We start from the raw sequence: 105,182 nt of genomic DNA, 5'->3' as shown, positions 1-105,182 counted from the left end.
AGCTGGATTAATTCCCACCCGCTGTGCATCAGCTAAACATTGACTAAGGGCTTCCAAGGAGGTCTGACTAGTGAACCTTAATCTTTTAGAACTATGCCCGGCTTCATCCTCACTTTGTCTGTCTAACGCCCAGAGTCGTCAAGAGGCATATACGTTTAATATTGTTATCATTGCACAGAAAATATTTTTCAGTATTGTCTTGAATTGCTTTTGCCAGTTATGAGTTTATGTGTGTGGATATGTTTTTGTTCCCTGGTTATGCTGCGATTTAGACACACAAATTAAATAAGGGTCCATCCCCACTTGCAGGGCATTCCAGCAGAGCATTGGTCTGTGGCAGCAGACACAGCAATTTTCGGTGATGCTACCAGATTTACAGTTAGAGCAGTCTTAGGAATGTCTCTCCAGAAATCCAAAATTGAATGTGCTTCTCCTAGATAAATGCAAATTATTCTAGCCTTATTACGGAGAAATTTTCATTCTAGGTAATCCTCAGGAGCTCCTTATGGGCAAATGTATTTGCTTGGCTGCTGTTGACATATGTATTGGGGTTTTATTGTTATTTTGCGTTTTTAATGGCTGTTCACCACCGGAGTCATGACACTGAGATGGGCCGCACATAAATTGAAATAAATGAATAAATAAAATAAGTGCCAAAGGATTTTTGGGACCTGCTTTTGATCGTTTCTCACCAAGGTCCTTTGCGCAGAAGGTGAAGAGGTGGACTGATCTTTAAGCAGCAGGAGTGGCTGGGAAGGAGGAAATACAGAGACTGGGTTGGATCATGGCTGTGGCTGATGGGAACTGTCATCCAGTACGTCTGGAGGATGTCAGAGGCTGGAATCTAGATTATGCATGCATGCCTTTTGATTGTAAGCTTGGGATGGGTAGCCAAGCCATCTGTCACGGCTTTTAAAAAAAAATGCAGGAACATCTTGATGGGGAGTGTCATGCAAAACCTTCCTTTTTATTTTGCAGCAAACCCAGAGTGGGAATTTACAGATTTTTCTGGTGCTTCAGAAAAATAAGTGAATTTTTGAATGGGGGGGGGGGCAGGATTTACCTTGCAGCGCTCCCAAAGCGTTAGTTGTTTTGTGGCGTGTATCCACACCAGCTGCGCCTAGACTTCCCACAGCTGCGCCTAGACTTTCCCAAGTGCGCATGCTCAGTCAGGCAATTGCACACTCATCTTTGGCGCGACTTGCCTGTTCCCCTACCTCGCCCGACCCACTTTCGAGGTCGTCTTTGCAAGCGGGAAGACTCCAACTCCCAAAGTTCCCGGGGCGAAGTTGGCCCTTTATATGCGCGAGCCTCCACGAAAGGAAGGATGGGAGTTGTAGGGCGGCCTGAATTGGGAACATACCACAATGGGGGGGATAGTAAAAACAAAGAGCCTTCTTTGTGTTCTTTTCTAATGCTTTCACCAAGAGCGCGCACCTTTTTCTGTTCTTAGCCTCCATTCGCAACGCAGCGGGGCATTTCAGGCTTTTTCCCCCCTTTCAGTCACGCAAGCTTTCCGCTCTCCCTCAGAGGCGACCTGGTTCCTCCCGGCCATCTCCATAGCAACCGAGGGAGGCGGTGGGCAAGATGGCGGCGGCGGCGGATCTTACTGCGGCCTGGCGCGGCCCGTCTTAGCCTCGCCATGACCCTTCGGCGGCTCCTTTGGGGGCTGTTGTTGCTGTTTGGGGCTGGGGCCCAGGATGGGGATCACGGTGGGTGGGGAAGGATTGAGGGGGGCCCGATCTCTAATCAGCTGTGGAGCAGGCAGAAACCCAACAGGTGCCGCTTTATACCGGCATCGTGGCGTTTTCGTGATTTAGTTCTGCCTGCCCTACAGCTGAGTGATTGATTGATTGATTGATAGATAGATAGATAGATAGATAAAATGCATGCATGCGTATATTTCTTTTTTAAATGACTAACCTCATAGTCAGGTTCACACAATCCGTTTAACCTGGTTGCTGAATGAACCTGTGTCCTGGATTTGCACAATACACTATTTTCTGAGCTAACCAGAGGGGTGGAGTTGATACAACATGCTGAGCCCCAAAAGAAAAATAAAATAAAATTAACCGAGTTTAGCTTGTGCTGTCTTGGGTAAGCCTCTTTAAGGGAATGCAGCTAGGAGAATTTTGAAATGAGCTCTGTTTGTTTGTTTTTTAATTTCCCTTGATTGGGTTTTTCTGGCTTCATATTGTCCTTGGAGGGAGAACAGCAAAAAACATATGCAAAGCCTTCAAAGAGGTGCAACCAGTTGGCATGTCCAAGAACACTTTTGTCAGCAACTCCCCACCTCTGAACTCCATCATTTGCAGCTCTGAGTGATTGCACAAAACACAACCTCCCTTGTGCTCTTATGCTGGCATATATTTCCTTAAATTTTACTGATGGTTGTAATTGTGCGCTAAAGAAGTTCTTCAAGAAATAGGCAATTTAATCTTAGATGGGTGTAAAACAGAATCTTTAGGGAGGAAATGTTTCCCAGATGTTTAATGAGTGATAATACTAATACAAAAAATGATCCTGATTTGTGTCTTTAGATTTCCAACCTTCACTTATCTACATGTCTGGGACAACTGTCACTGCTTCTTTGACCAACAGTCAGGCAGATATTTTCTCTCTTGCTGTGGCAGACAATGAAACTGGTAAGAATCCTTCAAAACCATTTTGGGGATATCCCCGGGAAGCTTTGGAATGCCAAAGAGCATGGGGAGGAAATTATTTTCTCTTTTGCAAAATGAATTTTTTATCTTCCCAAGAAGGAACGATGCTTGAGGGATGATAAGACATCTGATAATATCGTTCTCTGCTGTCTTCTAGGATTATTGCCCCTTTCAGATTGTACTGGTAGAAACGGAACGGATGACTGGAGCTTGCAAGTCACGCATCAGAGGGTTAGTCGAAGAAGCAATTCTCCTCTTCGGTGCCAGTACAAGATCTTAGATCGACTTCTTAAGTATCTCATGTGATTCTCTTTCCAGAATTCTCGAACGAGATTCTTGCCTTTGGCTGATTGCCATGGGCGTTTTGATAGCTCCCCCCTGCTCTTCAGTGGGGGAAATCAATGTCCTGTAAATGAATAAGTAGCTAACAATCACCTGTAGGATGTTGAGCATTTTCTTGACCATTACAGTAAATGGAAGAGTAAGACCCATTTATTAAATATTGCTGTTTTATCCCTTCCATTGGCTTGGTGTTCATAGCTGTTTGGTAATTTGTAAAGCTATCCCTGTTAATTGCCAACTGTCATACTCTGTATTTCAGAATGTCTCCAGGGTGACGGTATCCTTGATCAGGCCCTTGCAACTGTGTGTCTCAAACTTCACCGACTGCTGTGTGGAGGCACTGTGCTTGCTTCAAACTTTGCAGGTCTCAGCTTGTCAAGGGGCAAAGGTGGTGGCCCGCCTTTTAATCCAAGCAGAAATATATGCTAATACATCTTCAGGAAACATAACAGGAAACAGTGAAGGTATTTGATTCCTGCTGGCCATAGCTTGACTTTGAGAACTTCTTCACGGGCCTTGCACTGCAGCTGGGATCTGTAGAGGTCACAGTGATTTCAGCTTTTGCTGCATCATCTTCCCCGGATGACATTCTTTCAAAAATGATGTCTTGCGCGAGTGAAAGAAAAGCAGTCTTTAACGGGAATTTATATAATAAGTCTATATGGCTGTCCAGCTCACAAATTGCAACTCTGGACAGCTAAAACAGGTTTAAAAAGCAATATGGATCCTGCTAAAATAAATGAGATATTTGGGAATTTCTGAGCCTTGTTCACACAGAAATTCATGTCCACCTTTAGATGTCTTCAGCATAATGTGTCCACCCAAACCAACTGGGAGGCATGTTTGCACACATAAGGAGGCTTAAATTGTGGAGGAGAAGGACGGCATTGAAAGAAAAAGGCTTCTCTTGAGATTAACCCACCAATTCTCATCTTTTCCTTTTTAATAGAGAATGCAACAGTGATCCCCAATCAAGTGTTTCATCCTTTGGGCTCCTGTCCCTGCAACCTCACAGCAGGAGTGTGTGATATTCGGTGCTGTTGTGATCTGGTACTACTACTACTGTCTTTCATTTCTGTAACTCTTCATTCTAAGCATGGCCCCACAAGGCCTCTGACGTTTCTGAAACTATGGCCCACTACTTGAACTTTGGGATATTCTTTCAACTGAGTGATTTAATAATTGATTTCATGAAAAAGCTAATTGATGGAAAAGCTGGGATGAGCTTTCTGGATTAGGAGCACCAGCGGCCGGCCCCCCCATGTCTTGCTTACCACTTGCTTTTATGAAGGAATAACATAGGAAACTTCCTTATCCCAAGTTCAACTTTCTGTCTGGCCTAGCATGGGCTGCTCTAACTGGCAAAAGTGGTTCTTATCCCCTCCACTCAATTCTTCTACGTGGAGAGGCTGAGAGTGAATTTAGGATCGGTGTGTCAAGTAGGTTCTGTGTTAGTTGACAGTTGTTCCCCTACGGTTTGCCTGTGATGCTACCCAGTCTTGTTAGAATGGCATCAGGCTGACCCCAGCTCTGTGTGTCTTCCTTCTTTTTCAAGGATTGCACCCCAGAGATGAAGCAGCTTTTTGAGGGCTCCTGTTTTGAAGGTGTGTTTGGTGGGGATGTCAATCCACCTTTCGACCAACTGTGTTCTGTGGAATCAGGAAGCTCGGCCCCCGACTGGTTTCCCTTCTTATGTGTGCAGTCTTCCCTTAATAATTCACCTTTTCTTGGGTACTTCTACGATGGTTCTACGTAAGTATGAAACTCCTAGGAGATTTAGTCTGTGTGGAGCTGTGAAATAAGCATTAGCTAAGCATCCAGTCTCTTACTATAGGACATGTGTTTTGCCTGAATGCATGTTGTTCAGGTAGTCCTTGACTTAAAACCGTTCGTTTAACGACATTCCAAAGTTACGACGGCCTTGGAATGGGTGCTTTATGGCCTGTAAAGCACTTCCAAGCATTGCAAAATGTCGCAACCCCCCGGGTTCACATGATCGCATTTCAGGCACTTGGCAATCAGCTCACATTTATGACTGGTTGCAGAGTCCTGCAGTCATGTGATTGCATTTTGCAATTTTTAAAAATAATTTTCCAGCAAAAAGTGCCCGTTGGGGAAGCTGGATTTGCTTAATGACCACCATAAAAATGGTCATAAAGTTGGTCCGTTCACATGGTGACTCGACTTATGACCGCAATGACTTACGATGGAAATTCCAGTCCCAATTGTGGTCGGAAGTCAAGGACTTACACCAGGAACGCGCCCTTCATATGTGTTGGACTGCAACTCCAGTCTGTGTAAGTCTGAGAGAGAAATATTAAGTGTTCTGCTTGTTCGTTTTTTCCCCAAGACAATGTTGTTGGTGAGGTCTAAACTAACGGTCTAGAGTCTGGCTTTAAGTTGGGGAGGACAACCGTGGTTAGTGGACGATGGCACCAAAATGTGATGGCAAAATGGTTACCTCTGAGTATGCATTGCGTCAGTCTGTTTTGGGGGCAGGGCCGGGAATCGTAGTACCCCCATCTGCTCTAATCCTCGTATAAATAGGTTTATAAAATTCATTTGCAGGTCTTCATCCCGAGCCTCTTCCTTTAAGCTTCCGTTGCAAACTGTCCCAGGAAAGCTGTCTGGTGGTTACAAGCAAGGAGATCCTATCCTGACCATTCATAATGACTATTTCACAGTTCCACAGGTAACGGCAATCCTCTGGTTTCTTTTTCTGTGCATTGAAGAGTTTTATTGGAGCGGGGAATGGGGAAAGGGGGATTATGCAAAAATAAATCTGATATTTTATTCTTCTTGTGCAATCCAGCCATTCATAGCCGGGCAGTGTGCGAGAAATGCTCCAGTTTCCTTCCTTCAGAATATTGAAGCTGAATGTGTGGCTACTTGCAAGGAAGCGGGGAGTGTGGTGCCCAGCATCATGATAAACAGTGGCATTGGAGGTACCGTGGTTTTGACTGCACAGGATAGAGCTGGTTTTTTGTTAGAATTTCTTTCTATCCCGCCTTTATTATTTTCATAGGCACCTGGATGAATGCAGGTGCCTCATTCTGCTATTATGGATCCCCTTTGATGAAGGAAGGCAAATATCAGCTGTATTAATATTAGCTCTTCCATTGCAGCTTGACTTTGCGTTCAGTCCCCTTGTCTTCCTTCTTCCCTTGCCAGATGGCATCAAACCAGAGGTGACCTACGAGAACAAAAGCTCTGCCTTGGTCCGTTGTGCCGGTCAAGGTGAATATGCGTTGAGTGAGATTTTTATATATAGTTACAATCAGTCTTTTGAAAAGTTCTAATACAAAATTATGCTTCCTTGGGTTCAGAGTGCAGAAATGTGAGCTTTGCCGAAGATTACCTCATCATTTGGGAAGGCAAGAGAGTAAAAGAATTGAAGATCAAAGTCCTTTATGGAGCAATGTGTCCAGAAGGTACTTCTATTTCTTTTTAGTCCAAATTTTCTTTTTTACGATATTTTTTTTTCAGCAAACGAAACGTTTGATCAATGTGATTTGGAATCAGTTGTCTTAGCTGTTGTTTTTCGCATTTGCTCTGAGGTATCCTTGCCTGTGGTTTATAAAAATAATCGCACACAAAATCTGTTCAACTTGAAAGTGTCTGTCTTTAAACAGAGAGGCAGAAAAGAGCATTGAATGGAAAGTGTGCTGTTATCAAAACTTAGGTAATATTGCTTGGATTCGTAGTGCACTCTGCCATGTTTGAGTTTGTCTTAATGTGATGCATGAACCCAGTGATGGTTGTTGAAGAAACCACGATTAAAACAAACCATTGCTGCCTGTAGTACGTTAACCCAGCTAATTCATCTTAAGAACAGTTGGACAAGAGTATCAGCACAGTGGTGTCCCCCGCTTTTACAAAAGAATATTTATCTTTGTCAGAGACGATGACCCAGAAATTCACCGTCACTTTTGTGAGCACAAACGCTACAAGCATGGAAGAATTCTCGGGGAATCCAGGTAATGTGACTGTCTGGTGCAGAAGACGCTCAGCGGGGTATTGACAGTCAACAGTGGCGATGCTTTGGTTTCTTTTTGCTCACGTGATATGCTTGGCAGGGGGTTGCATTTGGGAGCTAGGCTGTGTAGCTGACCCCTGATGGTTTGGCTGACGCACAGGGACGGCAACTTTCTCTGTTGACAACGAGCCAAGAATTTCTTCTTGGAAGCTCCCTGGAGGAACAGGGTGTGGGGTGCGTACTAGCTGGACCAGTTCTAGAACATTTAATAAGAATGCCCCATTCTTGCGGACAACGAGGGAGGAGATGTGTTGGCTTGGGAAAAGTTCAAGCAGAGTGAGGACAGACTATGAGAGCCTTTGAGCCTTAATTAAAGCAGGTCCATATCTACTCCATCTTTTCTCCCCAACCTTGTGGGAGTAAGTTACTACTTGGGGGAGGTCCATATCTACTCCATCTTTTCTCCCCAACCTTGTGGGAGTAAGTTACTGCTTGGGGGAGGTCCATATCTACTCCAGCTTTTCTCCCCAACCTTGTGGGAGTAAGTTACTGCTTGGGGGAGGTCCATATCTACTCCAGCTTTTCTCCCCAACCTTGTGGGAGTAAGTTACTACTTGGGGGAGGTCCATATCTACTCCAGCTTTTCTCCCCAACCTTGTGGGAGTAAGTTACTACTTGGGGGAGGTCCATATCTACTCCAGCTTTTCTCCCCAACCTTGTGGGAGTAAGTTACTACTTTGGGGAGGTCCATATCTACCCTAACTTCTCCCCAACCTTGGGGGAGTTAGTTACTGCACCACTGGCCTAGTTCTACAGCTCCAAGGGAGGTGTGCAAAAATTTTGCTAATTAGCATTTGGGAGATTATTAACTAGCAAAGCTGATACTGTTATTCTGCAATATTGTTTCTTGGATATATTTGAAGCCTCAGGCAAAATCTTCTTTTGTCTGCCTAGGTTATCAGGTTGGCAAGCCGGTTAGAGCAGCAAACCTGAGTTCTTCGGATCCTGTCACCACGTTAAAACTTTGGAAGCCTGGTACTGCTTTTTGATAACGAATACTATAGAATTGCAAGAGAAACGACATGATGTCAGACATCCATTTATTACTGTTAACATTCATTCGGGGCTTCACTCATATTTGTATGTAGGGGGGAGTAAAAATGATTGGAGTTGTATTTTGCCAAATTAAACTTACAAATATATTCTGTGCTTATTTTATCTATGGCAAATATATTGTTCCCATCTTTAGGAACAAGACCAAAAAAAAATACTAATATTATCCTATATATTTGTTTTCCTGTGAATGGCTCCAGCAGAGAGTTTGGTCTAGAGGTTAAGATCCTGGGCTAGAAACCAGGAGGCTGCAAGTTCTAGTCCCGCCTTAGTCAGGAAAGCCGGCTGGGTGACCTTGGGCCGGTCCCTCTCTCTCAGCCCAACCCACCTCACAGGGTGGTTGCTGTGGGGAAAGCAGGAGGAGGAAGGAGCATTAGGTATGTTCGCCGCCTTGAGTTATCTATAAAAACAATAAGGGTGGGATAGAATAAATAAATAAAGGAAAATATTGAAATGTCTAATACTAAATACCTTTTGTATTTAAGTAAAGCTGCACTGTAGGAGCAGCTCAGTCACCTCCATTTGACTTGCTTGATGTCTGAGAGGAGAGGAACAGCCAATCCCTGAGGGTCCTTCTGTTTAAATACACAGGTCCTGGGCTAGGGTGCTGTAAGAGTTTGGGGGGAACATTCTCAAGCCAATGTCTTTATTACTTAGATGGTAAGAACTTGTGTTCGTCAGGAAACGTGACCCCACTTTTGTTTGGATTGGGTTCCATTTCTGGATGCCTTGTAGAAGTTGGTCCTACAGACAGCTGCACGCAGCTGAGGTGAGATGAAATTGCTTTCTTCTCCCTCCCTCCTCTTTAATTTTGAAATAGTGTAGAAACTCTGATCTTACCTGGAAAGAGAGGAAGTTTAACTCTTTATTCCATATTGATTTCTGGGACCTGGCGTGTCTTTTTTTAGATAACGAATCATATGTGCTGCCTGTTGGGGGGAAAAAGCAACCAGCCCATTTATATTGCATGCCCGTTTCTTCCTAGAGAGGACGTCGCTGCAAGACTTAATTCCTTGGTGCAAGTGAGCCATGTGGGAAAAAGAGGCAATGCGAGTAAAAATGTTCCAGATGACTGGGTGGAAATCATCCGTGAGTAGCAAGATTTAGTAGCAACAAGTTAATTGCTGATTGTTGTTTAAAAACATTACAGTCCTCTTACAGTTTTTACTATGAAAACCATAGTCTAGCTCAGGGTTTCTCAGCCGTGGCCACTTTAAGATGCATGGACTTCAACACCCAGAATTCCCCAGCCAGCAGGTTGGGAAACCCTCGTCTGGCTACTGGGAGAACCACAGGTATAAAAGATAATTGTGCTTCTATATTGATTTATAGTCGGATGTTGACATTTTAAATAAGTCCAACTATTCTTTGGAAAGTGAAGTGAATGAAGCAATTCTGCCTTCATAAAACTCTGTGCTAAACAGCTTGTTTTTAAAAGAGGGGCATTGTACGTTTTCTCTTTTAACACTGAAGGAAAATGATAAATTGCTGAGCAGCCGGTTGGTTACCTTCTCAGCATATAGATGTTTGCTGTTAACAGGTTTAAATGCAGTTTCCAATACAAATGCAAGTGTTGGGAGTTTAAAAGGAATCTGTCCTGATGTTCCTGCCCACTTGAATATTCAGATTATCACGGCTGATGTGGGCACAATAGAAGGGATTGCACAAGAAGAGATACTTGGTGTGCAAATCAGGTATGCAAAATCCTACTTGCATTTGGCAGACTCAGATCTTCTCTTCACGGTTCTCAGTGGTTCCCTCCACGTTTAGGAAAAGGTTCCTCATTGCTCTTTTCACACGTGCCACTGATTTTTTTCCAGTTGAAACATAACTATTCCCAAATGGCTTGACCCGTTGCAATCAGAAGTGTGTTCTATCCCACGGAGGAATAAAGTCTTGTTGAATTTTGAGATGGGCACACATGTTCGGCTGTGTCCCATTGCATCACTGCCCTTTATTTTTGCTGCGTACTGAAACTTTGCCCTGACCACCAGCAATCCTAGTTGTCCTCTTTTATAACATTACACATAGTCCTTGACTTAGGACCACAATGGGGACTGGAACTTCCATCACTAAGTGAGGCACTCATTAAGTGAATCATGCCTGATTTTACGACCTTTTTGCCACGGCCATTAAGCGAATCACTGCGGCCATTAAATGGCTCACATGCTCATTAAGTGAAACATGTGGTCTGGTCATGAGTCACTTTTTTCAGTGCCATCGTAACTTCGAACAGTCATTAAACGAATGGTCGTAAGTCGAGGACTACCTCTACTAGGCTAAAAAAATTGCTCTTAAGTAAGAACGTTGACAAAAATCAGATATGTGACAATGCATGGTCTTCTACTTTGTGGTTGTGGTCCCCGTTTACAATAAGGACTTCTCTCTCTCTGCTTTCAGTTTTTCAACAATAACTTGGCAAGTTCCATGTCCTCTGGCTTGTCAAGAGAAAGTAAGTTCCCTTCCTGTCTCTGCTGCAGTGCGGTTTATTAAAGTACCTGCTCAGCCCCCAGTTCCAAAGACAAGGTAACCCTCTTGGGTGCAGAGCTGTTAATCTTTTAGAAGTTTCAGTGAAAGTATTAGGGAAACAGTATCTGATGTGCTAGAAAAATGGGGTAGATTTTGAGACTAAATAGCTTGAGGCTGCATACACAAGCACCGGGGACTTATGTGGCGGTATAGGATCAATACAGAAGTTGCATTATGTTTGGAATGGAGGAGGAATGACAGAGAGGGAAAATATACAGACTAAATCTGCCAAGTTCAGTCTGAGGTAGTTCTGCAAAAGGATGAAGAAATAGAGATGGGGAAGTTCCTGTGCTTGATTGCTCCCACCGGGCAGAACATTGGGCTAGAGGGAAAAATAGAACGAGGGCTGTATAAGAGAGACTTTCTGTGTCTTTAAGTGACGAGCCACTTCCCTTTGCAGCTGTGGCACAGCAAGCGCACTTTGTCCTTAAAACTTCATTTGATCTTTTTGCAGATTTCAGATTAACTACACAGAGTACGACTGCAGGAGAAATGATGTTTGCTGGCCCAAGCTTTTTTATCCCATGACACCCTACTACACCGGTAAAAAGACTGTCATTCTCCTGACGTGCATTTCAGATGCTTGATTTCCAGTTGACCACCCAATCACTTGGCGGGTGGGCGGGTGGGTGTCCAAGTAGGGAGGTTTATTTATTAGAGGAATTTCCTTTTATATCAGCTCCACTTGTAGTCGTGGCCGGAGCACCACACATGTTGTTTGGACTGCGGCAAGAAATGGAGCATTATCGGGTGATCCCAGCTTTGGAATGACATGGAGGAGGGACTGGTCTCTGGCAGAGTATGGCTGTGGTGATTTATATCCTGAGATACTCTCATTCTAGCAGAAGCTTCTTCATCTTCCACCTCCCATCCTCCTTACTTTCTGTAGAGGCACTATAGAGAGTGTATTGACCAACTGTACTTCTATTTGGTTTGGAGGCTGTAGTGCCTCGGATAAGAAGCCTGTGCAGAGGGTGGTGAGGGCAGCAGAGAAGATAACTGGGATTTCGCTTCCTCCCATGCATACACATGATGTCTGTCCAGAGCCCAAAATACTGTCAGTGACCCTCCCACCCTCATTAGGGCTTGTTCTCCTTGTTACCCTCTGGGAAAAGGTTCCACTGTATTCAGAGCAGAACAGTTAGACTAGGTGATAGTTTCGTGCCCTGGGCTATTAGACTCCTGAACTCTTAATAATCCCCTCTTACTTCATGGTCATACACGTTGTATGTAGGACCGTGATATTTATTAGGGAGAATGGTTAGGGGAGTGGAACAGTAAGGAATATATATTACAGTAATTATATTTTTGTGAGCCAATTGCAACGAAATTTCATTTTAATGTTTCATTTTAATGTCCTATCCTATCCTGTCCTGTCCTGTCCTAGCTTGTCTGGATTGTGGCCTCACCCACACCAAACCTGGGGCCACCTCTTCCAAGGTTCCTTGTGTTGTACTGTTTCTTAACCTTTGTCTCAAACTCTTTTGCAGGAGAACCGTATTCTCACACCCTTGCCAAAGGCCTGGTGCTGGTTTTCTTCATTGTCCTTGCGGCTGTGCTGAGCGATCCTTGGAACGGAATCCTCCACTGGTGGAACAAGGCCTGAGCCTTCGCATCACCCAGAGCGAAGGGAGCCCCTTTGACCGTGCTTTTCTGTATTTTTCCTCACACAAACACACGTTTTCTGGAAAGGGAAAACGTTGGGCGTTTTCCCTAGATATATTTTCCCAAAGAGAAAAAGAATAAAAACACACATGGACAGAACTAGAAGTGTTGTGATTTTACAGACAAACAGGCAATGAGGAAGTCAATACGAGGCGGGATACTCCTTTACCAACATGTTGACATTGATGCTTTAAAGCTGTTCCTCAACTTTAGCAACTTTAAGGTATGTGGACTCCACCTCCCAGAATTCCCCAGCGAGTTTGTTGGCTGGGGAATTCTGGGAGTTGAAGTCCACCTGTAAGCTTCCTAAACTAAACCTGAGACTCTCAACGCCGGAAACAGAGACTCCAGGCAGAGGCTTCAGAAAACTAACAGCTGCTTATCTGGCCAAGTGAAGCAGCCGGGTGGGCGATCCAACGGCGCAGGCAGCACCGTGCTCGGAGGAAGCCACACCCAGGGGCAAAGGTGTTCAGTTTTTATACATCCTTCACACAGCTTAGATTCGATTAAGCCAATCACCTGGCGCCAACACTGAACATTATCTTATGTGGACAGCTTCATCCCTCGGCTCGGCCTGTTAGATCTGCCGCCTTCCCCCGGCTGCTCAAAAATCGCCCTGGGAGCGGCCGCTCTGTAGCAACACTTCCGGTCTGGGGTGAACTCGTCGTCTCTCAGAGGGGCGTCGTTACCATAGAGGCGCCGAGAGACAGACGGGCCTCTCTCCTGCTCCCAGGACCTTCCGCCTTGAAAGCCGGAGGCCGCTCCTGCCCTCCCTCTCGCAGGCTCCGCCGAGGCAGCGACGGCGTCCTGCTCTCCATGGCCTCCGGACGGCTCGCCCGCCCTCGGGACCGGCGTGGGAGAGCGGCGGCGGCGAGGCGGCGGCGCCGGGGGCCGCGGTGACGCGCCGCCATGGGCTCCTTCTTCCGCGGCGAGGCGATGTGTCTGGCGCAGCTCTTCCTGCAGGCGGGCTCGGCCTACGAGTGCCTCAGCGCCCTGGGCGAGCGCGGGCTGGCCCACTTCCGAGACGTGAGTGGCCGCCCGGGGCGGGCCGGCTGGGGAGGCCAAAGCAGCCCCGCGGCGCTTGTGCCGGGCAGAGGGTCCTATGGGGCGGGGGGGGGTCCCTTGAAGCCCCCCCATCTCCTCTCGGGCGCCCCCCGGGCGCTCTGGTCCTTGGCCGCCGCGAAATAAAACGAGCGGAGTATTCAGCAAAACCAAGAAAACTGCCGCGCTCAGGGATTTTGGTCCTGGATCGCAACGAAGTCAAATAATGAACGTAAAAAAGGGTTGGCCGACTGGCCGGCCCTCACCGTCGGACGGACAGGAGCTGCGTGGGCGAGCCCCAGGGCCGGCTCTCCCTGCGGTGTTTTTCCGGGTGCGGAGGCAGGGTGTAAATGGGATAGAACCGACTCTGAATGGTGGAATTGAGGCGCCAGACTCAACTGATCTCAATGCATCAGAGGCACAGTTTAAGCGCTACTTGCTCTGCGCATCTGGATAATGTTGTTTGAGCTACGTGTATAATTAATTATCAGTGTCTTTCCCCTGTATTTGTTTGTGATCAATTATAGATTTTGCTCCTTCAAAGAAGCGCTGGAAGCAGGTAGTAAAGGAGGATCTTGCGCATAAATGTGTATAGAAAAACAGCAACCCTCTTGCTAAAACTCTAGTAAATACATTGCAGCCAAAGGTATTTGGGATAGGAAGTTATTGACTGTAGTTCTTCCATCTGGATTAAGGCCACAGTGCCCGGAGGGGAGATCTTTCCTATTTTTACAGATGCATTGATGCAGTTTAATTCACTGCGTGCAATGCACAGGCAGATGGCCTGGAGGAAACACAGAACTGGAATCTCTTTGAGAATTTCCTCTTTCCATTTCTTTTAAAAGCTTTTTCACACAGGTGGCTGTAGAAGTAATTCTGGTTGGACTCCAACCAGATTATTGACTCCAACTCCCTGATCAGTTCAGGAATCCGAGTTAAACAACTGTGGGAGGTGGCTATATACAGCCTCTGCTTGAATATACAATATCTGGAAGGGGAGCATGCCATATCCCTAGGGAATAGTTCCATTCTCAACTGTACATTTGGAACTGAGACTGGTCCTATAGTACCAATCCTCTCTCTCCTTTCTTGCTAAAGGTAAATTGTTAGATCACACGAAACACACGTGTCAATGCAAATTATTAACATAATGTCATTTTTTTCCTTTTGACTGTAATTCTCAGATGTGTCTGGGGAAGTAAATCCCAGTTTAAATAAGAAGGATTGAATTTTGATGCAGGATTAGGATTCAACACTGCTTATCAAGATCCAGAATATCATCTAGTGGGTTCCATGGAGCTATAATGTACCAAGCCTCAGAAATGTATGGTGTTATTCTAACACACTTTCTAGTTTTCTCTCATGTTTTTTTTTTTTTTTTTTAGCAAGATTGCTTGTTGCATAATGTAGTAATTGAAGGAAACAAGATTTCTCTTTGGACTTTTCCATTTAATGCTGCTCTCCTTTGTTCTGGCATGATTACAATTAGGATCTAGAAGGGCACCTTGTTTATAGAAGTAGCTTAACAGCCAGACATTGTAGACTTCCTGTCTCATCTTTGTACTTCATCGTTCATTGTTGGCTTTGCTTCAGAAGCCAACTTCTGTTTAGATTTCTGAGCAGAGTAAGGAATAAACAGCTCCTGGTGAAAGAATGTGCCCACTGATATTGAATTGCTGTTCAGTCTGTTGTTTTATATTCCTGGAATTTCACAGAAGATGTGTAAAACCGTCTGTTCCATTGGAACACCCTTATCTCTTGATCTTTTCAGGCAGGTGAGCTCTTTGAATGAATTTCAGTTAGTCTGTTTAAATAACTTGAATTAACAGAATTAAAAATAATGATTCTGTGGTTGAGGAAAGCTAGTTATTAACTAATTCCAAACACAAGCCATAGTAATTGGAGGAAAAATAATAGAATCTTAAAAGCTAATATATTTATAACGATGTTAGTTTGCTTCGTCAGATTTTTCTCACAGAAGTTGTAAGTAGTTCTTAATGACAATATATAACTTTTTAATGGCATGAGTCTTTCCTTCCCATTCTGTGTGAACCAGATGCCAATGGCTTAATGGTCCTAATAGTTAAAATAAACCACGGCTTAGTGTATTGCGTGAATCAGCCTTTTTCTCTGAAATTGAACTTGTAAAATCTTAGGCAAAGGGCCTTTTAAATGGAAGTTTCTATCAGGGACAATAAAAACTATTTGTCTTTCCAGCTCAATCCAAGTACAAGTTTGTTCCAGCGGAAATATGTGGGTGAAGTAAAGAAATGTGAAGAAATGGAAAGAATATTGGGTAAGTTTGGGGAATGCTAAATGACTTGCTTCTATAAAACCATCCATTAGGTATGAGTGGGAGGCAGCCCTGGTCCTCCCAGGTAAAATTTTTGCCCATCGTAGATTTGTTATTTCTAACAGGAAAAGGAATATACTCTTACCAATTTAAAACTGAACTTGAAAGAATATTACCATCCAATTGATTTACTACAGTGTTCTGGCATGGGATTTTTCTCTTATATTTCAGATGACTAAAACTGTGGTGGTCAGGAGGTTTTTAGGAACGCAGCACCTCTTTGACACCATGCACCAGTTGCCACTTCGTTTTTGGGTTCCATTTAAGATGCAGGGAGGCGGTATCTAAATTCGGGGCTTCCCCAGTTCCCATGATGCACTAGAGAACACTGATAAGGCTTGATTTTAGAGTGCCCGCAGTATGCTCGGTATCCTTTGTGATGCACAAGACTCCCAGAGGGAACGTGCACCAGACCCCAGAGCAAGTTCTTGGAAAGCCAGTTGCTTTAGAGCACTGAAAATGTTTTTCGTCCTTCCAGGGTACCTAGTACAAGAAATAAAAAAGGCAGACATCCCTCTTCCGGAAGGAAACGTCACCCCTTCTGCCCCTCCACTTAAGCAGATGTTGGAAATCCAGGTAACTTGTAGACATGGAGATGATCTGATGTTCCAAGATGGCAGGAGATCTATTTTCTTGCTTTCTTTAGGTCAGTGTTTCTCTACCTTGGCAACTTTAAGACGGGTGGACTTCAACTCCCAGAATTCCCCAGCCACCCGTCTTAAAGTTGCCAAGGTAGAGAAACACTTCTTTAGGCCAACTGTAAGATTTTTACAGCTCTGGATTTCCATCCTTTTCTTCAGGAAGGTCAGATCTATAGCTATTTTTGCTATTACTCTAACACGGAGACTTGCTTGGGCCTGTCTTAAGAACTCCGTAGCAGTGTTGGGATCGCATATCTGAGCAGAGAGCCAGTGGATAAAAAAGACAGAGCTTCAGTCTTGGTCCTGAGTGCGGAGTCTCGGCTGCCATTACCAAATAATTATGTAATCTGCTCTTCGGTTTTGTGCAGTGGCCTGTCAGCCAGCTTTGGCGCTTTCTGAACCTCTCAGAAAGCACTTTCTGCATGAGGAGTATTGTTCCTTTCCCTGGGTGGTCGTGGCTGAGAACGACGCCGGGTAGGAGGTCTTGCTGCTGCCTGAGCCACCAGAGCAATCTTGAGCCACGTTTGGTGTCTGTTGTCAAACTCCTGGCAGTCGCCTTGGCTTCAGCTTGGCAAAACGACGCTGCTGCCAGAAATCACAACCGCGAGAACGTTCCGCTTTTCTTGGTCGTAGGAGCAGCTGCAGAAGCTGGAGATGGAGTTGAGAGAAGTGACCAGAAACAAGGAGAAGCTGAGAAAAAACCTTTTGGAGCTGATAGAATATACCCACATGCTGCAAGTCACACAGTCCTTTGTCCAAAGAGCTACTGAGGTACTTGCTTTATTTATTTTAGAAACGTATAAGCCACTGGACAGTGTACAGTTAAAAGCAAGCCTGCAGTACAATTAAAAATAACCCAACCCCCCCCCCAAAGAAAAGCCATCATTGAAGACAATCAGGCACAAAGACCTGACACCCAGTCTAACTCAAGGCCTGGGGAAAGAACCAGGTTTTTAGGGCTCTTTTGAACATGGTCAGGCTGGGGCCAGATGTACAGTATCTCAAGTGGGATGGTGTTCCTGGGAGACCTCTGGTCAGAAGCTGCCGGCCACAGCCTGTGGACCATCTGCTGCTTTTAAGAGCAGCGGGATTCTGGCCAAAGATTTTGAGTTAGATGATCTGTGGTCTGCCTTCGTCTGGCACCAGGGCCACTCAGGGCCTCCCACCGTTTGATATATCTTCTTTCCAGTCTCTCTTCGTTGTTTCACTTCCTTTTTGTTTGAGGTAATTTTCTGGGGTCTTTATTTTAGCTTGAGTCCTGCATACAGACTAATTATGAAGAATTCCCATCTTTTGAAAATGATCCTTTGGTGGAGTACAATTGCATGCACAGGCTCGGGGCCAAACTTGGGTAAGTAACCCAGCTGGGTGGTGCGTAGCAATGCCAGGCACCGTTAGCCTTGTTTTATTAATCAAAATGCTGGATGTGGCAGTCAGGGAGCGTCTGACATTTAGAAAAGAAGGGCTCACCACGCTTGGTTCAGCAGAGAGCAAGTGAGTGAAATCTGATTTTGAAAGAGTCAAAAAGCACCAATGTATATAGAGCTTTGCGGCACGTTAGCTGCCCTAACCATTACGTTACCTCCATGCCTTATTTTTAACAGATAGTAGCAACTACTAAGAGCAATTAATTAATTGCATATCAGTTCAGGTTATTTTAATGGGCCCAGTAGTGTAGCATTGAAGCATGTCTGTGACTCTGTAAGTAATCTGAATGCCTGGTTTCTCATGGTTCCCTGTACTGGTGAGATTATTTTTATGGTGCGTTTTTCTTTTAATGTAGGTTTGTATCTGGCTTAGTTCACCGAGCAAAAATCGAAGCCTTTGAAAGAATGCTGTGGCGAGTGTGCAAAGGAAATACAATTGTTTCTTACTCGGAACTGGAAGAGTGCTTGGAAGATCCTGATTCAGTGAGTAACGTAGCTGGAGAAATAAGATGAAATTATTCTGAAGAGTGGTGGATCAGCCCCCTCTGAATCTAGCCAGCATACGTAGGGCTGGATCCAACTTGGTCAGATTTAGATCCCAGTGAATCAGTGTGAAAAGTTAGTTGTGGCTGTTAGTGCCGTTGAAATCAGCTAACTATGAGCTGTCCTTCTTACAGTTAAACTTTTATGTTGGAATACCTCAAACATGGTTTCAAAGAAGAAATGGATTAGTTTAAATCTGCATTTCCTCTTTTCAGATTACTTCACAATCCAGGGTCAAGTTTCTACTGTTAATTCACTTGCAGAGAGTCTGGAAGTGTTAGCTTCCATTCCGTTCCTCTCTCAAAATCTTCCTGATAACCACCCCTTATCGTTTCAGGAAGCGCTGGCCAACTGTGGTCAACTGGAGTGCTGGTCTCTGACCGAAATAAAGATCTGATTTTGATTGTGGTTAACTTTGCCTGGGGATTATTTGAAGCAGACCAGTTTCTTAATCCATCAGCACGTTTTAAGAGTATTTGCCAGCTTTGGATTAGAAAAGAAAGAAGCTTCATTGAATCAGGAACAGCAGGAGAATTTTCTCAGCTTCTTGGGGCTGGCCCAGAGGAGATCATGTGCACCTGTAGCATCTGGTGGCTTGTTGATCTCACAATAAGCCACCTGAAGCGCTGCTACTGCGTCATGCTAGTGGTCCTTGTCCTGCCTTTAAGGCCGCAAGATTTTACTCAACAGGAAGCTGTATGTTTGTTAGAAAAGTTAAGTCTGCGTTTAAGGCTGTCTTAGAGCAATATGTGATGGGTATCTCTTTTATGTGCTGAAGCCCGTTCCTGCTTTATACTGCAAAGTTCAATATTCATTTCCAAGAAATGTGTGCCTGGGTTGAGCATGGCAGCTTGTCCATTTAGTTCACCTGTAAAGCAAAGCTAATGTGAACCGTTCCTGTTCGTTTTCCAGGGAGAACTTACCAAGTGGTTTGTGTTCTTAATATCCTATTGGGGTGAACAAATAGGCCAGAAAGTTAAGAAGATATGTGACTGGTAAGGATGAATACCATTTCTATATCATGCCTTTTCTCCTGTTTCATGTGTTTTTTAAGATCATGCTCTGAAAAATGAAGATGGGGGGTGGGCGGGGAGGAGGTTGTTCAACCTGCACATCCAAAAATCCTTTGAGGAATCGGTGGGGTTCTGAAGGGGAAGCGCTTACCCTAAACACAGCTCACAAACATTTTGGGCGATACAGTGAAAATGGGAGCTGCGGTCCAAAGGGGCGGGGTCTTACCTCTGCAGGAATGCCTGTGGTTGGCCATTGAAAGATGCTCTCTGTATCGCAGCTACCATTGCCACGTCTACCCCTATCCCAGCACTCCAGAGGAACGGCGAGCTGTGATGGACGGGCTCCACATTCGCATCAAGGATCTTCACATCGTGAGTAGAAAGCTCCTGTTGCGCTCTGGCCTCGTGTGTCCAGTGGAAGGGGCACGTTGTTTCACGGAGGAACGTGGACGTGCGGCGTGCCGTTTTGAATGCATGGGGAAATCAGGCGGTGCTGAATAAGCATGTATTTACATCTGCCTGATATGGCCTGTGAGATACACGTTTGCATTCTGGAAGACGGCTGGTTCTCTCCTTGGGATTCCTTAATGCCCTGGAGATACTCAGGCGTAGCGTGGAGTTAAGGGCTCTTACTTTTGCCCATGTGGCGTTAAATACGAGGTCTTTGGTTCCGGCAACGGGAGAACGTTTTTCTTCGGGCCACTCGGCGGCAGATGGAAATGTTTGGGCTATTAGCTACATTCCGGGGATCGAGCTAAGCAGATCCCCGGAACGTAGCTAATAGAGGAGAAATTATTTGTAGAAATTGGTCTCCAAATGCCCCCTTTTTGAGACAGTCGCCTTGGATTGCTTGCCCCGCATCTTTATGCTTTTTTTAAAAAAATCCCCAAAGGTGTTGCACAAAACCGAAGATTATTTGCGGCAAGTCCTGTGCAAAGCTTCTGAATCCATCTGCACCTGGGACGTCCAAGTGAAGAAGATGAAAGCAATTTACCACGTGCTGAATCTCTGCAGCTTTGACGTCACCAACAAGTGCCTCATTGCCGAGGTCTGGTGCCCCCTGCTGGACCTGCCCAACATGCGCCGCGCACTTGAGGAAGGATCCGTAAGTGAACCCCTTCGCCTGGCCGGCTCGCCCAGCGCACAGAGCCGTGGTTCGGTTGAACCGTGGCTTGCTTAACACGGACGCCTGGTTCACACAGTGCGGTGTTGGGGAGAGTGGTTTACAAAGCACAGACTTAGGAGGACATCCGGCACGGCCTCACTGTCTGTGTTTTTTGAAAAAAGCGTCTTGCTCCTGGTTAGGCCTGGATGCCGCTCTGCGCAACCTGTAATAAGGAGATTCACCGTTCTGGCCCCTGCTTCATTGGTCTGAGAGGGGCGGCTATATAAATTGAATGAATGGATGAATCTCTACGTGGTTAATGCTTGGAGAAGAGCAAGAAAGCGGGCTACGTGCAGTGCCTATAGCAACATGGGTTGGTTTACTTCTTTAACCAGAGGGAGAGCGGGGCCTCAGTCCCCTCGTTCATGAACACCATACCGACAAAAGAAACGCCTCCAACGTTGATCCGCACCAACAAATTCACCTCTGGATTCCAGAACATAGTTGACGCGTACGGGATTGGCAGATACAGGGAAGTCAATCCAGGTGAGTCACTCTTGAGAATAGTTACTGGGTGTGTAAACACGTAATTCCAAACCAGGATCTTGAAAGTGGGTTTGATCAACAAACTATACCTAACAGCCTGGTTTGTTCATCAAGCTAAGCTTCAGCGACCGGATTTGTAAGCTGGGTTAAGCTGAAAGCCAACCACGGGACTCAGCGTTGTTTACGAACTGGGCTATTGAGAAGGACGATTTACCTGGATTGCGCTGTCCTTACAAAGCTGCTTAAAAGACCCCTCTGAAGGAGGAGGAAAAAAACCTGCTATTTGTTTAGCATTGACTGCCTACAGAATATTATAGGAAACGTGGAATAGCTCTTCATCAGTGCTTTAATCTTAAAAGTTAATGAGGAAAGGGGGGGGGATCAAGGCAGAGGTAGATGAGAAGAATTCCTAAAACATAGATGAAGGGTTTCCTAATAAATGTGGGTTTTGAGAAGGAATTTGCAGGAGCAGAGAAGTGGCTTGGTTGGGCCTTTCCTTTTCCTGGCCGTGTTTGTTGGTTGAAGGCCATCAACTTCATCTTCAAGCTTGAGTTTAATTGCTGCTGAGCGTGAGATACGGGTGGGGAACTTGCCGCTTTTGGAAAAGTGGGGATGGCCAAGATCCCGTCCGGCGAAGATTACGTTTCTAGGCTGTTCGGAGAGTTAACCAGAAGCGTAGCCGGAAACACGTGGGAAACATTCATTTTGGCCTGTGCTCACCTGCCTGTGGCCTTGCCAGCTTGACTGGGTCTGGTGTTCCTAAAGCAGTCATTTGGTTCCTGTAACTTCACAGCCCTGTTCACCATCATCACCTTCCCCTTCTTGTTTGCGGTGATGTTTGGAGACTGTGGACACGGCTTCCTGATGTTCCTGTTCGCTTTCTTCATGGTTTTGTTTGAAAAACACCCCAAACTGCTGAGATCACAGGATGAGGTATGGAAGACTTCAGTATTTCTGTCTTGATTTTTTTCTGGGAATAGGCTCCATGCAGCTCTTCTGTTTCCATGCCTGGAGCATTCCTCCTACGGGTAAAGGATGGGCTGTCTCCTCTTTGTGCCGGGCCCCTTTCCACACAACCCAGCAGGCCCTGGACCCTTACCTGGCTGATGCTCTTCAGATGGATTAGCTACTTGAAAAGAAATCCTTGTTTTTTACTGTCGTATCTGTAAGGAGGAACCCTGCCTTCAAGGCCCCCCGGCGGTGGTGAAGCCCCCTCTTCTTATGTTTGCAGATCATGAAGATGTTTTTTGAAGGGCGATACATCATCCTGCTGATGGGACTGTTCTCCATCTACGCCGGCCTGATCTACAATGACTGTTTTTCCAAATCTTTGGTAATATTCAGCTCTGGATGGCATGTTTCACAAATGCCCAGTGTGGATTGGAGGTAAGTCGTGCCTGTGCAACTTGTGTCATTTTCACCTGTGATCTTTTTCCCCCCCAAGTAATTTTATTAAAGATTATAATGGCAGTAACGAAAAACTAATACAAACTTCAAAGAGAGAAAGAAAAATAGGATTGAAAAGTACAAAGGGGGAAAAAAACAGAAAAATAAGAAAGAAAAATAATTTAGTAGAGAAAAAGAAAGGATAAAGAATAAAGAAGAGATTCCCAACCTTCATCACAGCAAGTATAAGCAATTTTAGTAACTTTTTACCGCCATTTGAGCAAGATGGCTATTCCCTCATCTCCCAGTGCTCAAAACCCACCGGAGACTGCTGTCTTTCGGTCTCCTCACGAGGAGCAACTGTCTAGAGCACTTGTGGGCGGTCTCCAGACTTCTCCTTTATCCAGAGAGGTTCAAAGAGCCCGTCTACTCGCCGACTCTTAGTTCTTCACCACCACCGTTGGCTCCATGGTCTTCAGTCCACCATCTTTCCTCCAGAAGTTGGACCACCTGTAATCTTCTAAAGTGGTTTTAAATCCTTTGTGTAAGGCGCCTAAGCGCAGACAACCTTTTCAGGCGATAAAAATGCCTGTCCTCAACCTCTAATTTTCTTGTGCGTGTTTTTTTCCTTTTTTTGAAATTGTTCTAGCAAGGCGGCCTTGACGAATCCGTATGTGACTCTGGATCCAAACGTGACTGGCGTTTTCAGCGGTCCTTACCCTTTCGGCATAGATCCGGTGAGAGCAGCTGCTGTCTGTAAAGGAGACTTGGGCAACTCAACGAGGCTTTGATGGAGCTCCAGAGAATCGCGTCTCTCTGCCTGTAGATCTTTCAGTTGCAAGGCTAAACCGTCGGTCGGGCTGCACTTCATTTTCTTTGGGGCTGTTGCATGCAGAAGGGGCTGCAGGGCGTCTCCTGGCATCTCCAAGCCAACTTGGGAAAGTTTACCAGCTTTGAACCTGGGGGAGTTACTGCCTGCCACCAACATGCAGCTGCTGAGAACAGTGTTTCTCAACCTTGGGAACTTTAAGCTGGGTGGACTTCAACTTCCAACATGGCCGGAGAATTCTGGGGGTTGAAGTCCACCCATCTTAAAGTTCCCAAGGTTGAGAAACACTGGCTTAGAATAATGGTTTGACTCACTATTAACCCGTTTTTCTCTTCGCTTTGCCCACAAGAGATAATAAAACATCAGGTGGTACGTCAGCAAAGTGTTCCCCACTTATAGGGCTCCTGGGCCTGGTCCCATTTCAGAAGCAGGATCACTTTGCTTATACAGGTAGTCCTCGCTTAATGACTGTTTAACAACAGCCCAAAGTTACAGCGCCTCAGGAAAAGTGCTTTACAGCCTATATTTGCACTTAGGACCATTGTAAAGTGTCATGCCACCACTGTGGCCACGTGATTCCAATTTGGGCACTTGGCAGCTGGCTTGCATTTACAACCAGTTGCAGTGTCCTGTGGTCACATGATTGCAATTTGCGACCCTTTTTTTTGCTGATTTCTGGCAAAAAAAATCAGCTTCCTTTGGGGAGGCCGGATTCGCTTAATGACTGCAGTGATTCGCTTAATGACTGTCATAAATTGGGTCTGGTCATGTGGTGACTCACTTAGTGGCCACATCATTTAACAACCAATTTTCTGGCCCTTGTGGTTATTAAGTGAGGACTACCGGTAATACAGCCCTCTGCTTTGTGAAGTCTTTCTGTAGGGGAGTTTTCAGCATAGACCCATCTTACAAGCTCTCCAGCTTGTCCTCCTCCCACGTTAGAGAGTTGTCCTCAACGTCTGCATGTTTCAGTACACGAGACAGACCTAAAAGATTTGTGGGAGACATGCAGAGAATGTCTCACCTGCCTTTCACAACCCGACGTGAATTTTTTGAACTCTGGCCTGTAAATTGGAAGTTTTGTTCTTTGCCTTCCGTGCTGAATTTTTTCTGAAGGCCATCTGTCCTCCCTTCTCTCTCCCTCCAGATTTGGAACCTGGCGAGCAATCGCCTCACTTTCCTCAATTCCTACAAAATGAAAATGTCTGTAATTATCGGAGTCGTCCACATGGTGTTTGGAATTGTCTTAGGGGGGTTTAACCACGTGTGAGTATGGATGGTAGGAGCAGTAATGCCGGAGCACGCGCTTTGAATCCCTTCGCCGTTACTTTGAGATGCCTCGTCCCCTCTTTCTTCCGGGTTAAGTGCCCCCCCGTCAAGGCTCTCAGCGCCGTTCAAAACTGTTGCGCTGTCGTTTCCATTGTTTACTTACTTGTTCTTTAACAAATTTATTTGGCTGCCCAACTCAGACATAGTGACTCTGGGCGGTTTACAAGATTAAAAACCAGTAAAACTCCTGGAGGCGGAAACAGACGTCCTCTAAACTAGCCATTTGGTTGGCTCTGTATTGGCCTGGGATCCCCAGGCCTGCTGGCAGAACCACGTCTTCAGGGCCTTCTGGAAAATCATCATCAAAGTGAGGGACAATCTTATCTCCGGGGGAATACGATTACATAGGGAGGGAGCCACCACAGAGAAGGCCCTTTTTCTTGGTCCCGCCAGGTGTACCTCTCTAATCGATGGGACCCACAACATATCCTGCCGCCTCGCTCTGGGGGGCTGGGTAGATGAAACTGGGAAAGGCAATCCTGCAAATAACCTGGTCCCAAGCCATTAGCTCCAGTTGGCACAGCCACTGGCCACGCTGGGACGACTGGGAGTCCTAGAACAATGCATCTGAGAGATGACAACCTCAGCATTGTTAGAATACACAGGCAAAATTTATTTTTCTGTGAACATTCTTTGCAAACTGATTACTGAAATAAAGCCACACTTGCTTGCTTCCTTCCTTCCTTTTCAGGCATTTCAGGAAGACGTACAATATTTATTTAGTGTTCATTCCTCAACTTCTGTTCATTCTATCCATCTTTGGATATCTGGTGTTTATGATCATCTTTAAATGGCTGGCTTTCAGTGCTGAAAACTCCAGTTCCGCTCCCAGTATCCTGCTTCAGTTTATTAACATGTTTTTGTTCCACGGTAAAGGGAGGGACGTTCTTTTCTCAGGACAGGTGAGTAATCCTTATAACTGAAAAGTCCACAAACCAAGTCTGAATTCTCTCTGTTTTCACATCTTCTGTTGAAATAAATAGACCTTAAAATGGAGTAATAGTGAGGGGTTAAAACAGTTCACAATATGAGTCCAATAACTATTAAATGTTGGAGACCCGGGGAAGTCTGTTAGTCTGAATCCTGTGCACGTTTCATAAGTAATCATAGTGTTGGTATTATTAGGAGTCACCTAAATCTTAGGGAATCGCTAAAAGGTTAGGCATAATGGACTCTGTTTAAAAATGCAAATTTTCAGGGTCGCTTTGGCTGGCCTTAACATCTTAGAAATTCGATAGGGCTCAGCAGAAAATTGATTGTACAGGAGGGTTTGGTTGACTGCTTTCTCACACAAGCGTAACATCGTATGAGAGAAAGGATTGAGTGCTTTTGTTAAGTTACTACTGAAAACATTGCAGCCTTGTCAGAACTGCTAAAATATACACCATGGGTTAAAAGTACTAGCCAGGATGGTATTTAGCCCAGTACTGTAGCACCCTTATTCTATGAAGAACGTTCGCAGGACCCCTGTGTTTTTTTTCCTTGTTTCGTTTCTAACCGAAAGTTAACCACCTTGGGAACCAGCTGTGTAATTTTGCATCCTCTCTTTTAAAACAGATGATCATTCAAAAATTTCTGTTAGCTGTGGCTGTGCTTTCCGTTCCTGTGATGCTGTTGGGAAAGCCACTTTATTTGTACTGGGTGAACAATGGCAGCCAGAGCTTCACTTCCTACAGAGTGAGTATCAGGAAATGCTCTGGAAATTAATTTGTATCGTTCCTTGACGATGTCTCTAGGCGTCCTGCAGCGCGCCTCTCTGAATCAGGGTAGAGAGCAAGCGGCGAGCCAGTTTGGTGTCATGGTTAAGGCATCAGGTTAGAAACCAGGAGACTGTGAGTTCTAGTCCTGCCTTAGGCACGAAGCCAGCTGGGTGACCCTGGGCCAGTCACCCTCTCTTAGCCCCAGGAAGGAGGCAATGGCAAACCTCTTCTGAAAAGCTTTGCCAAGAAAACTTGGCAGGGACTCATCCAGGCAGTCTCTGAGAATCAGACAGGATTGGACGGATTAAAATAAAACCTTTCTGCGCTGATTTACATGTTTCAGAATGGAATCTGTTTCTCCGCATTTTAATCTGCCATTTTAATTTTTTTGCAATTCATCTTCTTTTAATCTCATTTCTCAGTAAAGACTACATATATTGTGGCAGAGTTCCTACATTTTCTGCTTTTTTTTAACAACATGCTTATGTGAAATTGAGCAAGTACAGGAAGCAAGTACAAGTTCAGGGGTTGCTTGCTGAAAGATGTCTGGGAAACCTGCTCATTAATGAACTTGGGAGGGACCCCTAAAACTATACAACTGTTTCCCACCTCCAGAAAGGCTATCGCTTGGTCCGGAAAGAGAGCGAAGAAGAGATTGCTCTCTTGAGAACTTGTGAGGTTGAAGAGGGAGCCAGCCCTTTGGATAACAGGCATAAAGATGAAGAGAAGGAAGAGGTGAGCATGGGGGTCTTTTCAGTATTATTTTATCTTGCTTTTATCTTTTAATTTAAATTGGTTGTTTTAGTGGTTTTTACGTATTTTGATTTGATTTATTATGTACGCTGGCCCAGAGTCACTACGTGAGATGAGCATCTGTATCAGTGCTTCTCAACCTTACCCCTCTTTAAGGTGTGTGGACTTCAACTCCCAGAATTCCCTGGCTAGCAAGGTTGGCTGAGGAATTCTGGGAGTTGAAGTCCACACACCTTAAAAGTAGCCAAGGTAGAAACTCTGGTCTGTACAAATGTGATTAAATAAATAAACTAACTAACTACGGGGCGGAGCAAAAACGTTATAGATTCGATTTGTGCGGCTGCTCGCTTGCCAAGCGATTAATCTTCCACCAGAAGTCACAAGCCTGATATTGAGGGTCTTAGGTTTTAGTTTGCTCATGGGCTGCAATCCCACTTACACACCATCTCTCTTAGTTTCACTTTGCAGATGTGTTCATGGATCAGGCCATCCACACCATTGAGTATTGTCTGGGATGCATCTCCAACACAGCGTCATACCTGAGGCTCTGGGCACTGAGCCTGGCCCACGCTCGTAAGTGTCTTGTGTGATTTGAACGGATTCTCTGTTACTGCCACCTGGGCCTTTGAAATGTGACACACACACACACACACACAGTAGAACACGTTTTACTCCGGAAACAATCAGCATTTGCTGGGACGAGGCTTCCCCCTCGTGAAGACACTTCCCGACATCCTTTCACACCACGACAGGAGATAGATCCCCGGTTCTGTAGACTTGCATATTAGTTGAATGATGGCTTGGGAATAAGCCAGAACCTGAAACCATACTTAGTTTGTTCTGTGGCTTAAATTACAACCCCCTGAGTTTTGATGCCACGGGGAACTGTATTTTGTTTTAAGTTGGGGATAGAGGAAGAAGAAGAATGGAAAAGAGAAACATCCAATGTCCTTTGCAGCCGGTTATCGTTTCTTGTTGCATCTGAACTCGGCCTGACTGAGCGATTGCATTTTCAGTTGCTCGTGCCGAGGGTTAAGTCTTTTACTGCATCATGCACATTCAGTAAAGCGGGGGGGGGGGCTTTGCTCTACATGGATATGTCTCTGTCTCTCTAGAGTTATCAGAAGTGCTCTGGGCGATGATCATGAAATTGGGCCTTCACGTGGATGCGGCCTATGGAATCTTGCTGTTGGTCCCACTTTCAGCCTTATTTATGGTTCTGACAGTATTCATTCTCCTGGTCATGGAGGGTCTCTCAGCTTTTCTACATGCTGTGCGGCTTCATTGGTACGTGGCTCCTTTTCAGCCTTCTAGCAGACTTTCTAGCCAGAAGTTTTGAATACCTTTACAGGAGGTCCTCGACTTACAACCATTTGTTTAGTGACCATTAGAAGTTATGACAGCGCTGAAAAAAAGCGACTTACAACCAGTCCTTGCACTTATCACTGTCACAGCGTCCCCCACCCCCGCAGTCACGTGAACAAAATTCGGGTGGTTGGCAGCTGGCATGTATTTACGACGGTTGGAGTATCCCGGGGTCACGTGATCGCCATTTGCGACCTTCCCAGCCGGCTTCCGACAAGCAAAGTCAGTGGGGGAAGCTGGATTCACTTACTGACCATGTGATTCACTTAACCGTGGTGATTTGCTTAATGGCCGTGGCAAAAAAAGTTGTAAAATCAAGTGTGACTCGCTTAATGATCGGCTTGCTTAGCCACAGAAGTTTTAGTTCCAATTATGATCGTAAGTCGAGGACTACCTTATGTTTAAGAAATGGGAGCTTTATCAGGAAAAAAAAAACCCATCTTTTTACAACACTGAAAATGTTCAACTTGAAAGTAATATTTGACGTTCAAGTAGCTCAAGACTCAGGATCTAGCATGATCAGCTTATTTTTTTTTTCTTATTACAGGGTAGAATTTCAGAACAAGTTTTATACAGGCGATGGATACAAGTTCACCCCCTTCTCCTTTCAAGACATTTCTTTGCATTTTAATGGATACATTGCATAGTCTGGCTGCTGTCGGCAGTAAACCGGTCTGGAGTTGTTTGAAAATAATCATGTATGTTGATGTCATTCTTGTTCAGCTCCCTGTAGCAAAGAACCTCACTGATCTGCCTTAAAATGCAGCCAAATAATTTTATAATGTCTCTATTGCCTCTTACTTGGACTTTGCAAATGGGGGACCCCTTGTAAGCAGGCGCAGAATGGGCGTTTTCCTCCTTTCCATAAGCACATTTAGGTTGATTTTAAAACTGACCCAAAATATTTGATTGCTGCTTCTGAAAATGCTGTAGCTGTTTTTAATAACTATTTATTTTCTTTAACAGATCTTTAAAGTGTATTTCTTTCTGTAATTCTTTTGGAGAAAGCCCGTTTGCATTTTTTTTTGAGGGGGGGGCTAATCAGTCATTGAGACATGTGGGGTTGCCCCATTAATTCCTCTGGTCCTTTCCACTAATATTTCTGGAACTTTGGAGCAGCCGCTGAGAATGAAACCGCGTATCCTTCTGTCTTTATAGGAAACTGCTATGATTTTTCTCTTGTAGGATCCAAACCATGGGCTTAAATATGGGTTGAAGTCTTCCCCTTTGCACAAAGGTGTGATTTTTTTTTTTTGGCACATTCTGAACAGAAGAGAGATTGAAAAGCTGTTTGAGGTTCACCGAGGAAACATTGGGCTCCGTTCTCTCTATCTCTTCCTCTCTCTCTCTCACAAGACGCATTATAGCCAACTGGGAGTTCCCTCACCCAGCCTGTCTTCCGGAATCACTGTCTGAAATTGTTCTGTAAGCTTTTATATATGCCAGTGCAGCTTCTGCTGTGGGAGAAACCCTGGGATTACAGAAGACGTTCCCAGGAAAACTAGGAATTTTTCAGTATGGCAGCTTGACAGTCTACAGCAGTGTTCCTCAACCTTGGCAGCTTGAAGATGGGTGGACAAGGCTGGCTGGGGAATTCTGGGAGCTGAAGTCCACCCATCTTCAAGTTGCCACGGTTGAGGAACACTGGTCTACAGCCCCTGCTCAGTGCTGAAAGGTAAATGGCCTGAATTAATCCAGGCTGTTTTAGTTGTTATATCCTCCTTTTCCATGACACTTGCAAAAAATCAGATCTCTCTTTAATCTGACACTTAAGCCAATCCAGTGTTAAAATACGCTGTCCTTGCCTTGTGAAAAGATACCTTTTAAAGGGTTGGTTTGGTGTTTTGTTTTTTTTAAAAAGTATGGAAGTGGAGGTGTTTTACCGTAACGACTTTTATAAGTGCCAGTGGAATCTAATCTTGTTTCTCATCTCAAATAAAAGCTGTTTTGCGCACTTTGAGAATACACGTTCCAGTTTCATTGGCGTCTGGAAGGAACACGCCGTCGGCTTAGGGTAGCGGAATCCTCCGAGGAGCGGGGGTGGGTGAGTCCGGGTGACGCTGGCATCGCGCTGAAGAGCAGAGCCCCCGAGTTTGCATCTAGTGGCAGGCATTGGGGTTTGGGGCAAAGCTCTTCGGCTGGACGCCCTGCGCGCGGGGGGGGGGGGGATTGCGTTACCTGCAATGCTAGGCCTCATTGTTAGCTTTTGGATAAGCTGGCACTAGCACGGCACCCCTTTTTTTACCAGCTCCGGAGTTTCTCGGCAATTGTACTGCCCCCCCCCAATAATCACCCACGGAGGGAAAGCGCCCTGGGGGTGAATGGAGGAGGGCGCTCAGCCGACGCAACGCCCCGTGGTGCCAGGGGGCCCCAAAGCCAGGGGGCCCCAAAGTGGTGCCTGGGGGTCGGCGCGGGCCCCCCAGGCCCAGCGAGGGGCCCAGCGAGGGGCGGAGCTGGTGGTGGTGGGCCAGCGAGCGGCCTGAGGGCTTTGGGGAGCCCTGCTGCGTGCCAGCTCAAGCGGTGGGTTGTTTGGACCACCCTGTTGTCTATCGTCGTTGTTTGGGCCTCCGCCAGGTCCGCTCCTTCAGCCCCGGGCAGCCCCGGCTTGGGGCGCGGGGGGCCTCGGGCGCGTGAGCCGCGGCGCCCAGCCGAGGGCCGCCTTGCGCGCTCGGCCCCCCGACCCGGGCTTCGACCGGCGCTTCTTAGCCTTCCGGCTCTCGGGGCCCCTTCCCACTTTCGAAGACCTTTGTCTGCGGGGTTGTGTTGGTCGGTATTTACCGTGTTAAAAATCGAGGGGGGCCACTCGCAGAGTATTTATTTGCTGAATCGTGTAAACAGGACGACGGGAATCCCAATGGGCATCAACATAAATGCTTTCCACGAGACAAAGAGAGTAACTTTCAACAAAACCAATGGGTTGCCTTTGTTTTAAACTTTTGCAAATATGCTTCAAAGCCCGGCCGATCACTTCGATGCGGGGGACCCTCGAGAGGGTCCCCGGAGGGCACTTCAGCGAAACAGCCCACCCGCGAAGCCCCGGGACGCCCCCTGCCTCAGGAGCATGCGCAGAGCGCCTTTGGCTCATCACGGAAAAGCAGTTATGGAGGGGCCTCGCAAGGTGCCGCTTGCGCGGGACTTATTTCCAAGGCGGCTGGGGCCCGCCGGCCAGCAATGGATGGCGGGAGTCGTAGTTCGCGCTGAGAGGCGTCCGAAGCGCGGGCAGCGCCTGCGCAGGACGGGGGGGCGGGGCGGGGCGCGCCCGCCCGCGCCGTTGCCCTGGCGACCGGGCGGCGTCGGTTGGCCGGGCCGGCCGGGCGCGATGGACGACGTGCGGGTGCAGTGGGTGGGCGAGCGGCTGCAGCAGGCGCTGGGCCACTCGGACCCGGCGCCCTTCGAGGAGCTGCTGAACCGCGAGGACGGCGAGGAAGCGGCGCGGCTGCTGCAGTTCCTCAACGCGGGCGCCGCCGCCGAGGAGAGCCAGCCCGCCGCCCTCTTCTTCCGCCAGGAGCTGCGCCTGGACGAGATCGACATCGAGATCGGTGCGCCCCGCCCCGCCGCAGCAGGGGAGGGCCCCTGAGCACGTGCAGAGCGCCTGCTTCCCGCCCCGGCGCCCCGCCGTGCCTTCCCTCCCTCCCAGCCCCGTTCCCCCTTGGGAATCGCGACGGCCGGGGAGCCCCCCCCAAGGGAAAACCATAGCCTTCGCCTTTAATTCGCCCTCGGGTCAAGGGAGGGTCAGATTTACACAAGCGGCTGGCCCAAGCGGGGCTTCCTCCCTCCCAGGAAGGCGGAGGGCAGCAGTAGCAGCGAGAGGGGGTCCTCCCAGTGCCCAGAGAGGCTCTTCTGCCCCGAGAGGGGCTCACGGGCTCCTTGGCCAAGCAGGTTGGCCCCCCTCCTCCTCCAGCCCGGCTGGCTCCAGAGGCGCCTCTTCAAGGCGGAGGGCGGCTTCAGCTCCTTCCCCCCTCAGGGTGGCTGCTCTGGCCTCTACGGGCCCTTCCCGCCTCTCTGAGCCTCAGCCCGGATGCTCTGGAGGGCTTCAGCTCTTGGGCCCCTCAGGGCCCTCCGCCTCTTCGGGGTTTCAGCCCAGAGGGGCCTCGGCTGTCCCTGAGGGGAGGGGCTTCCACTCCTTAGCCCCTCAGGGTGGCTGCTCTGGTCTCTCTGGGCCCTTCTGGCCTCTCTGGGCCTCTTCAGGGCTCCAGCCCAGCCAGGTCTGAGGCAGCAAGCGGCTTCAGCTCCTCCTTCGCCCCTCAGGGCCACTGCTGCTCTTCTTCTTCTTCTTCCTCTTCCTCCCCTCCTGCCTCTTCTGCCCTCCTGCTCACCCACCTCTGGGCTCTCTGACAGATGCCCTTGCCTGCTGCCCCTTTTTATAACCATTTTTCCCGCCAAAACAGCTGATTGGCAGCCCAGCTTTGGGGTCCACTGTTTCATTGGCCCTTCGCCCGCCCGCACAGCCCCAGTTTCCTCAGACGGCCTCCCATTGGCTGGAAATGGCAGGTTTTATTCTGTCTCTGTCTGTCTATCACTAACTACAACAAAGCTATGTTTGTATTTTATACATAGCAGGCATGCTTTCTTTCCTCGTTATGGCCACCATTAGGATCCAATATTGTTTCCTCGTTGCCAGCTGACATTGTTCCATTCACCAAACGCAGAGAGGAAAATCACAATTTCCCTTGTAAATTCTAGAATAGAAAAGTCAACCATGCCCAGTAGGAGCATGAGGATAGGTAATGATGTAATTCATTAAATTTATATGCTGCCCAACTCCCAGCGGCTCTGGACCTTTAGAAAAAGGGCCTCCCCGAAAATTTGCAAACTCACTTCCTTGTCCAAACACCGCCTTGCTATGTTCATGTTTAAAGTAAAATGATACAAACTTACAGGATTTCTGAGCGTCTACAAAATTCTAGCCCCTCTCTGCCTTACTGTTGACTAACCACAGCTTATGCATCCTTTCTGTCCCATGTCTCTGCCTTGAACATGGGGCATAATCCAAAATAAAACATATTCAGGGCCATCAAAACATTCTCTCCCTGCCTTCCATTCTTCCTCCATGTTTACTTTGGGACCAGGGCTGATCTCATGAGGACTAGCAGCTTGGTCTGGAAAACCATAACTAAACATCTGCCTGGCATTTCCCTTTGGGAAAAAAACCAATCTGTGTGTGGTTCAGTGTAACAATGCCCAAATTCCCGGTTTGGATGCCCTCTTAGGGTCTCTGTCTCCCTTCTTCCCTCCCCCTCCGCATCCCAGTTCATATTATGGTTGAAAAGTCTTAATATTTTGTCATTGTTTTCCGGAAACAGATGTGCCGTATGAAGAAGCCCTGGATGAGGAAGAAACTCATTCACAGAAGATTGGCGAGTCCTCCTCGACCTCCATTGTCGATGCGAGTGCGTAAAGGCTGCCGACGCAAGAAAACCAATCCAGCAGCTCCAGAAAAAAATCAGGGCCCCTTCAAACTGAAGTGGGGGGGGGCTTGTATTCCTTCCCCCCGAGCGACGTCACCCACGGCGTGCCTTCCTTGTGCAAATTGCATCGCTCGCACGAGAAGATGGTGCCGTGTGGGGCGCTGGTTGCAGCATCCCCCAGGTGCCCCAGAGCAGATCGGGAAGGGGAAGGGGCCGTGGGGAGGGGGCAGCCGAATGGCCCACCTGCTTCTTTCCTTCGATGCTTCCTTCTGAACCCCCTGGTTGGGTTGCATTTATGGGCCAGAGGGTAAGAGCGACTCAGATCCTCCTCGGAGACCCGTTGCGCATGATCACGCCAAGAGAGCCCTTGCTCAGCAAGCCTTTCAAGGGAGCATCTTCCATCCCCGCTCTCGGAACGCTCACTAGCCTGGGCAGTTTCCGAAGGCGGGGATGGATCAGTACAAAACAGGGCTGGTGGGGGACCTGGTGCTTATTGTTGTGATCTTCCAGATCCCCTTCTGTTCTAGCACAGGTTGAAATGACAGGCTGCATTGGCGGGATGCCTGATTTTTATTTTCCCTTTGGATGTACCTCGCTTAGAGAAAGACCAGAAGAGGAGAACATCCATAAGTGAGGGGAAGGAAAAACCCATAGCTGAAAACTTATCTGCCGCCTCGGTTAGGTCAGACATGGTTGAAATAGAGCGTGAACTTGGCATCGTGCGTCACAAGGTCCAGACGTATAAAGTAAGTCGCCTTCGCTTCCGCTGGGAGCCTTTGCGTCTCTCAAAAAGTCAGGGCAACTCTTAAATGGCCACGGAGCACATTTTTGCGACATTGGAGGATTAGAAGCAAATGTGACCTGTTTCAATGTTGACCCCATTATTTCTCCATATGGTTCGCTCTGAAATTCATCAGCTCCACTGGATAAACCCACACCTGTCCTCTTTTTAAATCTGGACCGTTATTTTTCAAAACATTGGCTTTTCGACCTTCCTTCCTTCCTTCCTTCCTTCCTTCCTTCCTTCCTTCCTTCCTTCCTTCCTTCCTTCGTCATTCTGTGCTCTCTCTCACGGACTGAATTCTGAACGAAAACTGGCAGAGGCGAAAAGCAGCCCCAAAGTGGGGCAAGCCGGACAGTTCACCATTTTGGGCAGAGAGCAGTTCCCTGTGGACAGATGGGTGCTGCGTCGGGGCGGGCAAATCTCAATTTGGAAAAGACGTGTGTTTTTCTTTCTAAGCCTGCCCGTTTGTCTTTCTCCGTTTCAGAAAATTGTAAAGCAAGAAGTTTATAACCTGTATTACCACATGGCAGTGAACGATATCCCGGAAGACTTTGTGGAGAGTGATACCGTCTTTTTCCTTAGGGAGACTGCAGGTATTTTAAGTGTTGGAAGTGAAAAAGTGAAAAAGACTTGGAGCAGAGTGGAGCTTCAGGAATATTACAGAAGCCTGCCTGTCCTTCTTTTTGTCCCATTTCATTTGCCAGCCGCTGACCTCTACTTGAAGACCAGATAGCTGCTGCTCCTGGCAAATAAAGCATTTGTCCCTTAGTTCTATTTCTCTCCTTAACGAAGTCTCCAGTCTGTACCCAATGCAATGATCTTATGAGCTTCCTCTACTCATCTCCCATGCAGAATGTTGATTTACCAAAGGCCAAAGCGTTTGAGCAAGAGCGTTCAACCCTAGTCAAGCCATCCTTGGTTGTCCCTTAGCACAAATGATTGGGAACTTGGCTTCCATATACCCCACATTGTTTTTTTCAGATTGCTAAAAGCGACTAGCCGTGCTTTGAGGCTGAATCTACACCTGCAAGAAAATGGGCTTCTCCTGGGATTAAGTGGCTTCAAGTGCTCCTCTCACATCAGAAATGCCCTTTGCGTCCCACGCTAGCGTGCCAGTTATAAAGAATCAGCTTGTGCTCTTAATATGCTGTTTTGCTATGTGCAGAGAGGGAGGGAAGACATTCAACCATGCAGACCCTCTTCCCTCTGTTTGCTGAATCCCAGCCTTCCCAGGGGTTTGCTAGCACATGATTTCCTTGGAATGCATGGATGAGAAACGAGGTTATGAGACCATTTCAGGGGTCCTTTTTCTCTTTCACTGCACAGAAACTGTAACGGAGCCCAATGACTTGGTGGAAGCAAACGATACCTTGCCTGAAGTCTTGGAGTACGGCATGCTGACGAACTATACTCTGGTGATGCTCAAGCAGATCTTCGCCCTGGTGAGAGGCTTTAGTTGACTGGTTCTTATCATCAGGCCTCCCGTGTGGCTTTGTAGAGGCCTGGATAGTGAAATTGAGGATGTGGGCAGCCTCGTCTACAGAACTCAGGGATGCCTGCGGACGTTTCTCCCCAGAGGTCACCTGAGTAGACTCAAAGTAGTATCCAGAGAAAAGAAATTTTCTCCTTTCTTCCTCAAATACTGCCCCTTATTGGCAATGGGCAAAGGCTTACGGCAACCCTGAGGAGCCTAGGACTCTCCAGATGTTGCTAAACTACAACTCCCAGCATCCCTTGCTATTGGATTGCTGCTGCTGCTGTTGCTGGAAGTTGCAGCTTTGCAACGATTGCAGGGCCGTGCGGAGGCCAGACCTGAATTTGGGTAGAGCGTGTTGATGTCCAGTGAAAGGAGGAGAAAGTAGCAAACTTCCTGTGGTTGCAGGTGTTCCTGCCCGCCATGTGCCACAACCAGTATGGCTTGGATGAGTTCAGCATATATCTGGAATCTGACAAAGCAGAGGGTGACGATTCACAGCTTACCCAAAAGGTGTCGAAGAAGCCGCTGGTGTTAGATACTTTTCAGACTCTAAGGAATGAGTTCTTGATGAACATGCAAAAATTCCTGACCCATATTCAGAGGACCATCCAGCAGATTGAAGGTGAGTTGTGGTTCAGGGTTGGCCTGCCGCTGCCATCTCCCACCTCAGCTTCTCCAGAAATGAGAAGGTGCTGCAACTCACTAATTAGGAATTCTGGGTGCTGTTGGCCCAACACTTGGACGGCATCAGACTGAGAGAAGTGTTCCCTGCGCACCAGAGGCATTGCAGGATGCTCAACTGAAGCTGTGTGTGTTTTTTTTTTTTTTAACCAAATAGGAGAAATTAAATTAGACATGCCATCAATAAGCCTAGAAGGGGATGTGAATGATCTTGCAGATGACCAGATGGTGGCTGAATCTCTGGAAACCCTTGCGAACGGTTGGCTCGTGTTAATCGCTTCTGCAAATGAAGAGCTACAGAAGAAGGTCCCTCAGGTAATCCGGTTCAGACTGGCCTTATAATTCAACAGCCCCATTTTTCCTCATTGTTTGGGTTTTTCAGCAGTCTCTCCATTTATGGGTCCTGAATCTCTTTATTTACGGATCCCGAAATGACATGGGAGTAAAAGAGAAATCTTCCCTGTGAGGACAGTCCGGTAGCTGTCTTGATGCCTAGGATGTCCTTTCGATCCGTTCTTTCAGTGGGCAGATAATGTCTATTGAGAGGTGGTCAGCCCTTCAAAGTAGCCCAGACAGGAAACCGAAACCATGGGTTCTAATACTACCTTTATTGTAGGGCCACAGTAACAGAATCTTGCAAGTCTGAAAGCACTTCTCCCCAGAGAACTAGGGAGGGTTCCCTCTGAGATGCTTTCTCCACCCCCATTCCTGCTTTGGACTCAGGCTTCTCTCGCCAGATTGTTGCCTAGGCTGCAGCTCTTCCTCCAGTCTCCAGAGATGATTCTCACGGCCCATTACACCAGTCAACATCACCAAAATGGAGACAGCCTCGAGGTGCCCTCCATTAATTTGCTGTACTGCATTCCATGAGTCCACAGAAAGAGAACAGCCCAGCTCCTCTAATGATGAAGGTTCAGGGATGCGTCCAGAAGACCTGGTCTTGCTTTCTTCCTCCCGTCTGCAGGGAAATGGCCCACTAGCGGAGATTGATCTCTGGCGGGAGCGGAATGCCACCCTGAGTGCCCTCACCGAGCAGATCAAGCTGCCCATAGTCAAGAAGGTCCTGCAGGTGCTTGAAGTTCTCAACACAGGAATTGTGGAAAACTTACAGCTGGTCATCAATGAACTCTGCAAGCATCACGTGGAAGCGGTGGACAACGTAAGGTTTCTTTCCACCCTGGAACGACACCTGAAGGTACGTTTCGCTCAGCTGGTGAGGTTGAGGGGGAGAGATGCTTCTTCCTAAATGGTCCCCCTGGTCCGTAAACGTCATCTTTGCAGTTGGTTCCAGACAAAAGCCAGCCATGGTTACTGGCAGCCTCTGCCAGCAGGCATCCAGGTGGCATCTACAAATTACTCCGCTTAAATTTTAAAAAATTGAAAACACCTGAAATCTCATGCGGCTGTACATGCTACAAAGTTTTCAAGGTTCTCATGTGAGACCTTGGATCACCAAAATCTCAAGATGACTGTCCATTTAAAAATAAAAAATCATGTTTCAATTTTGACGCCATGTGATTTTGACGCACTGGAGCATGGCCTCTGAAAAGCTTGCTAAGTCCTGACGGTTGGAGGTTCTAGGTGACCCCCGACCCATGCACTCCCTATCTTTTCTCCCTTTAGCTGCTCGTATTAATTGCAATATGCGCTTTTCCCTGGGCAGAATTTAACCCATGGCACTGGCTTCAACGTGGTCTTGGACACAATACCCTCGCTGATGAATGCTTTGCGGATGGTCTGGATTATTTCGCGGCATTACAACAAGGACGAGCGGATGGTCCCCCTCATGGAACGGATAGCCTGGGAGATTTCGGCGAGGGTCTGCAAAGTCGTGGACCTGCGGACTTTGTTCAAGTACGGGACGGGCCCTTGTTTGGGTTAGGCCAAAAATGGTGGTAATCTCTGCTTTGTTCCCAGGATATGACTGTGATTGCCCAGAACAGGCGTAGATGTGATATTGCAAATGGGATCCTACAGAACAGGAGCCAACCCCAGAAATGTGTGCTTCTTCCCGATCCCTCTTCTATTCTTTTTTTAAATCTTTCCCAACCAGACATGCCTTAATCATGTTTTAACTATAGTTACATCCACTCTGAAGCTGTCCATACATAGGCCCTCCTATTCCAAATACCCAGCATTTGTTTCTTATCTACGGTGAAACATTTTAGGCTCATAACTTTAAAACCAACCAACCAACTAACAAAATGTATTTATTTATTTATCTATCAAATTTTATCACCACCCAACTCCCCCCAAAGGGGGGACTCTGGGCGATTTATAACAAAAACAAAGTTTAAAATTCAGTGCCATTAAATAGAATAAGTATGAATATAAATAAGCAGTAAAAATATAAAACGTAATAAAATCCAATACAATAGTGGATTCTCTTCCCCTTTCTGCACTGCACTGAATACATTTTTTTCCTTTGGCGGACTCCAGAGAAGATCGGCAGCTTGCAAAAACCAAGATGGTAGAAGCTAAACGAACCCTTGAAATTTGGAAGGAATCGTATTTTGACGTCCGGACCAAAATTGAAGCATCAGGAAGGGATGCCCGATGGGAGTTTGATCGGAAGCGGTTGTTTGAAAAGACGGACTACATGGCTTACATCTGTCAGGATCTCTACGATGTATTGCAGGTAACAATAGGCACAAAGATGTCAAAAAATTAGATTATAGATAGTCCTCAACTTACGACCACAATTGAGACTGGAATGTATGTTGCTAAGCAAGATGGCTGTTAAGTGAGTCACGCCCAATTTTCCAACCTTTTTTGCCATGGTCAGTAAGTGAATTGCCATGGTTGATAAGCTCATCACTGCGGTCATTAAGTGAATCTGGCTACCCCATTGACTTTGCTTGTCGGAAGCCGGCTGGGAAGGTTGCAAATGGCGATTGTGTGACCCCAGAACGCTGCAGCCATTGTAAGTGCGAGCCAGTTGCCACACACCTGAATTTTGATCACGTGACCACAGGGATGCTGGAGACATCACGTGAAAGCATGGTTGGCTGGAGAATTCTGGGAGTTGAAGTCCACGCTTCTTAAAAGTTCCCAAGGTTGAGAAACACTGATCTAACCCAATAGGTCATGGAGGAATTTTACAACATCTTTGGGCCTGAGCTGAAAGCTGTCACAGGAGACCCAAAGCGCATTGACGAAGTCTTGTACCGAGTCGATGGCCTGGTCAGCCCTATGGAAGTTCTGGCGTTTGACCCGTTCAACATCAGAAGCGGAAACCAGTGGAAGGTCGTGATGGACAATTTCAAGCTGGAAGTTCTGGTAAGCAGCAAAGGCATTGGTTTGTCATCCTCTCTTTCAGATTGCCCTTCTTTTTCCCTCCTCTTCTTCTTCACAATGCTCTCTGCTTTCTCTCTCATCAGCAACAGGCAGGCAGGCAAGGAAGGAAGGGATGGATGGATTTTTGCAGTGGTCTCACTCCAGTATTGACATTCGTCCAGCATGAATACTGCAGACATCCATGCCGTTCTACTTCTAACAAGCATCGATTATTAACTGAAAGCCCCGTTAGTCCCTTGACAAAATAGTTTGTGAAAGGGCCCCTTGGAGAATTTCCTTGCTTCAGCTTTCCTGTTTTCCAAGCTTCCCATTCACGAAAAGAAACAGGCCTCCTTAATGTTGTTCCCTCTTTATTTGCCTCGCTTTTGTTCCGGTTCACTCTGCCCTCTTCGGCTTCCAGGACATTGAAAAAGAAGCAAAGCATTTCATCGACGAGTCTTTCAAGACCCTTCGCTCCGCAGAAGCGGCCTTCGATATGCTTTTGAAGTTCAAGCACATCCGTTCCCGGGAGGCCATCAATAAACAGATGATGATGAAATTCAATGATATTCTGGCACAGTATTGCAAGGAGGTAATTGAGTGGTCCCTCTCCTGTGACCTAACTCTGCAGATCCACCTCCCTAAGTTAGCGTCCTCCAGCTGTGGGGTGGCAGCTGAACCTCTGGAAGGTTTAGCCCTGGACTGTCAGGATGGACTGTCAGTCTATGCCGATGGTGCAGTTGTTTCTCTTTGCCGTTCACTCACAGCTTGAGATCGTGAACGGCATTTTTGTCAACAATCTCCCCAATCCTCCGTTGTGCAAGAACCACCCTCCGATGGCCGGAGCTATTTACTGGGCGCGATCTCTTTTCTACCGGATCAAGCACACCATTATTCGCTTCCAGGAGGTGGAAGAGCTGCTGGCTAGTGAAAACGGAAAGGAGGTGGACTGGAATTCTGTTGCTAGTTATAAATAATAAGTATTTGGTAGTTCTGCTCTTGAGTAGAGGGATAAGTTCTAGGGTTAGGGCTTGGCCTAGAAAGCCGCTGAGCAGTTTTTTAAAAACCCAACTGTCACGAGTACTGATGGCGAGCAGGAGGGGGCCCCTATCCAGGGGGGAAAACGCATGCGTAGTACGGAGGAGTTGAGCAGCCATTCAAAGAGACACAGATCAGACCCGCCTTGACTTTCAGGGTTTATCGGTCTGGGTTTTTCCCACGCTTCTTCAGTTTGTTAGGATTTTCTGCCTTATGCAGCAGTAATAAACACTAGAGACCTACTCCTCGTCTCAGCGTGGTTCCTGACTGTTAGGACACCAACTGTGTCTTTTGGATTGAAGTGCAGGATATAGATTTTTAGGCTTATGCTGGGAACTTGCAGCCTATCCATTCCCGTTTTTGGGGTCCCTAGAATGGTTCTTCACAAGTTCACATGCCCAAATACTGGTGGGAAAGTGCAAAACCTTTTAAGGAAGATCTCTCTAATTTGGACTCACCTATTTCAGGTGAAGCAAAAATACCTGGAGGTAGCAAAGAGGATGAAAGAATATGAAGATAAGAAGTATGACCAGTGGAGAGAGACTACAGAAGAACGGCTCCCGGTCTTACTGAAAAAAACCCTGCTTGCTAAAGTCCATCCTTCTGGAGCAATAATTCACCCACACCCAGAAACCCAAGAACCGGTGACTGTTATTCTTTCCATAGATTAACTCTCTTGGTGTCTGTGGGAAGGTAGAGATACTGATCAGGCTGTTTTTCAAATTCATGAGTTATGTTTCCAGTCGAGTGGCAGGATCTAGCCAACTTTGGCTGATACAGAAAAGCTAAGTAGAGTCCAGCTAGGTAAATACTTGTATGGGAGACCATAAGGACCTCCTAAGGCTGTAGGCAAGTCAGCATACAGGTAGTCCTCGCTTAATTACCATTCATTTGGTGACAGTTTGGACTTATGACGGTGCTGGAAAAACCAACTTGTGACTGGTTGTCATATTTATGACCATCACAGCGTCCCCACAGTCAGGTGATCACCATTTGGGACCTCCCCAGCCAGCTTCTGGCAAGCAAAATCAATGGGGGTCCACATAATTTGCTTAACAACCACATGGTTCGCTTAGCACCTGCTGTGATTCGCTTAACGACCGCCACAAAAAAGGTCATAAAATCAGGTCAGATTCACTTAATGGCTGCTTTGCTTAGCAACTGAAATTCCAGTCCCAGCTGTGGTCGTTAAGCAAGGACTACTTGTAGTCGAAGAAGCATCCCAGAAGTTGCTGGTAAATCATTTCCCTGTTGTTGGCTGGTGTCTACGACATCACCACAAATCATCTTAATTGGAAAGGAGAGTTTTCATTTATTCCCTGTATGTATTCCGCCTCTTCTCACATGGTCTCCTAGGTATTATTTTAACTGCCTAGTCTCACTCCAGTGATGGTCGATCTTCTCTCATGCAGAACGTATATTTGGAAGAGACGGAGACCACCAAAGAGAAGACCACCATTTTTGTTGTCAACTTTTCTCCCAAGCTTCGAGAGATCATCAACGAAACGAAGTACATGGAGCATCTGGGGTTCCCCGTGCCTGAAATAGCCAGGAATGTGGCCTTGCAGGAAGACAAACTGCTGCGGTAAAAATGGAGGGCTCCAGGGTTGACTAGGCCTCACCTGCTGGGCGGGTCAGGTATTCCTGCCCTTACAATCGTATTCAGGGTGCAGATGTGAATGTGTTGTCGAAAAACCAAAGTAGGCCTCTTAAGCCTCTCAGCCTTAATGCACAGCTTGGTTTAGGAAAATGATTGGAAAATGTTGATCCTTTTCCTCAGCACAAACTCGGGGGGGGGGGGCATTGAAAAAGGGACAAAATCGGGATGGATGGGAAGCGCTCTTCCTAAGAAGCCTGTCTGTCTGCAACAAAGGCTTTGTTCTTCATCTTAGGATCTGAACTCTAATGCCCTCTTTCTTCAAGTCCTGCACAAGTTGCTGTCTTTCAGACAAACGAGTTTGCAGTGGGATGGGTGCCCAAGTTGTGCCTCTCGTGATCCAGAGCCACGGGGGGATCTCTTGTCAATAGAGGCCTTGGCTTCAAGGCCGATGTGTTGGGTGCCGTTTTTGAGCATGTGCGAGAAGCTCTCTTCCACGGTGGTCTTGTGGGGCAGGTGGAAGGCTGTTTGTAGATGAAAAACAGCTCGGGAGTTGCCACTTTGGAAGCCTGAATACCTTGGTGTTTCCTTGGCATCTTAGATTCACTGACGGCATCAAGCAGATGCTGGATCACTATCACCAATTAATAGGAACCTTGAATGAGGCCGAGGTCCAGCTTCTGGATGAACACATGCAGGACCTTTGGCGAGTTTTCCGATCCGGTTACAAAAGACTCAACTGGAATTCCTTAGGTAACCTACTTCATACCGTAAACACACTTGAAGGGGAGGATCTTCAGTTACAATTTACCAAAATTGTGCCTTTCTACAGCACCTTCTGGTCTTTGTTTCAGCAGAGTTGAGTGGCTGGCTATCAGTTACTGTCGTTGAACGTTGTGAGCGTGTGTCTATGTTTTTAATTAGGTGGATGTCCTAAGAGGTCCCTAGCAGGAAAGCTTTTCCTGTTTGTCACACTCACACAGATGCACACAAGCCTGCACCTGTGTAAACCGTTGAGCGTGATAAAATGACTTCATTTCACAGGGATCGGTGACTATATTTTGCGGTGCACCCAGGCGATTGGGAAGTTCGAATCCCTCGTCCATCAGATTCACAAGAATTCCGAAGACATAAACAACAAACTTTTATTAATAGAATCGGCCAATCTGTTCAAAAGCCCACCTGCCAAAGGGGGGAATCTTGCAGGTATGTGGCCAACTCTGTTTTGTTTCATTTTGCTCGTTTCTAAGCCAGACGAAGCAATATTTACTGTGGTGGTTGCAATGGGGGAAACGTGGTATAAATAGAAATGGTGCTCAGCTGCTACGAGCCATTTTAAAGATGCTACTCTCTGCCGCTACGAAGGGCGTGGCCCACGGATGAGGCAAAGCATGGAAAGGATCGTAGTTCTTTATCTCAAGGGCTGTTCCAGGCAATACTTGCTCCTACGTTATGTGCAACTTTCCTTGAGAAAATCTGATGCATCAACTGTGGGGTTTTGGAGGCTTTCCACGGGGTGTTTGCAAACTCTGGTCTGAATTCAGACAAGATACTCGACACAAACGAAGCCGTTCCTTGTGAATTGTTTTATACACCCATTAGCCATTAGTACCTCAGCTTCCATGTTGCCCCCTCACCCGGACAGGCGTGAAGGATTACTTTGAGTTTGTCAAGCGCGAAAGATCCAGGGACATGGAGCACATGGTTCGCAAGTACATCTCCGTTGGGCCCCTGCTAACCAAGATGGAAGGCCTCGTGGCGAACACCAACACAGGAAGAGCCCCCCGGCTTGTCCCGTATTATGCCTACTGGGAGAAGAAAGTTTATCAGAGCTTGACAAACTTGATCCTGAAGTAAGTCTGCCAACCCCAGTTGCTTCCCTTCTGTCTCTGGTGGTTGGTTCCCGGACCACGGCGCTAACTGGCTTCCTCTCTCTGAAGGAATTTGCAGTCCTTCAATGCAGCCGTGGTGGGGAACACCCCACTCTTTCAAGCAGAGACCATTTTGTCTGCCCCCGAAATCATCCTCCAGCCGAACATGGGAGAAATTGAGAAACTCTGCGTCCACTGCATTCGAGACTGTGTGGAAACTACCAAGGTGAGGATCCTCGGTCTCTCTGGAAGAAGCTCAGCTTGGGCATCGGGAGCTTTCGTTCCTCCCAAGCGTGTAGCTGCCTCTCCTGTAGTCGCAGCTGGTTCTCACACGGAGAGAGACAAATCAGATGACCCCAAGCCTAATGGCTGCATAGCCAAGGAAGCCGTGGAAACCGGGCCTCCTGCCGAAAAGAGGGGGCTGAGCAGCCCGTTATGTAGGGGTAGAGGGCAGAGGAAACGGCCTTGAAGGACAGGAGGAAGACCCACCACCAAGGCAACGGTCAGATAAGGGGCTTGGGCCTCAGCCAAGAAAACAGCTTGAGAAAACATCTCACACAAGGCCCTCCCTGGTTCTCAGGAAGGTAAAGGGAGGGAGGGGGAAGCCCGTTCAGGCCTGCAAGATTCTGTTAGTGCAGCTCTTGCAATAAAAGCAGTCCTGACCTATATGGCATTGTTTTCTTAGTCTGGTCTACCCTGTTGGGCGGGCAGTCGGACTGGAATGGGGAAGAGGGTTAAATATTGCTTCTGTCAATAGGATTTACTCTGGAAGCACAGATTCGTTAGAATTCTTTCCTTACGGCCTCCTAACTTCTCTTCAGTAAATACTGCTTATGCAGAGTTCTTGGATTCTGGTGAGCTGCCTGGACTGGTTCCAGGCCTGCCTGCCAGTTGAAGCCTGCCAGTTAATGTGGTGTTTCAAGAGCCGGTCTGGTCTATAGACCTCCTTGGCTTCCCCTTTTGAGCTGAAGGCTTGGTTTCCCTCTGTCCCTTGTTTTTCAAACCGGCAGATTTGCTAACAGTTCCTTTCTCTCTCGACTGGGTGAGAACCAAGGCTCTCCGCTGCTTCCAAAGCCCACCCTGGCCTGAGAATCTTCCTTTTCCTCCACGTAGCTTTTTATTCGCTGGATGCACGGCACTTGCATCGAATGCCCACCCCAGCAGGCCGGCGACGACGAGCCGGTCATCTTCAGCTTTTTTAGCGACGTCTCCCAGAACCCGATGATCATTGAGCAGGCCATCCTCATCACTCAAAACATGCACAAACTCCTGGGCTCTCTCACCAAATACCTGAACCGTTGGAAGCGGTATCGGCCCCTGTGGAAACTGGACAAGGCCATTGTCATGGAGAAGTTTGCTGCCAAGAAGCCGCCCTGCGTGGTTTTCGATGAGAAGCTCCAGTTCTACATGAAGGTGGCCCAGGAAGTCATGCAGCAGCCCCTGGTCAGAGATGAGCAGTGCATCCGCCTGCTGCTGGCGCCGTTGGCCTTCACGGTGCAGGAGAACGCCAGAGGCTGGGTGAATTCACTTGGGAAACTGCTCAATGAGTCAGCCAAAGAGGTGCTGTACAACCTTCAAGAAAACATTGAGGTAGGTTTTTCAGCTGGGGATGCTTGGTTTCATCCCGCCGTCCCTGGAGAGGACGGAGGAACAGGTGCGGAAAGGATCAAACAGGTGCACATTTCTTTTGCGTCCAAGCCCTAGCCACTGGTTAGCATCAACACCAACTGGCCCGAGGGGATTTTCAAGGCAAGTCGGACATCGCCCTGCTTCCTCTGTGTGTTTCTCAGAAACGTATTTCGTTCCAAGGTCTTGAGGACCGATGCTTCAGTTCCTTGCTAACAGTCACTGAGCTAAGAAATACTGATAGTCTGGGTAGTAGTTCCAGAGAAACCGTTCTTTGCAATGTTGGCATGAATTAACGAGCGAACGATTGTGCTTTCCAGAGATTATCACGTAACCTGAAAACGACTCCCAGTACCCTGGAAGATCTCAAATTTGTCTTGGGCACAATAGCTGAGATCAAAGATATATCTCTAGAAGTGGAACTCAAATATTTGGATATTCAGGAGAGATACCGTACCCTGGCCATGTACAACATCTGCGTAAGTTTCTTTGCATGCTGTCAGAGATGCTGAGATACTTGCCAGACTAAGATCCAGCATGGATAAAGGAGAAAATTGCTGGGGATTGGGTGGCCTGTAGGACCTGCCTAGCTACTTTTAAGGAAGACCCTCCAGACAGTCCTGAGCTATATAATCCACACATTTCCCTAAATAACTGAAATTGCTGAACGGTCTAAAGAAACGTTGTCATTCCTCCACCCCAGATAAGAGAAGACGAACAGAACCTCGTGGATAAGATAAAGCTGATGTGGGATACTCTTTTTTCTGATGCAGCAGGAGTTGATCACAGTCTCGGCAGCATCAAAAAGACTTTTACTGAGGTACTGGGGTCCCCAGCTTCCGAGATGAAGGAGAAGAGCATTTGGACGCAGGAACGATCTCCTAATTTGGATTATGTTTCCTAGATCACAAGGGAGCAGATTGGAAACTACAGCAAGGAAATTGATGACTTTTACAATAGGTTTGTTACTGAGGGACCAGGTTCTGTTGGTGAAAATCTTGATAGAGGTAAGAAAGTGCATGCTGGTTCTGACATCACACAGCTTGAAAGCAGTGCAAAAGTGTTGCAGTAGATCAAAGGTCCTGGGTCTTAAGATTCTCTTTTGGGAGAAGGCAAGCACCACCCCCACCCTATATGTTATGGCCTGATGCTGCTCCCTGCCACAGGCCTCACTTGGCCAGTTCCCGATGGTTCTGGTCATATGTTCTTCAAGTCCTATGGAACTTGGTGGCGCAGTTGCACTAGAAGTTGCTGTAGTCATGGGCTTTAGGAGAGATGCTGAGAACCAAGATGGTTAAAAGCTGGGTAGATTTTGCTTCCTGGGCAGATCTTCACTTTTAGCAACTGAAGAACTTTGAAGGGTTACTTCTCTGGGTCAAAAATTTCTGCCAGTTCCATCCTATCCATATTTTCTACATCAGTGACTTACAATTGCCTATCTTTATTTTCTGCGATTTGGGGCAAAGGATTCTTGCAGATGGCAGGGGATTCAGAGAAACGTTTAGATAGATTCCCTAAGAGAAACAACTTAGCTGCTATTACTTTGGTGAGATTCCCACGGAGAAATTGCGGCTTCTCCATCGATTAAGGCCAGTTGTGAACCGTGTAGAAGACCTCTCTTGCACCCCTTCAGATTCTTCTTGAGGTTTCCCATCTTTCGCGGTGTGCTGAATATTATTTATTGTCACCCGCAGGACTAGAGCTGATGGTGGTTTTTGAAAGAGAACTGGAGAAACATGAGAGGAATCGCCAGGAGCTGGCCAATGCAGAAAAGCTCTTTGACCTTCCCATCACAATGTATCCTGATTTGATCAAAATCCAAAAAGAAATGAAAGGCCTGCGGCAGATCTATGAAACCTATAAGCTGCAGCAGGTAGATGGTTTTTGAAAAGCAGTCAAACTTTTATTCAGAGTCACAGACCCAACTTAGAGTTTTGCGTGTTCCCCATCAGCCCCTGACCATTGAGGCCTACCATTCTGGACTACCCCCGTGCTCTTTATTCAGATGAATAAGACAATACTTGCTATTTAGCTTGTTGTCTCCCAGATCCTTTATTAGGGAGGTCTGGTGCCCTTGATCTGATAATCTTCTGCCTGACCTCTTTGCCAATCTGAAGATGTCCTTACAAGACATTTCCTGATTCCAGGCTGCTAAAGAGGAATGGTCCCAGACCCTCTGGGTGAATCTAAACGTGCAGGTGCTACAGGATGGAATTGAAGGGTATCTGAAAACCCTTCGCAAATTGCCAAAACACGTCCGTGGGATGCCGGTGGCATATCACCTAGAAATAAAGATGAAGGCTTTTAAGGAATCCATTCCTTTGCTGCTGGATTTGAAGAACGAAGCGTTGCGAGAAAGGTTAGTGCCTTATCCACAGGGGGTTGTCCATAGCTAGGGAAGTTTCACTAAACTTGTGTGTTTCCAGCCTGGGGTAAATCCACGTAAACGGGATGAATTTCTGCTCCCATCTCTACTGGAGACCAAACACGTCGGTCATTTGGTCATCTTCTTTCAGGCACTGGCAGGAGCTGATGAGAAGAACCGGCACCAGTTTCGATATGGCGACGGAAAGCTTCACGTTGGAGAACATGTTTGCCATGGAACTGCACAAACATTCCGATGTGATCAATGAGATTGTGGGGTCCGCCGTCAAAGAGCTGAGCATTGAGAAGGTAAAATTGTCTTCTGCCGCCTCTCTGTGTTTCAGGCCTCTCCTGTAACCGCCAGAGCAAGCTCTTAGAACTTGGTTGTTTCCTGTCCTAGGGAGTGAAGGAAATAATTGAAACGTGGGAGAACATGAAATTTACCGTGCAACGGTACTTCAAAGGGACTCAGGAGCGGGGCTTCATTCTGGGAGCTGTGGATGAGATTGTTCAGATCCTGGATGATAATGCCGTCAACCTTCAGAGTATTTCTGGCAGCAGATTTGTGGCACCTTTTCTGGCCACTGTCCACAACTGGGAGAAAACTCTCTCTCTGATTGGTGAAGTGATCGAGGTAGGGAGGCTCCGGGTGGCCAGGTGGCCCTCTCTGAGGGCAGGTTATGTTTTGCTGGCCTCCCCGCTCTTTGTCAAAGCAGCGTTCAATTTCTCTAGGTCTGGATGATTGTTCAGCGAAAATGGATGTACCTGGAAAGCATCTTCATAGGCGGAGACATCAGATCTCAGCTGCCTGAGGAGGCTAAAAAATTTGACAACATAGATCGGATATTCAAAAGGGCAAGTAGCTGAACAGCATATTAATGGGGATACGGAGTCACAGGGAACAGAGGGTGCTGCCCCGCCAAATGAGAAACTCCCTCTGAGATGCAGAGATGTCATTGAAGTATTGGACCGGCTTCCTCAGTAATATGGGGCTCAAGTCAAGATATTGATCAGCGTCTATAAAGAACTAAATGGCTCCAGACCCAAGTGGACTCAGTAGGCTGAGAAGGTTGAGATTGTCATTGAGAAGGCCCTCGAGAAGTACCTTGTTGACCATCGCTTAGGGGACCATCGCTGCAGAACCACACGTCTGAGATTCAGATGGCCCCAACCCTGTTAGCCTTTCACAAGGCGTTGAAGACCTGGCAGTTCCCCCAGGCATTCGGGCCAGGGTGGAGATGGGCTCTGCAATTGGGTGCTTGACAGTTTATCCTTGGGGGCTGGGGGAAGGGTTTATGCTTGGAGGTTTGTTTCGTTTTAATCTGGGAAGCCACCAAGGATCACTTGGGTGAGATGGGCAGCTATATAAATGATGTAAATAAACAAACAAACTGATTGATTGATTGATCAATTGATTAAAAATAGTGTATGGAACGTTTCCATAAATTCTTGTGTTCCTAAATGATTTCCTTTTCTTACAGCATAACATTTATTTGTTTTTTTGTTCTGCTCTGGGCAACTTGAAGGGAAGAGGTGTATATTATTATTGTTCACAGCATTCCCCATTGGTAGTTTCCAGCATCTTCCTCCCCCTCCTCCTGTTTTCTGCAGATCATGGGAGAAACGGTCAAAGATCCAGTGATCAAGAGATGCTGTGAAGCTCACAACCGTCTTTCAGAGCTTCAGAACATCAGCGACGGGCTGGAGAAGTGCCAGAAAAGCTTGAACGACTACCTGGATTCCAAGAGGAATGCCTTCCCACGGTTCTTCTTCATCTCTGATGACGAGCTGCTTAGCATCCTTGGAAGCAGCGACCCCTTATGCGTTCAAGAGCACATGATTAAGGTAGGGTCCACAGAGCAATTAAAGATCCTTCATCTTCTCCCTTTTGGCTAGTCGGTAGCTTTTGCCATTAGATTATAATCCCCTTCTTGAAACAGGAGGGGGAAATAATATGGTCGCTGGTTCTTGGCATCCAAGGAAGCTGGAAACTTAGATCCTCCCAGCCTGTCTTTCTTTGGTTAAGGAAGATGTATTTGAAGGTAGAGAGCCAGTTTGGTGTAGTGGTTAAGGTGCCAGGCTAGAAACCGGGAGGCTGTGAGTTCTAGTTCCACCTTGGGCACAAAGCCAGCTGGATGACCTTGGGCCAGTTACTTTCTCTCAGCCCGAGGAAGGAAGCAAAGGCCAAACCACTTCCGAAAAACCTTGCCAAGAAAACTTGGCAGGGACTTGTCCAGGCAGTCTCCGAGAATTGGACACAGTTGAATGGATTAAAAAAAAAACGGAATAGTTTTTCACATTCGGGATTAGCAGAACTCATTATTTGGAGAACAGGAGTGTTCCAACTCTGAAAGAGGCATGTCTCATCTGGAATGTCACATCTGGGACACCAAACTGCCTCCAAAAAGCATTGGACCACCGCTGGATTGACATGGTCCAGAAGAGATTTGGCACATTCCATTTCCAAATAGGTTAGTTTTGCACAGCTCAGCTTCGCATCATGCTGTGTGAAGCCTGCTGTGGAAAAGGTTCTAAGAGAGGGTTTTCACACAGGCAGTGAAAAAGAAAAGAAGCTTCCCTCTGCCTTCAGGCGCATAAGGTTAAAGACAGGAGGTGGAAGGAAGAGGAGAAAGCAAGATCAATTATTAATCTGGGTTATATCATCCCTGGCAGTTAATCTGAGATGTTTTTCCTTGCTGGTGGGCACACCCCAAAACTGTAAATTCATGTCCTTTTCATTGGTAAGCATAGTTCTATCGATCTGCTTAGGAAAATACCTGCATTTTCTACCCAGCAGACGCTGAAATTGCCCCCTTTGATCGCCCCCCATCGCGGTCTTGTTTCAGATGTATGACAACATAGCTGCCCTGAAGTTTCACGAGGACGACAGCGGGATAAAGATTGCCACTGCCATGATTTCCGCAGAAGGTGAAGCGATGGAGTTCCGGAAGGCGATCCCAGCCGAAGGCAGAGTTGAAAACTGGATGACGGCGGTGCTGGTCGAAATGCGGAGGACCAACAGGCTGATCACCAAGGAAGCCATCTTTCGGTATTGCGAAGACCGAAGCAGGTGAGGGAATCAGGAGCAGGCAGCAGATTCCAAAAAGATGAATTAATTCCAATTAGAAGAGAATCTCTGCAGCTCGGGGTTGAACGGTGGAGACCTTGGTGCTCTCTGAGCTTGGTGGCTGGCTTGCAGACATTTCATGACCCAACTAGGTAACCTCATTAGACTCCAAAGGACTTTAAAGATGAATTGAGTCTGTATTGCTGGTACCCCAACGGCATCATGACTTTGGCAGTCCAAGGTCCAAAGATGAGGCTGTTGAGTCTGCTCCCTAAACTTCAGTTTGGAGCTATTATTATTGAATTGGAAACATGGAGAATAGGGGCACATAAACCAACTAAAACTCTTCAAAACATATTAAGCAACCCAAAAGACCCAATAGCCCAAGGAGAAAAAACAGGAGTTATTTACAACATGCAGTGCAAAGACTGTAACAGCCACTATGTAGGACAGACAGGCAGAAGACTAGCAGAGCGCATCCACAGACACCAGCTAGCAGACATGATGAGAACTCCTTAATCTCACAACACATGGACAGACTCAGCCATAGTTTCAACTGGGAAACTGTGAGCATCCTAGACCAAGCCAAATCCAAAAATGCCAGAGAATTCCTGGAAGCCTGGCACTCAGACCAAGCAGCCATCAACAGACACATAGAGGTAAACAACATTCACATACCATTCAAAAGAGACCATAGAAAAGCCAAATGACCAGTACACTCCCTTGCCAGCAGTCAACACCCAGATCTGCAAAAATCAACACTAGGATCAACACCAGATGAACCATCAAACAGCACAATACACCCTAATCAAGAAACTATTAACTCAGGCAATCAACCAAGCAGCAAACAACAGCCCAACCAAAGAACTCCCAAGGAGAGAACAACACCCCCACCAACACAAGCAGGGCAAGCCACGGTCTATAAACTGAGAGCAAGGCCCCCTCCCTCTTCGCACTGAAGATGTTGCCTAGGCTGGCAATGAAACGTCTGCAAGAAAACAACCAGGCTCAGAGAGCACCGGGGACTCCACATTAAGATTCTCTCCAAACTGGTTGAGAACATGGGGCAGAAGTTGTTCAGTATCCAACTAGTACCAAACTAGGAACTAGTGCTTGGCTCTGTCACATTATTCCAGAAGCAATCAGGCTCTTGAAGAAACATCATTCCCCCATTACTGTTTTATACTTCTGCTTGATGTCTACATTTCTACAGCTCCAGTTATCAAGACAAAGCAAAATAACCAGGATCCGGGTATCAGGGAAGATGTTTTCTGTTTGCTTTCTCTGCCATCTCTGCAAATCTGCCTCTTCTGTAGGGTTGATTGGATGCTGATGTATCAGGGCATGATGGTGCTGGCAGCCAATCAGGTGTGGTGGACCTGGGAGGTGGAAGATGTCTTCCGGAAGGTGAAGAAAGGGGAGAAACAAGCCATGAAGATCTACGCCAAGAAAATGCACCAGCAGATCGACTCCCTGGTGACGCGGATCACCAGGCCGCTCAGCAGAAACGACAGGAAGAAATACAACACCGTCCTCATCATTGACGTCCACGCGAGGGATATTGTTGATACATTCGTACGAGACAGGTAATTAATCGCAGCCTGGAGGTGAAGTAGGAACAGTTACTGTTCGGTAAAGTTCAGAGTCAACCTCACGGCTGTGGACATGAAAGGCACATTCATACAGGGAGTCCTTGGCCTATGACCATTTGGTCAGCGACCATTCCAAGTTACGACTGCACTGAACCAACGGTGGTCACGACCGGTCCTCGGAGTTCTGGCCGTCCAGTACCCCCGCCTTCCCGCGATCACAATCTGGGTGCTTGGCAACCCGTTTGCACTTACGAATGGTCGCCAAGCGCCTCATGATCACGTGATCGCCATGTGCAACCTTCCCTGCCGGTTTCCCCAGAGACGCTTCACGACCGCCTCGCTTAGCGACGGAAATTCTAGTCCTGATTGCTGTTATAAATCGGGGACTTCCTGCAATCCTACTTACCGTCCTTTCAACGTCAAGGCAATGAATTTGGAGGGCCTCTGCCGTTTCCTTGTTCCTCTTCTCAGCGCTGTCCTCAGTCTTGGAAGAGCCCCCTGACCTGTTCCAACTCTCTCGTCAGCATTATGGAAGCGCGTGAATTTGAGTGGGAAAGCCAGCTGCGTTTCTACTGGGACCGTGAGCCTGACGAACTCAACGTGCGGCAGTGCACAGGGACCTTTTCTTACGGCTACGAGTACATGGGCTTGAACGGGCGTCTAGTCATCACGCCACTCACCGACCGGATATACCTGACGCTCACCCAGGTAAACCAGTGAAGGGTCTTTCCATGTGCTCCTGGCCCCGAAGCGCCCTTCCGGGAAAAAGCAGGCCTTGAGTTTGGAGATTCTAAACGAGCAGAACACGTCTTCTGCCAGTACCCCACTTCTTTTTCTTCTTCTCATTCTTACTTACCCCATCTCAAGATCGAGTTTGGTTCAGGTGAAAACCAGTCCCATCCCCAAACAGTAAGAAACCGGAAAGAACTTTGCTTAATGGGAGGAAAGGCGTACTGCAGTTAAAAACAACAGTGCACCTCCCCTGGGCACACCAGCGACCTGACCCAGAGGTTGGGGGGAAAGCCAGGTTTTAAGGCTTGCAGAGTTGGGGTGGACTGAACCTCTTGGGCGTGGTGGGATGCTGTTCCAGAGGGCAGGGGCCACAGCTCAGCAATGAACTTCCTGCCTTAGTGATGAACCAGGAATTACTTGCTGGGTTAGGATCAAAGTGCCATTGAGACAGGATTTGTGGCCACCAACCTCGCAGTGTATTTTGACTTCTTGTCCTCCAAAGGCCTTGTCCATGTACTTGGGCGGAGCTCCTGCTGGTCCAGCAGGAACTGGGAAGACGGAGACAACGAAGGACCTTGCCAAAGCTCTGGGCCTGCTTTGTGTGGTCACCAACTGCGGAGAAGGCATGGACTTCAAGGTCAGGAATTCCCCTGATCGCCTTCTCCGCTTTCCACGCTGTGGCCATCAGAATTCAGTTCTGCTGGCCGACCTAAAACCAGCGTGCAACCATCTCATCTCAAGTGCCTGGTCCTCTTTTGTAGGCCGTGGGTAAAATCTTCTCAGGCCTTGCCCAGTGTGGAGCATGGGGTTGCTTTGATGAATTTAATCGGATCGACGCTTCCGTGCTGTCGGTCATCTCCTCCCAGATTCAGACGATTCGGAATGCTCTCATGAACCAGCTGAAAACATTTCAGGTAAAGAGGGAAAGAAAAGGAGATTTCCTGCATGAATTCTGGCCCTAACACACAGGTCCAGGGTCTGCTGGCCCTTGGCTTAGGTTGACGTTTCAGTTTGAAGGGCAAGAAATAGCTCTGGATCCTCGGATGGGCATTTTCATCACCATGAACCCGGGCTATGCGGGACGAACCGAGCTTCCTGAATCCGTGAAGGCCTTGTTCAGGCCCGTGGTCGTCATTGTGCCCGATTTGCAGCAAATTTGTGAGATCATGCTGTTCTCAGAGGGGTTTCTCCTGGCCAAGGTGGGTCCCAGCGTCGTTGCAAAGGGCTGGGTCTCGGTCCAGATGATCTGAATCGATGCAAAGAGTAGAAGGGTGGTTTCCTGCTCATTTCCTGCCCAACAGATCCTAGCCAAGAAGATGACTGTGCTGTACAAGTTGGCAAGGGAACAGCTTTCTAAACAGCATCACTATGACTTTGGGCTTCGGGCTCTGAAGTCCGTCCTGGTAATGGCTGGTGAGCTGAAAAGGGGGTCTGCAGATCTTCACGAGGTAAGCCCATTTCAGTTCATCGATGGGTGATCCGCTGCCTTGCGGCTGAACCAACCAGGAGACTTGTGACAGCTTGAAAATAAAGTTTTACTATAGTGGGGGCTTTTAGTCCTTTTCATCAGGTGCACAGATTTTATTCCGTGGTGGATCCGGCGGGTATATCGGCTGCCCCAGACCAGAGTTTTCTGCCCGTCTGAACATGTGAAGAGAAAGACATACCGTAACCATCACCCAGAAATTGGTCCTCAAATTCCCAGCCAACATGGCCAGTGGCTTTTAAGCAGGCCAGACCGCTACTTTAAGCTAACCTTCATGATATTTCTAATGCTTTACTTACTCCAACAAGAGTAAGGTTGATCTCCATCTCCATCAGCCTCTTTATTCGCTGTCAAAGACCTAAAGCGATCCGGGTTTAAGAACAGCAGGATGTGTATCTGGCATAATCACGATTTAATGCTGTAGCTCTGTATTGATGTGGATCTCTAAAATCATGAGTTCAGACACTGATTTAAGAGGGGTCCTTGACTAGGGTTCCCTTAATTCTACAAATTAATTGTTGATTGGTATAAATAACTTACCTTTCAAGAGCATGCTGATTTCATTATGTTTTGCCCCCTTTTGTCATTTTGAGATGAATTTTGCTAATTGGAAATGCTGTGGGAGGCCTCATCTCTCAGGAGGGGTCCTTTTAATAGAAAAAATGTATTGAAGAAAGTCAGCTTTGTTCACCGACATTTTAAATATCTCTCTGGGGTTAAACACCCTCTAGGATGTGGTCCTCATGAGAGCCCTGCGGGATATGAACCTCCCCAAATTTGTCTTCGAAGACGTTCCACTTTTCCTTGGCTTGATCTCTGATCTCTTCCCTGGACTGGATTGCCCACGAGTGCGCTACCCCAAATTTAACGATGCAGTTGAGCAGGTGCTGGCTGAAGAAGGTTATGTTGTTCTACCTATTCAGGTACTAAATGAAAGTTATTAAGCTCAAAGATATAGTCAAGATATAGCCGAGTCTTTTGGCATTCATGAAGTCTGTCTGCCAGACCTTGTCAAGCCATAGTGCAGTTGTCTGAAATGGGGAAGACAGTCGTTTAGATTATCAGTGATCTTGAATTCCATGAAGTGGGGTTCTGATGATTTATATCCCTGGTCAAGATGGCTGCCATTCGGTATTTTTTTCCTCAGGTGGATAAAGTGGTCCAGATGTATGAAACCATGCTAACACGTCATACCACAATGGTGGTTGGGCCAACTGGAGGTGGCAAGTCTGTGGTCATCAACACCTTGTGTCATGCTCAGACAAAGTAAGTGCAGATCAGCCAGGGCCTTCTTCAGTCACTGCTCCATTATTTAATGGAGCTGGTGTCAGTGGGGTCACAATGAACTTGGCTCTACTGACAAATTCATGGAAAGTCTGTGAATTAGAATAAGCCAGAAGCTCAGAAGCGTGACATCCCTGAATATCAGCTGCATGATCAGTAGCAGGGAGATTCCTTGCTTTTCCTGCTTGTGAACTTCATAGAGGCCTTCGTTAGCCACTGCGGGAAATGAAGTACTGGATTAGCGTGAGCTTTGTTCTGAGTTGGCCCATTTGAGACATGTCAGGCTTACCTATCAGAGCCCTGTTGGTGATCCCCACTGGAACATTACTGATCTAATTCTGCTCTTTGTAATCCGTGTCCCATTAGATTAGGTCTGCTGACCAAACTGCATATTCTAAACCCCAAAGCCATGAGTGTGATTGAACTGTACGGCATCCTCGATCCCACCACACGAGACTGGACAGATGGAGTTTTGTCCAACATCTTCAGGGAAATCAATAAACCCACTGACAAAAAGGAGAGACGGTAATTTCTGTGGGGCTAGATCTGTGTTTTTCGACTGGGAAATCTTGGGGTTCCTTGAGAGATCCACTCAGTTTTGGGACTGTTAAAAAAAATCAGGTATAACCTGTTTTTGTTTTATTTTACTTTTTTGATTTTTTGGGAGTAGAAGGGAGATACAGGCCTGGGTGCCAAACATTATGATCAGCCCTTCAAGACAGGCCAGGTCGAGAAACAGGCACAGCAAGGATTCCAGTTTATTGTTGGAAGGTACAGTGACAGAATCTTGAAAGCCTGCCCAAGTTTCCCTCTGTCCCATCGTATGCTAAACAAAATCAAGGTAGAGTTAGGCTGATTTTCTTTCTCACGCTTTCCTCATTCACAGGATTGAGTAATCTTTTCTCAAAAGACTTCCCTTAATGGCTTGCTCATTCTTTCCCTATTCTCAAGGCTAACTCTACATTCCTTCACAATTATGGAACTGCTAAATGGGCTATCCTACCAACCCCCTCCCCCCACATATTTGAAAGCTGCTGGAGTATACATTGCTTTCCCAGATCCTTGATGGTTTCCACGTCGTTTTCCCCTAAGACGCTGTACTTACTCCCTATAAACTTCCATTGATCCAGTGAAACTCACATACTGAATGGAATAAGCATGAACATTTCTTCCGATCTGGGTGCACAGGTACATACTATTCGATGGTGATGTAGATGCTCTCTGGGTGGAGAACATGAATTCTGTGATGGACGATAACAAGCTGTTGACTCTGGCGAACGGGGAGCGAATCCGGCTTCAAGCCCACTGTGCCCTTTTGTTTGAGGTAAGGCTTGCCCCATGATGCAAACAACTTTGTGCGGCTTCCTTTCTGTGGGAGGAGCCTCGCTTGTTTCCAGTCCTGTCTTCTTCAATCCAGGAGGATGTTCCTATAGCAGCCATCAGGTCCTGGAGCGTCTTGTGATTTTCTTTATAGGTTGGAGACCTACAGTATGCTTCACCGGCCACCGTATCCCGCTGCGGGATGGTCTTTGTGGATCCAAAGAATTTGAAATACAGACCCTATTGGGAAAAATGGACAAAACAAAGGAGCAAGGTATTTACTCCTACTTACTAGGTGGTGAGTTACTACTAATGGTGAACTTGGAACTGCTTTTGAAGATCACTACTGATGACTGATTCTCCCCTATGTCTGGACAAGCATGTGTGAAGCCGCTTGAAAAAAAAAAGATCGTGTAGTTCATGCTAGAAGATAGAACTTGCATCTCATAAGGTTCCACCTCAAGCTTTGGTTCGTTCAAGGAGGGGGTGTCTTTTGGGACAGTTCCCAAAAGCAATGCTGAAGGTCACGTTCCCAAGAGGAAGAAGAATTGGGAGGACCCATTCCTCTAATTCTGAAGGACTTTGTCTTTGCCGTGTTTTCCCAGCAAGAGAAGCAGCTGCTGGACAAACTGTTTGACAAATACGTACCCCCCTTGACTGACATGATCGTAGAAGGGGTTGTTGACGGACGACAAGGAGAAAAAATGAAGATGATTGTCCCACAGACAGATCTGAATATGGTAAAAAAATCCTGTTCGTTTGTTTTTTTATGAAAGGAGGAGAATGTTGAGCCAGAGGTGTGTGGGCTGGTCTCAGTCCAGTCTGTGTTTTGTTTCTTTTTCTTTTCCTGTTGCTTTAACAATGTTGCAGTTAAAAAACAATTACCTGGAAAATCTGCATTCATTGTCATTTGCGACCTTACTAACAAGCAGAATTTGGGCATAAGACTGAGAAGAATTTACAGCTGGCCTCGTCTGGAATCCTCTAGGATTGGGACATGTTAGAAATGTTAATAAACAATTATTTATTTGTTAATAAACAAGCTTCTTTTGGACCTCTTTTCAAGCTTTCTTCCCCCTTTCTGCCTCAGTTTAGGAACAGAGATCGTAATTGGTCATTGAGCTACAATAGTCAGGAAAAAATATGGTTCCTTCCCTGCATGACCACACTCCACTCCTGTAATGTTGAAAAGCGTTTTGTAGGGCACTTGGGCCTTTCTGGATTCTCATTTGCTGCTATTGAAGCAATTTACAGTTCACTTCTCCCTCATCTTTCTCTAGACCCAGCAAAAGAATTGGGGCTGCTTCCTAACTGTACTGTTGGACATATTTATGACCTGCAGAAGATGGTCTTTTCAGCTCTGTGGTTTCATCACACAGGTGACTCAGCTGAGCATGATGCTAGAAGCTCTGATTGAGGCTGAGGTGGAGGATCCCGATGTGCTTGAATGCTACTTCCTGGAAGCCCTTTATGCATCTTTAGGAGCCAGCCTTCTCGAAGCAGGAAGGAGCAAATTTGACGACTTCATTAAACGTATCTCTTCTATGTCAACCGTCAACGATGAGATGATTTTCGCAAAACCAGGAGAATTGCCAGGTCTGTCATGGTTGGTTTGATATGAATGAAGAAGACCTTGTCCCCTTCCATTCTGCAGTGAAGGAGGATGAGGGAACATCAGCCCTGTTTTCCAGGTGCTCCAGAAGATCATCTCGAGCAGCTTGTCTTTTTACCATCATCATCCTAAGATGTCACAATTGCTGTCTCTTGCAGGGCAACTCCCCACCTTATATGACTTTCACTTCGACGGGCAAACAAGAAGGTGGTTGCCTTGGAGCAAACTGGTTCCTCAGTATAATCACTCCCCTGAAGTGAGATTCATCGACATTCTGGGTAAGGGTGAATTAAGCTCCGCACAGTTTGGCAGGAATGGCACCGGTTAAAGAGTTGCGGCTTGAGAGTTGCAATTTTATGGGTCCTTTCTAAATATATTTTCAGGCATTCTTTTGAGGTGCCACAGGTTGGTAGAGTAGAGTGGGGAAATGCAGCAAGAGCTGGGTTCCAGTGAGAAAACAGGGCCATAAAAAAATGTAAACTGAGCTTAAATACGTACACTGAACATGTAATAGGATGACCCCCACCTGCATTTAATCATATCTCCTTTGCTATCTTGAATATTACAAATTAGCGGCATTTTTAGAAGGGGTGCCTAGGACACATCCAAGGCTTGAGCAGGAAGGGGGTGGGGACCTCACTGTAATAAAGGAACAGGTGGTTACACTCTATGTCTGGTGCACATTCCTCCCTCTGAAATTGCCTGGAATCCTAGCTGATTTTGATGGGTGCTCCCTTCAATGGTTCTTCCTTCAGTTCCAACTGTGGACACAACACGCACCACTTGGCTCTTGGAGAAGATGGTGAAAATCAAGCACCCAGTGGTTCTGGTTGGAGAGTCAGGGACGTCCAAGACGGCGACAACACAGAACTTTCTCAGGAAACTGAGCCCAGACACAAATGTGAGACTTTATCCTGGTTATTAGCTCATCCTCCTGTCTTTTTGGCTGTTACTCCATTGTCCTGGTGCTGCTCTACCAGGCCGAGCCAGGTTGCCTACCTCATCAGGTAATTGTGTGTCTGCCCCATTCAGGTGCTGCTCATCATCAACTTCTCTTCTCGCACCACGTCCATGGATATCCAGAGGAACATGGAAGCCAACGTGGAGAAGCGGACCAAAGAAACCTACGGACCTCCCATGGGAAAGCGACTCCTGGTCTTCATGGACGACATGAACATGCCCCGGGTAAGGGCTCCAGGGAATCAGCAGTTGTGCAAAAAGGCAGCTAGAACAGAGCGGGGTAGAGGGGGAGGACACAGCCCGATTCCTAGCATTCAGTCCTCAGAAACGATTGGCCTCCACTCATGGTGATTCTGTTTGGTCTGTCGCATCAGTGCCCATAGATACCCTTTTCTTCTACAAGCCCTAAAAGTTAAGGAGGGGAAAAGGTCATCTGAGAGTCACCTGCTAAGAGATGCAGCTGCTTGGGAGTTGTAGAGAAGGACAGAGGTGGCCTTGAAGAAGGAACTGAGCAGCCACCAGTCGAGCCTCAGTTTATATTTATGAAGCCGTTGGCAGGTCAGGCTGGCAACCCCCAGCCCCTCAACCCTTTTTCCCTCCGGTTTCCCCATGTGGCCCGAAGGTGGATGAATACGGCACGCAGCAGCCCATCGCCTTACTCAAACTGCTCCTGGAGAAAGGCGCCTTGTATGACCGGGGCAAAGAGATGAACTGCAAGTACCTCCGTGATCTGGGCTTCATCGCTGCCATGGGCAAAGCCGGGGGCGGCCGCAACGAGGTGGATCCCCGATTCATTTCCCTCTTCAGTGTGTTCAACGTGCCTTTCCCGTCAGAAGCGTCCCTGCACTTGATTTATGCCTCCATTCTGAAAGGTCACCTGGCGGTAAGTTGGATTACTCAGAGTAGTTGGAGAGAGAGAGAGAGAGGATTGATTGATTGATTGATTGAATTATGGAGACTTCTCAGAAGTTGCTTGCAAGCACACCTTGTACTCTCATGAACAGAGGGACCGGTCTACGTTTTGGAGTTGAGGTGGGTTCCCTGCAGCCTATGGAGTCTCTCTAGGGTGGCTGAAAGACCCCATAAAACCCAGCCCCACCCACGGTCAACAGGGCTCTACCCACTTGCTCTTCCCCATGAAATATGAATGCCTCTATGGTCACCAAAAGGCTTCCCAACTGTGCTTTAGAGTGTTGCTGGCTGGGGAATTCTGGGAGTTGAAGTCCACACGTCTTAGACCTGCCGAGGTTGAGAAACACCGCATTAGAATGTAGAGTGGATTATGGGGGAGGAGGGGGGCAAGGCAAGCAAAAATAAGCCTCAAAAGATAGCGTTATTTTTCCATGCTTCTCTTTTTTTTAAAAAGCTCTCCCCCTTTTTATCAGCAGAGATTTGATGACTCTATTGCTGCCATTGCAGACAAGATGACATCCTGCACCTTGGCACTTTATGAAACAATCGTCCGCGACTTGCCGCCAACGCCTTCCAAGTTCCACTATATTTTTAATCTGCGGGACCTCTCCAGGGTTTACAATGGGCTGGTTCAAACAACCCCAGAGCGGTGAGTGTGTAACAGTCATAATAATTTTAATATTAGTATGGAGGAGGAGGAGGAGGAGGAGGGTTTATTATAGCCACCCAAAGTGAACTGTTATTAATTTGACGTGGTTCTTTATATGATTGTTATTGCTGATCTGACTTCTTTGATGTAGGTTTCAGACAACCACGCAGATGGTGAGGGTCTGGAGGAATGAATGCCTGCGGGTTTTCCACGACCGGCTGATCAATAAAGCAGATAAAGCTCTGGTATGTTCTTCTCTCTGTAACTCCTGCTGTACCGTTCCATTTGGCTAGTTTAGGACATCACCTTTTTCAAAGGAACCGATAGGCAACGTCCGAGGAGATGTTTGTTTTCTGAAACAAAAATCCTTGGTTTGACTCAACTTTTGAACTAGGAATCCTGAGAGCTGCCTTTCCCATGCTCCCCACAAGGCCCCATTCTTCATACAGGTAGTCCTCAACTTACGACCACAATAGGGACCGGAAAATTTGTTAAGTGGTACAGTCATTAAACAAGCATGTAACCACACCTAATTTTACAACATATTTTGCAATGGCTGTTAAGTGAATCACGCAGTTCCCTGCTGATTTTGCTTGTTGGAAGCCTGCTGGGAAGCTCGCAAATGACGATCACATGACCCCAGGATGCGGCGACCATCGCAAATACATGCCAGTTGCCAAGTGCCTGAATTTTGATCATGTGACCGCAGGGATGCTGCAACAGTCGTAAGTGCGAGGACTGGTTGCAAGTCACTTTTTCCAGTGCCATTGTAACTTTGAATGGTTGCTAAATGAATGGTTGTAAGTCGAGGACTACCTGTACTTCCTTCTGATTTCCCACCATAGCTGCTTGGGAATCATCGATCTCCCAAAGACAAATACAGAGCCGTGCACACAAAGCTCCGGAGCACATCTGTTGTATTTGCAGAACTTGGTTCTGGATCTCCTGATGCCAACCTGACACTCTGTGTCTAGCTCCCTCTTGACTTCTGGCCCCAACCAAGGATTTTCACCGACGTGTGCTAATAGTTCTGGGGTTGGTTTGCTAGTAATTCTGGGGTTGGTAACTCTGGGTGCGTTAGTAATTCTGGGGGTGCTCGGTGGGTTTTCTGGTCCCTTCCAAGGTCCAAGGCCATATACAAGCCCTGCTGGAAGTGAACTTCAAAGACGACACTGAGAACGCCATGAGGGATCCCATCCTTTTTGGAGATTTCCGAATGGCCTTAAACGAGGGGGAGCCTCGTGTTTACGAGGACGTCCAGGACTATGATGCAGCCAAAGCCCTCTTCCAGGTACAGAGGTTCCGGCTGCAGGAGGAGGAATCCATACAGTTCCTTCCATCCTGGAAGGCTGAAACGAGGTTAAAAACAAATCCACTTGGGGACTCTTCCCCTCTCTGTGCCCTTGTTTGCATGGGGGCAGCCAAGCTAGTTTTTACCTAGTTAAAAGAATTTCAGTGAGGGATGACACAGTCATAACACCAAGATTTCTGGAAGCCTTCTCTCTCTGCCTCACCTCAAATTGGGATATTCCTCCCTTTCGTCCCCAGCTCGTGTTTTTAATGTGCCACTTCTTTAGAGGCCAGATGCCTTCCCCCAGTCATTTCTTTGTTTGGAATTTTGCTTGCAGGAGATTTTGGAAGAGTACAATGAAATCAACACCAAGATGAACCTGGTGCTGTTCGACGATGCTCTGGAGCACCTCACCCGTGTTCATCGTATCATTCGGATGGACCGTGGCCACGCCCTGCTTGTAGGAGTTGGGGGCTCCGGGAAGCAGTCCTTGTCGAGATTAGCAGCTTACACTGCGGGATGTGAGGTGTGCCACCCAGCTGCATAAGAAAGCTTTGCTCTAGTCCGGCATTTTTCAACCTTAGGCACTTTAAGATGTGTGGACTTCAACTCCCAGAATTCCCCAGCCAGCATGGGGGTTAAAGTCCACACATCTTAAAGTGCCTAAGGTTGAGAAATACTGGACTAGTCTATGAGCTGGCAGGAAAGTATGCTGGCATAATGGCATTGCCTGAGGCCCCTCCCTCCCTCCCTCCCTCCCTCCCTCCCTCCTTCCTTCCTTCCTTCCTTCCTTCCTTCCTTCCTTCCTTCCTTCCTTCCTTCCTTCCTTCCTTCCTCCTTTCTTTCTCTATCAATCATATTTCTTCACCACCCATCTCATATTTTGCTCCAGTAACAAGACTGGGGAGAGTGGTTGTGCTCCTTGTTTTAAGGCAGGTCTTCTTAGCTTCAATGGCTTGTTTCTCCATCTGCGTCATCTTTTGGTGGGGGAAAAACCACCACCAAGGTCAGGGGACAGGGATGAGCAAGGGTAGGTGGGTTGCTTTGTGTGGCAGGTTCAGTTCCCCATTCAGTTGTCCCAGCAGGTCACAGGCATACAGGTGTTTTGTGCCCAGGACCTACCGGTTGGGGTATTTTTTCCCGTCGGAGCGGTCAACCCTCGTCTAACAGCAGCCCCAGCCGACACATTCAAGGTTTGAATCCCATCTGGCCCTACTCATCAGACAGTTCAGACTCTTGAAGGTTTGGGCCCACTTCCTTAATCTGCTTTCAGGGTTACCCAGAAAAGTCAAAATGGCGAGCACCACCTCGTTAAAGAACGGTGGGGTTTTGATAGTGCAGTTGCACCCGCCATCTTGACTGTTTTGACTCCTCCCCCACAACTCCACATGGACACCTCTGCCTTTGTTGAAGAGGTGCTGGACTGCCAAAATGGCCAACCAGCACAATCTTTTTTAGGCAGGGAAAAGCTAGTTTAAGGTACACAATAACACCGAGAGAAACCCTTAAAACTGAGGGAGAGGTCTTAGTGGAAAAAAGGCCAACAGATGCATCCTTCACCCTTTAGGTCTTTGAAATAGTTCTCAGCCGAGGATACGGCGAAAACAATTTACGGGAAGACCTCAAGATTCTCTATACAAGACTTGGGATTGAGAATAAAATCATTGTCTTCCTGTTTACGGATGCTCACGTGGCAGAAGAAGGATTTTTGGAGCTGATCAACAATATGTTAACCTCAGGTACCCTGGAGGCATGCTGTGCCTTCATTCACCAACCCTGGAAGATGCTTTACCTTTCAGGTGGTCTTTGAAGGCGCTGGTAGGGAAGGTGATCGGTGCTGTACGTTTATAAAAGCACTGATTTCTCCCTGTAAATCAGGGCTTCTCCACGGTTCCGTGGCGCCCTAGGGTTCCATGAGAGGTCACCTGGGGCTCCCTGGGAGATCACGATTTATTTAAAAAATTGTTTCACGTTCGGGAAACTCCATATTAAAGAGGTAAGTTTCATTCTTTAGTTTAAGAAGACTGTTAATGCATATAGACAGGCCCACCCATGAAACAAATATCATAATTTTGCAACTTCTGGCCTATATTTGAGCCTGAATGGGCAGGGGCTCTCCGAGGCCTGAAAAACATTTCCAGGGCTCCTCCAGGGTCAAAAGGTTGAGAAGGGCTGCTGTAAATGTTTCCCAAGTGAAATGTTTTTGGGTGTCTTGGGTGTCTTCTGTTCTCAACCTCTGGCTGGAGAGAAAGTTGCAAAAACAAATCCACCCAGGAAACAATTGCTTACTCTCTTGAATTAGCGGTATGAGACAGGCACGGCCACCATGTTTCTTCTTCTGCAAGGCCCAGTTTCCCTCTGGCTCTGGCAACGTCGCCAGTTCCCAGCAGCTCATGTTTCTTTCCTGTTCCTTGGTGTCCTGCAGGCATGGTCCCAGCCTTGTTCCCGGATGATGAGCGAGACAACATCTTAAGTCAGATTACTCAGGAAGCCATGAAAATCGGGATCGCCCCAGCCAAAGAAAGCGTCTGGCAGTACTTTGTTAACAAGAGTGCCAACAACCTCCACATTGTCCTGGGGATGTCCCCCGTTGGGGACACCTTGAGAACTCGCTGTCGAAATTTTCCAGGTACCCTCAAGAGCTGGTTCTTCCCCAGGATATCAAAGTGACCCAGCAGGCCGTTTTCATTAGCAAAGGATGCTCTCTTGTTTGGCATCTCAAAACGGGTTGGGACTAAACTCAGATTTCTCAGGGAATTAATATTTATTAGATTTAGGTCCATCTTTCTGGAGTGAAGGTGGCAGGCATAATGTGGTCTCCTCTAATTTCCCCTGACCAGAACCAGGCCCGCAACTAGGGTCTGTGTCACCCGGGGCAGACATGGATTCCGTACCCATTTTGGCGCCCCACCAGTGCTCATTTTGGCACCCCCCCAGCACGGCGCCCAGGGCACATGCCCCACTTGCCCCACCCCCCCAGTTGCGGCCCTGACCAGAACAATCCTCATAAGTTGGGCTGAGAGTGAGTAACGGGCCCAGAGTCATCCCATACATTTCCTTGGTCCAAAGTGACCTGAACATGGCTTCAGTTTTATTTTTTAATCCCCAAAGTGGGGAATTACAATTACAGTGCATTTGGAAAGCCCGAGCCCGGGATGGCTGGTGGAAGCAAATCATTTCTGGATTGCATTCTCAGGAAGCCAGGAGTTCATCAAATCTTATTTTGAGTTCCAAAATAAGAAGGGAGATGCATGACAATCATTTGCCATACGCTACACGCTTTGCAGAGATGTTTGCAAGGTCTGGGGGCATGCCGAGAGTCTGCTCAAGGTCACCATGAGCCCTAAAGAAATTCCCTGAAAGTAGGGGACTTGAAATCCCATTGTTAATCTCTTCTGCAGCGAGACAATGACCACGCTTTAAAGGGTGTCACAGAAGCCCCCCAGGCCAATCTTTGGGCAAAGGGTTGAGGGGCAAAAGAGCAGGTGGCCTGTAACAGCAGAAGGGTGCTGGGAGAGAGGACTCACTAGATACCTTGATCAAGTCCCAGCTTCCCAGGATTTCGGTTTCATGCTTGGACTTTCCCATCCTTTCCTTTAAAGGCCTCGTCAACAATACTGGCATTGATTGGTTCCTGCCCTGGCCACCTCAAGCACTGTATGCCGTCGCAAAATTCTTTTTGGGTAAGAAAGAGCTTTGAAACAGCCCCCCCCCCCCACACCAATGGATGTGCTTTAAGGCAGAGACAGATGTGCCTCAGCCTTTATACCCATGCAAGAATTGTTCTCTTGCTTCCCTTCCCCAGCTCCATCTTTTATCCTAGTAGCTTTTGCCTAGCACAGTGTTTCCCAACCTTGGGCACTTTAAGATGTGTAGACACTGTGCTGGCTGGAGAATTCTGGGAGTTGAAGTCCACACATCTTAAAGTGCCCAAGGTTGAGAAACACGCCTAGAATATCACCAAACGCCTGCACCCAAAGGGGACCCTTAATGCACTCTGCTGATGTTGTAAACCTGCTGCTTCAGCCTTCCTGCTAAGCTGTTCTGCCCTTCCTGGATGGGCCCCTCTCCCCCTCCCAACATTTCCGAACCCCAACTCTGCCCAGCCCCAGCCGGAAAGACCTGCCAGGAGCCGTCGTGCAGCAACAGCCAGAGAACCACGGGTTGCCCATTCCTGTAGAAGGATGGACTTCCAAATTTTCCCCAGGAGGCCAGAAAACCTTTAGGGAGGGCGGGGTTTATTAGGAGACAGAGGAAGGACAGTGCCTCCCCTGTCCTCTCCCATCAGCCTGCACTTTGAGATTGCAGACAGGGTGTTCCAGCTCAAAGGAGGAGACATCATGGCAGAGAGAGTGGGGTAGCCCCAAGCGTAGACTGCACCTCCATCCAAGGGACTTTCAGTTGAACGAGATGAACCTTTCTCACCACCAGCTTATATTTCTACTGGCCAAGCTGATTTTTATTTCTTCCTGGCAAGTTTGGAATATTGGTCACTGGAGGCCATTCAGAGGGATTTGGTTCTACCATTTGACCCCCCTCCCCCCCCCCAATTTCTTTGTCTAGGAAACAATCCTCTGATTCCACCAGAGAACATAGAGGAGGTCATTGCCCACATTGTCATGGTGCACGGCTCAGTTGGTCTCTACAGCAAAAAGTTCCTGCAGAAGCTCAGGAGGAGCAATTACGTCACGCCCAAGAATTACCTGGATTTCATCAACACCTACAGCAAGCTGCTGGATGAGAAGAATAACTTCATTCTGGGTAAGAATGGTGCTCCGTGCTGCATTGGTAGATTTCTGAGTGAAATATTGAGCGAAGGTGGAAAAGGCTGCGTCAGAGTGCTCTTGTGTATTACCAGCAGACCCAACTGTGATTCCCCCGAAGGCTCGTTAAAACGTAAGGATGTAAGAAGCTCTTTTGAATCAGCCCTCAAAATCTCCCACTTTTTACTTCAGCCCCTTCACCACTCCACCAAGTCAGCTCTCATAAAGTGAAGCAAACGAGAGTGGAAAGATGATTTGCAGGGTTCGTACAGGTAGCAAGATGGATTGTTAAGGCAAACTACGAATGGATGAGCTGTTCTTGACTAACGAGGTTTTTCTTCCCGGGGTATGGATTTGAAACAGGCTTCAGGGTTCCAGTTTTCTTCCTGATCATAACCAGGGAGGGAGAACCTTTCCTGCAAGCAGGAACCACGTGGGGTTGAAGGGTGTTCTTTCTTTCTCCCCTCTTTAATTCATTACTAGGTTAATATAGGCATGCAGCTCTGGACTGCAGCATCTGGATGGCAGCGAAGCAGGTTTTCTATATCTGATCTCCAGCCATTGGGATTTCGCTGCCCAGATGTAATGGGCCTCACTTTTATCCTGGCCTTTTCACCCTCCGAAAGGGGGCTCGAGAAAGATATTAGGATAAACAAATCACAAGCAACATTCTTTTGAAATCTGGAGAGGGAGTGGATGAAATGAAACGGGCCCTCGGGTGCAACGGCCTTCGGTGGCGTAGAGTTGCCCAAAGCTGTTTGTTGCTCAGAGGGAGGACTTGCAGTCTCTTGCAATGCCACCCTTCCCTGCTCTTTCCAGCTCAGTGCAAACGTCTGGAGGGCGGCTTGGATAAACTGAAGGAAGCCACAATTCAGCTGGATGAGCTCAACCTGAAGCTGGCTGAGCAGAAGATTGTGTTGGCGGAGAAATCTGCTGCCTGTGAAGCCCTCCTTCAGGAGATTGCAACGAACACAGCCATTGGCAAGTTTCCCGCCCTGTCCTGCTCAACAGTGAACTTTACTAAACTGTAATTTTCTTTGAGAGTCTGTCAAACCGAGGCAATTAAAATTGGGTGGGGGGATTTCCACTAGCACTGGGGAAGATGTGTTGCAGCTAAGGGTAAGTTCACCCAGGAGAAGGGAATTGCATCAGAACTCTGGGGCACGAATGTTTTAAGGCAGGCCCACCAATATTTTTCACTTCTCCTTCCCTGCTTTCTTGAACTTAGCTTCAACTTTGCACGCCCCTCCAATTTCAAACGTTCAGGCCAACAAAGATGGGCCCCTCCACCAGTTATCACGTACCTTGCTGCCTTTGCTCCTGTTCCTAAAAAGGCTTTTTCACCAGCATGGTGGCTACGTCCAGGGGAATTAAGCCAACCTCTTTCCCTGGAGGTCATTTTGTAATCCTGTTCCGGTTCCATTCTTTAGCTGAGGAGAAAAAAAAACTGGCCGTCGAAAAGGCCATGGAGATCGAAGAGCAGAACAAAGTGATTGCGGTGGAGAAGCGGGACGCTGAGACCGCCCTGGCAGAAGCCATGCCTATCTTGGAGGCTGCCAAACTGGAGCTGCAGAAGCTGGATAAGTCCGACGTGACGGAGATCAGGTATGTCCGGCGCAGTGGACTGTCAAGATGGCGCCACTGAAGAAGACCGGGTCTCGCCTAAAAGCATCTGGGATGTTCCAGGTCAATTTGGCACAGATACACCCCTGTCTTTGGGGATGGGGAGCAAATGGGAGTGAAGTTTGGAGATCCTTCTTCTGTTCCTTCTCTTTTACAACCTCTCCTCTTCTCTCCCCACCCTAGGGTGTGTTCTCAGGATTCGAATTCCAAGCCAATGCAACTCAAAAAGAAACAGTTTTGGGGGGGCATGTGGGGTTTACTTTGGCCTCCAACTCTTTCTCCCCACCCCGTCTCCCCTCTTCAGGTCCTTTGCGAAGCCTCCCAAGCAGGTCCAGACCGTCTGTGAATGCATCCTCATCATGCGCGGTTACAAGGAGCTCAACTGGAAGACGGCCAAAGGGATGATGTCAGAGGCCAACTTCTTGCGCTCCCTCATGGAGATTGACTTCGATGGGATCACGCAGGCACAAGTGAAATCAGTCCGAGGTAAATGGCCTCATGACCCCCTTGGAATGGAGCCCTTTTCATTGGGCCCCTTCCTCAGTGTGTCCAGGATTGATTGATTGATCGATTGATTGATTATGTGCCCTCAAGTTGTTGTCAATTCTTAACAACCACATAGATAGATGTTCTCCATGACAATCTGTCCCTAACCTTCCATCTTCCAATGATTCACCATCACCACTATGAGTCCATCCACCTTGCTGCTGGTCATCCTCTTCTTCCCTTCCTTCCACCTTTCCCAGCATTAGAACCTTCTTGAAAGAGCTAGGTCTTTGTGTCATGGGTCCAAATAGGATAATGTGAACATCACCATTTGTTCCTTGAGTGGGAACTCTGGGTTGATTTGTTTGATGATCCATTGGCTTGTTTTCTTGATTGTCTATAGTATTCTCAGGAGTCTTCTCCAACACCAAAGTTCAAAAGCATCAGTACTCTTCCTATCCTGTTCAAAGTTCAATTTTCACTTCCATAGAGTGTCACAGGGAATACCACGGCTTGCACGATCCTGATCTTTGTAGGTATAGACAGATGTCCTGGATTAGAGACATCCTAATATATATATATGTGTTCCCCAAAGCCATAGGCAAAACACTTAGCAAAACTTGAGGCCCTCTGTTGTAAGATGACCCTAAGGTGGGAGTACGGGTTGTCCAACAGGAACAGATCCTTGATGTTTCTTTGCACATACCCTCCTCCTGCTCCTGTTGGATGCCTTGTCCTCCCTGGGTCATCTAACAAGTTGGTAGGAAGAAGAGATTCTGATAATTTGGATGTCTTTGTTACATTCTTTGCATCCCAAGCCAACACACTCAATGGATCCCTGCTTAAGCAATATGGAATTGATCAGGGCTAACTCAGGGTTAAAAGCCTACGGTTGCAACTTTTCTGTGTAAACAGTACGTGGCCTGTGACACTAATAGAGATACTTCCCTCTTGGAAGGGCTGCTGAAGAATTTAAACACTACTTTTGAAGAAATGGAAGTTGTCAGCCGGGCTGGCTTGGGGATGCTGAAGTTTGTGGACGCCGTCATGAGTTACTGTGATGTGGCCAAAGATGTCAAACCAAAGAGAGAAAAGGTATGAGTGGATAGGGGAAGGAGGCCCGAAGAGGAGGTAGGTAGAAGCCACAGAAATGGTCAAAAAATCGGGTCTGGATTTGCTTAACAACCGCATCGCTTAGCAACTTAAATTCCAGTCCCCATTGTGGTCATTAAGCGAGGACTACCTTTAATCATTATAACTAAATAGTAGTAACTGGTACAAGCTGGGGAAGGGTTTGTGACCGGCTGGCAGATCCACCACCTTCTGCCGGTTTCCAGAAGCTGGTCTGGGGGCTGAATGCCTGTGGCATTGCCTTGGTGAGCTTCATCCTTCACCCTGTTGCAGGTGGCCAGACTGGAGCGGAACTTCTTCTTAAGCAAACGGGAGCTGGAGAAGATCCAGGCTGAGCTGGCGGCCATCCAGAATGAGCTGAAAGCCTTGGGAGATAAGTACGAGGCAGCGATAAGGGAAAAGCAGCAGCTGCAGGAGGAAGCGGAGCTGATGGAACGCCGGCTCATTGCCGCAGACAAACTGATCTCCGGCCTGGGATCGGAGAATGTCAGGCAAGAGATGCCCCATCCACTAGACTTCTCCTAGACAATCTAGGAGGTTGCAGTGGGGAGGTGAAGTTTTTGGAAAGCCCAAGGCTCCACATGTGTCCAAGCAGGACTGGAACCGGCTGACTTTCAGGTCTCCTTGGGAGGAGAGCCTCTTCCTGGCCAGGCCCAGCAGTAGATTCCTTTGGCTGCTCCTGGGCTATCTTTCTGTTGCTGTTTCCACACTTCCTTCCCTGGGTGACCTCCTTCCTTTTCTTTTTTTTTTTTTTGATAAGAATTTTATTAAGTGTCAAGCAAAGATCTCACTCTTAGAAGAGACATTTTTGTCACTGTTAAATTCCTCAGCTTCATCCATGACATCCCCAACCGGATGACACATTTTAGACCTCATATTTTCCACAATGTCCTGAATGCCTTGCATAAAAACTTGGTAGGAATCAGAAAGAATCTGTTTAAAATCTTGGTGGAAGTCAGAGAAAGTCTGTTTAAAATCCTTCATGTGTCACGCAGTAGATTATGGCACCCCCTAGGAGATTATGGCACCCCCTAGGAGCTTAACCAGCGAAAGTCGAAGATAGGGAAGGAGTCCGGAATGTGTTTACACAAGCGAAAGTGAGATATGCAGACAGTTCCCCAGGGAAAGTAGAAGCAGAAAACTGAAAATTCAAAACAGCCAATTCAACGTGTAGGAAAATGCTAATATCTTCCAATTTAATACAAAAATAATAACAGGGAGACAATTATTTACTCTCAATCCCCCTTAATATTTGGAGTGAAAATCAAGTCCAAAACTTTAAAAAGAATTTTTTAAAAAATTGATCCCAAAAATAATTATAAGCACCAAGAGAACCCCCTTCTCCTTGCTGCAGAAAGCCTCTCTTAGGGTATGTGTACTTAAAAGAAATATAAATTGGGTGATTTAGAAATGGGGTGGCCGGTCTTAGTGTCCCTTTAAGGGCTACAGCACGGCTTGGAAATAGTGACGTCCCAGCTTCCTGGCTGCTCTTACCAGTCGAGCGCGAACGCTGTTTGTGATCTTCTGGCTGCAGGCAGCCATCCAGAGGACAGATGGGGTGATTCCAGGCATTTTCCTTTTTCCGGAAAAACACTCCTGGGCTTCAGGAAAAACCTGCCTGAGCCTGAAAAAACTGCCGCGTTGTTAGTTCTGCCCGCTGAGCCCACAGGCACAGCTGTTCAGTCTGCCATGTCCCCACCGGAAGTCCCCTGGGTGACCTCCTGAGGCAGGGAGGGCATCCGAACCTTCATTTAAACCCATTCTGAGATTCATCTCATAACGCCTGCTGCTGATTGACCGGATGCGTGTGGGGTTCGTTTGGTTTCAACCAGGTGGCTGAACGACTTGGAGGAACTCAAGAAGCGGCAGGTGAAGCTGCTGGGAGATTGTCTGCTGTGTGCCGCCTTCCTGAGCTACGAAGGGGCCTTCACCTGGGAGTTCCGGGATGAGATGATTAAAGATGTGTGGCAGTCGGATATCCAATCCAGGGAGATCCCACTCAGCCAGCCGTTCCGTTTAGAAAACCTCCTGACCGATGACGTTGAGATTAGTCGGTATGTCCTGTGCTGGTTTTTGAATCCATGTGGTTTGGCGTGCTCTGGCTTCAGAGAGAGGACCCTGTTCCCTTTCAGTCATGGGCTGTCCTCTGCATACAGCTTACAGGTAGTCCTTGCTAAACAACCGTTTGTTTAGCAACCGTCTGGAATTACAGTGGCGCTGAAAAAAAACGACTTAGGACCATTCCTTGTACTTACAACCGTCAAAATGCCCTCACAGTCATGTGATCATAATTCGGGCGCTTGACAAACGTTACGCATTTATGATGGTTACAGCGTCCCCCAGTCATGTGATCACCCTTTTTGACCTTCCCAGCTGGCTTCTGATAAGCAAAATCAATAGGGAACCTGTGATTCACTTGACAACCAAGCAATTCACTTAACAGCCGTGGTGATTCACTTAACGGCCGCCACAAAAATGGTCGCAAAATAGGATTCTGATTCGCTTAACAACTGCATCGCTTAGTGACTAAATTCCAGTCCCAATTGTGGTCGTTAAGCGAGGATTACCTATTCCGTTCCTCTTTGGGCTCCACAGCTGTTGGGGCACTCGCTGGCCCAGCCTTCAGCCAGCTCTCAGTGCCTGCTTCCCTTCTGTTGTTTCTCCTCGCAGCCCACAGATACACCCCAGTCATTTCCAAACCTCTGCGTAACTTCTGCAGACGTCTGAAGCTTTTTCAGTCAATGGTTTACCTTTGCATCAGAAGCGCCTTGAAAAAAAATCTCTCCCTGCCCCTGCACTTGTTTCCGCTCCAGGTGGGGGTCTCAAGGCCTGCCCCCGGATGAGCTCTCCGTACAAAACGGGATCCTGACCACACGAGCCAGCCGGTTCCCGCTGTGCATCGACCCGCAGCAGCAAGCCTTGAACTGGATCAAGAGGAAAGAAGAAAAGAACAACCTCAGGGTGAGGCCCAAGAACTGGCCGGAGCAGAAGGGGCGGGCGAATTGCCCCAAGGCGAAAGGGCCGGGCTGTGCAAAGTTGATAAAATATACCGAGGTAGACATGGGTGGAAGTCATTGGCGATCTCTAAACTGTGGCGCTGATCTGACCACTCCTGTTTTCCTTCTCAGCAAACCCGTCTCCAAGGGAAACCAGGCCAGCCCGGCGTCTCCCTTCCTGTGCAAGTCCCCTCTGTCTGGGCTTCCGGACGGGTTCCCGTTTCACGGGCCACTTCTTTCTTTGAGCTGTACTCTCAGAGCAGGCGTGGGTTTGGGCCCATCTGTGTTTCATCCCCTCAGCTAAAGCCAACCACACAAGCCTGGCTGTTCAGCACAGCAGTGGGGTTCAGATTTAATTAAACATTGCCTGTTGCGTTCCCGAGGAGATTTTCATAGCTGAAGTTGCGGTCGGGTTTGGTAGTGAAAGGGATGACCCCAGCGCGTCAGCTGCGAGGCTCGTTGACTTTTGTGTGTTGCCCCCTCTCTCAGATGGCTTCGTTTAACGACCCTGATTTCCTCAAGCAACTGGAAATGGCCATAAAATATGGGAACCCTTTCTTGTTCCATGATGTTGACGAATACATTGACCCGGTCATTGATAACGTCTTGGAAAAAAATATCAAGTGTGCCCAGGGCCGGACATTTATTATTCTTGGGGACAAGGAGGTTGACTATGATGCCAGTTTCAAGCTCTACCTGAACACCAAGCTGGCTAACCCTAAATATTCACCATCCGTATTTGGCAAAGCCATGGTCATCAACTACACAGGTGAGCCAGTTTCTCAACCTACCATGCAGGCCCTCCCCCTCCTCCTCCTCCTCCTCCTCCTGCCAGATCCATTCCTGTAGTGCTGAAGGAGAAAATCATCCCTAGAACAGCATTTAACGGATATAACCCCAGTTTGATCCCTTCCATTACAATGATGGCAAATTTCAAACCGCAGGAACCAATCGCAATTGAGAATAATGTTGACAGACATTAGAGAGTTATTCCCTTTCACCCTGGAGTCCTGTATCCTCCTTGCTCTTTGTTTGAATTGAGCAGATCTAAGCTTGCCTCTCTGCCGTTCCCAGAACCCTTCATGGAACAACAGGATGTAAGACAACCCACCTGTTCTTCCAGAGTAGCTTCACTTTGAGGGCTCTTGAGATGAGAGTCAGGCACACTTCCACTATTGAGAGAAAGCCGGATGCTCTTCGATGCTCCTGGAGGTGCAGAGTAGTGAGGGGTGCCCTTGTCGAATGCCTCCCTCCCCAGTGACCCTGAAAGGCTTGGAAGACCAGCTGCTCAGCGTGATCGTGGGGTTTGAAAGGCGTGAACTGGAAGAGCAGCGAGAACACCTCATCCAAGAGACGAGTGAAAACAAAAATTTGCTGAAAGACCTGGAAGACTCCCTTCTCCGCGAATTGGCGACCTCCACGGGCAACATGTTGGACAATGTGGAGCTGGTACACACCCTGGAGGAGACAAAGGCCAAGGCCAACGAGGTAAGACCGTCACCCTGGCTCCAGGGGCGGCCCTGCAAATGTTGCACCAAAGAGCTTCCGTCTACAGCAGACCGCGCTTGGTGAGCTGTACGTGGTGGGCTTCCTTGGAAGAGCCGGGGGCCATTTACCCCTGAAGAAGCAGCACCTCTTCCCAACCCGGTGGGCTTTCCTTCTGCCTCGCTCGTAAAGGAGAACCTGTGGGTCTCTAGTCAGATCTGGAGCACCGAGGAGAGCTTTCTTGGCCAGATGGTGCGATAACGTGGCTGAGCATAAAGCATCCTCTTCTAATCCAGGAGGCCCGTCTCAGTTCCTTGCTTACCAATCTCAGGAGGCTGGGGAAATGTGGAACGCCGTGGGCGGGCGTAATCGTTCACTCGCTGCTTTCATCAGCTCTTGGATGTTTTTCAGCGTTTGAAATGTTTTTCTTTTGGGCAGGGTATTTTCTTCTGCTGCCTCTGGGTTACGGAAGGGGTGCCTTTGATTTTGGAATACGCGTTGGGAGGGGACGTGAACGGTAGAATAGAGACATAAATTGAAATGTGAAGAAGGAAGTTTATTTTTGGAGGGGTTTAGAGCAGCCTCCTTTCTTCCATTTTTCCTGTGTGAAGATAAATATCTCCCTGTCAGGAGACACGAGTTCCTGCTGAGTCTGAAGCACGATGCTAGTTGTGGTACCTCCTACTGAAGTTTCCGTCGCCTTTCAGAATGCCTGTTTTGACAGCTGTCCACTTTTTCTCGCCATATTAAGTTAAACGCAACACCTCCTGCCTCTAAAGAAGAGTCATTTCCTTGTGCAACCTAGGTGACGGAGAAACTCAAGCTGGCTGAAAAAACAGCCATCGACATCGACAAACTGCGAGACGGCTACCGCCCCGCAGCCAAAAGAGGGGCCATTTTGTTTTTCGTGCTGTCCGAAATGGCCCTGGTCAACACCATGTACCAGTACTCCTTGTCCGCCTTCCTGGACGTCTTTGGTCTCTCGCTCCGGAAATCAATGCCCGACACCATCCTCGCAAAGAGGTTGCGCAACATCATGGACACGTTGACCTTCAACATTTACAACTATGGCTGCACAGGTAAGTCTGGCTCGGGCAGGGCCTTCTGTTTGCAACTGAGGCCACGCGCAAGGTGTTGAGGGAGGGTGCACACCACGTAGGTGGGACGATGTCGCAAAGCAGTTTTTTTTTTAACATGAATAGCCAAGGCTGTGATACTCAACTTTGTTCTTGGCAACCCAAGAGGAGTTTTTAGGGTGTTCGTTCTGTGATATAAGTTCACCTTGCTGTGATGACAGGAACACTCAACTTCCCATTAAATCCAACTCATAAGCATTCACTTAGAATTCTCTTTAATCGTGTGTAGCATTCAGTGCAAAGGAAAAAGTTGCGAATGGAGAAGCCCACGCTTTTGCCCCATTAAACATCTTCAGTGAATTCAAATCCCGCCCCCACTCCCCATCTCAGGTGTGCACCCCTCCCTCTCGTGCCAGTTAGAGTAAGAATCTGCAGCTGTCTTCAACGTCTCCTTGCAAACGACCTTGGCATTACAAGATAGTCCAAACAACGTGATTTCACGCTCCAGTGATGTTCCCCCTCCCGTGCCTCCGACTCGCAAGAGTAATACGCGTGTCTGCTGAAACACGCGTGGGAGTCCCATCAGTTGTTCTGAGAATGTTTGATCTGGGAGCATGACACTTATCCTGTGGCTTCGTGAAGGTTTTCCCCAGTCATTTTTAACCAGTAGGGTTGGGGGGCACCAGAAAATAGTCCTTGGAGTCTTGGGGTTTCAGGGGGTGATTGCTGGTCAAACTGGAAGCTGTAGGTGAAAACTCTGGTGAGAGAACGATTGTGCAGAGTCCGCCCAAAGGTGACATTTCCGGTTTTGGAATAAGGAAGAGTTTGCCTGTTTGCTGTTTTGATACGGTTAAATAGACTAATCAATAAAGTATAATCAATCCATCAAGCCTGTTTGCTCAAGTTTTTACCCAGGCTGGGCTTGGAAAGAATTGTCTCCGCTAATGGAGGCCCTGACGCTTTCATTCACAGGCCTGTTTGAGAAACACAAGTTGCTTTTCTCCTTCAACATGACCATCAAGATTGAACAGGCTGATCACCGAGTTCCTCAGGAAGAGCTGGATTTCTTTTTGAAAGGTATCTGGGTACTTTTCCAAGGCTCAAACAAGGCATGCTCTCAGAGCTGGGCCTGGTGTTGATGTCTCTGCTTATGCAGGGGTTTGGGCTTTCAGATTTCATTACCCTTCAAAGCAGGCCGCCCGCTTTATTTATTGTTTCAATTCGTACTCCGTCCTTCAATGCTGTAGACCTAAAAGAAATGAAAGCGCTAATCCCACTAGAAAATCCTTTCAGTAGGCCTGACTGGAGGTCAGATGCATTTTAAAAAAACCCTTAAAGTAGATCCTGTTTTTAAAAACTAGACTTTTGAGATGCAAGAGACATAGGACACCAAATGGCAGTTTTTGTGGGGGGGTTGTAGCTGCATCGTTAACCTACTTTTGGAACTAAACCTTCATCAGTGGAAGGAGTTCCAGTAAATCAGTGGCCCAAACCGTCTGAGATTCTTTGGCAGTAGGATCAGCAGTTCAGTTATCTTTCAGTTCAAGGAAAGATCCGTGCTGTTTACAACACAGCTACGGAAAGAATTATTCAGTGTGCAGCTTCTTCATTCAGTACATGGATGGTCTGGTCCAGATGTCTTCCCTTGTCTCTAGGCAATATTTCCTTGGAGAAGAGCGCCCGGAAGAAGCCATGCCTCTGGCTTTCTGACCAAGGCTGGGAGGACATCATCCGTGTCTCTGAACTCTTTCCAGAAATTTTTGGCTGTCTTCCATATGACGTAGAAGAAAACCTAAGTGACTGGAAAGCTGTGAGCACCTTCCGCCTCCTTGTATCTTTGAATGTTCCAAATCTGAGTAAGAGGAGGTGGGCTTTCTAAGGGGGTTGGGCTGAATCAGAGAGACAAATGTAACTTCCTTTGGAAAGCAGGGTGGTTATATAAACCATAGAAAACACTGAGAACACTCTTACAGGCAGTCCTCGCTTAATGACCCTTTGTTTAGTGACAGTTCGGACTTACGATGGTGCTGGAAAAACTAACTTGCAGCCAGTCCTCACACTTACAACCATCACAGCGTCCCCACAGTCACATGATCACAGTTTGGACACTTGGCAACTGGTTCACACTTAACGACCGTCGCAGCAACCCGTAGTCACGTGATCACCATTTTCGACCTTCCCGGCCAGCTTCTGGCAAGCAAACTGCATGGGGAATCACGTGATTCACTTAACAACCATGTGGTTCGCTTAATGCCCACTGTGATTTGCTTGATGGCTGCCGCAAAAGTAAAATCGGGTCAGATTTACTTAATGACCGCTTCACTTAGCAGCCAAAATTCCGGTCCCATTTGTGGTTGTTAATCAAGGACTACCTGTATAATAGACCTGGTTTACACATTGCACTAAGAAGTGGTGAGTTTAACGTCGTGTGTTGACTAAGCCACAGTGAGCTGGCTAAACCCTCATGTTGGATTTCGGCTTAAGGCAGCGTGTGAGCCTTCCCATTTGTCTTCCTGTGGGAAGCACCACGGACCCTCCTTCCTCTCTTCCTCCCCAGTGGTACGATATTGACGCTCTGGAACAGACTCCGTTTCCCGTGCACTATAGCGAAACCCTCACCAACTTCCAGAAGCTGCTGCTCCTACGGTGCTTTCGGGTGGATCGTGTCTATCGCGCTGTGACTGACTATGTCAGTCTCACAATGGGTGTGAAGTAAGTGTGCCTCTTCTATGTCTTCAGTAGAACCCCTGAGTTCCAGGTCCGCCAGACGGAGCCCCTCACTCACCCCCCTTCACCTCCTCAGGTATGTCCAGCCTCCGGTGATTAGCTTCGAAGCCATCTTTGAGCAGAGTACCCCAAACTCGCCCATTGTCTTCATTCTGAGTCCTGGCTCAGATCCCGCCAGCGACCTCATGAAACTGGCCGATCGGACAGGGTTTGGAGGGAACCGGCTCAAATTTCTGGCAATGGGCCAGGGGCAGGAGAAGGTACGTTTGGTTAGAAAGTTCCAGTTAATGGCTTTACCCACCTTGGGATGTGAAATCCTGTTTCCTCCATCTGTAGTGGAGAATCTGTGAATCCCCCAGATGTTGCTGAATTATAACATGCAGTGTTTGTGGCCATGCTGGATGAGGCTGCTGGGAATTTCTCTCTGCCTCCCCAGTGTCTGTCTATTTAATATGGGAAAGGAATACTTCATTTGATTTCATCATTGTTACACCTCTTTGCTTCTGTCAGCCCATGAAATCCTTCTTTTGCTTTCTCCTTGCTCAGTTATTGAATTTTCACCGGGTAGTTTAGGTTTAAGTTACAAAACTGGGCAGAAGACCATAGATGTGGCTGGAGAATTTCTTCCCAGTGGGCTCTGCCACTTGCTCTAACAGCCTAGCTCAGTGTTTCTCAAGCTTGGCTGGCTGGGGAATTCTGGGAGTTGAAGTCCACCCATCTTAAAGTTACCAAGGTTGAGAAACGCTGGCCTAGTGGATCAACACAGTAAGTGTTGAAAATAATGGTAGTCACATAGATGAGCTTTATGGTTTCAGTGTTTTACAGGTCCATAAAGTGAGTCAAATGGCTTCCCACTGCCTTTATTCCAAGTGGATCTCTGCATGAATCCTCACTTCTTTGGCTGAAGATCCCTTCTGGGTTAAATCACAAAGACAGCTCATGCTCCCATCTTGTTCTTTTCCCAGATTGCGCTGCAACTTCTGGAGAATGCAGTGGCCCGTGGACAGTGGCTCATGTTGCAGAACTGTCATCTCTTGGTGAAGTGGCTGATCGACCTGGAGAAGGCCCTCGAAAGGATTACAAAGCCTCACCCAGATTTGCGCGTGTGGTTGACCACTGACCCTACCAAAGGCTTTCCGATTGGGATCCTTCAAAAATCTCTTAAGGTAATTGTTTCCACTTCTGTGCAGAAGGCATTGGCGCTTGAGAGCCAAACTTTGGGGGTCACCTCCATTAGTCCTGTAATGAAAAAAAAAATCAGACCAAGTAACTTCACTGGGGGAGATGATCGGACAAGGGACCAGCATCCCAACCTTCCTGAGCTGAAAGCGTTGATCACCGCCAAGCTGGTTTGATTCGTTTTCAGTCACAATCTGGGGAAGGTCTGTTGGTGATCTTTCAATAGTGACTTTCTTTCTCCTCCCAGAAATCCCTTCCCTGAACCGAATCATATCAGACAGCAAGCAGTAGGGAGACCCTGAAGTAGCCTTCAGTCACTCGTAATTTTTCCAACATGCCATTGGAAAGACCAATGAAATCTCAAAAAGCACCTTTAGGAAGAGGAGTATCAGTAAGGAAGTGATTGCATTTGGCAACTCAGCCCATCAGAAATCGGGGTCATTTTCTCTCCTCTCGTAGGTCGTCACGGAGCCACCCAATGGGTTGAAGCTCAACATGAGAGCGACCTACTTCAAAATCCCCCACGACTCTCTTGAACAGTGTCGGCATGCAGCTTTCAAGTCCCTGGTCTACGTCTTAGCGTTTTTCCACGCTGTGGTCCAGGAGAGGAGGAAGTTTGGGAAGATCGGGTGGAACGTACCCTATGATTTCAATGAATCGGATTTCCAGGTAATCGGCGTTTTGTTTCCTAAGGAGCTGCGGGTCAGGATCCTCCTTGACTTAGGAAGACCTCCAAAAGACATGGGGACAAGCTGTGCAGAGCCCCAATTCGTTCAAGTCCTTTTTTATAACTGACACAGCACAAATACCTTCTAGAAAAGAGGTATCAGGGCCTTGCGTGAGAAAGGCAAGACAATGTTTCTAAATCCAGTGGTTCAAGGATCCGTGCCTGTTTTTTTCCTGCAGATGCGCAGAATAATCAGTCTCTCTCTGCTACAGTCAAGGGCAGGGACTGCTCATAGATATTTCGATTTCCCGTTTTGCCTTGAGGAAAGAGGGCAGTCATTGTCAATTTTAGGAGCAGGAGGCTGGGAAGGCTAAACCAAGCGAGGTGCCAAGTGATTAATCCATGGACTTTTCCTCCCACTCACCCCACAACTCCACCAGGTCTGCATGGAGATCCTCAATACATACTTGACAAAAGCTTTCCAGCAAAATGACAACAAAATTCCCTGGGGGAGCCTGAAGTATCTCATCGGAGAGGTGAGCAAGCAGCTGGTAGCTTTATTGCTCCAAAGGAGAAGTGGGGTTCAAAAATGATAACCTGAAACTGCTCAATATTGAACCAGGTGGCCCTGTATTACACCTTCTGACCATCGGGGGAGAGGGGGACAGTCTCTAAAGCAGAGTACTCTCCCCGGCCCTCAGGAGACAGGCAGACCTCCTACTTGAGATCCATCAAACTGAACATGCTAGGACATTAACCCATTGACTTCTATAGGCAAAGGCCTTGCAAATGCTTAATCTCAGTTCTTGAGAATCTCATCAGAAGCAAATGCAATTGGTTACGTCTCTACCTGCACCTCGTTCTTTTAAAACGTTGCTTTCAAAGCAGCAAACATGCTTTTCTTCCCGACTTATTTGTTTTGTTTATTGTGGCTTTACGACCGCATCGCTTAGTGATGGAAATTCCGGTCCCAGTGGCCGTCGTCGTAAGTCGAGGGCTACTTGTAAATTGGCTTAGTATGCTAGAGCAACACGGGGAAAAGCCCGGCTTGAAAGCCTTGTCGTGGTACCAATTTCCAGGTGATGTATGGCGGACGAGCCATCGACAGCTTCGACAGGCGCATCCTGACCATTTACATGGACGAGTATCTGGGGGATTTTATCTTTGATGCCTTTCAGCCCTTCCATTTTTTCCATAACGATGAGGTTGACTACAAAATCCCCGAAGGGACATCGAAGGACGATTTTGTTGGTAAGGGATCGGCTTTCTCACTACATCTCTGAGGTCCTTTATGGCTTCCTCCATAATGGATTGCAGCTTCTGCAGTAGTTGGGTGTTTCTGGCTCCATCGTGGTTGGATACTTGTTTTTCAATGGCACACGCTTGGGAAAGTTGCCTGAAAGCCTCGTGCGCGTCAGTGGGACCTGCACAATTACAGCCCTGCTGCCTTCACTTGGCAGCGATAACTTATTTGTTAGTAGGGTTTTGTTTTGCTTTTTTGGTTTGTATCTCTTAAACATTGCACATCGTGTCCTTCATCATTTAAAGTTTGGTCTGTCGGGGGGACAGATATAATACCCCCTAACTTAGCACTCTTCCAGACACAATTACGATTCTATCTTCATATTAGGGATCCTTAGCATAGGGATCTGTAGCATTTTAGGCTCTGATTCTGCTTCTTTCATCGCTATCTCTTGATTATATATAGTAAAAGAAGTATGCAAGTGTATATGTATATGTATAGTACTGTATTGAAGACCTGTCAGGGCAAATGTTACAGATTTAGTTGGCAGAAAAATACATTTTCCAGACGCGAATGGCATTTCCTCCTCTTCATCCCCCCCCTTTCTGCTTCTTCATTTCACAGAAGAGATTGAGTCCCTTCCACTTGCCAACACGCCGGAGGTGTTTGGTCTTCATCCGAATGCTGAAATTGGGTACTATACCCAGGCAGCCCGCGATATGTGGTCACATCTCTTAGAGCTGCAGCCTCAAACAGGTATGGCACTCAGGTTCAGCAGAGTTGGACAAAATAGCAAGAGGGGACCTTAGGTTTCTTGAGGCTCTAGGGAAGAAAGGGATCAAACTCTGCTCACAGGCAGAACGTCCCAACTTTGGTTGCTGGAATAATCAGCTAAAAGTGCAGAGAATACTGAGACAGATCCCTAGAAGAACTGATCTGGTTGAAGGAAGATTAAATCATTCCCCTTGTTCAAGGCAACATTTAATTTTCTTCCAAATCTAGAAGCCATTTGCACAGCGTGAATAGTCGTTTTTCATCATTTATCCTTGTGGTCCCAGAGCCCCCCCCAAAAGCACCGGTTCACCTTTAAATTATATATAGAACGTAGAGCGGTGTTTCCCAACCTTGGCATCTTTAAGCTGTGTGGACTTCAGCTCCCAGAATTCCCCAGCCAGCAATTTTGGAAGTTGAAGTCCACACATCTTAAAGTTGTCAAGTTTGGGAAACACTGATGTAGAAGAATGATTTTAAGCCCAACTGACAACTGGGATTTTAATTTGAATATTGCCAGTAATTTTTCAAGGCTACGGTTTCCATGCTTAAAAAATGTAGCAATGTGTGAAAGCGGTGGCAGATTAATATAAGGGTATGGGAATAATTCCATTTAATCTCATTTTGACTGAACTGTTTATACGAACACAAGAATATTCTGCATTAAATGGCTTTGTGAACATGTTTGTTTGTTTGTTTGTTTGTTTGTCTGTCGCATTTCTCCACCACCCAACTCGTATACGACTCTGGGTGGTTTACGCCAACTCAGGATTGAGCCTTTCAAACTAGAGAAGAGTAGTAGGATATATCGTGTTTTAAGCAGAACTAAATACAGCTCCTTATTAATGAAAAAAAAAAGCCAATCACCAGATATTTCCCACTGGGCAACGCTGGATTTGCTCATCACCCAACAAAGAGGTTCTTCATGTGCCTCCACCTGATCTCCTTGTCCTGATTTTAGGTGAATCTAGTGCTGGGATCAGTCGAGATGAATATATCGGCCAGGTTGCTAAGGACATTGAGAACAAGATGCCCAAGGTCTTTGATATCGATCAAATTAGGAAGACTTTGGGGATTGACATATCGCCCACGACCGTGGTGCTGCTCCAGGAGCTGGAAAGATTTAACAAACTCATAGTTCGGATGACCAAGTCTTTGGCTGAACTGCAGAGAGTAAGCAGGAAGTCACCGATCCCACCCGTCCCATTTCCCCCTCCCCGCTTTTCTGTGTTTCTTGAATGGAACGTGTGGCAACCATCCTTTGTGTCCTGTGCCCAGGCCTTGGCCGGAGAGGTGGGCATGAGCAACGAACTGGACGAAGTGGCCCGTGCACTCTTTAATGGGCAGATTCCAAACATCTGGAGGAAATTGGCTCCTGATACGCTGAAGTCCCTTGGCAACTGGATGATTTATTTTAAGAACAGGTTTCTCCAATACACGTCGTGGGTAAGTACCCACGATGCCTTTCCAGCGCCCTTTTTAAGGGGGGAGTCTGTGCCTTGGGGTAGAGGGCCCCCTTTCCAGAGCAGGCCCAGTTCACCCTCTGGCATATTAGTTAAAAGGGCAACCAACCATGGAGAGAATTACTGAGAGATGGAGAGAATTACTACTATTACTATTATTTGTCTAAGTTTATTGGCCGCACAACTCCAGCGGACTCTGGAGAACTCCAAAATCCCTCTTGCAGGTACACCTCCTCTCAGTGCCTGACCTGAGTATCATTCTGTGACTCACACATGGGCACAGAGAGCTGGGCTTGGTTCTGAGTACCCTGGTTTACCCCAGGCAAGAGCCCAGCTGAGTTCTTTGGTGTCCTCAGGTTGAGGAAAGCGAACCCAGCGTCATGTGGTTGTCGGGACTGCACATCCCCGAGTCCTACCTCACGGCCCTCGTTCAAGCAACCTGCAGGAAGAACGGCTGGCCACTCGACCGGTCCACTTTATACACCCAGGTGACCAAATACCGGACTGCAGACGAGGTCACGGAGCGGCCTGGCCAAGGTGAGGCGTGTCCCCTGGCCCCGGCATTCAGGAAGTTCACAAAGCTGCTGATGAACAGGAGCAGGAGGTGGGAGGTGGGGGTGCAGGCCCCACCATTCTCAGCAGGGAGTGTTCTTCTGAAAACAGGCTGTTTCAACACCCTGTTCAACTGCGTCATGGGGCGGGGAGGGTTTAGCAAAGCTGTCCATCGAAGCTGACCCTGATTAAGCCACCCAGTTTTTCCCTTTTTGGTCCAGAGGAGAGCGGGGGGGGGGGGGAAAGGGAAGTGGGGTAGGAAATCACTGCCTCCTGTTGCCAGCGGGAGGACTCTAAAAAAATGACCCAAGTACCCAAACATCCAGCCTTCCTGTTGTTGGCATATTGTTGGGTCACTTGTGCAAGTTAGAGATGGGAGAGAGGCGGCTGGTTCAGCCGTGTCCTGTGTGAACAGGGCCTTTCAGTTGGCCTGGCCCCCCTGGGCTCCTCTAGAACAATATAGTAACACCATCATAAAATTAATAACGTATGAATCTTACTAATCTTGCTATAATTTATTAAACTTGTATACCACCCAACGCTCAACACCTCTGGGCGATGCCGTGTGTCCTGATGTCCTGTACTTGTTGTATTTCCAAAATATGAGGGGGCTGAGGAGCCTCCCTGGGGGCTGGCCTTTCCCTTCTCTCCTCCAGGATGTTTCGTCTCTGGCCTGTACCTGGAAGGGGCCGACTGGGACCTCGAGAACGGCTGCCTCATCAGGAGCAAGCCCAAAGTGCTGATTGTGGATTTGCCCATCTTAAAGATCATACCCATCGAGGCCCATCGGCTCAAGCTACAGGTACGGGCTGAGGTTCCAAGCTGCTGGTTTGGTTCCCGGTTTGGAATGCAAAGCTGGGGGGCGGGCAGGATACTCCGTCCCAGACAGGTATGACCTTCTGTTTCCACGTTGTCACTGACGGGCACATGGCTTCAGACCGGCGTGTGGTGTGGCAATTTTTCAGCCAGACTTCACCCTGCCTGCTGGGACATCCTGGATGGCCTTCAACAACTAGAATCTGACCATCTTTCCACATTTTTTACATCACTCTTCCCCAAACTAAGATTAAGAAAACATCCCTTTGGAACATTACCACCTTACAATCCTAAATGCATTTGACCACATCGCGCCCCTGTTGAATGTGTGGGTTTCTCTCCTCCCCCGGCCCACCTTCTGCCCTGAGAAGAAAAGCCAGTTAACCAGCTTTGTCAGAGGATGTTGGCAGCCAGCACAGACGGGTTTTCTTATTTTCATGGGCAGCAAGGCCATTGACAAGGACGCGGTGATGTTTTTGTTTCTCAGAACACCTTCCGGACCCCGGTCTACACGACATCCATGCGGAGGAACGCTATGGGTGTTGGGTTAGTGTTTGAAGCCGATCTTTTTACCACAAGGCACATTTCTCACTGGGTCCTCCAAGGGGTTTGCCTCACCTTAAATGCCGATTAAGCATCAGATGCAGCCCGGCTAACAGCTCTGTCACAAATTTTGGGGCTGAGGGAAGAGAGAAGATAATTGAAAAACCCCTCCTTCCTCGCTCTGGACACTGGAGGCTTCCTGATTGCAGAGATATCTTTTGTAGGTTTGTTTAAAACTAATTTTCAGTTAGCATTTCTTGTTTTTTTTTTAAACCAAATATTTATATGTTGCAATATATACAAATAAATTAATATTGGAAATGGGCTTGATGTAAAAAAATGTATTTTTTTGTTTAAAGCTGTGGTGGCACCTTGAAAAGTTAACGTATTTATTATTATCCCAAAATAAGTATGTAACTTGGTCTGGTTCCATAAAATGCCACTGGTTTTGCTGCAGCAGATTAACTTGTCTGTCCACCTTGGAAATGGGTTTATTTGGTCATCCTTTAGCCAGCTTTTCTCAGTGTGGATGCAGTTTAAGCTGCCTGGTAATATTGTCTTCTTGATCTGTGGGATTGTAAGGTTAAGAGCATTTTTAAAAAATTTCACAGTGCATTTTCTTTGAACAGATGCTTGGCAGTAATATTTGACACACAAATAAGTAAGGGTTCCAAACAGATGCTGGTCAATGCTGTGCATTTTAAAATAGCATTGTGTTCAAAGTATAGGCCTCTGTTGTTCTTCAAGGCAGAATTTTAATGTCTACTTATACATTTTAAAAAATCCACAGTGAAAGGAATATCACAAGCCTATCTTGGAAAGTGGAATAAGTCCAATTTTCCTGCCCTCCAACTGAATTCTGATCTCCCAGATGGCAGAACCCGTGTGGTCTGGGAGATTCTGGACCCGACGTCCCGGGTCAGCGAGAGGGTAGCAGGATCGCTTCAGGCCCACAGCGCAAGGAGGCTGGCGCCGGGTTTCAAGAAGGGATTGCCCGGAGCGCTGAGGCATCATTCTGTCTGGTGCACCTGCCACTTCCTTTGGACAGCAGAGCTGGATGAGAGCAGCTGCTTTGGTTCAACTGAAAGTTTATTAATTTTCAAAGAAGGATTTTAAGATGTGGCTTAAAGGAGCTCTCAGATGGCCAGTTCACCGTGCAAGAAATCCACCACAGTAACACGGAATTGTCTAGATGCTGTTAGGCTGTTCTGGAATTGGAGGTGCTTCCCAGGCAGTTTTCCTGCATGTTATGTGTGCGTGTGGGTGTGCAATTGCCCTACGCCATTCCCTGAATTTGACAGGGCCAGTCGCTATCTTTTTCCACTTCTGGACTAGCAATTCCAGACATTCCGTTTAACTGCTCTGGGTGCGTCTGCTCAGCTCCTCTGCGTTCCCGCAACCAAAACAGAAGATTCCCCCCCCTCCCAGGCAGTTATCTTCCCCTTAGCATGCTGTGGTGCAACCCACAATCAAGCAAAAAGGCCAAGGGGCGAGGGTACCTTGTGTTGCCCAGAGAGACAGTTCTGTTCTCCAACAGGGACCCCCCCCCGCTCTGCCTTTGCACAACGGTGGGCTGTTTCTCCTCCTCTGGTGCCCCCTTCCGCTCCCCCCTCCCCCCGATTCTCTTCCACACATTGAACAAAGGACACACACAAGCTCAGCCAGGATTAATAAAATAGAGTTTGTTGGGATTTTAGTAGGTCTAGATAAAAACATCAACAGAAAATAGGAACGCTGTGATCAGGACCACGTGCTGGAAAGGCGGAGGGGGGGGCCCTCCTTTGGCTGGTCTTCCTTCGTACCCAGGCACCTGCGTGGCGGTCCAAGCTGCCCCACCCTCAAATAAGAATTTACCACGGCTGTGCGGAGCGAGAGGCAGGCAGGGAAGGCTTTACTGTTAAGGGCCAATACACCGTGCGGCAGGGCCCTGGTGGGGCGGCCGCCTTTGTTAGACTATGGGGGTTTGTAACTGACAGTGGCCTGGGCCTTGACCCATAAGCGCGCCCCGAATAAATGAAGGAGCACTGGAAGCAAGCATTCAGGCAGACACCTGAGTTTGGCTACAGCGTTTCATTAGGTAGATACTCTGCAATAGGAACGGGGGGGGGGGTGTTTCCATGGGAGGAGGAGGTTACTCTAGTTCTGGAAAGAATTTGGCATGCAAGGGGGCACTCGGAAGAGGCGAGGAACGCGATGGCGGCAGGTGCAGGTAACCCTCTTTGGTGACCACAGTGCCGAGAGTCCCCTCCGAGCGCCTCGCTTAAACAGTTCTATCTGTCCCCGAGTGCTTGCGAACCACTTTGCTGCCATTCACCTGGTCCACGGCCAGCGTCTCGACCTCGGGCTGGGCCTGGGGAGGAGCGACGTGGTGGATGCGGTGCGCCACGCTGACGTGGGTCTTGTGCTGCCTCTCCCGCGCTGGGCTGTGGGGCTCCACCGACGCACGTTCCGACGGGATGGGCGGGATGACTAAAGGCCTCTCCTTCAGGAGGTGGATCTCGGCGGTTTCCCGGGCCAGTAAAAAAGGCGTGGGGTCCGGCATAGCGTCGACAGGCTCCCGCAGCAGCAGCTTGCGGCTCTCCGACCCCAACCGGTAGGCCTCTTCGAATTCAGAGTTGAGCGGAGTGGACAGGCTCTTCTTCATCCGGCGCCGCGGAGTTTCTGGCAGCTTCTCTTTGGGAGGGGCGGGCTTGTAGCCCGAGAGCACAGGGCTGCCGGACGGGGAGCTGTCCGAAGTTCCGCTAGAACTCATCAGTTTTTTCTTAGTCGCGTGCAGCTGGGAGGTCAGGTAGGCGATTGTGCTGGCCCGCTGCTCCAGCTCGCTCGACAGCATGTTTAATTTATGGCTTTTCATTTTCAACTCTTCCAAATACTTCTTTTCCCTCTCCTTTATGGTGTTCTCGAGCACCATGATCATGGCGTTCTTTTGCTCCAGCTCTTTTAATAATTCATTGTTTTCCATCTCCCTCGCTTTAAGCTGGGCCTCGAGTTCTTCACATTTCCTTTTGAGCTCTTCGCTCCGTGAAGTCCCATTTTCTGAAAGAGGAGGGGGAAGAAGAAAAAAGCGCTTATTTCACGGTATTCGAGATGCCACAGCCACTCCACGAAGGGAATTAAGGCCTGAATCAAGCAGCCAGAAAGTTTTCCACGTCGGTTGCCTGAAAAACCGCTGCAGGCCAAGGGGATGTTTGTATCCTGCCTGTACTCTAAAAACACCGCCCAAGGTTGCCAACAAGGAAATGCAGAAAAAATAATGGAGTTCTCGTTCAGACTCCAGCATTGAATAAAAACCCAGCAACTGAAAATGCACCTTCTACAATTTTTGGACATAACGAAGAATATTGCCGGGAGGGAAGAAGGGGGGTGCGCATGAAGTACATTCAAATTCCTCACCTGCAGAGTCTGAACTTTTGAGAGTCAACTCGTACGTCAGATCTGAAAAATATACAGAGTTAAGACATTGCAGAAACTTGCTCTCGGGTGAATCTTCCTGGGGAAAACAGGCAACCCATAAATTAAGCAAACAAAACATTAACAGGGCCTTTCCAGAAAACAAACAATGCTTTTATGATCAAACGACTCGCAGAGTTATGCGACAGATCTCAGCACTGGGAAACCTACTTTATTTATACGATGGTTTTATCCACTTTTCTGTAAATGCTAGTAGCAGGCGATGTAAGCTCCCACCCCCTCAAATCTGGACACACCAGCCAAGCAAAAAAAATTTTTTAGAACGTTACCAGCCGAGTTGCCTGAAAAGCCAAGGTTTTGCAAGTGCTAAAATATCAGCCCTGGGGGAGACTTCCAGAGCTCTTCCAAGGGGCTTTTTCATAGCCCAGGGGGTGCTGTGGAACCTCCGACTAGATCTGAGCCAACGGAGGAGTCTCTCTCTAGCCCCCTTCCAGAAGGTCGACCAAACTCATGCTGCTGACATGAGCCCATCTGGAAAAAGGGTTGAAGAGGGAACGAATGCTGCGGGAAAGTGGGGAGGGTGGCCCAGCAGACCCTAAGCGAAGCTGCTGGAGGAAGGAGGGAGCCAGCCTGCCTCCCGGTACCTGTACAATGTTGCTGCAGACGGCGGATCTCGGCGTGCAAACCCTTCAGGGTGTCTGCGTGTTGCCGCTGGAGAAAAAGCAGGTTCTTTTGGGCACTGTGCAGCTGGTTCTCCAGGTTCGATGTGGCCATCCTGACATCCAGCAAATCTGGGAGGGGAAGAGGGGAGGAGGGGAGGGAGCCCACCTTGAGACCCGATGGAACGTTTCGCTTGGCAGGAAGAGAACAAATCTAAGCAAGGGGGGGGGGTCAGCGCAACCCCACGAAAGTGACACTATGGCTAGAGAAGGCTGTCCCTGACACTCATCAGCCACCTGTCGGGGTCCATGGAGAGCCAGAAAGGTAGAAACCAGGAAGAATTCTTCCAGCCTTTACCGTCACTGATATTTCAGCTGGAGCTTGGATGCTACCACCTGTGGAACCCTCCATCTGCTTGGGATCACTGTGTGATCATAATGGATGAGAGGGCGGGCAGAAGATACCACCTGGTGCTCTTCAGCTGGATTAGTGCATTTGTGGGATTAGCACCAGACCAACTTTGCAGTGGGGCTCAGAGAGGGTATCAGCTGCCCGGGAGCACTTGGAATAATATTCGGACCTGGGACATGATCCCCTCATCCATGGGAAAGCCTGCTGGATAGGCCTGGCTCTCAGAAACCCAAATCAAACAAATGTTCACCAGGCCAGCAAAGACTGTCCTAACCAGCACCTGCAAAGAGCTTTCTGGAGCTGAAGCCTTTTTTGCGTAATCTGCTGAGTTTGTCTGACATCAACGTCAACATCACCACCATCGCCAGGAGGTGAACTTCACAGTTCCAGTGACTCCCTGGCAGTTCTTGTGTCCTTGTTAGGTCAATGCAAGGAGGGAGGAACCAAGGCCCCCCGAGCAGGCCAAGCCAGCACAACTGATGCCACCCCCAAGCCAGCTTTTGTACCCAGATGACTCGGTCAAAACCAGGCTGGTGGAGATCTCAGATAAACCAATTACAATCCTTCACATGACAGAGACCGAAGGCATCGGGATGGCTTGGAGCGTTGCTGAAGCATAACACTCCCACCTTGGTCCAGTGATCTCCATCAAGATGCAAGAGACCTCTGTTTTTGGTTTTCCAAAAAGGAAAGGGGGAGTCTGGAGGCAGTTAAAATAGCCCTTGTGAGGGTCCTGAGTCAAAGGGGGTGCAGGAAAGGGGTCTCTCCAAAGAGAGCAGCCTGTTTCTTTCAGAGCCTCAAGGCCTCATACTTGGTAGAGGATGCACTTCTCGGCGGCATTATCTGTCTGGAAGTAGGCAACCTCGTCTGCGGAGCTGAAACCTTTGCTGCATCCACTGAATCCTTAAGTGCTTACTGAATCCACTCCCCCCCCATCGGGTGGCAGAGTGGGAAACAAGCGCATGGTATGACTCGCCCGTCCAAGGCAGAGGTGGCTCTGGAGCAGAAGGGAGGGGAAGAGAATCTGCTTTTTGCAAGTCATGTGATGATTAATTTTAGATCGATCCTCCGTGAAGTATGGAAGATGCTCAGTGACACACCAGCGGCTTCATCCGTTATCTCCGCAACATTTCCAGGACATGCTGCTACGCTCATGCTCTGCTCCTGCAAAGTTAACTAATGAATCTTGCTCTATTTAGTGTATGTCGATGCTGACATTTCTACTTCTGCTGTCTCGGCTGAGACCAACTTGGAGGGCGTGGGAGAGTCCAAGGTTATTTCCTGTGGTTTTCTTTTCTTTTTTTTTAAAGCCCAGAGCTTGCAGGGAATAGCAGTCATTAAAACTTGTTCCCCCACCCCTTCCCACCCCACAAATTGCCCCTGGAATCAGGAGGCCTGGACCAACTCTACAGAATGCTACAGATCAACGATGGGCTTGAAAACTCTACTCCAAATGTGCTCCTCAGCGCTTCACAACAAACTGGAGGGGTGAATGGCTCAAGTCTTGGGCCCTGCAAGCTTCAAATTTTTATTAACGGCTTGGACAATGAGATGAACTTATCAGAGTTTGCAGATGACAAAATAGTGGGTGTGACAGTGACTACCCTGAAAAGCAGACATGAATGCAAAACCCTAAAGAGAAAAATGGGTTGACAATAACAGAAATTTAACAGAATAAAGGCTTCCTAAACGATTCGTTTAGGAAGCCAAAGACCTGGCTTGGCAAAACACTTATGAAAAGTAATAGATTACAAAAGGGGCATGAGCCAGCACTGTCGTGCAAAATAAAGGCAACAGAAGTGTAGCGTCAGATCACAGGAAATAGTAGTTTCACTTCATTCTGAATTGACAGACCCCACCTCAAGTTTTTGGGTCTGGTCTGGGCACTGCACTGAAGCTTCCTAACAAGAAAAACAATCTGACAGTGGAACCAATGGTTTAAGGAAGGGGTGGGCTCTCCTTTGTTGGGTGCGTTCAAGCAGTGTCTAGAAAGTCATGTGCTGAGGATCTTTCAGCAGGGATTTCCTGCTAAAGGGGTTGGACTGGATGGTCTCAAGGGCCCTTCCAACTCAATTATTATAGGACCTGAAGCTGCCTGTGGCAGGCTCCAATTTTGGACTATCTAGCCAAGTGATGCTACCTTGGCTGGCAGAAAGTCTCCTGCTACCCAAAATTTATACCTGCAGAAAACGTTACAATGGCTGCTGATAAAAATGTGACCAATCGATAAACATCTAAAATTGGAGATGTAATTGAGATGTAATCTTCCACATGAAGGACATACGCCTTCTCACTGAGATGTGCCCCCTCCCCTGCTCTTTCTTGGTGATTGTATTTTGGGGACACAATTACTGACCTGTCAGAACCCGACAATGATTTCATCTCCGCTAACCCCACCCTCTCCAGTCCCAGTCTTCTGTCTCTGCAGATACAGCCAGGACTAGTTTCCCACGGCTGATTGGATTCTTTCCCTCACTAAAACTTGGACCAAAACAACACAGAAGATGCCAGCCAGTTCTTAAACAGGATGGCAAGTCCAATTTTGCAGGAGTTAGCAGCCGAGAAGCCTTCCTTGAGAACCTCCAGAATCTCAGTCACTCCCCACTGGAACAAAGCAAATCTGCACTGCCGTCTAAAAGACTCTTGTAAGGCACCAAGTCAAGGGATGCAATGGCAGAGCCTCTGGGCAGACAGAGGACCTTCTTCCCCTGCTTAGCTGTACTATGACTTGATCAGGTGCTTAAGAAGTCATTAACTGACAGCCTCTGCAAGTCCAACCTGGCTGATGCCAAGATTATACCAAGTCACCAGCCGCAGCGGCCTTCTCAAACTGGATTACAAGTTCCTATCGCCTGGCTAGGACGATCAGATAACTAACGGGTCCTTTTTCTCTACCTCCCAAATACTCAAGAATCAGCCACAACCCAGGTCTCCTTGATGTTCCCCTTGGGCAGCTCGGCAACTTGCTGCCACTGTCTCTGAACCCAATTCCTGCCTTTCTTAATTATAAATCACATTAAGTTGTCAAGATTGCAGGTGGCCAGATGAGACCCCGCGAGGTGAGATGTGGACAAAAGTGTGGGAGATTCACCCACGCTGACCAGAACAAGACCGCACAAGCTGCAGGGTGTGTACCTCCAAAGTTACCCAGGAAAACTCTAGAATCCATGCCTTACTGGATTCCCAGGGTCCCGGCTGGCCTGGCCAGTATCGAGAAATGCTGGGAACTGTAGTTCTGCAACACCTGGTGGCCCATTATTTCTCCACCCCAGCTGGAGAAGGGGAAGGCAGGCATTAGCAAAGAGGATGAATTCTGAACCCTCCATCCGATGCATCTGGGCAGTCTACCCTGCCGCACGGAAAACCGAGTTGAGGGTTTTTTTTGCTCACCGTCCTTGCCATTACCTGCCCCTCTCTAATTAGCACAACCGCCCAGGATGAAAGAACAACCACAGCTGTGAGAATCATAACCAAAGAACAGATAAACTTGCACAGTAGGGGGGAAAACACAAAGAACAGAGGGCTGAAGTCAGGACGTAACAGCATCTCTTGGGTTTGATTTAGGGGTTTCCACCTCGCGTGCTGGGGCTCTTGCGAGGCATGGTCCGCCACACGTGGAGGGCCTGACTAGCTGGAAACGCCTAGCCGACCTTGGCTGATCCTGGTTAGTAGCTGGAATGAAATGGAAACCATTTGGGAATAGCAGGGCTGTTGAGTGGATTGAGAAGTTGAAGAATCACCCCGAAAAAGGCAGCGGCAACTAATTCCCTTTCGCTGCCAAGAAAAATACCAGAATTTGTCCTTGCTGAAAATCAAAGATCTTAACTATTTTACTTCTGGACAGCACCAGCTGTGGATTACTTTAAACTGGGCCCCAATAACACCTACTGACAAAAATGTGCATCGCAAACATTTCCACTGAAATGCATCCTCATTTTATTAGGTTTTCTGAATGCCAACTCTTAGCAGGGCCATGTCGGATTTGTGCGCAAAACAAAGGCTTCAGCAGACCTGGGGGTATCTAAAGGTTTAAAGGATCATTTTTTTAAGAAATGTACCTAAAAGATAGGAGCGGGGACAAGACGGGCTCTTGAAGCCCAGAAGTCTGGTTGTGCTGCTCCAAGGGGTGGAAAGGGAAAGTTCCACACAATTGGGGCTGCATTCACACAACTAGCTAACCAGATCAGATCAAAGACCTAGAACAACATACTAAGCTTGGCTAATGTTAATTGGTGTTGTTCTTTTACAGCTTAGCTGATCTATAAGCCCAGCACATTCTCTCTGTTTATAATGGTTCAATGTATCATGCAGATCCAGAGAAACGGTTAAATTCAGTAACCAGGTTAAGGTCATTAGGCAAACCCAGGTGGTGAGTATGCAGACAGACAGATACACAACGTTAAGAAGCCTGGGCGTTCTGGCTCTTTTCAAAGGCTGTAATAAATGATTCTGAAAGTGACTGTCTACTTTTTAAATGCGACGGCTTCTTTTATCGCACCGGCATGATCTCGCATCCCAATTTTCCAGACAGACGGCTCTGGTCCCCCTCCAACCAACCTCTGAATGTCTCAGGCCTTAATATCTCTGCAGAGTTATTTTTAGTCCCTGTGACAAGTCAATGATGGAGCAGCACAGGAAGAACAATTAAGAAGAGATCGTCTCCGGAGCAGCCGAAGGAACGACAGGCTCAAAGGATGAGCTAAACTCGCCTGTTTTTCCTGCTTCCTCAACCCCTTTCTGGAAATCTGAGGTGAATGGCGTGTGGGGAGGAAGAAAGGCAGCATCAAGACTTTCCTTGTTAACTGGGGATGTTCTACTTTAGTTTGACGCACCCAAATTTGGGGGTGCTGTTTTTTAAAATAACAATTCCTTTGGACTGAACTGAAAGTTTCGGTGCGTACCCTTACTTAGTGAGCAATACCAAAAGCTTCAATGCCGCATTTCCCATGGTCCCCTAATATAGTTTTTTTTTTAAAAGGTTATTACCATCATCCACAAGGAGTCTCTCTGTCCACACATCAGCACAAATGCTCCTGAAATTTTAACCCTGGATGGATCTAGACTACGGGCTGTGAGCAGCTGAATTTTTTAAAGTAGCTATTTATAGCCCCATCCTTATCAGAGCAAGTTGCAGTGAGTGCTTTGCAGAGGAGAGGTGATGGTCTGGCTGCAAAGACATGCTCAGAGGAAGGGAGGGAGGGAGGGAGGGAGGGAGGGAGGAAGGAAGGAAGGAAGGGAGGGAGGGAGGGAGGGAGGGAGGGAGGAAGCTCTTCAAATCTCTTTGGAAAAGATAAAACCACTTTCGGCTGATACTCAGCTAAGAGGTGTCTGTGTTTTCCAAGGCTTGGAATTTATTATTTAATGCCCCAATGATATGGCATGGATGAACAGAAGACCCTGGGCAGTTTACAATGAGAGAGAGAGAGAGAGAGAGAGAGAGAGAGAGAGAGCATCAACCCAATGCCATACTAACACCAAAAGCCTGTTGAAACAACTATTTTCAGCCAGTAAAGGGGGGGTTTGCCAGGCCCCTGGGCTAAGGCCTTGCACTGCAAAGGGAGAGTTGGATGCTGGAGGGGAAAAATAGTTAAGTTCCTTTTGGCTTCACCAGTTCGCCTTCTGAAAAACGGGTGTTTTGAGCTATAGGGAGCCCTTGTGGATTGTATTAATAAAAACACCCCCCCCCAAATGGATTCTGAAAAGCACGGTCATGAGCAGCGATGACATGATGACACTAAGCTGTGGTTTGTAGGCAAACGGTTCGCTTCACAGCCTGTTATTTATAAACAACCAAGCTGCAACCTTGTGTGTCCAAAAGCCTGCACAATTTTTCTCAAACGAACCAGGCTGGGGCTTGGTTGTGGGGAGGCCAAAATTAGCAGCATTTTTTTAAAGGAGCTGTTGAAGGAGCGTTTTTCACACACCCCTTTGAAAGTGTTGATAGGGCTTCAAAGCCAGCTTGCCTGACTGGATGGAAAAAGCGAGAGCATCAGCTTGGTACCCTCCAGACAGGTGGGTGTTACGAGTCCAGATTTCCCAGCTAGCAAAGCTTTCTGGAGGGCACCAAGCTCAGGCAATCTGGCTGACGCTGCGAAGAGAAAAGGCTCTGGATACTCTGGTCAAAAGCTACTGATTCTTCCCCAAATAAGTTGCCTCCCACCCGGCAGAAAGACTGTGGCCGTGCCGTTGGAAGACAACACATCCATGTAAGTGATGTTCTTACAGATTTGTTTCTCTCTTTGTGCGAAGGGAAGACCCAGCTGGATCCAGGCCAAAATCCCCTCTAATCCAGCATCCCTTTTCCATTAAAGCACTTCCCGCTGCCTGCAGATAAGCCCTACCCATTCTGTGCCATGACTCAAAAGCTGGCAGACAATCTGCCGCTCACATGGTATGGCGACTTGCCACCAACTTACAGCATAGTGCAGACAACATTTTGGCAAATGCCAAATTATGCGATTCGGCAGAATCGAACCAGCCGCCAGGGATACATCATTCGGTCCGACCATCTTATTCCCCCATTTCTCCACCGCTAAAAACTCACCCCTGCAACGATGGGAACAGGACGCTGTCTTTTAAAGCCCAGATGTCTGGAAATCAACTATTCCTGTTCCTAATCAAAGAACAAGGCTTTCATCAATACAAGGCTACGACTGCATTTTTTAAAAAAAAGACGCATTACAAATAAAGTTGCCCCCGTGAGAGAAGGAACCTCCTTTTAAAGTTTCTTTGGCTTATCACCATTAGTACAAATGAATCAACAAGTTCAAGTGAGGCAGGAACAGGGAAGAGGCCAAAAGGGTCTGACTTCTACATGCTGCTGCTAGATTGCCTTGCTTGGCCCCACCCAGATCTCTAGAACTATCATCCAGCCCTACGGTAGCAAACTGGTTCATGGAAATAAACAACGATACACGATGGCCTTCCAGGGCTGAGTCTTGGAGAGATGAGGTATGATTGTTAGCAAGGCCCAGCAAAGGTGTCGCTGCAAAAAACAGTTTTTGGCTGTGCATTGCAAAAAAAGTCCAAGCCACCGAAACTGACAAAGATATCCAAGTTTAGCCTCCATTTCTTCCAGAAACAGTGGTCTGTTACCCGAGACACTGCAACCGTCTGCAATCAGAGCCCCAGATCCTGTTCTAATTAATACAATCCAAAAGGCAGGCCTAAAATAGATATGCTTGATGTTTAATATTACGGGACCACGTCTCATCCCATCCACAAGAACGTGTGAACGTCTTCGGACGCACTCTCTGTTTATTACTCACTGAAATATTGGTTGCCTCAAACAAACAAGAGACACCATCTGGCTTCACCCCAATTAAATATTATAAAATCAGCTTAAAGGTAATACAAAGTTCACCACCCAATTAGCAGCAGCACCAATACTCGGATGCACACTTACTTACAGGTTCAAGGCCACAATTCTGTAAGAAATGTCCTCTTTTAACTCCATCTTCTAACTTTCCAGAAGTTTGTGTACTTCACCCCTCTCCTATAAAGAGAATGCTTCATCTAGAGAAAACCTGACAATTTTATTCCTGCTGTCGTTGCAACGTTTTCTGTCCTTTACAGTCTCACGGAACAGCAGAGTCCTGTCTCAGCCACTTGAACCCAAACGCTTTATCGGGAAGCAGCTGCTGCTTTGCGCGCCTCACAAGCGCCTGGGTGCCACCCAGCACTTCGGAGCAGCAATATTCAAGTTCACCCCCGGACCGGCTAAAAAAATAACAGCCTTTGAAAAGAGAAATGTTCAAATGATGCATTCAGAATGTATAAAACAGAATGTACGAATGCCGTGAGACGATGCATAAAACGTTTCAGAGGCTGGACCAAGTTGAGAGCTGGTATTTAATGTTGTCATTGCACCCCTCATTTTATGCAGGGAACCCTCCCTCAGACAGGGCTGCCTAATTTTTCCAACTGAGAACAAACAGCCCCAAAGAGGGTGGCCCAGCTCCCAACCCTACAATTACAAGGGGAGAAAGACATTGCTGTTTATTTTTCCCAGTAAGTCAAACAGTTTAGCTGATCCCAATGCATCGACCAATCTGATGCTCCCAAGGCACAGCCTCAGACATTTCTGCTAAAAACCCAAATAAAGAAGTCACCCTCTTACACACTCACCACACACTCACCCTTACACGAGCATTCTCAAAAATCACTGCTCCTGATTTACAGTCCAAGGAAGAACCCCGAAGGGATGGGAGATGCACGCCCCACTGAATGCCACCAACTGCAGTGTTACCAGAGTGAATTCTTGCTGCGTAAGAACGGAAAGGAAAGCAGCTCCCTTTTGCTCACGTACCACACATCCCCCCCAAAGGATGCAGTCTCTTGGATCTTTTTGCACCTGCAATGCAGACAATGACCTTACAATCCACCCTCGGACTTTCCGGAACCCCCCTCGTACCTTTGCCTTAAATTACGCTTTTCAAGCACATTGCTAAGGCTTAGCGACCCACCACCGTGCATTTCGTATTTTCCCTCCAGCCGCAACTTCCAGTGGTTAACGAAACAGAAGAGACCCCCCCCATCCCGATGTCCCACCTTCAGCTGAAGAAGCAGCACGCAGAGTATCACCAGCCGGCCATCTAGCTAGCTAGCAAGCTGGAGGGTGGGGGGGGGGGGAGAGAAGAGGGAGGGGCTCCATTCTAGGGAGAAGCTTGACTTGGTCTGGTTTGCTATCATCTCCACAAGGGTTAACGCAACCGGCTGGGCCTGCGCTGGGACTGGAGCATCACAACCATGCCACAGTCTTCCCACCTTTCGTCGGACTCGGCCAGGCTGCAAATGAAAATGGGTGTGTGTGTGTGTTAAGGGGAGTGGACCTCCTCGCCTCCCCACCCTCTGTTCAAAGTCAGTGGCAGCGCTGCCCTGCAGAATCCTCCCTTTCCCTCGGCTGAAAGAGAAACCAGACTGAATGCTAATTCTCCCATGGAAAAAAAAACACAACAGCAGCTAACAAGATAATTATATTCTGCAGGCAGATTATGAAGCTGGGACTGAAGCTGGAGGGGAGGGGAGGGGAGGGGGGGGAACTTGGATGAAATTATACTAATATGCCTTTCCTTTCCTTTGCTTCTCGCACCTTCAACAGAAAAGCGCTTGCTGCAAAAAAAGGAAAGAAAAAAAACTGGCAGGGGAAAATAAATCTGCTTCCTCTCTGGTCAGAGAAACTACAGTATAAGCCAGCCCTTCCCTCTGGATAGAAATCTAACTTAGGAGAAGAAGAAGCTATGATGGTAACTTCCAGGTGAGCAAAGCATCAACTACACAGAATTTATGTGACTTTCTTCCAGACAGGAGAATTGGAGGGGGTAAGAGAAGGGCTCTTGGACCACCTATTTAATGGCAGAGAAGGATTTGGGATGTTCCTTTTCCTGAGAAAAAGTGTGCCCTGTTTTCTTCTTGGGGGGGGGCACATTATAAAATACATACATACATATGTGTTTATATATAGGCAAACATCCAGGCAGCTTTGCTTCCTAAGCAGGATGTCAAATGCTCTGACAATGAGTTTTATTAAGATTTTTAATACTAATAATCTGGGTGTCAGGGTGGGACCATCTGGAGAAGTTGCCTTGCTGTATCCCTAAGGAAAGAATGTTGGGATCCTCCTTTCTCCATCAGAAAGATGGCTCTCCCAACAGATTTGTGGGATCGCTTCGCCCACCCATAAGCGAGGACGCTTCCCTGTCCCCCCCCTGATGCTCTCCCTTGAAGGCCCAGGGAAGAAGGAATGCCTTTTGCGGGAGACGCCCAGCTCTAAGCCAGTTTTAAACTGGGAAATGGAGCTTATGGGTCTACACTACCAAGACCAGGTAAATTTGGAGCGTTTTCTCACCCATCTCCATTCTTCCATCCTAAACGGCCTGGCCCGCTTGGATTTTTTGCCTGTCTTTCCAACTACTCAATACATTCTTTTGGGGGGGGGCAGGGGGGAGAGAAAAGCTCCCTTTTTGAAGGGAGGGTCTCTGAACCCTTTTTAAGGAGGAGCACTGCAGAAGGCCCACTGTCGATCAAATGAGAATTCAGAGCTAAACGTCATTTTTAAGACCTTTGGCTTTGGGGGGAGAGTGTGACGCCTGGAAGTGGAGGGTGTCGTCCTGGAATCATGGGGGGCTCTTCACCTTTCCCAATAACCTTGTGAAGGAGTTCTCCCTTCCTGCTTGAACTCAGGAGGAAGAATTTTCTTCAGGAGCTCTGAGCGTACATCGATGGGTTGAAAGTAAATCCCCGAGTTTTCTCCAAGAGAAAGTTGGAGAAATTGGCCCCAGAATTTCACGCCCCTTCTCGAAGAGATCGGGAGTGAAATTCTGGGTCCAATTTCCCCATATAAAGATTTCCTTGGGGGAAAACCAGCCCCCTTATATGGGGGTCCTCACTGGGTGGTGGGGGGCCCCTCTCAGGCGTTCCGAAGGGAGGGCTCTCTCCTTGAGCGGGGAGGGCTCTCCCCTGTCTTTCCTTGCAGGAGAATATGGGGGGGTCTCCTCACATAATCCCTAACCCTGGAAGAGGTCCCTCCTTAAACGGGGAGGGGTCTCCCCATGTCATCCCTCATGGGAGAGCCTTCCCCCCTATATAATTATGGGGGGGACACTCATACAGTCTTTTACAGAGGGGGAGCACTCTCCTTAAGGGAGGGGGTGTCTCCCTATGTCATTCCTTGGGGGGAAACCGGCCCCTTATATGGGGGTCCTCATTGTGTGGTAGGGGGGCCCCTCGCAGGCTTTCCAGAGGGAGGGCTCTCTCCTTGAGTGGGGAGGGGTCTCCCCGTCTTTCCTTGCAGGAGAATATGCCCCCCCACTACTACAGCTCTCTCCTCAAGGGGGGGCTCCTCCCGTCTGACGGGGGGCCCCCTTCCTCGGTGATTCAAGCAAGCGGGGCTGGGGGTCCCTCCCCAGAACCCCCCGCGAGGGGTGACACGGGGGGGTGAGTCTGGCAAGGCCCTCCGCCCCCTTCTCCGCGCGGTGCCTGCTGGGAAGAACCCCGGGGGGCCTGGTACTCACCCGCCGCCGCCGCCGCTTCTCCCCCCGCCCCGCTCCGGTCCTGCCGGGGGGGGGGAGTCCGAGGGGGAGGGGGCGCTGCTCCCCAATGGGAGCGAGGAGGAGGAGGAGGGAGGGAGGGGAGGAGGGGGACGGGGTGACGTCGAGGGCAGGGGAACTGCGCAGGCGCGGAGGCTCAGGTGCAGCCGCGGCGACACAGCTGCGGCGTTGCCACGGCAACCGTGTCGGCGCTTCCCCTGGCAGCGGTTGCCGAGGGTTTTTTCCCGCCCTGTCCGTGAAAGCTCCGCCCACCCGGGGGCGGGGCCTCGGCGGCGTTCCAGAGCTTGGCGGCGGCGGCGGCGGCGGCGGCGGCGGGCGGAGGTCCAACCGGTGCAGCTTCACCCCCTTGGGCCTCGAAGAAGGGCGGGAGGAATGGTATTTAATAATAATATATGAACATAGCAACATCTATTACATTAATTGCAATTATGTATTAATTCTGTATTGCATTCTTGTGATAATGTAATAACATTAGATGATATAATAAATAGTGATACAATTAAATAATAATGATGTAACGAAATTGTGTGCTATTGCTATACGAATAGAAGAATACCTCCTGAGAACTTTTATTAACCGTTTAATAGTCACGTTTCGTAACCGTGCGTTTCATTTCGTACAGTAATATAATAAATCATTAGATAATATAATAAAATATAATAAGTAGCAATACAATTAAATATTGTAATAAAATTATTAGATGTTGTTATATTAGCATAGTAATAATACCTAATAAGAACTTTTATTAACCGTTTAATAGCCATATTTCATAACAATGCATTTTAGGTAATAACGCAATGATGCTTAAGACCCGTAGGATTTAATTTCACACCAACGGCAACCATTGCGGCATATCGACAGGCCGTAACTTTTAATGGGGTGGAGCCTTTTGTAATAAACAGGAATTATTCTAGTAAAATATGCGAGGGGCGATTTATTTGCAGTCGCCTTTCCTATTACCTCCCCAGGGCTGCTTAGTTATTCCTTCAGCCTCGATTCCCATCCCAGCGCTGGAAAGAGTCAAAAATGAATTCACTAGCCAAAAAATGGTGGCCATAAGCAACTTCCTGGTAACTTGAAACCCTGAATTAAAACCAGCATTTATTGTTTCTCGAGGGAAAGAATACAACTCGGTGATCCTGAGCCCAACGTGTTGGACCACAGCTCCCATTATCCACAGACAGCACAGGCTGCAGCGGTGACGGGTGGCCGTGAAGTTCTCCATTTTACACGATGCAGCAAAGAAACAGCCCACCCGGTAAAGCCTGTTTTTATCAGTATTCTGCAGATAAACCTCCGTGCACACTCACACTCCTCCGATCCTCGTTTTCACAATCGGTACCGAAGAAACGGGCTTGCTTGCGGCCCCAGCAGATTTGAAAGGCACTGAAGGACACCCCGAAGATTGTGTGCCCTGACCCTTGGAGGTTCGTGCCAAGCTGCATCACACGGCTTTTAGCAAGATGTTGGCAGTAGAAATCCAACCCCAGTTTAACACCCTTTTACGAGGGGTTGTGATACCGCACCTGGTTTGCAGACAGGAGACGCTGGTTTTGACCCTTGGTGTCCTCAGGCCGAGAAAAGCTCCTGCAAAAATCTGGTTGGGCTGCAAAAAGGTTGGGGCTCTCTTTTCAGAGATTTTCAGCCCAGATCTGGTACCCCTAATGGTTGAACCGGTCAATATCCATGCGACCAAGTTAGGAAAAAAAAACACCAGTTTCAGGAAATGTCCTCTGAAGGACTCAAGACGGGACAGCCACTGCCCCACGTCTTTCGGCTCAGGCTTTTAAAAGAGATTGTTGTAAATATCAATCCTGACGCAGCAGTTCTAAACGCAGGATGCATTTAGGGGTCAGACAAACAGGCAGATGAAACATTGCCAGTCCGGAAGATAATTTCATTTTCTGGCAATGATCAAGGGTGCATTAAGCTGGCTGTTACTGTAAAACTGGTAAGCCAGCAAAAGGAAAAAGAAGGGAGGTCATTCTTACATATTTAGAAGAGGGAGGGAGGAAGGAAGGAGAGAAATAGGAAAGAAGGAAGGAAGGAAGGAAGGAAGGAAGGAAGGAAGGAAGGAAGGGAGGGAGGGAGGGAGGGAGGGAGGGAGGGAGGGAGGGAGGGAGGGAGAGAGAGAGAAAAGGAAGGAAGGACGAGAGAAAAGAGAGAGAGAGAAAAGGAAGGAAGGGGGAGAGAGAGAAATAAAAGAAAGACCCTCTTTTAATAAACAGTAGGTGGCAGAAAAGTTACACTAAGTTCCATAGCCAACTTTATGAAGTTCAGAAAGAGCTTGCTGTAGGCCAAGTCAACTAAAAAAATCCCCAAATATGTGTTCTTCTTGTTTGCAGCATTAATTGCTATTTGTGGGTATTATTTACACCTCAGTTCTCCTGCTGCTAGTGCTGTTTTGCCTCGGCTGCTTTAGGCAAGCACCCCAGCAAGAAGGATAAATAAGCAATGGTTCATTGAATAGTTCAAGCAGAATCTGTGTTCCTGTCCAGAGGGTTTGGACCCATCTCAAACCCTCCGATTAATCAAGGAGAAGGAAAATGTGAAAGTATCATTCTCACTGGCCACTTGGTCATTAAGCAAAGCGGTTGCTAAGTGAAACTGCAGCTGTGCCTATGATCTTCCTTAATCTTTTCATTGTTTTACAGACCTGCAAAGGCCATCAATGTAGGGATTGGTTATAAAGTTACTTTTTTATCACCCTTGTAACTTTGAACGGTCGCTAAATGAGGTAGTCACTAAACAAGGACTACCTGTAGTCTAAAAATATCTGGGAGCC

At 47.7% G+C, this 105,182-nt stretch overlaps 4 protein-coding genes and 1 long non-coding RNA gene across 9 annotated transcripts; 3 read left to right on the top strand and 2 right to left on the bottom strand.

The window, feature by feature from the left end:
• Window positions 1-1,562: 1,562 nt before the first annotated feature.
• On the top strand, window positions 1,563-12,362 carry TCTN2 (tectonic family member 2). Its single transcript, XM_063315526.1, has 18 exons — window positions 1,563-1,712; window positions 2,541-2,645; window positions 2,821-2,894; window positions 3,265-3,469; window positions 3,955-4,055; window positions 4,561-4,757; window positions 5,574-5,697; window positions 5,818-5,950; window positions 6,177-6,242; window positions 6,332-6,436; window positions 6,905-6,982; window positions 7,936-8,016; window positions 8,752-8,863; window positions 9,080-9,183; window positions 9,635-9,788; window positions 10,495-10,620; window positions 11,078-11,166; window positions 12,114-12,362. The coding sequence occupies exons 1-18, from the start codon at window positions 1,643-1,645 to the stop codon at window positions 12,227-12,229; spliced, it is 2,040 nt and encodes a 679-aa protein (XP_063171596.1). The 5' UTR covers window positions 1,563-1,642; the 3' UTR covers window positions 12,230-12,362.
• Window positions 2,478-3,996, bottom strand: LOC134505684 (uncharacterized). Its single transcript, XR_010068743.1, has 2 exons — window positions 3,928-3,996; window positions 2,478-3,611 (listed from the first exon to the last, which is right to left on the bottom strand). It is a non-coding gene; the product is annotated as an uncharacterized LOC134505684 (long non-coding RNA).
• An 812-nt stretch (window positions 12,363-13,174) lies between the features above and the next one.
• Window positions 13,175-29,282, top strand: ATP6V0A2 (ATPase H+ transporting V0 subunit a2). 2 transcript variants are annotated; one of them, XM_063315850.1, is made up of 20 exons: window positions 13,175-13,314; window positions 15,547-15,625; window positions 16,161-16,258; window positions 16,957-17,094; window positions 17,574-17,674; window positions 18,107-18,233; window positions 19,206-19,288; window positions 19,585-19,678; window positions 20,199-20,411; window positions 20,807-20,957; window positions 21,751-21,890; window positions 22,189-22,343; window positions 22,993-23,080; window positions 24,320-24,438; window positions 25,193-25,403; window positions 26,059-26,178; window positions 26,817-26,936; window positions 27,410-27,527; window positions 28,070-28,227; window positions 28,867-29,282. In XM_063315850.1, exons 1-20 carry the CDS (start codon window positions 13,198-13,200, stop codon window positions 28,948-28,950), a joined length of 2,514 nt encoding a protein of 837 aa, XP_063171920.1. In that variant the 5' UTR covers window positions 13,175-13,197; the 3' UTR covers window positions 28,951-29,282. The 2 variants fall into 2 exon arrangements, with proteins under 2 accessions (XP_063171920.1, XP_063171919.1); XM_063315849.1 differs by having other exon boundaries at window positions 13,176-13,314; window positions 28,070-28,241.
• Window positions 29,283-31,638: 2,356 nt separating this feature from the next.
• On the top strand, window positions 31,639-87,114 carry DNAH10 (dynein axonemal heavy chain 10). Its single transcript, XM_063315653.1, has 79 exons — window positions 31,639-31,858; window positions 33,623-33,709; window positions 34,328-34,473; window positions 34,996-35,104; window positions 35,838-35,953; window positions 36,394-36,610; window positions 36,827-36,984; window positions 37,634-37,864; window positions 38,333-38,523; window positions 39,109-39,307; window positions 39,754-39,948; window positions 40,367-40,537; window positions 40,713-40,889; window positions 41,451-41,627; window positions 42,396-42,568; window positions 43,182-43,333; window positions 43,625-43,786; window positions 44,226-44,433; window positions 44,521-44,677; window positions 45,565-46,041; window positions 46,398-46,556; window positions 46,781-46,897; window positions 46,982-47,084; window positions 47,772-47,950; window positions 48,225-48,436; window positions 48,594-48,750; window positions 48,842-49,075; window positions 49,174-49,296; window positions 50,053-50,286; window positions 51,288-51,511; window positions 52,825-53,094; window positions 53,625-53,808; window positions 54,335-54,469; window positions 54,594-54,746; window positions 54,843-55,031; window positions 55,134-55,280; window positions 56,050-56,241; window positions 56,466-56,584; window positions 56,969-57,127; window positions 57,791-57,926; window positions 58,077-58,196; window positions 58,528-58,662; window positions 59,302-59,518; window positions 59,693-59,812; window positions 60,290-60,435; window positions 60,567-60,719; window positions 61,117-61,377; window positions 61,883-62,055; window positions 62,207-62,300; window positions 63,179-63,346; window positions 63,684-63,872; window positions 64,914-65,085; window positions 65,772-65,975; window positions 66,949-67,029; window positions 67,910-68,107; window positions 68,929-69,090; window positions 69,540-69,714; window positions 70,037-70,218; window positions 71,177-71,313; window positions 71,623-71,840; window positions 73,182-73,403; window positions 74,163-74,310; window positions 74,835-75,114; window positions 75,604-75,833; window positions 76,636-76,909; window positions 77,879-77,983; window positions 78,562-78,716; window positions 79,464-79,618; window positions 79,710-79,893; window positions 80,599-80,799; window positions 81,272-81,481; window positions 81,920-82,015; window positions 82,559-82,730; window positions 83,347-83,478; window positions 84,455-84,666; window positions 84,772-84,939; window positions 85,313-85,493; window positions 86,165-86,310; window positions 86,812-87,114. The coding sequence occupies exons 1-79, from the start codon at window positions 31,639-31,641 to the stop codon at window positions 86,956-86,958; spliced, it is 13,872 nt and encodes a 4,623-aa protein (XP_063171723.1). The 3' UTR covers window positions 86,959-87,114.
• Window positions 87,115-88,529: 1,415 nt separating this feature from the next.
• On the bottom strand, window positions 88,530-102,510 carry CCDC92 (coiled-coil domain containing 92). 4 transcript variants are annotated; one of them, XM_063315557.1, is made up of 4 exons: window positions 102,362-102,510; window positions 90,923-91,069; window positions 90,261-90,302; window positions 88,530-89,903 (listed from the first exon to the last, which is right to left on the bottom strand). In XM_063315557.1, exons 2-4 carry the CDS (start codon window positions 91,050-91,052, stop codon window positions 89,128-89,130), a joined length of 948 nt encoding a protein of 315 aa, XP_063171627.1. In that variant the 5' UTR covers window positions 91,053-91,069; window positions 102,362-102,510; the 3' UTR covers window positions 88,530-89,127. The 4 variants fall into 4 exon arrangements, with proteins under 4 accessions (XP_063171627.1, XP_063171630.1, XP_063171628.1 ...); XM_063315560.1 differs by lacking the exon at window positions 102,362-102,510 and adding an exon at window positions 99,763-99,884; XM_063315558.1 differs by lacking the exon at window positions 102,362-102,510 and adding an exon at window positions 98,759-99,008.
• Between the last annotated feature and the right edge of the window lie 2,672 nt (window positions 102,511-105,182).

The sequence above is a fragment of the Candoia aspera genome, chromosome 15 (genome assembly GCF_035149785.1).
Source record: "Candoia aspera isolate rCanAsp1 chromosome 15, rCanAsp1.hap2, whole genome shotgun sequence".
Lineage (NCBI taxonomy): Eukaryota > Metazoa > Chordata > Lepidosauria > Squamata > Boidae > Candoia > Candoia aspera.
This window is presented reverse-complemented; position numbering and strand designations above follow the sequence as displayed.

Bases quoted from the DNA above. Each gene is read 5' to 3' on its own strand.
- DNAH10 (XM_063315653.1), top strand. From the start codon at position 31,639: ATGGACGACGTGCGGGTGCAGTGGGTGGGCGAGCGGCTGCAGCAGGCG. The intron at 31,859-33,622 runs GTGCGCCCCGCC...TTCCGGAAACAG, and splicing joins CGAGATCGACATCGAGATCG to ATGTGCCGTATGAAGAAGCC. The intron at 36,985-37,633 runs GTAATCCGGTTC...TCCCGTCTGCAG, and splicing joins TACAGAAGAAGGTCCCTCAG to GGAAATGGCCCACTAGCGGA.
- ATP6V0A2 (XM_063315849.1), top strand. From the start codon at position 13,198: ATGGGCTCCTTCTTCCGCGGCGAGGCGATGTGTCTGGCGCAGCTCTTC. The intron at 16,259-16,956 runs GTAACTTGTAGA...TCTTGGTCGTAG, and splicing joins AGCAGATGTTGGAAATCCAG to GAGCAGCTGCAGAAGCTGGA. The intron at 28,242-28,866 runs GTACGTGGCTCC...TTCTTATTACAG, and splicing joins CATGCTGTGCGGCTTCATTG to GGTAGAATTTCAGAACAAGT.
- TCTN2 (XM_063315526.1), top strand. From the start codon at position 1,643: ATGACCCTTCGGCGGCTCCTTTGGGGGCTGTTGTTGCTGTTTGGGGCT. The intron at 1,713-2,540 runs GTGGGTGGGGAA...TTGTGTCTTTAG, and splicing joins GGCCCAGGATGGGGATCACG to ATTTCCAACCTTCACTTATC. The intron at 4,758-5,573 runs GTAAGTATGAAA...ATTCATTTGCAG, and splicing joins TACTTCTACGATGGTTCTAC to GTCTTCATCCCGAGCCTCTT.
- CCDC92 (XM_063315557.1), bottom strand. From the start codon at position 91,052: ATGGCCACATCGAACCTGGAGAACCAGCTGCACAGTGCCCAAAAGAAC. The intron at 90,303-90,922 runs GTACCGGGAGGC...TATATTTTTCAG, and splicing joins TCTGCAGCAACATTGTACAG to ATCTGACGTACGAGTTGACT. The intron at 89,904-90,260 runs GTGAGGAATTTG...CTCCTCTTTCAG, and splicing joins CAAAAGTTCAGACTCTGCAG to AAAATGGGACTTCACGGAGC.